The sequence below is a fragment of the Cebidichthys violaceus genome, unplaced genomic scaffold (genome assembly GCF_023349555.1).
Source record: "Cebidichthys violaceus isolate CVI_PGR_0920_01 unplaced genomic scaffold, fCebVio1.0.p SCAF_3, whole genome shotgun sequence".
Lineage (NCBI taxonomy): Eukaryota > Metazoa > Chordata > Actinopteri > Perciformes > Stichaeidae > Cebidichthys > Cebidichthys violaceus.
Genome location: NW_027176483.1, coordinates 3,792,269 through 3,936,447, shown reverse-complemented (window position 1 = coordinate 3,936,447; position 144,179 = coordinate 3,792,269). Strand labels below are relative to the sequence as shown.

At 41.9% G+C, this 144,179-nt stretch overlaps 2 protein-coding genes across 2 annotated transcripts in view; one reads left to right on the top strand and one right to left on the bottom strand.

The window, feature by feature from the left end:
• The first annotated feature begins 45,445 nt into the window (after positions 1-45,445).
• cspg4 (chondroitin sulfate proteoglycan 4) lies at positions 45,446-112,185 on the top strand. The gene is made up of 11 exons (XM_068723696.1): positions 45,446-45,521; positions 81,803-81,966; positions 83,512-87,063; positions 88,421-88,609; positions 88,791-89,066; positions 93,225-93,401; positions 101,934-102,132; positions 102,319-102,450; positions 103,660-103,820; positions 105,940-106,123; positions 107,098-112,185. Exons 1-11 carry the CDS (start codon positions 45,446-45,448, stop codon positions 108,963-108,965), a joined length of 6,978 nt encoding a protein of 2,325 aa, XP_068579797.1. The 3' UTR covers positions 108,966-112,185.
• Positions 112,186-131,230: 19,045 nt separating this feature from the next.
• snx33 (sorting nexin 33) overlaps positions 131,231-144,179 on the bottom strand; it is a 19,515-nt gene continuing 6,566 nt past the window's right edge. The window contains exon 2 of the mRNA XM_068722575.1: positions 131,231-134,338. Within this exon, the coding sequence (XP_068578676.1) occupies positions 134,085-134,338 (254 nt within the window). The 3' untranslated portion in view covers positions 131,231-134,084. The remainder of the gene's footprint in view (positions 134,339-144,179) is intronic.

The window sequence follows — 144,179 nt, the reverse complement described above, 5'->3', positions numbered from 1 at the left end:
GAATAAGCAGCATAAATCATAACAGCAACTCCAGCAGAAACAAGAGAAAACACGCATTTTTTGTCAAAACTCATTTTCAATCTTTTTCTTCGTCGCGCTACTTGGCTAAAGTCGATAAGAAGACGCTCACCCTCAACAAGGTCGAGTCATAATATGCAAAAGTTGCAGCTTCAAATACAACAAAAGCGTTTTGTTTTTTTTCCGAGGCAGTGTTTGCCGTTCATATTATTCAGGTCCTTCAGTTGATAACCTCTCTGTGATTGGATGAAGGTTTTCTCTCGGTAGGAAAGTGGGGACGAGCTCAAGGGCTGCTGCAGCTCCACTGCTTGATTGGGTTCTAGAAGTTCAGGTGACACAACATTCAAGTTCTGTAAGTTCTCTTACAAAGAACAAGCTAATGGCTGCCATGGTGAGGTACATTCTGGTGACGACTGTATATGGAGGGGACTGAGATTAAAGCACTGATTCAGTGTTCATATCAAAAGCTCCAAGTGAGAACTGCATAGTGGGCATCTATTGGTATGCATTATTAGATGGAAAGATTTTGAGCTTGGGAACAATGCAATTTCACTGCAAGTATAACAGGATGAAAATCTACTGAATCATCGTATTGGCAGGATTATTGAAAACAGCTTTCTTTTCCCCATTTTTCACTATCCAGGAAATGAAGTCAAATGGCATTTATTGAGCCTATAAGGCTAGGCCAAGGATAATGGAAAATTGCTCATGAAAGCGAAGGAAATGCTTTGAATAGAAAAAAAAGAAAAAAAGAAGAAAAAAAAAAAAAAATCAAGGCTGGATCCGGCTCCAAGCCATTACGATAGTATGGAGGCAGAAAGAAGAGAAAGAATGTAGGGCGAGAAAAATGGGTGGGCACGATTAAAGATTATGTGGGTCCTGAAATTGTCGATTGGAGGGAAAAGGGGGGTTAAAGATGGTGTGTGCCATCTTGGAATTAACAATTCCATCTGATGGTCTATATTTGGCCTGTCACACGCAATAGGTGGAATTGAATCCCACATCTTCCGCTCGTGCAGCTACTGCTAGCAGCACATGCCCAGTTCTCCAACCTGCGTCCCTGGCAAACAAGGAAGCAACATCCCCCTCCTGCCAGCTTCACGGCTGACTGACCACCCCCCCCCCCCCCCCCCCCCCCTCTCGCAGCTTCATTTTGTAGCTTAATAAATAATGAAGGTTCGGTTTCTCAGAGGGGTGTCTGCAGACTGCGCACCTGGACACCCTGCATGTCTGCTGGCAGGCGTTAAAAAAAGAGCCCGCCAACAAAACTCAAAGAACCACAACCACTTCCTGCCACCCACTACATCATGTTTAGACGAGAGAGGCATTTTGACGAAACTGGCGCTTTTTTTCCTCTTGGGAATTTGCACATAGTGGTGCGATGTTGAATTAAATTCACTGGCAACAGTATTAAACACAACAGGTCTCCACAAAAGGAGCCGCACCGTTTTCAAAGAACACGGGGAACCTGAGGTCAGAATCAGCTGGGTGTAAAGACGCATGTACAGAGTTTCAGCAACTTGGCGATATCGTGTCAATGGCGGAGCTCATTTGAAAGGATTGTTGCCTCTGTAAGCCTGGGATTTGAAACAGCCTTTGAGAGCAATGAGTGTCATTTCCATATGTCACTTTTGCGCAACCTTCACAGGATACTAATCTAATGAGGGAAAAAAGAAAGAAAGAGCAGAGTGGAGACCTCTAATCTTTAATATGGAACTCAATCCTTCAGTTGGAGGCAGAAGTAGTTCAGTGATTAGACATTGGCCTGTACAAATCTCCAGAGCGACTGACTGTAAAAAAATACGGAACAAGACAGACTCCCGTCTCCCTCGACAAACACTGAGTTTCTTTTGGGCACGGCACTCACAGGAAACGTCCACCCTCAGGTACTTTTATATGATCACACCTCACCATCTGTGATGATCGGAGCATTCCAGGTGTTCTTTCCTGAGGGAAATGGTGTCATTTACATTTTTGTTGCGTGCATTTTGCCTCAAACCTGTCCACTTCTACATCGGTAAGCAATTTCCCGCATTGCCCAGAATGACTTGAGGATCCCCCAGAGAACAGGAGGGAACGTATTGCCTTCAGCTGTGGGGTTGTGCATGTAGGTTGAGAGAGCAGGACTGATAGCAATAGCATTAAAAAGGCAAGAGAGCACGAGCTTTTGCACTCTAGTGAAAGCCCTGAGTCTCGCACAAAATGTAACATGTCTTGTGGCTGAATTGCATTCTGGTCTTCTGAGGATTCTGTCAGGGTAGAAATGTACATCTTGGATGGATTTCCGCTTAAATGATGAACATGAGTGCACAATGGTGAGTTTAAGAAGAAAGGCTGTGAGGTACTCCAACAGAATCTGACATTCAGGTTAACGTTCATGTCTTAGACAAGAGAATTTTTCTCTTGCAGAACCCCTTTGTAGAAAGTCTGGAAATAAACATCTGAAGAAAATGTTAAAAAAGATAAATGCACCAAATTCCACAATTTGGAAAATGCACTTATTAGCTTTCTTAGCATGGCTGGTTGGCTAGCTTAGCTTAGCACAAACACTGGAACCAGGGGGAAAACAGCCGCGACTGCAGCAAGTTACAACACCCAGCTAAGAAATCTTCTTCTTCTTCTTCTTCTTTGGGTTTTAACGGCAGCTTGCCCAGCGTCAAATACCGACGCTTGGTCAGTAGCCCTACGCTTCAAACTGTGACGCACTAAGTACTTCTCTAGCGTCCGTTTTGGACCTGGCAGGGCCAGCATATCACCTTCCAATGCATTGTGTCTTTTCAAAATAAACTTCCATCTTCACAGGAAGTCAGGTTCAGGCAACAAAACCACTCAGGCTCATGCTATAACTCAGTGGTGCTAGGTGAGCTAGCAGTATCGGTTCCTCATGCGCGATGGTGCGTTTGGTGTAGTTTGGTAGAAAGGAAAAAGTTCCTACATGAAACTGCTCACTGAAAGGTCTGTGGATTATTTTGAGTGGCTGGGTTATGATTTTTGTAAAACGACTGTGGAGTTTTTCAAATGTATTCTTTTTGGTGCCTTGAGCACCGCAAGTTCAGCCATCTTGTTCCATAACACTGAAGAGAAGGCAGACGTCTTCGTGGCCGACAGTTCAAACACTCTGCAACTCCCACTAAAAGAATCTAGACTGATATAAAGCATTACAGGTAAGAAGAACAATATATGTATTTCATTTTGAGGTGAACCGTCCCTTTAAGCTTATTGTCTATATGACTGTATACCGATACTTAGACAGTGACATTTATGAGACTGGTATCGATCAACTCATTTAACTCTCGGCAAGAAAGAGAGAAAATCTATTCCCCAAAATATCAAACTATTCCTTTAAGGAAAACTCCTCCCCTACAAAAGCAACCAGAAGTGAAGGCACATTACTAACCGTCTTAGGGTGCATTTTTCTTTAATAATAAAAGTTCTGTCTTCTGAAGAAAAGGTTAGCATTTTCTGTTGATAAACCAAGTCGTATTTATCTTGAAGTTGAATTAATCAGAGTTCTAATCAGTAGAATCTTTTGCTGATAACCAGATGAAGTGCACACCGGAGCGAGACGTCACAAAGGCTGTGCTCAGTGAGTTTGCAGGTGCAGTCCGGCCGGTCTGGCTGTTTCTTCATTTTCCTGCTGACCAGGCATCAGTACTCTTTAATAAGATTCATTCATCTTCCCTTCATGCTCTCTCCGCTTACTTCTTTATTGGATCAGACTGCTGACGGCTATTATTCCCCATAGAATCTATTTACTCACCATTTAGGTAATATTACACTCACTTTGTATCAGTGTGAAGCAGAAGGATCGGTATATTAAGCTCGGCGACGTGTTTTAATAGCTGGATAACAGACGAGCATGTTACTGGTCTGCATGGACTGGCTGCTACGTTACCGGAGGCTAGATGAGGAATTATCCAGTGAAAAAACACAGTGATTAAACACAAGTATTATTGTTTCAGTTGTGCTAATTATTAATGCACTCGGTTTCTAATGTCTGGATCAGGTGAAGCAGACAGCTGCCATGTTTTGTTGGGGCATTATTTTGTAGCATGCTGGTCTTTTGTGTGAACGTTTAAATGTGAGAAAGAAAGTCATAAAGAAACATAAAAGTGTGTCAACAAACAGCGAGCGCCCTGAGAAAACAAGGTTCAACAGAGCCTTCAATGGCATTAGCATGCAACAATTTAAGCTTACATACTTCGCCTTCGCTTTATTGGATTTCTGCACAGTAAGCCTTTTTTTTCATATTTAGCTACCCTTTCTTCTAGCTGGAAGTTCAAATATCTGAACTAATACCTCTTAGGTTTTTAATAATACCTCAAGGGACTACAGTGCTTTATAGTGTTTCCCACACTCTCACTTTCTTCTCCTCGTTCTTTCACATTTCAGACAAAAAAAAGACTCGGTGAGTCTCAATATCCTGATTTAACCAGACTTCAACTATTTGATTGATCTGATCTTGGAAACGCTGTCGTATATCTCACCATTGTAGGGCACCGAAATCTGTCTGCTTTATATCCTATTGGTGTCAGCTGTAGCTGAAGGCAATGTGATGCATCAAAAAAAAAAAGCTCTGGGACTCATTACCAATTCTCCCTTCCAAAGAGGGATTAAATATTATTTATAGGGCAGGGGGTAGACTTAAGTTCACTTCAATTGCTTCTGCCTCTGTTGTCAATCTAAATGATACGCTGGCAGGAGCAAGGCCTTTATTTGAGAGCTGGATCTATTGGAGAGTTTGAAGTCTCCAATTTCGCTGCTGGGAAGTCTACGCGATGAACCGCAACCTAAATAACACTGAATGAAAAAGAAAAAAAAAATTGATATTGACTGTCGACATCGAAGTAATTAGAACCCATTCTGCTCTGCGACTAATCATCTGAATATCACCATCGATCGCTTTCCGTTTAAGTTAAATACAGATTCAACTACAGGGTAGTAAAAGATTTAGCAAATTAAAGACAACAACTCAGAACCAAAAAAAAAAAAAATCACCCTAGAGTTGTTTTTAAATACAATAAGGCACGTAGAGCAACGTGTTTTTTTTTTCTTCTTTCTTTTCTTTCACTGCACTACCACACCCCCATTCGTCTGAGGTTATGGTGCACTAAAACACACTCCACTGCCTCCGCTGACCCTGTCCAGCATCATAGATCTACATTACAGACCTGGTCCTGCACAGGCTGTCTGTATGACTGATTCTGCCGTGTGCCTCTCCTCCTCCTCCTCCTCCTCCTCCTCCTCCTGCTCTCTTCACAAGGGCAGAACTCTGAGTTCTTGTAAAGTTTTTTTTTGGAGGGTGGCGGTGCAGTAACGCGTTACAGTGAAGCCGTAACTCACAACTTTTTCATTTTTATGGAGAGCCTTTTATTGGACTGTGAAACTTCATCAATTAAGAAGATAATCTCGGCGCCGGCATCTTTTTAAACTCTTAACGGCGATCAATGAATTCCTTTGACACATGCCTTCGCTACTTCATCTAAACATTCAAAGGTCTTTTGAGTCATCTCAGGAGGTTCAAGGAGAAGAACAGCGATGTCCTTCAGCACAGCCCAGTAGCACTGATCTTTGAGATGGTTCCCGTGTAATCTTCTCATCAGTACCGCTCTGTTTGAATGCTGCTCTGGCAAGAAGCAGCAGTGCAGGATTTAAAAGGCTTCCATTTCATTAGCGATTCCGCCCGTCACTTAGCCACCCGATTTGTGCATCCGTCACCTGCTTTTCTCGTTAGGGTCCACATCCTTTGTCACAGGACCGTGGCTTTATGAGCGGGTATCCAGCTCGGTTTTTTTGGGATGTTGATTTAATGGCCGGCAGAGGATATTGATGGGCTGCACCCAGAGTCTGTCAGGATTCATTTAAGTCTTTTGATGTCTCCTCCCGACGACGACGCCGCCGACGAGGTGCGGAGTTATTACCTCCTCGTCACGGGCCAACCCCCTCCCTCTCCCCCGCCTTTGCTCTGCCCCTCCGTCTCTCCGTCTGTCCGTCCTTATCAATGTGTCCGCTGTCAGAAGAGAGGGTGGGAACGGAGGGGGGGGGGAGGGGAGGCAAAACATCTCAATACAAAGTAGCCTTCAAAAAAATCTCAGCCCCACTAAAAGCAATTCCACCATGACGGCAGCGAGGCTGAGCTGTACTGTATCAAAGGTGTCAGTTGAGTGCCTGACACAAGCCGTTGGATTTGTGATGGGGTTATTTCCCAAAGACTTACTTGACGGCGCCTGTTTTCGCCATAACATTTACAGCCCAACTGGCCCCAAACTCAGGACTTTTGGTAGTCAAGGCAAATGTGTTATGTGTAATTTTAGGCTATATGAATAAAGTGTACAAATAAATAAAGCAAACTGTTATTGTCGGCAGTAGAAATAACAGTAATTAAACATTTTAAGCTCAATCTTATCAAACCACACTTAATCTTGTGGTTAAGTCCTGTATTAAATGTAATAGTTAGCCATTAATTTGTGATCAAAAGTAGGTTTACATCCTTCTAAACATACACTATAACCGTAATAACTATGCCTTTCAATATTCTCCAGGACATCATGACCGTAAACATGCAGAGAGAATGTACTGTAATTACTTAAATGAAAACAGAGCCATGAAATGAACACAGGCCGACATGTTAATACCAACCAGGTTCTCCTCCTGACTTGACTGCATTTCCCTCCCAGAGAAGGTCTGCGCTGATGCGTGGCCATAACGAGATGCCATAGTGATGATGGTGCATTTAAAAAGATAACAATTTCATTAAGCTTAAATAAATCAATTTAGGAAGGCAAAATTAAAATTATCCAGCTATGAACAATTTGAGGCACTTGCGTATTAGCAATCAGTAATTGAAGTGAAATGTAAAACCAGTTAGTCATGGCTCATTAAAGGCAAGAAAATCAGCTTGAAACTCCAGTTCGATGGAGGGTTCGGAAGTTCAGCGCAGAGGCTAGTGTCTAAATGCTAAATATAGGAACTGAGGAGGGCATGGCCAAGTTTTCAAGTACCAGTTTTTTTTTGATCAGGCTAAGTGAAGATGATTTTCTGTGATCTTGATGCAGACCTGGCAAAGCGGCTTCGTGATTTTCTGTCTCCGAGACGGCGTGAAACTGTGTTTAATTCCCTTAATGCTCTCGAGTAACTACATCTAATCCTGCACTTCTTAATTGCACAAATTCGTGTTTCTCATGAATCACTGACTGCTTATCCCTCTGAGCCATTCCTTCATGATGAAATATTTTTAAAAAAACAAAAAACGCTGTAAACAGAAGTGGACCCCCGTCTGTCTTTTGGTCATACAGGAAACGCGAGACTCAGTTGAGAAAAAAAGGGCATTTGCTTATTTGTAATACCCAGGGCACCGCTCTGACCAGCCATGCCGGAAGGACGAGAGCCGGGCAATAAAATGCAAGGACATCGGGACCCGCCTCCCCCTCCCCCTCCCCTCCCCACCGCCATTCACCCGTCATCCCTCTCTTCCCTCCCCGCTCACAATGAGGAGGGAAATGATGCGTTAAACACGGTGGAGCCACTCATTCTATAAAACAGCATCACGGAGGAGAGGAGAGAGATACTGCCCGGTAACAAAAAAAAAAAAGAAAAAAAAAAAGGCAGAAATGACAAGTTGTTATTCATAGTTCTCCGACAATGTGCCAGTTGTTTTATGACTATGAGCTCCGCAACTGGGCACAATGATGAATCTGCCCACAAATCTCTCAGACGTAGACTCAAATCAGCGGCTATAGCTGGTAGAAAATTCATCATCGCGACAAAATGGACATGAGGACGCCGCTGCTGGTCACTATTTCATAATTTATAGAAACTCTCTTAGCAACATCTCCTATGACACAACAGTTGATAAATCCATGCAGGTATATCAGTAACTTTTAGCACAGCCTGCAACACCTTGTGGCGCTGCTAAAGGATTCGGCTGTGTAAACAAGAGATCATAGCTTCCTAATAAAGCTCCTTGCCAGTCTAAAGGCACCTTGGGAATGCAATCGTATCAAGTTAGAGTGTTTGCTGTGTTGGGTTTGTCTTTTATCGCTGTGGACTCTGTAAAAAAGGATCTCTGGAAGCACCGGGTTTATTGCAGGGAAAACTCTCTCACACAAATATGCACAATACCCACAATGTAGAGGAAGCCCAGCTGAAACGGAAGAGATTGAAGAGAAAATTGAATCGCTAAACCTTGTCAGCGAAGAAAGAACAGAGGAGGAGGAAGTAGAAAAGAAGTGCAGCACCAGTCAGAGAGGCGCTGAAATTCGTCTTCTCCTTGTCTTGTTTTAATTGCTTTCTGCTTCATTTTATTTCTCCATCTGGCAGATAACGGTCACTTCTACTTCTGCACTGTTCTGAAAGCCGTATCTCTGGGAAAATGTCTGTTGCAGAGCAAAACTATTGATGTCGATATATGTAATTTAAACTTTTTGTCATGTGTAAAACGCATCTCGATGTACGTGTATTGGCTGTTTTCTTTGTCAATTGAATGTCCGGTTTAGACGCAAGAATTAGGTGAAACACAGCAACTAGAACGGTGCCAAACCCAGATTGAGTTTGGGTCAATCGGGGCATTTTTTTTCGGATCGGATCGGTGAATTACAACCCTTTTTCTCCACCTCGGCCTGCAAGTGTTTCTCTCTGTTACAGCCAGGCTCAATCAGAGTGTGTGTGAATCAAAGTCGGGCCATTGGACAAATATAGCAACCGGCTGAGTACATTAAAGTTTTTTATTATGGGGATGGGGGGCGGGGGGATTACTGTATTTTTGATGAGCCAGCGCATTTTCACATCTAACTCTGTGAATTAAGAGTTTATTTTGACCAAGTCAGAGTCGTCAATTGTTGGAACAGTGGAACGACTAAGACGGTTTTGATGAGTTTTATTTAGTTTCTGTCTAGTTTGACTGAAGTGCCAAACAAATATGGTCAATCTCCAGTTCTTGTGCCAACGGTGGCCAGTTGTAAAATTTGAACATATGGCCCGCCCATAGTGTGAATGTATTTATGCATTCTGACAACTCAGATTGGCACTATAACCTCTGACTCTGTCTTTCTCACTAGACGAACACTTTCAATCGTTAAAATGAACGTCAGCGTTCCTCAGCTGTCTTTAACTAGAGTTGACTCCGTGACTAAATTGATTGTTGGCCAAAATTTGCTTTGTCCGTTGTCTGGTATAAGTTTCTTTGCAAACCCGTGTCTGTACTCAGCTACAGATCTTTTTTCTGAGGGAAGAACCACCACATAGTACAACCATGAGTAGAACAGAGTGACACTTCTCTCTAGCAGTGTCACATCAGTTTTATTCTCCCATTTAAACCATTATTTATGTCATATCAATAATTCAAGCTCGTTGAGTTAATATTTTTGAAGCAGGACCTTCAGTGTTCAGATCAAGTGTCAGATCAGACTAGTAAGCTCCAGATATTACTATAGGATCGGGATCTGGATCTACATCCTTAACAGTAAATCAAACATTGCTTTCTTGAGCTGATGTTTTGGGACGTGGTGGTGCTGCTGTACAAAAGTCCACTTATTGTAGCAACATCGCCGCATTCCCCCATATCTCAAAATTATGAAAACTAACGTTTTTTTATTCAATACACCACACATGATGCAGTTAAGAGTTTTCTGCAACACCCTCCGATTTTTTTCTTTTTTCCACACAACATCCGGTTGTCCTTTGTCTTTCGCTGTCAAAAGCACAATTTGAACTGAATAAATGAAAAAGACAGTAAATATTCCTAATTGCCCCCAGGACAAAGTAATAAAGATCTGTGCCATGCTGTCATTCTGTGTTCTGCGCCGTTTTAGTTTTTTTCCCCCAAGGGCCCTCAAAGTCGTCATTCAGCTGTGAACAGACAGCGTTATTAAAGTTTCGCTCAAACACACCGGGGCAGCCGATAATCCTCGTCGTGGCTGAACGCCTCTGCAGAATCGCAGCACATTTAAAGTCTGTTTCCTTCATTTGCGCATTCCTCCACCTCAGTGGATGCAACATTAAGGATGAAAACAAGCTGGTGGCCAGCTGCTTGTTGTAAAATGAATCCAAAACTCGTAAAAAAAAAAAAAAAAAAAAAAAAGAGAGAACATGTAACGGTACAAATATAGACGATTTATTTTAGAGAACTGTGAGTCAGTTTGGACAGATTGTCTGCCGCTTCCAGACAAGACAGGTACACGGAAGCTCGGGTGTTTGTTGTGCAGACAGCGATAGCGTCAGGGTCTATTGATTTAGCAGCCAGCTCCACGCATAATCAAAGCCCATCCCAGAGGCAGCGCAGTCACTGCACCAATGCACTCCAATCATATTTGCGCTTGATCACATCCCAAAGAGCTTGTCACCTTAGTGTTTTGTGACACTTAAACCCAGTATATACACCCCGAACTTGTAAAAAAATGGAAGTTGACCTTCTCCTCCTCCTCCTCCTCCTCCTCCTCCTCCTCCTCCTCCTCAGGTGAATTGCAGGCTCCAGCGATCGCTCTGAATGAGATGTTGTTTGCATGGAACAAACCTGGCCTGGTGCAGTGAATTTAAAAGTTAAGTAAGGGCTGCGTGGATAAGTAGGTTATACCGCCGTTTTACTGACTTCACATGGGGGTTTTTTTTTTCACACAAGCTAGAAAGGCGAAAGTATAGTCAAACGCATATTTGCAGGAATGCCTGAACAGAGGCGTCCCAGTTCAGCACCTGCATCAAGATCATGAAATAGCTCTACTTCAACCCCCCACCATCCTCTAAAGATCTTCTTTCCCTCGCCCCGGTTAGTACGAGCATCATACGCAGAAATAAGTTGTTTATTGTATGGGTTAAAATAAACAAGCGTGCCGAGAGGCTTTGATGTGCTACGCAGCGAAGTTAAGTCGGTCTAAACTATGTGATTAATTATTAAAGAACGTTATCTGGATGTTCTATAATATCAAAATGTTCAATTATGAATGTTTACTGTGCAGATTTGCATTATGCTGCGAGCTGGAGGCATCCACATGTTATTTTCTCATGCCCTGGATGCATTTCTTTCATTAAGTGAGTTTGCATGCACACTAATATTCCACTATTATTCTGAATGTGACAATGTTCTTAATTTGATATGGGACATGCAAGCAGCATATCGGTTTGGATACTCTGAATTATTCAGATGCGGCATTTTCCAATTCAATCATATGGGATATGCTTATATTATTCAGCTTTTGGGAGCATTCTTTGGGCATGTATACGGCGCTTTGGAATATGTGTCTCAATTAATTTTTTCTTGCCTTTTTTGCGGTCATTTCTGTGCGTTGTAAACAAACCGATTCATCAACACTTTGAGAATGAATAAAAGCCCACATTTCTGTTTAAGAGCAACATCATATTGAAGTTATTTAGGCCGTAGGACATACATCAGATTGCTTTTCATTGGACATGCTTAGAAGGAATATTGTCTCTTTTGGAATGATGGCAAAAAAACAACAACTGGATATTTAATGCATGTAAAGGTGGTCACTGCTTTGTTTGCCAGACTGTAAATATAAATATATGTTGTCTGGGGAAATGAAAGAATTACCTATATAGTGGAGTCTGAGAAAATGAGATTTGTTGAGAGTTAGCTCAAGCTGTCTGGAGTGTTCAGCATCAGTGAGCTCCAACCAATGGAAACTCCTCAGAGACAAAGCAGTAGCTCTCTCCTGTCTGTCCAACTGCCCCGGACCGGGACTGGCATTATTTAGCCTCTGGTCGTCTCAGTCTATCCTTCCTCAACTCTTCACTTCGCCTTTTGTAATCCATTCTTTCACATTTCTGCTGCCATGTCTCCACACTCACGAGGCTTGAGAATAGACAAAGTTTCAAAGTTTCCGAAAGTTCTCCATCTAAAGCACAAAGAAATGTTTTTGTGAGGTAAGTCTTTGATTATCATTTGGTTTCGGTTGAAAACTCCGATGTGATGCGAGTTTTTCTTCCTCAATCATATGCGGCCTGTTGGCTCAGAAAATATCAATGCAGCAGTGGCACAGCTCCGTAACATCGCTGTGAAATGGAGCATGTCACATACGGGCTTGACCCTGGAAAAGTAATTGATTGATAGATGGTCGGATGCATTAATGACAGACAGCGTTCCACCAGGGACTGGCTGGCAGAAAAAGACATCTCCGGTAAACTGTGTACGAATCGCCATTCTTGCCAACGTGCCCCTTCCTGTCAACCTGCATCTGGCTGGTGGGGCGAGTGATTGATGGCAGATGTCAGTCTGCTATCCGCTCCACCTCGTCACCCCCTGCCGGATGCAACTTCTGCCGCGGCGAGAGTCCATCTCCCTCTCCTGGCAGGTTTGACAGAGTAGAGCCACGTCGGAAACTAGGTTTTCCCCACCCAGTCAACAGCAGGTGCCCTTTCTCCCCCTTTTTAAAACTCTCGGCGTAGCGGCAAGATGTGAATATATTCTGAATGGAATGATCAGTCTTCTAGAACACGTACAGCTTCTGAAACATTCACACATTCACACTGTAGGGAGAAGCAGGCATCTAATTATATGAATTGTGGTTTAGCTGCTGGAACTGAAGAAGAGACAGAAATAAGAGGGAAACGTCGTACAGGCGATGTCGAGTTGAAAGCTGCTGAACGTTACGCGCCAAACGTGGTTTGGCTTTAAGTAAACTTCCAGGGTGACGACTGAAAGGCTTTTGAATGTCATTAATTAATTAGTCTAAGTAAGATCACAGGCCTCGACATCTACATCAAAGAAAGTAGCTTTACTTTCATTTTGCTAGCAGCGGCGGGGAGCGGGATGCAGCAGTGTGGAAGGGTTGTGCTTTCTTGCTTAGTGGAGTTAAAATGTACGATGGGGAATTGGAGAAAGTCATCGAAATCACCAATTTTGTCAGTATAGCGAGGCACAAAGTTATCGTATGGATTGCCGATGCACTGCGGTGCATATTTGATCAGGCACCACCAGAGGCTAGTGAAATCAACCATGACCTGGATGGTAAACATGAAGAAAAAAAAAGAAGAAGAAAAACATCTGTTTGAGTCTTAAATGAGGGTACATCTTGTTACATGTATTATGACTCAGGAGGTCTTTGCTTATCATCTTATATCATTTCTTATTTTTCCCTCAGAATTGTCATTTCCATATGCTCACTCTAATAACAATCTTCATCACATATTTTGCAGGAATGAATAATGACTTTGGTTTACCATCTGCTTTGTACCCGCATCAACCTTGTCCGCCACACAACTGCTTTGGCTGCCAGCTGCCCATTGGCTAAGAGCCACAGACGCACTATTATAAGCCCAACATATGCTATACTGCATGAAAGAGACTCTTCACCTGAACACCAGGAACCGTTGTGACAGCATGCTATGGCCATATATGAGCAGCGGTATGAAGGTATCGGTGTGGTGCCTCACAGAGGTGTTGTTGCTCGTAACTGTAACGCTTCAATGAACTTGATGATTCATGAAATTGATGATTATCCATAAAATATCTCCATAGACTCCATTCATAACAGGCTGTTACAGGGCCAGACTGCATCATGATTAATCTACCAGCCCATCAATAACTCATGACCTTCCAACTGTGTGCCGACAGAAGTTCCATTATACAGACTTTTATATGTTCACATGACATAAAGCAAACCTAACATGATATGAATTTGGAAGCCTCATCTTGTGGAAGACAGGGGAATATGCTGGACAGGACAAGCCGGTGTTGGTGTCCCTCGAGGGACCCACAGTCCAAGACTTAAATGCTGAACAAATCAACACAAAGGTCCACAAATCTCAATTTTACTGGTACCAGATAAAACAAAAACTACGTATTTTGTTTGGTTTTAAATGTCAATAATCAACCATTAAACCACGACCCAACTGTAAGATGTTTGAACAATCAATGCTATCAGTTGAACAGTTAAAATGCACTTTCTATGTATTGGAAACTCTGACAGAGTGTGTCAGGCATACACAACGCTGACAACATCGCAGCTCAATTAATTGAAGAGACATACTGGGAAAGTAGCTGCGTGTGTCCTGAACAACGCACGCTACGTCATGGCTGCTAACGCTTATGGACGGGTGAATAGGGACTGTAATTAAGCTTTTGTTCTTCTTTTTTTTTGTCTCATTTTCATTCTCAAGCTGACGTGTGACTACATAGTATCTTAATTACTTAAATGGCAATCATATTTTTAAGTTTTGGCAACATAATTGTAGAGTCCGTGTTGTGTGTTTGCATATCGAAATCCATGTTTAACGGCTATGCTCTAGTGCCAACCGTGTTACATCACTGTGGACGTTTTTACTCTTTTTACTCTTTAAATAAAGCGTTGCTAGGGAGGAGTTTTGCATTAAGAAAAGGACCCATCTCATCAGCACAAATCATAAAGACACACAGCGACAGTGAATGGTGTCTTATCCCTATTGATTCAGACTAAGTAGACTGATTCTATTTTTCCTAATTTAATTCCATGGACGCTGGCAGGAAATCAATCCCATGCACAGGAAGTGGTAGAACTTGAAAGCAGAAAGGGAAAATGGGTCTTCACTGGCAATGTGCTTTGCTACGCTGTTGAAATGTTGTTGCTTTCCTTCTCCTGCTTGTCAGAATGTGCCTGTAGCTTTAAAATAATCACTTTATGAGTATGTATACCAGCCATATACTGTAAAGACAGCTTTCTGAACTACATTATGAACACCTCATCAGCTCAATTGTCCAATTTAGAATCTTAAGGACAAAAGGTGTTCTTTGAATATTTCCATTTCTTCTTCAACATATTGCCATTGAACACATCACGGGAGACAAATCTTCTCAGGTAAGGAGCAAGTGAAGCCCTGAGGAGAAAAAAAATGATCGGCTTTCAATCTCAAAATGAGTCGTATCTAAAGTTTGTCCGCCTCAAGTGCCGTGCAGTTTACAGTTAAAGATAGTGACAGATGTGTTTCCTGTGATGCGAAACAGCCATACTCAGGGCACTCTAGAATTAACTGATTATATCTACGTTTCATAAAGTCGAAACAAACTCACATAGCTATTCATCTAAAGCCCCCCCCCCCCCCCCAGCCGTAATGCTCTATATATCTGAGTGTACATTGATGCGGATTCTCACTCGGTTGCTAGCAGAAGATATGACTGGTTATAATTGCGGGTTCCCTCTGGTGACTTTTGTCGCAGGGGATTAAAAACATAAATATGGTCGGGGAATCCAATAACCATGTGCAGTGAAGGGAGAATATGCATCATCTACACCTCGCAAACACAAAATGTCAGCAAGCGTAGCTGCAGCTGTAACCTTGACAATGACAATAATGGCTGTTAAAATGGAAATAATGACGGCTTCACCCTGAGGGATTACCATGTCTGATCTGTTTGTGCAACACCGTTGAAGTCGTCAGTGGCTGAAATCATAAACCCTGTTACAGTGCGATCCCAACGCCACCGCGACTGGAGATTGATTTCCTCGTAAACACAGTTTACAGAGTGTGATGTTCGGTTTCAACAGAGGCTGACCATGCTAATGTGAGGTTCAGAGGGACATCTGAACCCACTTTAAGTTAGGCCCTATAGCAGGGTTACTTGTTGTAGTAACTGTGTGGAAGCCATGTTCGTATCCAAGACGCCGCATGATCATTAGCTGCACTCTATCAATAATATCACAATGCAAAAGAAACACGGGGCTGTTTGTGTCCAGAGTCAAATCAGTACTTTTGTTACAACCAAGTAGATTTAGTACATTTTTGATTTTGTTTCAAGTCACATCTACAACCGTCATTCTGAAGAAAACGTGTTTCCCTTGAGACATGGATGAGAGTGCAGTTCATGAGAACATCATTTTGTAGGCCTAGCTGTTCAGCTACCCTTACTCCTTGTGGTTAATATTGTATCTTTTGTTTTGCAGTAGTGACAGTTTTACCAAAAATATATTGTTAAACTCTAGCACATCATTTTATTGAAAAAAAAAAAAAAACAATGCTAAAAGGTGTAGTTTGCTGCAAATCGACATGGATTTAGAATTGGATTAGAATTTAGATGGATCTAGAATGAGTAAAATATTGCTAATTACACTAATGTTCAACCCATTAGAGCCTTCAATTACTGAAACCTTGAACAAGCCGATTTGGCCTCAAGGTCTGCTCATCATAATAATTTTGTACAATCATTCCCTGCAAGCCAGCAATGACAAATTAAAAATGGCTGCAGTGTGAATAAAGGGAACACCATCAAATACTATTTGCATCTAGCTAAAGTCCCTCACGGCTCCATGTCTAGTGGATCCTGGGTTTTGGCTCCTGCTACTTCTTTAGCTACTGACTGGATTATAGAAACTGAAGCTGATGATTTATGTGCGCGTGTGTGTGTGTGTGTGTGTGTGTGTGTGTGTGTGTGTGTGTGTGTGTGTGTGTATCAAGAGCCATCTGCTAACAAAGCAACTATGGTGCATCTGAGTGGCAAGACGGATGAAATTCCTTCATTGGTTTCTGCCGTTGCGACGACACGCCCAAATATAGGTCTGTTGAGGACAATGCAAAGAATGCATGACGGCGGATATACAGAGAGAGCTCTTGGCAGACTCCACGGTCAAATCAATACAAATGAAGATGTCTTTTTGAAAAAGGGCAAAGGGCCCCTGCTTCTTCCTGTTTTGGCTCCGCTAACTGATCAATTTCACGAGGTGGTGTGCGGCAGGTCCACAAACACAAGTCACTTAAGCATAAAAATTTCATAGCGCCCCCCCTCCCCTCACAGATTTTAGGAGATTGGACATAAAGCCTTCCCTCTTTATACCTTGTTATTTACACTCAGTAATTCCACGAGGTCTCCAGAGGAAGGAAGGGAGTGTGTGCGTGTGTGTGTGTGTGCGTGCGAAGACGTGTTTGTGTGTGGAGGGATTTTAAGTGCCGGTAGAATAAACAAAAACTGAATCCTGCACGTTTAATTAGGCGCATCAGCTTTAATGGTAGTAAATATTAAAGCTTATATCAGTTTGAATTTGGATTAGCCGTATTATCACGAGAGGGTGCAGCGCGGTAATCAATGGGAAAATCAGCGTTGGCGGTAATTACGGCTGCAACATATCACGGAGTTTACGTTGTGAGCCGCGAGAGTTGCAGAGCTGGCAGTTCATTTGCAGCGTTTCATTGTCTCAGCTACCGTAAATATTGTTCAATTAGTATTCCAAGTATGCCCGTTAAAAAGGAGGGAAGGGAACAGGTCTATTCTTAAATGAATTCAGTTGTTTGTTTGTTTTTACGGGATCGGACCGTATAATCAGTTTTTGGGAGCCTGAACAAACATATCACATTGCATCAGTTTACAGGCTAAAACGCCTCCACTGACATCCTTTGTATAATAAATGGATATCAAGTGCAGTCAGTTAATTTTGTTAGCACTTTAGCAGATCATATTTGTTGTGGCGTTTTGCTCTTGCTATGTGTGGGTGCTTGTATTTTAGGCTAATGTACGACAAGGAAATTTGCCCACAGGGTGCAATGAAGTAAATGTTATCTCATCTCATTATCAGAGCTGAGTGAATTCATGCAATATTGTTTCGGAATCTAAATGAAAAGAGAGTTTACTATCATTATGTACTCTAACCCAGGGACATATCTAACTGCTGTTAAAGCCATCTCTTGGATTTGTTACTCCTGTATTTTTCTCTTTTAGGCTGCAGATTCAAATTGTCTTTTTTCAGCAACCCTTACCCATCAACTCTTCTAGATCAATTTAAAGCTGCACTATTCAGTCTTTTTATGTCTCATGTGTGTATTGTGAAAGGGTGTTCTTATAGTGTGGAACCCACAGGAACGTATCACCCGTTCAGTCTAGTTTGTTGTTTTCGTTTAGCAGCCCCATCCACTGCTGGATTGTTAGCTTTATGAAGTGATAATGTTGTGTTTCCTACTTGTTCTTCTTGTCACCCAAAATACTGAAAGAAAAGCTTTAACGTTGATGCTTTAAGGTCCCAACTAATGTCAAAAGAGCTTCTTTCAGTGTACCGAGTTTGGATGAGTTGGTGAAAAAGGAATGGAATCTACGTTTACGCTAACTGAACCAGCCAATTATTTCAAAGCTAAAACTAATGAAATATGTTTCATACTGACACCGGATCAAGTTACTTTCATGCGTGTGAAAGATTTTGCTTGTAGTGACGAGCTCACAGAGAATTATTACCAAACTCTGCAGTTTACGTCGTCTGTACAAAGCCTTTTAGCCAATTCTGCTTTGTTATTCAGTATTTCGAAGGCTCACAAATGAACGAAGATTTGTGTTTGCTGGATGTGCGAGTAGGCAGTTGTTCGCTGACATAGTAATTCTATTATTATTATTATCACATAATAATTATGATGATGTCTTTGTGCCTTCTTCCGCTCCCTCAATGCAGCCAAAAAAAAAAAAATGGATTAATGGATTAAATACTGGAGGGTTTGCTGGAACTACTTATTGCAATAAATACGGCACCATCACATTTTGTGCTCAAATATGACCACCACTGTTGTATTTTATGACTAAAGTTTACAATAAAAAAAAAAAAAAAAGGTTTTATAGAAGAGCTTATCTTGTAAAGAATGTGTACAGGGCGGATATATATATATATATATATATATATATATATATACAGGGGATGTCACATCACAGCTGAGAAGGCAGGATAAGTGTTGTTCTTATTTCTGGGTGTAAGAAGCAGCAGAAAATGTTCACTAATACAGTTTTCTGTGAGTGTAAGAGCAACACACAAAGCAAAAAAAAATCAGTATTATCCCCCTTTTAAGCCCTTGTCAACTAGAGACAAGCAATACTCCATCAAGCTTCAGGGTATTGTAATACTCCCACACAGACTGTGCGGTATTGAATAACAGCCTGATTTAAGTGCCCATCACTGTCCTAATTGGTTTCCTCTGGCTCCATGTCTACTCTGCTTTCTCAATCTCTTTCCAAGGTTCTGACCATCTCTCCGTGTCTTTCTCCCCGAGGCATCGGACGCATCGCTCCTGCTCCGTTTCTCCCTCACGGTACTTTCCCGTTGGTCTTATATCTTGCTGGCTTGCATCTCCTCCCAGAGAGACTTTGATTAAAAGGGAAGCCAGATGCCACTTACTGATCAGCCCTCATTCAGCATTTGCCAACCGTTTCACTTACGTCTTGTATTTCAACGTTCCTTTTGAATCACCTCAATTGGTATCCTGATTTAAGAGTTGTTCAGATACAGATACAGATACCGATAGCCTAAAATGCTGGATCTCTATGTCTATGCGCCGAACCAATATCACGTTGTCACATCATTTATTCGCTTTTTTATGCTACACAGGAATAACAACAACAACAGTGTCACACGCTACTCGAGCCATACATTGAAAACGGCAACGTCACAATGATTATTAAATGCAGTCTATGGGTTAAAGCCTCGTGCATTTTTTTCCCCTCATAATGCAACATCTGGAACAACATATCTCTGTTCATAATAGCGGGAGGACTACTTTCTGTTCTGAGGTTCCATTGAGTTCCATTATGATGTACGTTCAAGCTCTAGTCAGTAAAAATGATGTATTGAAGGTAAATTATAACACTGTGATCTGTTCATATGTCGTTTTAAGGAGATGTTTTTACAGCAATATAATATATAATAGTATATAATATAGTAAAGAGGGAATTACGACCCGTTTAAACAATGTTTTTTATGTAAAATATATACACGGACTTAATATATGTGTGCTTCCTGATCGAAACTGTGCTGCCAACACAGAAGAAAGAGTTAATGCACTCTCTTTGAAAAATCACTTTTGACATGTAGAGTAATTAAATGCACATGCAGCGTAATTGTAGTTTCTGCTTTCCCGAGTTAAGATTTTATCCTTTTGACACCCTTGTGTTACTTCTGTGTGAGCAGAAATGGTGACTGTTCCATCACTTTGTATAATTTTCTGCGCACATGGATACATTTTATTTAAAGGAAAGTACCGGTAGGTCAAACTGAATGGATTTCCCTGGCCACATACTGAACAAACACGCTTATAGGGCTTACACAACCTTTCCCAATGAGAAACATTGTCATATTTGACATATACATATGACGATATTTAATTCATAGTATCATGGTGTGCGTAACGTATATGTATGCAGCAGCAGACTTGGCGCAGGGCCACCAGGGCCTCATGTGCCGTTCAAGAGGACAACATCCAACTTGCAATGGACAGCAGACACCAATATGCCACCGCTGTGTACTGAGGCAGCGTGACATACAGTGTGGGAACAAGGAAATAAAGCTCACTCAAGCGCACAAAGAACCCTCAAAAAATCCTTGTGTGTCCCAAAAGCCAGTTCGCCCTTCATCATCAGTAGAGCAGCTGCAGGCTTTGCAGAAATAACGACAGCAGGCTAAGTCACAATAACCTAAAGGTACATTGTAAACGTTACCATTTCTTAGCTTTAACTTTTTATCTTTCTCGGCAGTAGCTTATGCATTTATGTAACTGGTGGCTGGCGCCCTGCGGGCTCTACCTATGGAACTGCTTCTTCCTCACTTATGCACAGTCACAACCCGATGCACTGTGACTGTGTCCACACAATGGTTCTTTACCGTCTGCCTGTGCATGACTGCTCCAGATGTGTTTGAAATATATATATATATATATATATATATATATATATATATATATATATATATACAAATCACAAATTTCCCAGAGACCTGTCTTCAAATGTTTTGTCTTGTCTGTCCAACAGTCCAAACCCCAAAGATGTTAAATACACAAAATATTGAGGAAAATAATTTGTATTTATATTCACATTTGAGAAGTCAGAATAAGGACTTGTTCACACTCAACAATGTGGTTGCTCTATAGTTGCTACTTAAACTTATAGCGAAGAACCCATTTACCTTGCCCTACTTAGGAATGCATTCCAAATTTAATACAAAATATAATATCGTAACATTCTCCTTCTTCGTGTACACTTTTGGCCTAAAACTGTATGTTGTTAAACCTAGTTTAAAATCAACTGCTGCCCCAGATAGGAAGGCATGAGTGTGTAAATAAAAACATGTTAAGTCCAAATGCTCACAGAGACATCTAGTTCTTCCTGTGGGTGTCAGGTGATTGACAGGAAGTAGAGCATAACATGATGCGTGCAATGATGTTAAAACAATCCAGTACAATAAAATAACACACCCGAATAGCCAGAAATCCAAATTTAGGCTCAGTGTTTGCTGTGGTGGGTTATTTCACTCTGGTGGAGGTTGTTGTTTATTGAACTGTTCATACTGTACGCAACTACCATAGCAATCATGCTAACTATAGTAATAAGGGAAAAAAAGGGAATATGTCAATGGGTAGAGTAATAACAGCAATGTCTATTACTTTGTATTCCTTTTGCAAACAGACTCACTGCAGCGGGAACACATGTGATGCCATGACTTTTTGGATAGATGTCGTTCTCTCTTGCCGCTGTCTTCTTTGTGTTAACGCATTTCTACGTGTCCCATTGTAAGATCAAACATTAACTGCATCCCAAAGTTTGACGGGCTTTTTAATAATTGCTGATCTCTTAAGTGCCCCGTCTTTACATATTTTATCGAGTTTGATGTTTCCTGAAATTGGTGAGAACAGACCCATGTTATTCTTAGAAACGGCAACGGATATCGCGGTGGCAGTTTGTTGTAGCCTAGCAGAACAAAAAAAAAAACAATTACGTATATATCCCACGGCGGACCGGGGCATAAAAAGAGCAACACATACACCACAGCAATAATACATGGTCTCTGACAGGCTTGTCATAATAGCCTCTTTTTTTTAACAAAATATGCATTTAAATACATGGTTAACAACATTGGATCATAATGTGTTCGCTGGTCATACGATCATATATCTTTCATAGAAATGTAGTAAAAAGTGCAAATGTGAGTAGTGCATCATAAAATGATGAAGAACTTAGCTCACATTTTGCCCTACCGGTTCCCTAGTGTTGAAGATTTTTAATGGGTTTTTGGGTTTATGTCTGAAATAAGTGGTGGATTTTAAAGTTTTATAAAGTACATCAGTAAATACCCTCCTTGTGTATTTTGAGGCTTTACTTTTAAGGCGGTTGCTAAAGAGTGGCGAAATGAGACTGCGAAACATCATAACCCCGAACAGTAGTCCGCCTTTAGCTTATTTATGGTGTTGTGAAGTCATGTGACCGTTGTGACGGAACAAAACTTGTAAGTATCGTAAGTTTTTGTTTTTGTTTTTTACCACAGAGCACAGTTTCTGCAATAATCCAAAAATCCAATGGAAAAAAATCCCATTGATTTTCTGTTGAGGGAACCAGTATTCGATAACTTCTGGGTTTGCCTACAAAAATATGATATATAATAATAATAATAAATCACTGTAGCACTCTATAGGGCTACACTGGTAAACTATAGTACCTCAAACTTGATACTACATTCATTATCAGAGCCGAACAAACCACACAACACTTCTTGACGGACTATTAGGACCAACATATTACTAAACAACAATTCTATTAGGCTACTAATACAGCTATTATACAGCACAACTCATAACCAAAGCAAGAATGAAAAAAAACAATCCAACAACTCAGCACCAGACCTCATCACAGGTTACATACAACTACAAATCACACAACTAATAATAGGTGACATTAGCAGGCCTCAGCAGGCCTCGTCCATGTCTGTATGTGGACAGCACACAATGACAAACCTCAGCAACGTTAGCTGTGATTATAATACAACACAATGACCCACATTCAGGCAGAGGAGGCATATTCTGTTTTACCCATTACAAGCGAGAGCGAGAGCGAGAGAGAGGGGGGGGGGGGTTGACTCACCTAGCGTCTATTTTAAGTCCACAGTCCTTCATGGTGTCCCAAAACCACGCCTTATTTCCCTCTGGATATTTCCACCACAGACAACTTATTTAAGATTTAAGTGTCCAATTTTCTCCTGCGCACAGTTGTCCCAACTCCATCCTCTTTTTCTATCAGGGCTCAGGTCCAGTTTCTGAGTTTCAATTCCCAGTGTGTTCATTTAACTTAAAGCAGCTGTACAAGTCCACTACTCCACCTTCCGTAGCCACTCGCTAGAAAAAAATAGCTTTCATAAAAACTTGGTAGCTGATGATTTCATTAGCAAGACTGGAAAACTTGATAACTAATCTGGTAAAGCGCTTTATGAGGTTGGTAGTTAGGTTTAAGAGCTTGTTGTTTTAATGTTGATGGTCTAAAGTTCTTACTGTACCTACTTATTACCATCCTTAAAGTTATTTTAGGCTATGTATTTTGTATATTTTAGAAATAGATTTTAGAATTTATTTGTGTGGATAGGCAGGATGAAATGCTGACTGATAGCTAACAGTTAAAACAACAGCGCTGAGACAAACTCCGTGAGATAGTATGTTTCAGAAGTATTATATCATAATTTATATATATATATATATATATATAAAATCAACAAACTGTTCTTTTAAATAAAAATAACATGTACGCTATAATTATTACAACTTTCCAGGTGAGCCAGGGTAAAGTACAAAGTGATGGCACGAATCAACGCTGCTGCTGAATACGGTACGTAAATAAATGCAAACTCAGCAAAATAATTCATACAGCTGGATTTTACGACCAAATCCCCCCCCCCCCCCCCCCCCCCCCCCCCCAGTGTAACGACACTTAAATGGCAGCCTGCTTATAATGATGGCGAGGTTTCCAGCAGTGCTGTCAGCCATGAATATGACTGTATATTCTGTAGCAGCCAAAAACACCATCTTCATATTGAAATGTTGCATATAAAATGGGATTACCCATGATCGCGTTCACATTATGGGCAATTAAGTCACATGCTGCCCAACTGTGTGTGTGAGAATCTCCTGCTGGCTTTAAAGTCAACCGCTATTCTTAATCTAATTTTGTGCCTTCACGTCATGACTTCATAAATAACGGCAAAACACTGTATATTGTGCACTAATCTCTTAGTTTTATATCGCGTTAAGTCACATTCAGTGAAAAAGACATCGGAGCTTTGTTACATATTTGAAGTAAAAAGCAGCATGAAATGATAAATCTAGTTCATCTTGAAGAGGAACGGTACAATTAGCATCCAAACAGGCTTCTGTGGTTCAGCTTTGACCTACTGCACTTGCCATAATTGTGCATGCAAAAAGTTTTCCTTTCCAATTAATAATTATTATTGACATTTTGGATGTGCTCACTTAAAGGTTATGCATCCAAATGAAGTCATTCAACTGAATCAAACTTGTAATTAACTGGAATTGCCCCTTTTAAGCAGCTATAATCAATATTTTTAATAAGCAAAATGACAAAGTTAAAAAGAACAATGTGAAAGGGATGAATTTCACATAATGGAAAGGCCCTTAAAGAGAAATAAAACCTTTTCCTTTAACTTTCACTTGATCTGGGCCTGATTGTTATTGTGTCCGAGTCTCGTTCTGACATCTCGGGTCACGTCCACATTGTCAAAATCAGCTATTTATTCAGCCATGACGCTGAAAATGCCGGCACTGCTCTCTCCAACTCTCGCTCAACTTTCCACCGTTGTCTTTCGGCAACAAATCACACAATAGCTAACAGAGAGCAAAAGGTAAAGAAAAAAAAGGTTTGAAACGTCTGACGGGTCAGTGGCAAAAACAAACTTTTAGTGGACGTACATCGAGGGCGAGGAGTTGCCCTGAGCGATTACATTGTTGCCCATTTAGCGGCTGCCGTCTGCAGCACTCTCCCTCAATGCTGGACCAATTTCAAAAATCGTTATTCCCATTAGACACTTAGACACAAAAACATTTGAAAAAGGGGTCTTGAAAAACACCAAAGTTACCATTTAAAAGGTGATGATATGTCAATGTAGCGTTTACAATGTGTTTCCGCTGCCCCAAGTGGCCAAAAATATTCAGCTGTTGCAGGTTGAAGTAACAATTGGTGAGACAATCTCAAACCTTGTGGCAGCAATTGACATTAATTAGAATGTGTTATATGACCAAAATTAAGTCATCGTCAACATAATCATCTATTGAATTACTGTGTTAATAAGTACAAATTTAATGTAAGGATTTTTGAAAGTCAGAATCCCATCGAACCAGAAGTGTTGTCATTACATTGTTGCTCAAAATCGTCATTGCGTATCGTTATTGCACTTTCATTGATTTGTTCATTCAAGGTTCCAAGGCTTTTAAAAGACACATTTCTATCACGGAGAAGTGATATGATGGAAATGTGTCTCAAGTTTTTGTTACCTCTGTTTTCCGCAGAGCTCGATATGGAGATGCAGCATGTTATTGTTGTTCACACAGTTGTTTTCTGACTGGAATCAGACTTTGACTCAGAAGGACAATCTCCTTGAGACTAAAAGACTGCAGCTCCGCTTCTTTTTTTTTTGTGTGTGTTGTTTTTCAGCTCTTTGAGCTGTGAAAGAAAAGTGCAATCTGTTTCAGTGATTACCGACTGGCTCACAACAAACCGCCAACACTGAAGTGCTGGTGGTGTCTTACCTCCGTTTCACCGGAGCCTTTTCTCCAAAATGTCTCGTGGCACCTTTTTAAAAACGAAGACAAAGACACATTTCTGAGTCACCCCGAGGTCGTTTTTTTTTTTTACTGTCTGTCTATTAATGTACATAAAGAAATATATATTACACTCAACTAATCTCCCCTCCATGAAGCGTAATCATGTTTACATGAGCTACAGGAATGAGATGTCTTATGGACGGTTAAATTCTTGTGAAACAAACCTGTCATGTCGGCGAAATTGCATATCTGTGGCTTCATTCCCATGCGCCATAAGTAACCTGAGTATGAATTTACATTTAAAAACAACTCCCTGAATTTTGACAGCCATCTGTTCAAACATCGTGCTGACATCATGCAACAGTTCACTCCACTCATTGTGCTCCTTAGAAGATAATTTCCGACTACCGAGTCCACTTCCTAAACCGACAGAAAGCCCAGAATAATGGCCACGTTTGATGTATTCCACCTTAAGAAAACCACAGATATTAGAATTCAGGGAAACAGCTGTTCCAACTGTCGCATTTCTTCAGAGAAAGTCCCAAGTTTGTGCTGGAAAAGTCACTAGTCATGCTCCGGGACCAGATATTTAATTCAGCTGAGTGGATGTGAGGTTTGAAAATGTGTCATTTACATATTCATTTGCATGTCACTGTAGATCTGTTTCAGTGTGATTTTGTTCGGGCGGCAGCGGCGTCTCAAACGTGAATGTCACTTTCTGTTGGAAAAGGACGTTCTGCTCAAGACGTGTTTCATCACTTCAGCAGCAGCGCTGACTCTTGTGTTTTTGGTTTATTGTTCTCTCATCAATCCATTCATTTAGACTGTGTTTTCTTGAGTTTCACATGGAGGTCAGAGGTCAAACTCAGCCATAGAACAGCACCTGGGGAGCCGGTGGGCATTATGGTGTCTTACTCAAGGACTCTGCAGCAGGGCAAATGTTTGCGGTCTCTCAGGCTTCAACCTGACCCAGTGTCACAATGAAAGCAGGTGTGTCTGTTGTTCCAATATTGTGAAAACCACTGTACATAACATAGCAACTTTAAAGAAATAAGCCCAGTATACTGCAATGACAAATCCACTGAAAATCATCACAGAGCTCTGTGAAACGTTTTCGCCTTTTTTAGCTCAGCATTTCATATACAAAGCACATTTACTGACAGCTTTAAATGACTCACATAAACCCACCGTGGGCTACCTGCTCAGCACCCAATGACAGAAGAACACAGAAAGACAAACATCCATAAATCTCAAAGCCGAGATATCATTTGGTTCACAGCACATTCTCTGGTTGAGGTGGCTGACTCCCAGCTCACATGAATGGCACGACCATAATGTACTGATCGGGCTCTTAGTTTTTGTTTTTATTGGCTCAAATTATGAAGATACGAAACGGAATCTCAGTGGCGGTGTTTTTTTATTTCTTTTCTTGAGTGCTTTATTGCCACATTATCTTCTTCATGATTATTTATGAGAAAAGGGATATTTGGGACAAAGTTGCCATTCCGTCTGTGGCCTACGGTGGGCCAACAAGGGCGATTGCGCCGCAACTGCCCAAAACGATTCCATTGGAAGAAACCTGCTGCATCTTCAGAAAAGATAATAAACACTCACGAAAAAGTCCAAAACAAATACAACAACGGAATGAGGAAAAACAAGGCACAAAGTTCAACAGCACACACTCAAAAATCAAAGCTGTTCCACTTACCGCTCCCCCTAGAGGCCTGGAGAACTGCCATTGTGTTGACTGGATATGCATTCATTTTTGCATTGTTTCTATATTTGCAGCATGTTTGCTGTTAATGTATTTGTTTTGGATTACTGCAACACTTTTTTTTTTTTTCATTTGCACCATGATTCCATTGTAATAGTGTTAGATTTTCTTTTTTTTCTTTTTTTTAATTGTCACCGAATGGAAATGTGTTGGGCCGTTGTAGTTGGCCCTTGTTGGCCACCGTAGTGGCCACTATGCCAGCATGCTCTTCTTTGGGGCTTGTCCTACATCAACAGATACATGTTCTTTGTGCAATGATATTTCTCTGAATGTTTAGTTATTTGACAAGTGTGACATTTTCTAGTTTAGCGTTCCTTAAAGCGACACGATTATGAGGATCTTGTGCTGAATATAGACTCCGTTATAATGTCACCGCCCAACCTTTTCATCATACAAAAAAAATTATTTCCGAAAAATTGGAATCATTTGGCTGAAAGCCTGTCTGTTTTATTATTATGCAAATGATGATAACCAGTGGAAACAGTGACCCCTGGAGATTAAAACAATTACTATTATTGTGAGAGACGGCTAAGAATGAAATTGGCAAGCCTGCAGCTTTGAAGAGGTGACGGACAAAAGAGGTCAGGAAAGCGGCAGTCAAAAAGGAGGCCAAAGTCGAGCTGTTCAGCTATCTCCATCAGGTTAAGTGCTTAAACTCCTGACAGTCTGATGACAAATCTGTGAGCTCCCGTGAGCTGCGGTGTGACAAGCTGTCTCTCAGCAGACTAACACTGGCCTACACTTCTGCCTGGTGATCCGCCGGTCACGAGGTCCAGGTAATGTTTGAGCTTTAAGCAACAGCTCCCCCTTCAGAGCATGGTCAGCTCCGAAATGTGTGTCACAAAGAATGTCGGAGGATGTAAGGCCAATTAGTGTTATGTGTATTGACTTCCAACGTCCAGATGTACCCTAAGGGGGAATTTGGACCGTCTCCCCTTCCTGCTCTCCCTCCTGAAACCGAGCAGACAGCCGTGGAGATCTGAACGCACACATCTTCATACCCAACGCTCTGGGTTAGACAGATAGGAGGCTGAGTCTGGGAGCAGACTCAGAGCCGGCAGACTTTTGCTTAATGTGGGTCTGTTTTTTATATATGTTTTTTAACTGTATTTGTGTTTAGATTCATGTGAATTTTAGAAGTAATGTGTGTTTCGATCCTCTTAACACACGCCAACCAGATGCCATCACCTCTGGAATATGCTATCAAGTGCAGAATTAAATATTCTAATAAGAAAGTTGCATTTCACATACAAAAAACTTCAAGTTGGTACTGTCAAAGTCTCAATAATACCAACATGTGCCGTTGAAGTTGCATTTTTTCCCGCTGACGAGACAAACAGAGGTTACGATATTGTAACCTTAGTTCTAAGCACAGGTGGAGTCCTCTACCAACGGGCCTCTGCCGCTCCTTCGCTGCTTCCTCAAGAGGGTTTTGGATTGGCCAACTTCTCTTATGCAAATTTCCAGTGGGCGAACGCATGCTCGTGATTGGAGGAGAGTATTATCCATAGAGTCCAGTAGAGGGCTCCACCTGTCCTTGTAGAACTAAGGTTACAAGTTCGTAACCTTTGCACCGGGAGATAAACCTCTCCCTTTGACAGGTCCAATATATATTTGATAATGTGTCATGTGTATTTATACGTTTTGTAGTTTCATACGAGTGTCATTAGAGTATCCGATCCAAAAAAAATAGAATAATTTCAACATCGCAGTAAAATACATCAATAGATGTTAAAAAAAAAAAATGATTTGCAAAGCTTCTCAGCACAATGCATTTCATGCATTGCATAAAAATGCATGATATGTTTAACATGTAATGCTCACTAACACCCTCATTGTTTTCATCCTTAATGAGCCAGGGATGGCCCAAATGGATTTCATATCCCACCAGCTGTAAATATCAAACCACCGTTTCGGTTCCTAATATCAGAGCAGTACAGCGACATGAGCTGCTCCTCCTGAGATACTTGTTATGCTTAGTCTGCCAGCACTGCCTGCCCTCAGACGTCCTCTTATTCCCTCTGTCTCTTTGTGTCTCTTCTCCCCTCTCTCTCTCTCTCTCTCTCTCTCTCTCTCTCTCTCTCTCTCTCTCTCTCTCTCCCTCCCTCCCTCCAGCTTAAACCTGAGAATGTTTTGTGTCTCTCTGAACACCTCTCACATAATTCTCCCCAAACATCTCTGTGAGTTTGGTGTTTAGTTTTTCGTACGAGATTGAAACGCCTTGACCCTGAATATCAGAATCTCATTCAAAGTGTCAGAATGTCCTCATGGAGGGATTGGTATTTATCCATTCCTGGTCCAGCGTTACGCAAATTGATTTATCTGTCATAGTTGCCCATTCTATATTTATGATACCTATAAAATATGTAGCCTCACTTTTTACAAGCTGCAACATTGACACTGGTATTGTTTTCACCTTGTGAGTGTGTTGGTGTGTGTGTGTGTGTGTGTGTGTGTGTGTGTGTGTGTGTGTGTGTGTGTGTGTGTGTGTGTGTGTGTGTGTGTCGAGGGAAATGAGCATCGACACAACTGAGCACTGCAGCTATATCCTTTGGCTCAATAAAAAAATATTTGAAACAAACTGTACTTATATACACAACTTTCGTAAATGCTGCTTTAGCACCTCTTGAAGACAGAAACTCTAGTCCGTCTTTGTCTTTGCCCACGTACTTTAAAGGACTGATCACTGTCCTCAAAGCCCAGTGGTCAGTGCCGCGGTATCCGTCTTCTCATTGATTATTTTCCCTCGCTGTGTTTTGATGATGCACTCAGTTGCCAGCGGCAGACTTGTCCACCTTTATATTTGTGTTGGTGAGCAGTCGGTATGCTCTTCGCTCGCTCGCGTTGCAGGTGGAAGCTCGCGGGCAAAGTGAACTCTCAACCTGTCACCGAGTGAGCAGCCTTCGTTGAGAAGAGCCGGTTGAAACATGGGGGGGCCTTCTATTTGCCCGGTTTCACTCATAGATATTTGATGAGTTGACTTCGACGTAACTTTATCTTTTGTTTGGCTTTTGTAGTTTTTTTTTGTGTGTGTGTTTGATATGGAGGAGGCGTGTTTGGTTTGGGGAAAGTGAGAAGCTGCGCCGATCGGTTTGAGGTTCTCAGTTTGTAAGACGCCATACTGGTATCAGCTAATTTCAATAGCCCCATGTTGATTTGCAACAAGATAGAATCAGTTCGTCAACTGTGCTCAGCTGCTAACAGGTGTTTTCAGCAGATAGTCTGAAAGGTTGTTGTTGTTGTTTTTTCCGCTGATTCAAAATAAATGCTGGACAAAAACATTGAGCTAACGAATCCTGTTGGACAGAAGTCATTTATTATAAAGCAAGGACTCTCTGTCTGCAGGTATGCGTGTATGTATGTCGCATATCTCCACACCTGTTTATCTGATGGTGTATTGCTGCGGACCTCAGGAAGGGTCATTTTTCAGGGGTAGATTTCGTGATTTGGGGGTTTCAGTCAAACGCTGCTTTACGTCTCACCTGGGAATGGGAACGTTGGTATCGGCGGTGGTGGAAGAAGAAGGCTACTAAAACCGTTTTTTTTTTCTGAAGTAAAACTATAAAAGTCCTGCATTCAAATTTGTCCCCTCTAGTGAAAAGTTAAAATGGACCTTATTATCGCTTGTACTTAAATTCAACATCTGTTCAAGGAGGAGCATTCAATTTGAATATGAGGCTGGATAGTTTAATTAATAACAATGAGTCATATTTTAATCGCTTTATTTTGTGAGCCAAATCTAAAGCCGCAACATAAACAGTAACATTTCTCTGTCAGGTAAATGTTGTATTACAATGTTTAACTCTGAAATAAAAGTACACAGTTAGTACAGCTGAGTTGCATATTTTTGAATTACTCTGGGGGCCTATAGTGAGTTAGAATAGAAACATAATTCAATATTTTTCATATCCAATTACTGTTATAAATCTATAGCTACCCAGCCCAACGGTAAAATCGACCCCTGGTTTATTTCACCAGTGTTTCTGACCGTGAGTAGCTGCTACTTGGGAGTGTGACGCAACTATGTCGTGTGTGTGTGTGTGTGTGTGTGTGTATTGATGAGGGCCCAAAGAAGCGTTCGTGTTGAGTGGGAAGTTGTTTCTAACCTGGCATGTGTTGAGCTGCACTACTCAAGGCGAATCTAAGCATGTCAACACAGAATGCTATGCCGACTACAATTTGCCCTGAGACATTGTATTGTTTTGTCAATCAAATGCCTTTCTGATTATCAAAACCAATGCTACGATTTCAGATCTATTCTTCCTTGAATATTCTGCCAGTATGTGTTGTGTGTAACTTACATCTTTATACTCACAAAGTCAACGAATGTATTCGCTCAGAATAGCTGTTATAGCTGCAGCCTTCATATCTAGATTGAAAGTATCCTACCTCCTCTGTAGACTTTTATCACCTGCTGCATGTCAAAGGACTAGCTGTTTGTTTCCAGTCTCAAAAGGAGGGAAACATGTATTGCACAGTAATGGATTATGCGCGCAGGCTGACAAGGATGGAGCTGTGATCACCTTCAAAGCTGAAAAGAATGCGGTGAGCTAATGTGACTTTGAATTGAATGTGTCAGGACACGCTATGCGGTAATCTAGGGGAAGAATGGTGCAAAACATTCAAAACGTAGCGTTGGGGGTTTTTTTATTTTCAGTCTTAAAGTGCACCCACTGGCTCTCTCTGAGTGGCTGCCTGGTTGTATGCTTGTGTATGTACAACTGCACTGACATACCAAATATTCCTCACCTGCAGCTATGTTATCACCATCTGCAAACAAGATCTGCTGTTGAGGGATGGTTAACTGGTCAACATGCCGGTGTGCATAAAGAAGGAGAATCTAAGCGAATCAATGCTACTTTGCAGTCATTAGAAAGTAAAACAAGTTCTCCACAGTCATAGCCTCTGGATAGATGTGGAAATAGAAGACCTGTGTGGGTCTGTTTGATGTTGGACATGTCTACGGTAGAAAGCAGAACGCCTAATAAATCACAGTCCAAATAGAAGAATAACACAAAGAACTATAAAGAGCAGTTTTCTTTCTGTCCATTCTCGGGAGATAAATAATGATCCACCTCTTTCCCTCTCCACCTCCTCTTAATTGTCTTTCAAGTCCTTCTTTAGAGAACTCAAAGCGAGGAGAACGGATTAACAGGAGGAATTATTGACCAGTTTTACTTTGAGGAGCAACCATGGAGCCGTCCATTTGTCTCGTGGTTTTGGTTTTATCAAGTGCAAAAGTCCAGCAATTACTTTTCCTCTGACCTCTGGGAGATCAGGAAAGCAGGCTTCTGTAATCCTTACTTTTGTGCGATTTGAAGCGACGTCTCGTTATATTCACACACGCTTACGTTTGAATTCAATGCTCATGTTTGTTGAGGCCAGTAAATCAATCCGTTCTGAAAGGCTCAGCATGGAGAATCTCTGCCGTTTGCCGTTATTTAGCCGTCCACGGCTACATTTAATTAACTGGCAGCATGTCAGTTCCCGGGAGTTTGAAGGGTTGAGAATCTGGTCATGCAAGTAGATGGTGTTTTAGTCCAGCTTTTGTCTTTTTTTTTTTTTTTTATTATTATTCCTCCTCTATGACACCTCTTTGTACTGACTGGTTATTTCGGGCTTGATATGCTGGCTCCAAAAGACTCGATTTGCACATTCACAACTGTGCCCGGGACGCAGATCTTATTATGGGGCTAGAAGGACAGCATGATGATGAGGGGGGGCAATGGCTGTTTGAGGCACTCTACAATAATGTAATCAATGGCGTTAATGGAATCTGACTTCCATAAAGAGCTAATGTTGGTCAGCCTTTGCCACTAATTTGCATGGAGAAGGCTGTGGCGTCAAAAACACTGCAGAGAGCCATCTGGAGCTGCAGCCCAATGGCAGCCGCCTGCATATGCCGTGAGCAATAAGTACTGCTGCTGTACCTCAGCCAATCAACATCACAGAAGGAGCCCACCGTGAGGAGGCAGCTGCAACGCCGGCCTCAGTCTTGGTTTTATTTCACAGTGCATTTTCAAGGAGCATATTTTACCGTTATATGTTGGGTACATTGTTACAGTTTACAAGTCTTTTTTGATTCTCATTCAATTATATGTTACCATCTAGACACAGCTGGTTCCTATTCTTTGCAACCCATTGTCCTTAGCTAGTAAGCTAGCTGCCAGCAGACCGGACTGGAGTTGTAATTCTTTAGATTCTTTAGTACTGCATCTCTATAAAATAAAAATATTCTTATGCATTTGTTCTTCCCTCCTCCGTTCCAGCCCCCATCTTACTCGCTTTCTTGGCTTCAAGAATTATTTCATTTTTACTGCTTTTGGCTCACTCTTGCTTTTCTGTTTCAACCTATTGGCAGTCAGATGATAGTGCTGAGTGAGTAATAAAGTGCTTGTGAAGACCGTCGCAGAGGACATATGGCTCTTTTCTGGCGTCCTACGTATGTGATGTATACGGCCATCGATGTGCTAACATATACATATACATATACATGTGCGCTGCTGTCAGAATGTGGGAGGAAGGCTTAGCTCCCACCTTTACAATTTGCAACCACTTACTTGAGGTGTTTCACTTTTAATTAGAATTCGCTAAATACAAATGATTTCTATTTTTATGCTTTTTGTTGCCCATACAGCTGCAAACTGTAAAATGCATTTCACTTGTTATACTAATAAAAGAGAAATAGTTTTTGCACTTCTATACAGTTTTCAATTGGCATTAAAAACAAATTATAGCTGTTAAAAATGTATATATGTTTTGATAATATTCCATATTTCATTGAACTTGTTGACAGTTTCAAACACTTTTAGTCTGAGGGACCAAAGCACTGCTGAAGGTTAGAAAAAAAAAAAAGGAAATTTACTATAAGGGGCAAAATGTGTCAATGCACAGCATCTACAAATGAAGCAGTGCAGAGCTTTACTGCAGCATGTACTTTTGGCAGCGTGTGAGGCCTTATTATTGCAACAGAAGCCAGGAATCCTTAATCCACAGGGGTCTCAGTGGGAAGGAAAAGCTTCTTGAACAATCCCCGTTCTTGGAGCCTGTGGTGAAATCCAGCGATCAGTCAACCCTGAGCCCCTGAGCCTCCTGAGGGCTTGGGACTCAGGCCAGTGTTTTACAATGGCCCCGGTGCACTGAGGAGAAAGGGAGGAAGAGAGAGGGAGAAGGAGTGAGAGGAAGAGACAGAGGGAGAGAAAAAGAAAAGAGACCCGAGATGTAGCGATAGAGAGAGAGAGAGAGAGAGAGAGAGAGAGAGAGAGAGAGAGAGAGAGAGAGAGAGAGAGAGAGACAGCCAAGGTCTGCTGGGAAAAAAACATCATAACTCACAAACACATAAAAAAAACTGGCTCAACATTGGTGTATTCATAGAGCTGAGTTACAAGGCTGGCGGGACACAGGAGTGGGTGTTGATTTCACAAGACGCCTCCACACATGTACACGTTTCCACATACAATGTTCACCCGCTAGTTGACTTTACTGATTGCCTTGAAAAAAATGTAAGGATGAGACAATGGTGAAACGAACTTGTTTGAGTGAAAGTGACTTAAACGCCAATAGATTATAGGAAACTATTTAATTTCGATAAACTGACGATCGAATTTACTTCATATCTATATTGGAACGCTAATGTTAGCCTAGCTGCTGGCGCTTCCAACCGCAATGGCTCGGTAGGAGCGACACGGCATGCGGCATCTCACGTTCCGAAGGATTGGCTAACCCGGTCTGAGCAACGGACTTTTCTTTTTTTTTAGCTATCGGTAGCCAGCCGCGAGCCAGCCGGCCAGTCAGGCTCACAGATCCCCCCGCTAGCACAAAGTAGCTCTCTCAAGAGACGCTCCACAAGACCACAAGCGGACCCCGCCGATCTCCTTCTGGTTCATTTGCGGAGGAGCAGAGCACAGTGGGGCTTTCTGGAAGCTGTTTAAGGGCTGTGAGATAAGAGTCAAGCAAGGGCCTGCAGAGCATGCTGGAGATCCAGAGGGAGGGCTGGAGGTGCGCGGACTGCCTCTCACGCCCCAGTAAAGCCTCCAGATTTAAAAAAAAAAAGAAAGAAAAAGAAACATGAAGAGTTTATTTTAGACTTGTAGCACATGTTAAACCACCAAGTTTGTACAGTAGCCCTGAACGGACAAACCAAGAGGGCGTTTTGCATTTGTACGTAACCTGAAGGCCGCCATAGTTCTCTGACACGCTTGGAAAAGGAGGGCCGAGTGGAAGGTTATTCACTTAATGGCAATCGGCAAACTCACAGCTAGATGCCACTAAGTCCGACACACTGCACCTTTAAGATGAGAAAACTAATTGTTTTCTTTTTATTATTAAACCCAAAATGCACATGTACATGTATTAGAATGTTACTAAAGATGACATACAGTAACAGCAGTACAGACATGCATTGGTTGTCGTTACATATGCAAACAAATGTACCATTTACAACCTTTAAAGAAATACAGTTTTTTTTCGAATTTTAATTTTGGGTGTCAGCTCACCTCTACGCAGATATTCAGCAGTACTTGTTGAGTATTTATTTATTTTTTTTATCTACTTTGGATACTCCAGGTGCAGCTCATAAACTGGGCCAGACAGGAGGCCGCCTGAGGTGGCTTCTTCACTTCGTCCATGACAGCACTGCCTTCCAAGATGTCCCCTGCTTTTTGAAGGGTTCAGCTGAGGTGAAGGCGAACATTTTTAGGCCTTTTGGATCTTCCGTACAAATATCCTGACAGAGTGTGAGAGACGTGAAAGAAAGGGAACTATTATGTCCCGTCAACATTCTTAAGTGTGTCTGTGTCACGCCGATGCATTCCTATCAGGATAGAAGTCTTTGCACAGGGGACCATTTTTGTGAACAAAACCGCCTTTCAAACTTTATCACCATCAATATCATTCAAGGCATCGGAGTCCAACAGAAGCCCACAGGAGGCCATCTTGTTCATTTTAAAACAGTGATTTAGAGACCATTCATGCTGCACATTGCATTAACTTGCCGTGGTACCTACCAGAAACCCCCTCTGTCACCCTGGGACGCTGTATTGTTGAGATGTGGACAGACTGCCACACGGTTTTACACAGCTCATAAAATAAGAAAGGCAGCTTTTGAGATAAAAAAAAAAAAAAAAAAAAAATGGGAAACCTTTTGCAGATTGATCGCTGTCATGAAAGTACAATCCACTGTTAAATGTCACCGAAGTTATGAGCTGTGATGAGAACGGGGCTTTAAAGACGGAACCATGCTGTTCTTTGTAAATAGGGAGAAATCAACATCGGCTTGAAGTATTCAAATCAGCACGGCGACACGCATTTCCATACACAGCAGTCGCACTGCTCATGTGCGGCGAGATCATTTTCTCTGATTCATTCAAATGCCATTTAGTGATGACAACCTTTGACCGCCGCTGACTAACGGAATGACATTCACATGAATTCATTTTACAAGCACCCCGGCATTGTTTTGTTCCCAGAGGTTGACCTTCCACTTCTGACCATCTCAGTTTGACCTGCATGTGAAACACCGGAAATGTTTAATCACCACATCGTTTCTGAACATGGTTGATTCATTCCACGAGCGGTTTTGACGTCACTGAGGGTATATCTACTCGTGTGAACCGGAAGCATTTTAATGTGAAACTTCTTCCCACGGAGCAAATTGTGGTGAGTCATAAATCTGACCGTTTTTAAAAAGGAAAAAAAAACATGTGCCTCTTGCAACGATCTGTTCATTGCAATTATTGCAATTACACATTCAAGTGTGTGCAGGCAGAGAGGCCTGATGGACGGTCATCAAAGCTCATTTGATCCTCCACCAGAGGGCAGTGCTAAGTGCTCTCTTGACCTCAGAGCTCTGCTCCACTCTCCCGGTGGTGCAGCGGCTGCATCTCATCCCACCTACTGCTGTACCTCGGAGCCGTGGTTATTTGCACTCGGCACACTCTGAACATTTTGTATAATAGGATAAAAAAAAAAACAAGAGCAGCCATTAATATTGCCGCAGATATTGTCTGTATTTCTTCAACGTATACAGTCTAGTTTGTGCAGCTTCAACTCTCAGACAGTGCGGGATTGAAACTTTTCTTTCCTTGACTACTCGGTTTAAACCCTCATTTTCAACAAAGCATAGATGGGGGGGGGGTGCCTTGGAACGGTGCCAGCACCTCTCAAAAAAAAATAAAAACGAATACAAGAACAGAGGATGCACAGCATCATTGAGAGCGTTGAAACTGAGATTCTTTTCCCTTTTTTCCTTTTCTTTTAATAATCGCCTTGTCGCACTGCGCTAAGCTTTGTATCTGAGAGCCTTTTGTGTCTGAACAAGCCAGGAGCAAACACAAAAGGCAGTCAAACATTTCTTTAAGGTCTCCCAGCAGGTTTCTTTAAATGTTTAAAAAAAAAAAAAGTGAATGATAATGGGTGTCCACATGGCATACTCGATCAAGGTTACAGAATGGAAGGTAATTAAGCCATTTAAGCCCCATGAAGCTAATTTCTGCTTTTGAGAGGAAAGTCTTGACCAATGACGAGCTAAAGATTTGACGCTGCTTTTATAATGCGTTAGTTAGAAAAATAGATGAAAACACATCCCCTTGACCTCCAGTCTCCTTCATATGACACATTGTTCGTACTTAAGCCCTTTGTATTATTCCCAAAAACATTTGTCAACAGTTTCTTTTTGAAGATTATCACTGCAAATCTAGTTTTTTGTCCGCCTGTGAACGATGGAAGTACTGAATTTGACTGTCTCTCCACCCGCGTCTAGTCATTCCATTCACCATCACTTCACGGTACATGATATAAATATAGGGTTTCCGATTCAGGAACTAATACAATGCAGCTCTGTGACGTGACGTCTCGTTCAATTACTGTTTGAGTGCAAAATGGGAGGCATGTGTTTCGCAAGGATGAAACTGCCGGAGAGCAAAGATGTTCACGATCATGGAATCCACTAGACAGTAAATATATAAATCTATGACAGGGTAAACATCTGTAGAACTGCAAGTCCATACCCATCATGAATTATATCAGTAAAAAATATAGATATCTTTGATTGCATTTTTTTAGATCCTTTATCTCTATGGCTTTTCTTCTTTGTTTGTAGATATAGATAGATAGATAGATAGATAGATAGATAGATAGACATACCCTCCCCTGTTTGTAGGATAAATACAAAGCGTTGAAGTACCAGAATTGCATATTTTGTTACCTTAGGATAGCAGGCTAGCTGTTTCCCCCTGTTTTCAGTCTTTGTGCTAAGCTAAGCTAACCTGCTGTGGGCTGTAGCTTTATATTTACCCTACGAAAAAAGAGTAAGGCAAAAACTTGTAATACAAAAGCCAACAAATAAGTAAATTATTTATGAATTGTATGAATTCAGTTTCATCCATCAGGAACAAGTTTTTTTTCGTGCACAGCTTGCAGTCCTCTCCGGTTTGTGCTGTTTCAGGATTATGCTGCAATACATTACTTATTGATTTCAGGTGAGAAACCAAAGGAGATTTCCTTTTACTCTAAATAAAAAAAAGGCCTTACAGTATCATGCGCCTTGGCTGCTCTTTTCTGAATGTTTCAATCAGCTCCCGTCTCCGTCTCCAAAGACAACTACCTCTTCATTGCTGCCTGTTTGCTGCTTTAAAGCGCTGTGATGTTCAGAGCACAGCAGGGGAGGGGGGGGGGGGGTTCGGTGTTACAGTGCCAACGCCACCCTCCCATCCCTCCTTTCATTTAGCAAGTTCATATGCGAGCAGCTTGAGCGGGGCTGACATTCCTCTCTTTATCAAGTGAAACGGCGCGTGAAATTCAGAATATGGTTTTCTGTACATGCTGACTGGCACACAATTGATTGTTAGAAAGATTTCTGTGCCACTCTGTCACAGTGATGATCTGTTGGCTTTGATGGTGGGGAAATCCAGTTTTTGGACTATCAGCTGTGATGTTATGCCTCACAGTGTCAATAAGATTGGAATTTTTTTCCGTTTACAAAGCAAGCATGTGTTAGAATATAACCTTGAAATTATAACAAATTCACGAGCAATTCAAACTTGGTCGGTGAATAGAAAGCTGGTAAGTGAGGGTTAAATGTGGGATGTTGACAGATTGCTTAGTTTTACTCTTTTTTTCCATCCATCTTTGTGTATAATTTATCTGTTTTATTTTATTTTTTTCTTCGTCATTGAACACCTGAGGGTCCCTACCTATCGGCAGAGCTTTGCATTGGGGACGGAGATCCAAAGTCACAAAGCTGTCAGGGAAAAAATAAACAAACTGGATGTGGTGATGAGTGAGCCAGGGAGCCCTGTGCCTTTGAGAACCGCATGCTAATAGAAATTAAGACCCTAAAAAATGATGTTTATATGCCGGTTTAGGCCGCAACTCATCAAGTTACATTGCTTTTAATTTACTCTGGAAGTGTTTGATTGGCAAGCGTAATCCTCTCCTTGAGCAAACATATCTAAATAAGTGATTATTGTACACCAAAAAAATGAAGGTGACACAAATATTGTCATAGGAATTAGCATCGTTAATATATGTGGCAGACACAGCATTACATGTGTACACACCGCAGATGAGTCAACCATTTTGCCAGTGGTGGCATGCATTAGCTGAGGTGAGAAAAGCAAATTAAGTTGACACTGCCAATGGGCTGTCAAAAGAAGGACTGTAATAGGCTTACAGCGGGGAGAAAGTAACTCTGACAAGTAGCGTCTGCTAATGTTGCAGCGCAAAATAGAAGCTTGTAAAATGATATTCGCCATGCTTTTTAATTATCTGCAAATGTTGGCTTTTGGTCATTGGGAGTCCTTTGAAAGTTGAAAATGTGTCCTGTGTGTGAACTGATATTATCAGTGACTGTCAGTCAGGGTAGAAAATCACTGTGAACATGCAGCCTGGATCATTTATTGATGAGAATTCCTCAGTAATGAATCCCAATAATTCTTAGAGCTTAATTGTGCCTGCTTGATATTAAACATCACACTCCAGTCTCAACATCTAAGATCAGTCAACACCTTTGCGACAGTGCTAGGCTCGTTCATCACACCTCTACCACTCGCGCGTCCCACAGCTTAAAATAGATTTATTTGAGGTAATATTCCACTAAGATGTATCCATATAAGCCTGTTACCATCTCCAGTGCAGGACATATTTAGCTATTCGGCAGAAAGCCCACGTACAGAATTATATACAGACGCTGGAATGCTAATCTTATCTTAATACCGTAAATTCCTCTCTGGACTCCACAGCTCAATCCCGGATAGGAACACTTCAAATTCATGAAATCTCTGCCATGCATCAGGCTACAAGCAGCTAGAGTAGAGTGAGTACAGTAAGCCTAAGTTATTTATTGAGATTAGTTATTGACAAAATAACTATCATGGTACAATTTATAACAGGGCCGCAACCGTCGAAGAACGGACATTGAACTGTCGGTGGTCATTTGACTAAAAGAAAATGGACGTTGTTGTTAGTGATTATGTTGACGACCACGTCTCTAGCTAGCTGTCCAGCTGTCCAATAGTTAGCTAGCTATCTTGCTAATTCCACGATGCTAAAAATGCTACACTGGTGGCAGAAAATGACCGGAAAGTTGTCACTTATCTGGCGTTAGCAATGTGCTTTCCTGTGTGGTGAGCAAAGAGTGGGTGGATGAAGCTTTGTAATCATTCGCTCTGGCTCTTTACCTTTCGTACAATTACTACTCCACTGCTTATTTTACTGCAAAACCTCACTTCACTGCTGTAATTCTGTTTAGATTATACGGAAGTTAGCCCACTACAATGGGCAACAGCACACATACAAATTAGCACCCAGCTATGTTGGTTTGAATGGGAACGTCCCTTGGACTCACATTTTATTTCTGTGGCAGCGACTTACAACTGCTTTTATTATGGATTATCATGCAGAATATGTTCTTGAATCAATTGATTGTTGGTGTACAATGTCCCAGAGTCCGTGGGAGCGTCTTCAAAGAGTTTTGTCCAACTAACAGTCCAAAACCCAAAGAGAAAAGTGTCAAATTGTCACTTTGGGGAAGCTGGAGCCATTACATTTTTGGGGAATTGTCCTTGATTAATTACTGAAATGGTTAATAAACAATTATCAGCAATGAATGATCTGTTAATCAACTATTTGTGTTTGTTTTTAACAAACTCGCTGTAGATACTAATAAAAACCTCAATTTGTAATGATGTGCCTGTTTACCCTTTCACCGTTTCGTCTGTTCTACAATAGTCATTGATCTAAAACAGATAACATTTTGAAAGTAACTTTCTTTGCCCCGTATAGAATTAATATGACCATGAACTTGGCCTCTCAGTGTGCTGCTTTTTCTCACAGCTACCCTTCAGAGTGTTTACCTTTTCTGTTAAATGACAGGGGGCTGCAACCTGAAGCCTCTTCAAAAAAAACTTTTCCACTCATAAAATTCCTTTCCAGCAACCGTGCTTGAGGCATATTTACCGCACGGGGAGCGTTGCTGTCATGCACGTGGTTTCAGTTTATTCTCAATTAAGGTTGTCGTGGAAGGGAAAGAAAAAACGACTGAGGAGTCATGGAATTATATTATGAATGTAGACAAACAATTGCATTTGGGAAAAAAATAAACCATGTAAACACTGTACTAAAGAGACAAAAAGGGAGTGTTCTCACACTAGAGAAAAGTGATATCTCCTGGACAAAATTAAGAATTTGTTATAATGAAGCTGTTCTACTTTCCCACAGAAGGATCCTGCCAATGATTATTACAGTTGTTTTTTTAAAACCAGTAAGACATGGTGATCAAAACAGGCCGCTGTGATTATCTGCCATTTGGCTTAAGTTCTTATCCAGACAGTGGGGAAAAAAAAAAAAAAAAGGGTTTAGAACAACATTGACTTGCTGCGGTTTAATCAAGTCTGGAGCTTTGACAGCATAGCGGTGGTCTGGCCAGACGGCTGCAGCAAAACACGAAGGTGATATCTGAGACCGTGTGGTGAAAGCTGAGCTTCTTCGCTCTACCCAGGGTGACTTGAGAGGTGATATTTCGTCAAAATGTCCCAAGTTACTGCTCCGTGTGAAGATTGCATCAACTGGGAGGGAAATGAGATCTGATAAGAATTCCTCCAAGCTCAGGAAAGTTAGTGAGCTATAAAACTGTTAGGTAATATGGTGAGATGATAGAATCAAGACAAAACCACAGTATATATTGTTGCAGAAGTGCAGATATTTCCACTTCAACAAGGATAGATTTAGATTTACTTTTTTGAAAAGTTAAATATGGGGGTGAGTCGGAGTTAGTCCATATATTAATAAACAATTCATTATGTCTTCATTGTACAACATTTCTGCTTTTGTGTTTCTATGTTTCTTGTTGTGCCAGGAAGGGACAGTAACACAAAGAGGTACTTCCATGGTGAAGAGCTTTGGAAGACACCAGCCTTGATTTGAAGTCAGACTGCTCAGGCCTTGCGGCACTCAGGCCTAACCACCAAGCAAGTCAAGGCTGATGCTGTTTGTTTACTTCTGGAAAAACAGTCACGTGATGGGGGCGTGACCAATCAGGCGAGGGCCTGCCGTCACTGATAAGACCCGATCAGGAAGCAATCGTGGGCGCCTGCGTCATCGTTTTCAAAAGTCTACAAGCATAAACAAGTTATTTTAAGACAAAAATGCATTATCGAGGATGTAGCCTTAGATTCTACAGGTGGACAGAAAGGCTCTCCAAACGATTGCTAATGTGGAAAATGTTTGCTAACAGGCTTGCAACAAAAACTTCAATTGTCTGATGTTTGCAGCTTGTTGTGCTGCCCCCCCCAAAAAAACTATCTATTGATACAGCTTGTGTTGTGTACTGTGTCTTTGTGGTGTAATGTTTCCGTACGTGGGTATTCATATTGTTTTTTAATCTTGTGTTCCACCACAGTAAGGATGCACATGCATGACACGACGTTAACGCGAAACAAAGTTCACTGTAACACTTTGCAATGAAGCTATCAAAGAGGATGAGGAGAAGAAGTAAACAACTCAGGTTTCAAAGGATTAAAAAAAAAAGGATTCACAGATGTTTTATGAGGCAGGAAATGCATCCAACATGTTTTTGAAGCCTCAAGGACACTTCTAACATGTTTTGGTGTTTTATAATTTAACAGTTGAATGTAAACAAAACCCTGTTTGTTTACAATAAATACTCCACAGGACACCTTTAATCATAGCATGCATTATTGAGCCCCCAAAAAAGATCATGAATTGCATCATCTTGCTTTGATGAAGGCGGGTTCACACGCATCTACTTGCATCAGCTGAAGTATTTATGCTAACGGGGCTACATGGTGTTATGTGGATTACATAAGGCAGCCTGCGCTCACATACTGCAGGAGCCCACTCGTATCAGTGGGTGACAACCCTCCAGGGCAATTTATGCATCCCCAGGGAGGCGAGAGTATGTCATCGGCGCAAACGCTTGGCTTAGGCTCACAGGGAGCATTTTAATTGTAGCTTGTGTCACGCTGAAATAATCAGGGATGCTGGGGTGTCAGAAAAGGTTGCCTGGAATAAATGGTGTCGCGTTACAAGCACCACGAGTTATTTCACAGGTACAAACACTCACACCCTTTAGCGAAGTAAAAGAGCTGAGCCGTCCACTTCATCTTCATTGGGTTTCTTCTATTCCCAACAAATGAATGCGACCTCAGTGAGGAGCTGTTATGCTGGTTGCCACCAGAGGTGATCCAACAACAACAACAACAACAACAAAAAAAGACAGATTCAGATTTTGTTTGAAGGAGAACTTTCCTGCACAGATCAGAGGAGTCAGATGAAAGCCTATATTCCTGTGTGGAATCTGTATTCGGTCATGAATGAGAAAAAAGTAATGAAACTTGTTTTTGGTTCTGTGTCTGTTACAAAGTGCAACTTTCTGAGACAAAAAAAAAACCTCCACTTTTTCTCTGTAAAATGCCCCTCTCATTCTCAAGTTATCATATTTTATATGCAGCTAATTTGAAGATCATTTCTGGGGATTTGTTTGTTCAGTTGAAAAGAGGGGGGGGGGGGGGGGGGGACTGTTATTGAACTGCATGGGCTGCGCTCAACAGTGAATTACTGTTGTGAAGTTATTCCACACCCGAGAGGAAGTGATTAGAAAATTCTAATTGTATTCCCATTTCAGCTGTCAGAGAGAACGAGCAATAATTTGCCAACCGGCTGACTGTGAGACAGGTGAAATTGAACGTTCAGGCTCCCAGACTGAACTTGAGGTTTAATCTTAGCATCCAACCAGAAAATACTAATCCTTGAGTGCGAGGAGCGTCTGCATGTTCATTACAACAACAAAAAAGCCAAGTGGAGAACAATCTGTGACAGCACACATCACCGTTAAAGTCTCTCTCTACCTGAGATAACTTGAGCAGCCAAACTTTTCCCGTTGTTCCTCTGACCTATCGATAGATCGGACTCCAAATACAACACAGCTCACCTCTACTCCGCGCCAAAGTGTGAGCAAATTAGCTTCGGGACCAGGTTTGTTGAACAAAAACATAAAGAACGAGACATTGATCAAGGGAAACTCTAGACGGATGAAGCGCCAAGAGAGTCGGGGCAACCTGATTTGTCTTTAATTAAAAGTAAAAGGTTTATCTTTGCAGAAGGCCGTCGCTGGTCTCCGAAGGCCGCTCCAATTACTGAGTGAGACAAAAGGAGGGAGCTCTACAAGTCCAGGAGTGGTCAGACTGAGAGAGAGGCAGGGAGGTAGTGTTGCTATGGTGAAGTTGGGTTTGAGGGGCTGAAAAGGGAGAACTGATACATGTGAATGGAGGTGTGTGTGTGTGTGTGTGTGTGTGTGTGTGTGTGTGTGTGTGTGTGTGTGTGAACGTGTTTGTATGTGTGTCCTAATGGGTCTTGTGAATGTGAATGTGTAAGTGCAGGGACAGGAGGGAGTGGCAGGATATGATTTTTTCAGTCCTTGAAGATGTGTGTGTGTGTGTGTGTGTGTGTGTGTGTGTGTGTGTGTGTGTGTGTGTGTAAGTGTGCTGGAGAGAGGGGTGGGTTGAAAGAGGGCGTCCCTCTCATGGTCCCTCCCCAGCCCTGCCCCTTCACATGGAGGAGTATCCTGTAGCAGGTCCCAAAACTGGAAACTCATTCAGTCTCTTCTGAATGGAGTGTCTTTAACGTGAGAGTGGAGGACTTAAAACTTTTCAGCACGAAAATATGAGAGCCACGCGTTCGGTCCTGGTCGGTGCCTTCCTGGCCCTGCTGCTCTGCCTCCCCAGTCCAGGTCATGGAGGTAAGTGCCACTGCAAATCACTCTGTTAGTGTCCTGTTACCCTCCCCTTCTCACTTTCTCCCCTCTGTCAGAAATACACTAGGGGGGAGATCAGACCGCTGACCCTGTCTGACGCTTCCCCAATGCATAAATCAAAGCATGACAAGCTGATGAGCTAATGCCTCAAACTTAAAATACAAGAAACTTCAACTTGCACCAATATTGCATTAAGCAAAAAGTTTGAGTAAACTCTAGTCTACATTTCTTTTCTCTACTTTTTTTGTTGTCCATTCTAACGGTCCTCTTGCCATCTATTGCTCAGCAGTGAAACCTTCCTTTTTCTTGGATGAAACTCAATACATGAGGGGAAAGATGTGCCAAGGGTCTGACCCTGGTCCAAGGTCTGAGACAACATCTGTCGATTTTCTGTTTCCTTTGCCTTTCAGTCTGTGCCCGGCTGAGTGTGTGAGAGCATTTACCTTTGGAATGTTTGCATTGAAAGTGTGTTGCCAAAAGGCAGGAGGCAGTGAAGATGAAGCCCTCTGTGGATACAGTTGGAGGTGAGCTGAGGTCCCTCTGCCGGCAGCAATGAATGGCTCTTTCAGAGAAATGCACAGTGGCAGGCAGAGCTGCTCCTTATCCACCCAGAGAGGAGAGATGAAAGTGTGGGGAGGGGGGGGGGGGGGGGGGGGCCTAGTGTAAGGGAGTGAGAGAGGTAGTGTGCGCTTTGGGGAGGGGGGGGGGGGGGGGGGGGGGGGGGGGTGCATGGAGGCCAAAGCCCGTACAATGGCCCCCATAGTCCATTCGTAAAGTCAGCTACAGATGTACTTTCCTCAGATATGATGCAGCACTTCTTCTTCGTATTCATCCTGAGTACAGTTCGAGTGGGACTTACAGTGTTTGTGCGAAACCAGTAAGAGTATGGGAAGTTGAAACAGTGAATCCAAACAGCTTAACCAACCCACCGCGGTGCATAATTGTACATATGGTGAGTTGGCAGGCCTCAGCGTTGGACTTAGAGCAGCTGTTGAGCCCATTGTCTTCCGCCGGCTGTCGGATCTTCAAACTCTCACTGCAAATTCCACTCCAATTAAGTCCGGGCAAACCTCTCCGTGAGTGTCTCATTGGCAGTTAAAGTGAAAAAAAAAAAAGTGTCTCTTGATCATCTGAACGGGGGGGGGGGGGGAGTACTGCTTTGTCTCAGTGGCACAGAATCAAAGCTCAGCTGGGGAGCTGGATTCAAATTGTCTGCACTGTGATCTGTTCACGGCGAGCACGAAAAGAGTCATCTACCCTTCTGTTTGCTCATTTATAGATAAACCCCACTGACTAGCGTGGTGGCGACACCTCCGCTGAGGACTTAGCTGTGCACTGAGCAATCCCACTGCTGTCGCCCGAGTGTGGTCACATCGCAATTGCTGACGAATCCCAGAAACCATTTTGCATATCAGTGTGCAGTATCTTAATAATGTAGATATACTTTTACAGCCTACGTCATCAAAAATATGTCATGTCATGGCAATGAAAGTGGCGTTTTTTTTTCCCCAGCTATCCAGACGAGTAAGCAAGCTTTAAACGTTAAATTAAAACTGTTAGCAGAGTCTCCCAACAGCAGACTCCAGTTCTCCAGAATTCTGACAGGATCACGATCGTTTCCGTGCAACCGGTGTTTCACGTCAACGAGTGATCGTTTTAGCTGGTGACTTTCAGCCGATTGCTCGTAGTAACTTACATAAATGGTTGGCATAGATTACAAACACGGAAGAATATGTGTTTAAAATCGATAGAAGGCTTTTACGAGGACACCCTGCGTGTTCCGCTATCATCTGCCGTCACTACGAGAAAGCACAGACGCGTTTGTCTGAAGCGACGTTCAGAATACGAGCGACAAAAGCAACAAAAATGGCCGTTTACGTTTGTTGGCAAGTTGCCGTTTAAAGTGTTGCTCAAGTATCTCATTGACGTAGTTATGTCAGCAATCCCATCGTGTAGCAACAAGTGTCGGGCGTCAGTTTAGCTTGCTTGCTAATGTATTCTACCAACTCACAAAACGGCACACACATCTGGAAAGTCAGTCTGTTTAGGTTGCAATCGCAATGAATTAATGCCCTTGCATAGATTGACATGACATTGAACTAACCCTATATGTAAAAGGGTCTATACATACAGTAGTTAGCATTATAGATAGCATTATAGTTAGCGCTGACATAGTGCAATAGTGTAATTGTCTACGTATCAAAACCCAAATGCTCTTCTAATCAAAACGATGGCTGAATAAAACAGGAAAACTGAACAAGGGAACAATTTCTCCTCATCTGATAATCAGCTGGCACAATCTGCCTCAGTGTGAACAGAACTCATCCACTGACCCTGGAGAACTAATTGCTAATGTTGACCAGATGTACAGAGTCACTGATTAGATTTTTTTCGTCTCCCAGCGCTCAACAAAATTCCTGCCACAAGCTGCTGGGGGACTCTCTCCACCCACGACGTAGAAGGCTTACATTTCCTCCCCTGTGTTTACATCTTCACGCCCCGCATTGGCGTCCGGACGCCGTCATTGCCACCTTTCTTTACAGAGGCGCCGTACGATTGTTCCCCACATGTTAAAACTTCTTACTATAACTCTAAGAGCAGAGGAGGTTTGAGGCAAGTCATGAACACGGCGAGCCTTCCCCTATAATAACATTTTCTATGAGGTTTTTTTTTCAGCCACTCTCCAACAGTCTTATGCCATTGTGCTTCTGCCGCCCACATCACAGCCTCGTGAACAATTCTGATGCAGTGTGATGCAGCTCACCAAATCAATTCTGTAATTCACTCTGCATGTAGAATAAGAAGGCTAAAATGTGAGGTTACGTGTTTGGAATGCTCAAAGACCTGCTGCATGTTTGACCCTTACATTGCACCTGTGTTTGACTACACCGTATTTCACCTATAGCCTACAGCACACCTGCCTATAGTGACTATAGAACGTAAAAGAGACAGGTCTTTTTGGCATTGAAAGTAAACGACTAGTGCGGTTCTGTATCCGGCGGCCATGTGAGATCACTTTATTGTGGCTCTATCTGAGAGATTGGACATGACATGTGTCTGTACAGAGTCTTTCAAAAACAGCCTGCAGCTCTGTATCTCTTCAGTTGGCCAGTGACGCTGCACTTTAACCGCCACTTTACAAAGGTTTTGGAAAAAAAAAATTGGCAGGGCAGTTATTTTCAGACCATGAGTTGCTCTCTAGTGCTTACATGTTGTTTGGTTGGCCTGGTAATGGAAGTTTTTGGGGTTTTTTTGTTGATAGACACACAAAGTTTGAAGTTGTTATGTAAATTTGTTAGAAAATTGTGCGTTTCTAGGGAAGCCACATCCACCGCCACTCCCCTCTGTCGGTCAAAAGCTAATGACTTCTTTCTTACCCCATTACCAGCCGTCCCAAAAAAGATTCCTGTCCGCTCTTTTATTTTGTCTCGTGTTACTTTATGAAAACCCATTTATAACATATTGACTGTTTTTTCTGAAATACAAATATGACCCGACAGCTGAAGAGACAGACAAACAGACGAATTGGAGAGAAAACAAAACTTCTGTCCAACTCTGTTGGCAGACGTACTGATGTGAAAATGCTTCTAGATAACACTGTAAGAGCATCGATTGAATCTTCACATACCTAATTGCGGATGCTCGTCTTAAATTGCTCAAATAACATATAATAAGACAACAAAATCTACTACAAACACTGTGTAATGGTTTATGCATATCTGTGAGTGCTTTTCGAGACGTCTTGCTCCCGAATGTGTTTGCATTTTCAATTGCTAAGCTTAACGACGGGATTTGCATCCCGAGACTGCACATGAGCCTGTTATCTCCCCTGGAGTATAATGTCACTATGGTAACAAGAAAAAATAAATATGAACATTTTCCTGGGCTTTGTGAAGTGTCTGTGTACAAGGCCTCCATGTGTTGCTCAAGAGCTGGCAGGGAAAATGGTGTGACTACAAGTGTCTGCACAGAGGATTAATAAGTCCAATATTTGCATTGGGAAATTGATGAGATTAGTGTTTTGCTGGTTGTGCTGGTCCCACAGACCCACTTTGTGACCCTCCCCCCCCACCTCTTAGTTTAAACACAAACGCAATGTTAGGACAGAATAAAAATGGGGCGTTTGCAGTCAATCCAAACAAGAAAACCTGTGTTTAAAAATGCGGAGCAGAATGTGCAGCCTCTTGCCTGTTTCCTGTCTCGGGAAAGCCCTCGAAATGTGACTGAATGTCCGAAAAAGCTTTCTGAAAAAATGTCTAAGGAGAGAGTTTTACTTCCTCATTGTCCGAGTTTTGGTTAATTCCGTAAAAAGAAAAAAAGTAAAGAGGTAAAATAAAACACGTAAGTATGGTTTACATTTTGTATTACCTTGTCATTTGCAAGAGTCTTCGTCAATTCAAGGTTCAAGGTTGTAAAAAAATGTTGCTTCCAGAGCATTGCTGTCGTCGGAACGGCGTTATCAGCCGTAACCACCGCACGAGTGCAGAGCAGCAGCCATTAGCTAGCCAGTGGGGCACACAAACAGGCACTCACGTGCACTCACATGCACTCACATGCACTCACATGCACGCACAGCAGACCCGGCTACGTAAACAAAGCACAGAAAAGCTTGGATTACAACACACACAGAGGGAGAACGACTTCATTCTCTGCCGACACGTTCTCATCCAAACTCGTCCCATACTGACACTTGGTCGGACCCCTTGGCGTCACTTTCTAACACTCTGAGTTAGACCGCAAGCTGCGATCTCCGCCGCTGAGAAGCGAAGCCGAAGCAAGTACCAGCGACATGTGAGTGCCATACCAAGTCGCTAGCTGCCAACTGCCTGCTCTGCTGCGTCACTCGGAAAGTCCTGCGTTCGTTTTGACCCAGGAATGAGAACGGGCCGCCTCGGCTCATCTGACCTTTACATGACAAATAGCTGTTTGCTGCTACATGGATGTTCTGAATGTCGTCTAGAGAACCTTTAAAAGAGAATAAAGTGCATTCCTTCTAAAACTTCAATGCAGTTCCTGTAGGCTGGAAGACATCCTGCTCATTTACACGCTCGTCCTTTTTGCTGCATGAAAACGAGACTTTTTTTTCTGAGCATGGAAGACGATCAATATTGATACCATTTCTAATATGATATAACCTCCCTCACTTCTGTCAGCCTGATGTTTTATCCTGGTGCCTTCAAAGAGAAAGTTTCAGTGAGTCATAGTTTATTAACTATTTTTTGGGGTGTTCTGGCCCGAGGCTAACATCATTGCGAGAATCCAAAGTTAGCTGTATGGGCAACCTGCTTCACCCTGCTCCTCTAAAACTTCCTCTTGTAACTACAGGTAGGATGTTATATATGACCTGCAGCAACAGGGTGGGCAACATGTCTGCCCGGTGATTACAGTGTCGGCCCCATAATGGATGTGAGACAGGTTTGACTCCTGTAACATCAATAACTCCTGTCAAGACACTGGACCGTTGCTGTTCACAGTGGGCTGCTGTGGTCAGATAAGCACGGCAGCTAAAAGCCAGTAATGGGAAATGCATAAGATTGCCTAAGAAAAGCCAGAGTTGATGACAATTTCATCATTTATTTCACCGAATAGCGGAACAACAGGATCATTTCAGTTCATTACAACTTCTTATTTTCATAGTTCTTGCCTTCACTTGTACTAGTTATGATAATGTACTCACCAAAGTAACTGCTAACATCTTAAAACACAGCTACATCCAAAGCAGACGCGGACAATACTTTAACCACATTGTCAGATCACTTTATTTTGAGATAAAACTGAAAGTGAACTAACCCAAAATGCACACGAGTATAAGTTGTAAGTGTGATGGATGTTTAGAACTGATCAGCCGATTGAATGGGCTTCATCAGCAGTGAACAACCCCATAGATATGGGTTGGAAGGGACCTGCTACACCTACTAGCAGGTTCAGAAGGCTGTTACAGATATCATCGTTCATCGCCAATACGATTACAAGAAGACCACGCTGACCTCTAGTGGCCATTGTAATTAGGACAGGAGCAAAGCAGGAAGTCGGGTGACGAAGTACAAAGAGCGCCGAAGTCCACATGGGAAGACATTTGGGGGCGAAGAATGGGTCAAAGAAACACAGGACAAACAAACCTGGGAGACTGCTGTTCCGCGAAAAACCATAAGTCAACGCTGACGCAATTTTACCGTACTTTTACGTTTGATAATGCCAAGTTACGTAAGTGACCCCCCAGCGTACTTATTTTAACCCAAACCACAATCTTTGCTTAAATTCACAAAGGTTCCACTCTAACTTTGGCCCATCTGTAGCATTAGAATGGGAGTGATGACCACTGATAATGCTCTTTTAAACGATTGATAACATTCAAAATAGGTGTTCAGGAGTCAAAAAGACTCTGTGGTTATTACTTTGTGGTAATTTGATAGTTTGTTCAGACTAAATATGCCTCTAAAACACACTAAATGTTTTATCACTTAGATTAGAGGATCCAAATACTAGATGTAGAGAAACGGGGGGGGGTCAATAGGAGCCCTCTAGCACATTTTCACTCAAAGGCCCCATAGTTGGTTAATGTGGCCCTGTCTACGGTTTGATCATCTGACAGCTCATGTTTTCCCCTTTTTAAGCCTGCCAGATCTAAGCGGATGACTTGAAGAGTCTTATGGTATAATTACTGACAGGCACAATGGCCAAAACTACTAAATTAAGTCGTTATAAATCAGAACAACCCTTTATAGCAGCAAAAACATGTGATGAAGATGTACTTCACAAGGCTGCAAACCCTTCCAAAATAAGAGCGAAAGATCTACTTTCCTTTCCAGATGTATCACTGCCATTTGTTGTCACATTTAACCTCAGTCACAAATGCACATATCATAACTCAGTTTATTCTCATTGTGAGGCAAGAACAGTAAAAGACATGTCCCTTTGACTTGAAGACTCTATAGTCTCCTGGCAGATGATCTTTCCCACATTGCTCTCTTTGAGGTTGCTGGCTGTCAACGGCAGGCTGCTCGGATTATATTTTAGGGCCATGATCTGCTTAGAGCGGGCACACCAGCCCACACACAGACCTCATTTAGCCCTGGGAGTGTACACAAAAGAGTTTCTGTACACAAACACAGGCCCAGATTCTCTCCTTAGGTGGAAGGTCAAAAGCCATCTCATGGTGTGCTCCGGTGTTGTTTTAACCCCGACCACGTCAATCAGATAAGTCGGCGGAAGGGGGTTTTGCTGCAATTTACTGATGAATGTTCTGCACCCAGATTTCAGGTCTGTAAGTGGCAATTTGGGATTTAAAATTGTTGTTTAACTTGTCGTCACGCACTTTTAAGGCAATTGTCTGGCCTACAGCAGCAGCAGACTGGGGCTAGAGCGAAGGAGGAAAATAGTCACATCAACCCAAGTTTCCCATATGTTAATACTTGGAGTTTTACAGTTATAGGCCTTGGGGCCAGCCAGGAGTTTTCATAGATATATATTTTGTGTTGGCCCACTTAACAGGATAATGGTGATACGTTTAACAGCTGTATTTTTCATCACCAGAGTGTGGAGATGTTAGATAAAGATGCTCATCATACTTCTATACTACTCAAATAACTTTGTAATCGCATACCATCTACAACATTAATATGATTAACAGTCTACAGGCATACTAGCTGCTGTGTTAGGCCGCACTTAAGCACAGCAGTGCTTTTTAGCTAAAGGTTAACTTTAAATATGCTAACATGCATGCAGTGGCAATAGGTTACTAACATGCATATGCTTAGCAGGTGTGATGTTTGCAATCTTTTCCACCTTAGCTTAGTGGGCTAGCATGCTAACATAATTATGAATTGGCGCTAGATACAAAGTACGGTTGGACACAGTGGACACAGCAAAAGGGCTTGGGACAAAGTCCTATTAAATGTGTGTCCTTGGCCAAAAGCTTGATATACTCGGAAATCTGAAAAGTAGATTAGATTTGATTCATGATGCTTTTGAGGATATTGGGTCTTTGCAGCCGCAGGCAAAAGGATATGGAAGAATTAGATTAATGTCAATTACTGAACATAACAAACAGGGTAATAAAAGAAAAAAGCAGTACTGCCAGAGATGAAAGAAACAAACCTAGCTGCACCATCATGCACATTAGGGTACCTGTAGGACCACAATAGGGCCACGACCTGAAGTGGAACATTTCAAATCAAAGTGTGTTATTATGACGCTGAGAAAGACGGTTTTGTATTCTTCCCCCACTGCCACAACTGAACTCTGAGTGTTTATTTTTGATAAGAGCTGTTGGGGAGTTTTGTGCCCAAAATGAAAACTCCAGAGAAAATTATCATCACTGCAGAACTGCCAACTTTTCAATAAGCAGGAATTATGCATGACCAGATGTCTTGATACGAGTGGCCTTTTTTTTCTTTTATTTTTGTGAACAGTCAGTTTTATCATGTTTGGTTGAATAGAGGGGAATCAGTTCTCTTCTGGCTGCCATTGTTTCTCTTATCCATTGGAAAATAAATTAAAAAGATGAAGGAATTCTTCTCACCCCAAAGGGCTGTTATGGAATTACTCAGTTTACTCCTCAAAATCAACCCTCAAGATCTTCCCTTCCTGTTTATTGTGAATGTTATCAACCCATAATATCAACAGATTTTGTTATCGTACATCATCATATGATATACGTTAATGCGTAAATCCGATTATAGGAACAATGCTTGCTTTGTCGAACACTCACTCTACATCGCATGTAGCTCACATGGCCTGATCAGTGGAATCAGACCGATGTGGCCAATGCGGTAAAGGAAGGCTGCTCAGGCACTGGAAAAGCAGCGTGAATCATGGGAAATGTTTCCAGCGTCGGGCTGACTCATCTGAGACGCGATAGGAAAAGCCTGAGCTTTCCACTCCAACATCTGGAGTCGGCTTGGTCAGTTTGTAGCGAGCCAAAGCTGGAGGCTTTAATCAAATTGTCCCTCCGCTTCTCTTTTCCTAATATAGACAAAACAACTGCGGTGAAAGAATGTGAGCGCGCCACAATTAGCCAAGTTCTGTAGAACGCTAGAGCGTTAGATCTGAAGTAGCTCTTGAAACAGGCGCTGAGAGACCGGTTTGTTATCAGATGTGTTGCTCACAGCAACCCTAAAACCTCTGGGAACTTCTTCTTTCGTGAGTTCCTTAAACAGTAAAGCAACACTCACAGTAGTGTCTCACATGCATCAAATTAAAAATGGAACTGAATGAACTTAGATTGTAAAACGTCTCTAATATTCATGCGATGTGTATTGCATTTCACACGTGTTGAGTTCCATTCTGCATAGCGCTATCCCTCAGAAAAGTCCAGCAGGGACAGGAGCTCTCACATGAATATGAGTCACTATTTTAAATATAGAGAAATCGACTGAGAGTGCGAGGACTCCCTCCAACCCTGAGGGTGCATGACTCATAAGCACAAGGCCGCTGTGGTTAATCATAAGACTCCAAACTAATAGTTTTTTGTGCTTCTAATTAGTTCTCGACTCTGAGACGTTATTAGCCTTTGACCGGATGATTGAGCTTTGTCCTCAAAGGGCCGCGATCTCCTGAGAGAAATGAAATATTTTCTGACACTAGCAAAGTTTACAGATTCCGGCACCTGAAACCTGATAGATCATCACTTCATCAAGCATGTGACATCATAAACATTCATATACCGACAAAACACAATGCGCTGTAATTTGTAGCCTATACATCCCACAGAACGAATCTGTATTTATTCCATGTAGTCGTGAACAAAGAAGTGTAAAGAGCGACAGACGTTGGGAGAATGTCAGGGTGGATTGTGGGTAAAACCAGATTTCCATCCAGTAACCAGAAGTCACAACGTTGATGTATTTCTCCCGTAACTTCCATACTTGCGTAACGCCACTCCTTAGTTATTTTAGTTTTGTTGCCGAAACCTAACAAAGATGTTTCCTCTGGAGACCGAGGTTTATTTTTAAAAAAAAACTTTATGCATGTAACAAGCAGAAATTGACTTGTGTTGCTGGACATTCGAAAAACACAGGAAAAAAAAATTGATTGATAACTTTTGATAGGATATCATACGAAGCATCGTATGAGGATACGTTGCTTTATTTCACACGAGGATGATTTTCAGCTACGTAAAAGTTCTTTTGTTTTTATCCTGCTCTATGGTTCCCACAACATGGCAGCGGGAGGCTGCATTTACAGCAGCAGTGCCACTTTTCACAGCATGCTGACATGAAGGCAGATCAGTGGCAAACATGCGTCCGGTCGAAGATCTTCATCAGCGCTGCCGAGGGACCGTAAAGTGTTCGCGGTAATTTGATGCCAGACGGCCTAATTGCAGGCAGGGTTCAGACAGAATCAAGGGCGCTGTGGGGTAGCACCAGGCCTGGGATCGCCCAGATCACAGTCTGGAGTAGCTTGCACCAGTTAAATATAGCTGGACGGGGAGAACCAACAAAAGAGCATGTTGCTTCACATGGGATTGACGAAAGAGGGAAGGGGGAGGAAAGGGGATCCAGGGTGGGGCTGTATGTGTGTGTGTGTGTGTGTGTGTGTGTGTGTGAGTGTGAGGGTGTGTATTCTGTATGCGCTGTGGTTCACACAAGTCCCAGTGTTAGGGAGCCCGAGCAAATGTCGTCATTCCGCTGGTTATGCAGGCTTAAAATAACCGGGGGAAATGATGTGTCACGTGAAGTTTGGTTTGACTGTAGCGTGGAGCCGAGGACAGCTGCACAGTGGAGCTGAAGCACAGCGTCACCGGTCTGCCCCGGCCAGACAACCGAGCTCCTTGTGCAATCGTGTGTTGAAGCTTTCGCACACTTGTGGCAAAAGCAGAGTTCTGCGTAGTCTCATGGAACATCGTGAAGTGAGCAAAGTCTCAGATTATGCGTTGTGGGCGTCAGTAATATGATAATTCAGTTCTTCCTTCACATTAAAAACGCAGGTGGTGAATATGTTTAGGCATGTAGAATAGTTATAGTAGCAGTTATAATCATAAAGTTATACTGAGGTGTACGAGGAGACATTAAAGGAATAACCAGACATTTTGGGAAATGGGCGTGTCAGCTTTCTCGATCTGGATTGGCAGACTGATAAACCTGTCTGTGTGATAAATATGATGCTAAAGCTAATGTAGCAGGCAGTTAGCTTAGCTTAGCAGCTGTTCATGTTGATTGCGCTGTGAACACAGTGGTTTTATCCTGAAGGAGATCAACACAGCCTCAGCATGAAAAGACTGTATCAACGTGTCGCTTTCCGTTCCTTCCATCATTAATTAATAACGTAAAACATCTTAACAACCCTGTTGCTTCAACATCAAACCTCTACCTGAATCAATCATTATTAATTCTTCCCTGATGACAAAAAAAGTACAAATTTGTCTTGCTCCACCCCCTTTGCACAAATTTGGATTTCCAGACAAAATTCGGATTTCATGAAATTTGGAGAGACCCCCGCTCAAAAATGATTACATGCGCAGTCAAACAAACGGACTGCGCACGCTATCTTGTAGAAGAGAAAAATAAATATTGTGAGAAATGAGAACAAAAGATCCCGGGATCCTTGAGCGACTGACAACAGCAGCTGAAGTCAACAAATGATCGGCCAAACCAGAAGAAATGCAGATGCCAGGATGGATGAGTGCACACCGAGAACAACCAGCATTTTTGTGGCCAGCTATGCAATCTGATGTATCGTGTTGTGCCAGACTGGGTCATGGGAATAGACCCTAGGGAATGCAAAGATACGCAGCATGGAAGCTGACCACGCGTGACCCCGCAGCATCATGTCACTCCATAGCCAAAAAATGCATTCCCAAGATTCTCTTCTGACAAATATCTATTGTATAAGTGGCCATAAAATAGACAAATTAACATCGTTGAGTTCAGTTTAGATTTGGTGAGGTCAACTGCAACGCTCTCAGATTCGTTTTTTTTCTATGTTCCTCTGAGGTGGGAGGTGGGAGGTACACCTTGGAGACACAAAAAGGAAACTTCCATTTCTTCTTTTAAAGCAAACCAGTGACACGTGTGGCCTGTTCAGGCATTCCAACCTAACAGAAATGTGCTCCGACCCTTGTTTAGTACAGCATCCACCAGAGGCTGTGTAGCTAATTTGCAGTGTGAGAGAGCATTTTGCAACACATAAGAATACCAATAACCTTTGGGTGGCAATTAGCATAGGTCCAGCCTAAGGAGAGAAAAAAAATTGGACTTGCTTTTTTTTCTGGCTGCCTGATTCTCTAATGCACATTCATTTATAAGAAAAATGAGCGTGCTCTTGGTGTTTCTTTGCCCTCTTTCCGTTATTCACATAAACTACTCGTATAGATGTGTGGGAAGGAAAAACTGGTAAAGTAAAAACAAAATGTGTTATATATCCGGAAGGCCATTTAGTTAAAGTTTATTTAAGGGAAAGTCTGGTGCCTGGCATTAACTCTAAATACTTTAAAATGGTTCCGATCCCTCTGGTGATGAACTAACAACACATTCTCACTCCCAACTTGCCAAATATCTCCGCTTGGTCAGTGGCTCCATATACGCTTCAGACTGTAACTCTGGGTACCCCTCTGGCGCAAGTTTGGGACGTGTCTGGGACGGTGGGTCAGTTTCCCCTCATTACATGCAGTTTCTTTACAGAATAAACTTCTGTGTTCTCAGGAGCAAGCCAGTAAATCCAGAGGCTATAATCCTTTATTGAATTGATCGACTAATAAGCCTGAGTTCAGTCTCAAATGGGAGATCTAAGTTAAGAGGAGACACTCTTAATCAGGTTTATAATATGACTCACTTGAGACATTATGGATGGGGAAGTAATTTTAAGGACGGCGGGTCTGACGCTTTACACACACACCAGCTTCTACTCTACTGTAGCAGACAGTGGAAGAGAGGTCAGCAGTTTAAAATAGAATCATCTGATCCCCGAAAAGTGTGGTCCAAACTTTAACACAGATTAGATTTCATTGTCGTCTAAAATAGTTTTACAGCCTCGATAAACTTTCTCTAAAAAAAAAAAATGTATGTTTTGCAAGCAGACATCAAACCAGATAGCACAGCAGTTTGTTGAGGGATGGGTGGGTTAGAGGTTAAATAAGGTTCTATATAATCAATCAGAGAGAGAAATATGAAAAGTTTAAATAATGATAAAAGCACCATTGGGTTTCCCTATCTCTGCACAAGTAAAGATCTGCCTTTGGTAATTTGTCAATGTGTGTATCTTGGTGGAAGTCTTGACAGAAACTCTCACAGCAGCTGTTGTTGGACAGAAATTCTACTGTTATCCGACAGGCAGCTACTTGTGAGCGCAAATATTTTCCTGGCAACCCGAAAGTGGAATAAGCTGGGTTCACTGCCTTGCCAAACTGTGGATTTCATTTCTAGGCGTAAGTAGAACACGGTTGTCTAAGGTAGAAAAGATCTCTTAAAGGTTGTATGCGCTGTGCTTCTGCTTCCCTGATGCATTTACAAAAAAAAACAAAAAAAAACGGGGGTTGCAATTATCCTGCTAATTGAAAGTCAACATCTGAAGCCAGTAAAATGAATCAGCTTGATAACAATGATTGAAATTGCACACAATCAAGAATACGCCCGAATAACAGATCTTTGATTAGGTTTAATCATGGACGTCCTTATTAGAAGCTGCATAATCTAAAACACAAACAGGCCCACTTCAGGCTTCCACTTCTGCTCGCAGCCTATGACAAATTAGAGTAGGAAGCCTTCAGTCTCATAACTGATATTCTTAACATGCTTCTGCCGAGCAGCCAACTACACCTCGCCAAAAACTGTCTTCACAATGTTTTACCGGGATCGCTCGACCTCCACGCGGCGCTGCATTAGTGCTGTGAAGTAAAATCCAGAGCGCATTCTAATAAAAAAAAACAAGATTCGCTGGTCTCTGGAAGTCTGAAGACAGTGCATTACTGCCAGAGAACGTCCAGCCGTTACCTGACATGTGTCCTGGTGACTGCAGGCCAGCATTCCTGAGCCCAGATACAGTTTGGGAGCTGATGCAGGGAATTAGCTCTCCAGTACTTGAAAGCATAGAAGTGTCGGTGAAGTTAGTTATTTGATCTGGCTGAAGAGTCTTTTGTTGTACACGACACTTGGCTGCTGTTTCTGAAAAGATAAATATATTTCTTTCTTTTTTTTCCTGGCCATACTGGAAGAAAAAAAAATGATGATCCCATTGTAAGAGATGTGGGATGAAATCAACAGTCTTTGTTCTGGGCCAAAACACAATTAGTGGTTTCAGAATAAGCCAATATGAAGCTGTAAATTATTTTTTTACTGAAGAAAAATATTTTGGAGAGCGAATAAAGGCATGAATAAATCACAAAAACGTACGTTCAAAGCGTAGCCAAGGGTTATGAGTTGCGCCAACAAATATGATTATAAAACAACATGGAGGCTCCGTGATGTCCTTTCGATCTCGACAAAAGGCAGCGCATTTTCTGGGGCATTCCCATAAAAGCCTTAAATGTATGATTAATTCCAGAGCAAACCCCCTTGACCTCTTCTAAATGCAAGTTATAAACTATTGATGGTGGTCTCCATGTGAACTCAACGCTGACTCCTGAATTGCTTCGCGGTGATGTCACTTGGAAACAACTTACTGGCCCCGAAAACAGACCGTCTGTGTAGAGAATTAGGGTAGTTGGATAATATGTCCTGTAACAGGCTGTTGTACTGGATTTATGAATGAGACTTTAACTGTGAGCAGGTGTGTTGTATTACACATATAATACCCTCCTTCCTGTGAGTCGAGCGCTACAAAAATATATTTAAAAGAAAAATAATAATAAAGGGCCCCATTGCATTGTTGAGTGAAATGTAGATAAATAATGTCAAACCACAGAAACTGAGACGTGCCAAAGTCTCACATGGGCACATGGTATGATTTTAGTGAATCACGGTGAACACACTGTGTGAGGAGGGTGCTGCGGTGGACCTTTTATTGCCAAAGCCAACAGGAGCAGCCCCGCCCTGCCTCGCCCTTCTGTGTCAGCTCCACTCGTCTCCTCCTCACACGCCAAAGAAAGTCAAAATATATGTGAAAGCATGAATGCAGCGACTTAATTCCATATATAGTCTGATTAATAACGACAGCGTGCATGATGAAGTTCAAAATCAGACAAAGACAGCTTTGAGAAAGTTATTTCAATGCAGGTACCTCCTTATTTTTCCCTTTGCTTTTTATTACTTTATTCCAAATTATTTTATTTCGTGGCCTCATCCAATGATATTCCAGTAAACTAAGTATCAAAAGTAATACTTGTCAAGTTCCGCTCGTTGCACGCACACAGTCTTTTTTGAGGGCGACTGTCGCTCAGAAGGTGGAGCGGGTCGTCCCTCAGTAAGAAGATCGGCGTTTCGATTCCCCAGCTCCTCCGGTCCATGGCGATGCGTCCCTCGGGCTGAACCACAAATTGCTCACCGAAGGCTGAGCCGTCGCCGTGCGACTGGATGCGAATGCTTAGATACGCCTGATGGGCAGGTGGCACCTTGCATGGTAGCCCCTGCCAGCACTGTGTGAATGGGTGAATGATGTTTCGAGTGGTCAGAGGAATAAAAAGGCGGCATACAAGTAGAAGTCCGTTAACCATTTTCAAAATAAATTTCCGTCTTCACAGGAAACAACTTAGTTAATTAAGACAACAAAACTGCATTAGGTTAGATCGTGGTTTGGGAGAAATAAAGAAAATGGCGTTAAATAAATGAACGTTGACTTCATGTCTCCTTGTGTTTGTTGGACGTCCCTCTCCCTCCCGCCTGCCTGACTTGTTGCAGTCTTTATACTTCCTGGTTAATGATTTCTTGAATTACGTTTCGATTTCGTCGGATATCTACGAATTATGGTGCATTCATTTTATCTACCAAAGCTGCATGAGAACAGCCTGAACAAAACTCCGGTCATCTCATTTGACTTGTGGGAGCCTTGCATGAACCACAGCATCCTGCCGGACTAAGACACTCAACAAATGGTCCATTGTCTCTCTCTCCAGTGTTACTCGCACCCAAAATGTTGGCTTGGAAGCCACACAGCAAAGAACATTTTTTTGAAAATGCATCTTTCATGCATTCCATACCGTGCAGCGCTGCAGATACTTTTATTCTATGGGAATCAAACGCATCTGCAGAACATCTGAATGCCAGCTGGATGGCATCGGAGGCCTTTGGCGGGATTATCAAGAATCAGCGGAACTCGGAACAGCATTCATTTGTAGTCAGAATATACATGGGCCGCTTCATTCAGCCTGTGGAATTCAATTCCTCAACCTCATTTAAAATCTAATAAACAACTGTGAATATATTCACCACTAAAGGCCACAACTCATTTACATCGGATTCACAGGGCCAGTGTTATGAATTTTAAAACAGCCTCCACATATGCCGCGTTACATACATGTTTCAAACCCATTCAAATATCTGAGATCCTGACGCTGATATATTCAACACAGGAAGTTAACGGCTTAACTTGGATGGGTTTCGATTTTCATAAGCATGCAAAAAAAGACATGTGAGATCTGTGAGTGAGTGATATTCATTTTCAAAAAGGATGTTTGTATTGTGGGATTCAGCAGGTCTGTCACATTACGCTCCCACACACATGAAAAAAAACTCCCTTGGCATTTCCGTTTTGACGAAAAACATATTTATTCCCGATTCACGTTTATTTTTGACGTATCAAAAGTCAGCGTGGATTGAGAGCGAAAGAAACGCACAGGACTATCACCCCCGGAGGTTTTCTTGTAAATGGCTAAATTGCTTCAAACTGTCTATAGTCGCATGGCAACGACAGAGAGCATAAAATGTCCATTAACGGTTGTTCAGCCCCTCAGCTAAGAGGGAGCTTTATTCCCCATGGACAAAAAAAACGGTACAGCACAATCCACCATCGAGCTGTCTGTCAAAACGCACCTCGCAGTTTTGCGTGTGCCTTAGTTTTAACTACAGCTTCTCACTGAACGTGACGGTTGCAGTTAGCGCTGCCACATCAGATAACTGAGGCGGTTAAAAATAAAACGCATTATTAAGGTCTTGTGAAGCTGCTGTCGCACAGAGAGTGACGCTATTGGAAACAAGACCAACGCCCTGACAGCGTGCCAAGGCCTTCTGGTGAAACGGCGGATCAGAAGCCTGCAGAAGAAGCTCTTTTGCCCAGAAATACATCTTTCGCTGCTCACCAGAAAACCCCCCTCCTCCCACTGGGTACACTGCGTACTTTCTCTTTGAGTCTTTCTTTCCATTTGCACTTTCCTCTGCTGCACTTAGTCAAGTGTCGGTTGGAGCAGATTCTTGAGGACACAAAGACTCCTTTTACAGTAGCCATCTGAAAAATAACTTTCGTTGCCATTTGTTTGGTTTTGCTTTTTTTTTTGGAGAAGGGGTATAGAAGCGGTTTTCTCCACAGCCTGGGTTGTATGGATCCTCCCTTTTTTTTGCAACAGAGTCAACCCCGCAGCATATAAATGTTTAAAAAAGGAGCCTTCTTCTAGTCGATCCAAAACCACCTCAACGCCTGGCAGAGTTAGAAGACGGACGCAGTAAAAAAAAAAAAAAAAAAAAAAAAAAAAAAGCGAACACATTCCATGTCATCAGCAGCGCAAAACAGTGTCGGTTGTGCTCGCAAAGGCTGCGTGTTTGTGAGCAATTCAGCTTCCCAAAAGATGTGTCCACTAACTGCAAGTCCGGCACTTTACGTTGACCAGTATGTTTGTTTATAATGTGGCAGGACCACTGCTGTGGATATACACTCCATATGGCAGGTGTGGAGGGCGATGAGCACTTCAGAGATATGGAATTTTTTTTTTTTTTCAACACTTGGCAACACCCGGCTTCACATTCATGACATTAAGCTGTGGGCACATTCACACTGGGGAGCCACCAGCGCTAACTGTGGCCTACGTGTCTTGCTCAAAGGCGTCTCATTGGACCTTTTCAGTGGGAGGAAACGGCATTACTCAACCCCCCCGGCTCATTTGGGGATTCAAACTGACATCCCTGTGGTCATAAACCCTCCTCTACAACCTTCATGCCACCAGCACATGCATATGCTTTCGCTTAATCAGGAGGTCCTTTATCAGCATCGGAGGCTGTGTGTTTATGCCTGTTTATGCCTGAGTGGATTGAATGGAGCGTGTCTGTGGCTCATTGGGAGGATTCTGTGAGAGCCGGAAATGAGGATCCTCTTGTGTTTATATGTGTGAGTTTTTCCATGCGTGTGGCCATCTGAGGCATGGAGACAGATGGATGAGTCATACATTTTAAGCTTCTCACTTCTGTTGCTGGCAAAATATTCAGTTCCGGGGTTTTTTTTCATTTTTTTTTCATATTTATGTCCTTTGTTGATCTGTGTAAAAAAAATAAAAAAAAAACGTTTTGACAAACCTGTTTGCCAACAAAATATGGTTTGGAAATAAATGTAGATTTCTCCCAATAATGATAATTATGTATTTCATGAATTAATATTCTCTTCACCAGTTAATGTGCATACACTTAAAACAGCATATCAATATATCAGGTAAAGTTTAGACAGTGTTATTGTGCAGTTGATAGTCGAAGCAACTTATATTTAAATAAAGAAATCATAGAGAATATCCAGCCAACCCTGTCCCCATTCAACTTACCTGCACGCTCAATAACGTTTCGAGGGAAAAAATAATCATTTCAGAGGGTATTTTTTTTTATGCATTCACCCCCACAACCTCCTCCCTAATACAACATCTGTGGACTGATTTGAAATGTCTTTGTGATACGAAGCAAACTTAATCCCCAACTAAATAAATTCCCCCTCGAAACGTAATTTACAATGTTGTTTCGTTGTTGACAGGTCGGTGGAACCGACCAGCACCACATCCATCACATGACTACAAATGTCCTGTAGATCCTCAAAGTACCTGGTCTCATATGTCTGACGAAGACAGCTACATACACAGCCAACTATTTATAGCGGTGGCTTGTTAAACGTTAATTATGCTGCCATCATTATTCAATTAACTCTAATATAAACCACCTCTGCAGGTGGGCTGCCAATATTCTGAAAAGTGTGGCTCTTTATTTCACTTAAAGGAAAGTGCAAAGTGGCAGTGAACTACCTGTAGCTCCTCTGAAAGTGGGTGTTTTTTTTATGGAAAGCCAGGATAGTGATGTGGCTTTTCCAACCTTTTCCTCCCTCCTGCCATCAACGTTTATGCTCCTTGGGCAGAAAACAGAAGTGTGAACAAGCTGTGTGGCCAAAATGAGTGAAAACTACCCATCTCAAAAATCCATCAAAGTCTGTTAAACTTGTTAAAATTTGCAACATCAAACCGGCCACGAGAGGCTCTCGGCCTCTTTGTCTCTTTGGTTATTAAGTCTGGGTTACGTTTGGGGCGCAAGCGCTCGGTGGCTTTACAAATTGGTTCAAAGGGGTCCGAGTTGCTGGAATCAAAGCAAATCCGCACACGCTAAAAGAGATAGAAATGGCATCACCCACACACACATGATGGGGGGGGAAAAAACTGCGTGATAATGCGCCTTTATTAAAGTCTGACCCTAATAAGAGTATAATCGCATTGGGAGCTGTGAAATCATGTGTTCACCCATTAGCAAAAGGAAACACACTTCTCAGTCTCTCCGATTAGTCCAAGAAGCTCCCAAAAGGGCTGTTAGCATCCACGCTCCAGAATGTATTTAAATCCGGAGGAATTTTAATTGCACTCGGATAGCTTTTAACTGGGTTAGCTCGTGTTGCTTGAATGGTTAATTAATGGTTTTGCAAGCTGTTTTCATTTCGTCCGCAAAACTCCAAGCGTAGTAAACAAGCAGACATCCTCGTCGCAGGTGACGTCCGGTACTTCTATTTAGCATAAAAAAACAACAACATTCAAACATGTTTACCATATTATATTATTCAGTCACACGGCTTTAAGCACTTAAATGCAGTCTCCATTTTACAAAAATGTTATAATTTCAGATTCATTGTTGAATGTCTGCCACTGCTGGTGATCAGCTGATTGACTGATTGGTTGAATGATTTAATCATTCTATGTTTTTTTTGTTTTTCAAGCCTCTTTGAGAAATGAGAAAATTCTACTCATTGAATTAAAAAAGAAGAATCCTCTCCATTCATCAGAAGGTTAGAAATGTTGTGGCGGATGTATTTTTATATGCTGAAGGAACTGCGTTTTTTTTTTTTTCATTTGTTTGTCTGATCTGTGAGGCTGCAAGAGACTTTTTTTTTTTTTTTTTTTTTACACGCAGTGTGTTGCCAGCTTGACAGATCATCCAGATCTGTGAAATACTCAAGAAGCTAATCCTCAGATTTATGATTATCATATCCGTTGCCGTGGAAATATATGCATGTTCAGACCAGGTGGCGCACCGGCTCTCACACATACTGACATTCTGCGACATTTGCTTACTGAGCGGGTAAGCACCGGTGAACACATCTGCAGATGGTTTATGTTTGCTTAGTACTCTAGGAGGCCTCCTGCCCCCCCCCCCCCCGTGTTTTACATGTGAAAGTATATCATCCTCAACGGAAAAGTTTAATCTTCACAAAACTCGTCGTCTTTCCCAAATGAGCCAGATGGAACATAAAGCATTATAATTCCCTTTTTTTTTTTTGGAAAAAATTCAAGGAGTTTTAAACAGCCAACATTGAAGTAACAACTAATGAATCACAATGAAGGTCCCACATACAGGTGTGCAAGGGGGGGGGATTTCTGCTGCAGGTCAAAAGAAGAGCCAGTAATGCAGCGAAAGCCTGCCTGAAACTTTAAGCCCCTCCAAAAAAATCGAACTTTAAAAAGGGATTATCACCATTTTCCTGACTTTTGGGATGTTTGGCTCCATGATCGAGAGCAAGATTTTTTTTTTTTTTAACACGGATTGAAGTGCTCCTCTGTGTCTGCTGTACTCAAGTTCCTTTTAACAACCATTTATTCCATAATAGTCCTTAACACACACACACACACTGTGATTATGAATGAGCTGAGGAAGTTAAAAATGTCATCCATCAATAGACATTGATTAAAGTGAATCGCTGTGAAATCTCTGTAATGTTTAAGGCTACATTAGTCAAGTTAGTGCACATTAAAATATCAATTTCTTATTGAACCAATGTGACTAAAGTGGGACTGTAACAGGGAGGAATAGCAGTAATTGCAGAAGTAACACTGAGTGATGGTGATGTGATAGGACTATTGTCTTTCTCATGTGATGTCACCCACTTTTTTACCACTCACTACAATTTTGTGTATTTCTTAGAGTCGTGAGTTTAAGCTTTTGTCACAACAAGTCATAATTGTTCTTTGTCGAATCCTGGAAGACCCGTCGATCAAGTCAACACAACCCTCAAAACACACCCTGATATCATCTTAATGAAACAGCGGCTGTCAAAATTGACATCTTGACACACAATAGAAGGCATCAACACAGCAAGGCTATCACATCTTGTGAAAAACATACATCGACTCTCAAAACAGGAGTCTTCTTTCATTTCCTGCATCTCAAGACCATGTAAGATTCAGCCATGGTGATGGAAACTTCAAAGCAAAACACAGTCTTCCTAAAGCAGTGAGCAGTCTGCCTCGAAAAAAGAGACGGATCTTTGGTCGCCCTTGGCATCCTTTGATATGAAGCGATCGCACAGCAGTTGGGTGCAGCATGACAGATTTCTCAATACACGTCAGACCTTAAACTTTAAAGCGCCCCCTTTTTGACCATTTGCTGTGCTGCCGGTCAAAAATCGAAGGCTATATTACATATCGAATGGAAATGTTCTTCGGAAAGTGAAAGTCTACTTCTCGCCGGTAACAAGCGATGCTGTATGTACAGTACTGTGTAATTGAAAGAGGGTCAGGGAGCCAATGGCGGCTGAATGGCGGCATGTTAAGCACATGTTCGTAAAACATTAGGAGGGAAATGGAGATGAAAGAAGGTGAAGGACAGAGCATTTGCTCCAGAAGGGACCATTATCTGTAATGGCCCCCATCATGACATACTTCCACTCAGTCACAATGAGCAGAGAAGTAGACTATTTGACGGAATTAATTGCATATTTTAAACACAACGTCCACAATTTGTTCTTAGCATGCTGCTATGTGTCATATTTTATGTTCCTTATCATAATGTACAATAATCCTGGGGCTAACTCTCCAATACAAGAACAAGTTATCTACTTCTACATCAACTGTCAAGGCTCTGTTGCCTATAGGACGTATAGCTTTTCGCATAAGTCACCAATGTAGCCAACAAATGAGAGACGGTGATTCGAATCTGCTAGCAACGGCTGTCATTACATCCGGCAAAACACGTGGTTCGCCAGGTAGAAATGAGGAGCCTGCTTTTGTCTATTTCGGACACTTTGTTTAAACTCTTACCATTGATTTTCACTGGGGGCTGCACAGCTGGATCAGCAAACCTTCTGTGGGGCAGCCATTACATGGGTTAGATGCAGCGCATAGGTGGGCCCACAGCCTCCCAGCTTCGGGGTTTCCGTTGACTGAATGCTAGTGGCTACAGCTACCTGCCAAAAGCCCCGTCATCCTCTCCAGATGGTGGCGAGGACAAAACGAAAATACGAGCCGTTTTCTCGTTTCTTCCACTTTGGATGGGAAAGCTCCACGTCTTGGACTAAGGACAGATTGGACGCTACAGTGACTCACTATCGCCTCAACCACAATACACAAAGGGGTGGGGCTAACTGGTTAGCATGCTCATTTCAGTAGATATCTCTGCAACACAAGTTGTGTATTGAATAGTGTTAGTGCCGTTGAGGCTTTATTCAAAAGTGAGATATATATATAAGAGTTAAGAAACAACGTTGTGGACAGATTTGAATTACTGACTCACACTTAGCAAGTAAAACCTTTCATACAATCAATACCTGGATTTACGAATAGACTCTTAAACCCTCCGGGGTTTGTGGTTATTTCTTTCTCCCCCACGTCAAAGTTTCCTCTCTCTGGTTCTGTTCTGTTTTTGGCTACAGGGTCTGGTGAAGGCAAGCATTGATTTTAGTCATGGGCTTTGTTTTAGTCTTCAGTCAAGACAGCGACTGTCTCAGTGGAGCTTTCGCCTCTAGCATTGAATAAAAAACACATTCCTCACTTCCACTCATTTCACTCGCCCCTGTTGATGATCTCTCTCTCTCTCTCTCTCTCTCTCTCTCTCTCATTCGCTCACATCGACACTGTGTTTCAACATCGCGCTCCTCCAAACCCTGGATTCATCAGAGTCTGACAGCCGTGTCAATACTCACCACACAAAGTGGGCAAAAAGTCATCTAGCGTCTCAATGAGATGAACAAATGTGTTCATAAATCTAAATCTAGCAGACGAGCTGTCAGCATTGTATGTAAAACTACGTGTAGCGATCCGGGTATTATGCACAAAATCTGTGCAAGCCATCTGTGCCTATGGCATGTCTTATACCATCAAATTACTCACCCATGTGTGGCACTTTCATCAGTACACGTAATTGCACCTTGGCAAGATAAAAGATTTGTTTAACGGATGATGGATGAAAGGCTTGCGAAATTCACGCAGTTTGAATCGGCAGATGCATTCCAACACAAGTTTAAGGAACATGTGCACTACAACATGAAGCAGGTATAATGGAGGCCATGATAGTTTATTGATGAAGCAGCCTTGAGACACAGAAGCATTGAGACAGTTGAGAAATGGATAGGGCAGAGTTTTTTGTCTTTTTTTTCCCCTTTTTTCTTTTGTAACCTAGTTGTTAATGGTCGGCATCCCATCCCCTGTGTGCAGGGACTCTCCACATGTTCCTGTTTTTCTAGCCATGTTTCCAAAGCTAAATCGATATCTGATACTGAATTGGTCAGTGAAAAAAAATATGAAACTAGAAAGGTGCAACGGAACGATGTAACTACCGTAAATAAACCAAAAAACGAAAGAACACTTTACATAAAAAGCGTAAAGTCAATGCTTACTTTTGGTGATGTACTCTTCATTACAACCACGTAGCTGTCAATAGCTGTCGCTCGTCACTTGCTCCGACAGAATGTAGACACGACAACATTAAACACAGTTGTGGTTCGCAGAAACGCACAATGGCAACATTTCCTCCTGACGACATGGGCTGTCTGAGCCCACCTGAAGGCTACATTCAGCTGTCACAGGTTAATCCTTGTATTCAGTGTTCTGGCAATCTAGACAGATCTTCGACTGCGGCACAATAGTTTCACTTTCAGGGCTCACACCTCCATAGATCAGTTCCGTCGCTGAGAAGCCAGACAACCTCCCAACAATGGCTGCAACTGATCCGCTGTCATCCTCGAGGCGGGTGGCGCAGCGCGGGAGGGAGTTTTGCTTCCGCACAGTCGTCTGCAACACATATGGTCGTTTCAAAACACGGTGATGAGCATTTAGTTGAATCAGCCGTGCAAATTTGGGGGTTACAAAAAACGATTATGAACAACTTCTCTCAGATAAAATGAAGAAATAACACTGTAATCAGTCAGAGGCAATGAGGTGCATTACTCGTAATTACATCTGTTGGAGACACAGAGAAGTTGTTGGAACAACAGCCCATTCAAACTCCCTGCTCTTGTTATCATCTAAATGCAAATTGGATGTAATAAGGACGTTGTCTGTCTATCTACAGAAGTTTTCTGCCAACGTACAGGAACAGCAAATGACAAGAAAAAGGCTGTCTGATGTAGCTCTCACTCTTTGTACTTTCTTTTTTCCTTCCTTCCAAAAGGTCTTTTTAATCATATCTCTCTCCTTCTGAACATTTTGTCTTTCTAAATTTTTCCCTGAGTTTTTTTTTTTTTGTGCTTTTTGTCTTTGAGGCATCCCTGAGTTTTGGCAAACCATGATGCACATTAACTCGTGGTACCGCGTCTTCAATTCTGACTCATGACCCTTGTCACAAGTTACCCTTTCTCTGAGGACTTTCTCACACAACCACCAATGAGTCTTCACGAGAATCATAAAGACAGCGCTGGTTCCAATGCAACGACGATCTCCTGTCACATTTTCCTGATGAGTGACCTTTTGCGGGTCGTGCAAATAATGACCGTCCCGTCAGCAGCAAAGGTGGACATAGAATCACTTTGTATACAACCACAAAAGCCTCGTATCTGCAGCTTCCTGTCTCACATAAACCCTTTGGATTTTAGGGAGGATGCAGCAGCTGCAGCCAAAGTAGAACTTCCCCACCCTGCTTTTATCCTGAACTGTAGTGGCCAAGATGGATGATTCTGTCTCAAAAAGTGAATAAAGTGCTTCCAGGTGAAGTAATGGCTGGCAGCCATATTGGAGGTATTTAGACCTCGAGTAAAAGTGTCCGTCTTGTCCAGCTCAACAGAATTCAGTCGACATTTTGAAAACAGCCATCAGCAACTGCAAAGAATTTGTTTTGAAAACTATGACAGATGGCTGTAGAGAACCAGTTTTTTACCAGCAAGGTGAAGGTCGGTGCAGCATTCAGAGATTGGACTTCCACTGTTGCTACATCTGTGCACAGCACCGCTGCCAAAGGGCGTGAGCTATACCGTAAACAGTGGCCTGTGTTTGAGGATGCATGTTGCCACGACGTCCCTCCAGGCCCACTGCGGTGCGCAGAGCGGCTGCAGTCAGTGAATGATTTGGCAGGAACGCAGAGTTTCTTTCCCCTTTTGGGCAATTTTGTCACCACATGTTTTTAAACCATTACCACAGATGTGGCATGAGTGTTTAGGCCCAACCAGACCGGTGTTTACATTGAATGTGGATTCTATGTTCAGGCCTCATATTCCATGTGTAGGCCGGGATGACCTCACAAGGCAGATGGCACAATTCTTTTTTGGACTGAGAAAATTGAAGTTTGTTGTTTGATCCCCGAACTCCCAACTGAACAAATCTGGTAGAGAGACGGCAAAGAGCGGTGTTTGTTCCTTCGTCGAATTACCACTGCTTAGGAGCTCTTTAGCAAGGGACTTACCTCCCGTTGCATTGTTGGCTTCCAGGTGTGTGTGTGTGTGTGTGTGTGTGTGTGTGTGTGTGTGTGTATGTAACTGCGTGGAGCAGGGCGTTCCTGGAAAAAAGTAATTCACACTCAGTGAATTTTCTCTGTTTACAGAAAGGTTAAACAATCAAAGTAGACCTTTTCACACTGGACCAAATCCCCACTTGTGCCACTTAGAGCCTTTTCAAATAACCATTACTGTTTTCACTTCTTTGGTTTGAGTTGTTTAGATTAGTCATAGTGTCACTCTCAAAACAAAAGTACTAATGTGAAGCTCAAAATCACATAGGTTGTTAATGAAGCACTTTTTTTGTGCTAATATTTGTCTCTAAATCACAGCTTCTTTTATCAGCTCAGATATACATTTGTTTATCGTACAGAGGAGGGAGAAAGGAGCCTGTTTCCAATTCAAATCCCCAAAGGGGTTCCTCCATGTACCGACCACCACCATTTTCCACTGAAATCAGAGCTATCCATCTTCAAGTCAGTACTTCGATAATGAAACCAAACTGTGCAAATTGTGGAAAAATTAAATGGATGTAGAAGTTGCAGCCGGAACATTAGAGTGCTGTTTAAATTGTCTCGCAGTGTTCCCGGTCTTTTCCACATTATAGGCTGTTCAATTTCCTCGGGTAGGTAGAGGAAGATTGAGAGTAGGACAGAGGGAAGGAGGTGTGTGTGGGGGGGGGGGGGGGGGGGGGGGGCGAAAAAAAGTTGTGGTGCTGTCGAGAGAAAAGTGGCTGGGTGGAGCAGGGTGGGCCTCGCCAACGGTAGCCTGGTGGAAAACAGTCATGCGAACGGCGGGAGACGGTGGGCTGACTCAGCCAGCAGGCCTGTGAAGCAGCGACTGCCAGGTTGTGAGACTCATAGTGGAGAGAGTGTGTGTTCATGGCCACTAATATGTGCATGGGTGAGTGTTTATGTTTGCACGATGTACTTCTGTCTTTGGGTGTGTACCTTGGAATAGTTTAGAGTAACGCCGGCTGATGGAAGGTTTTGAGAGCAGACATCTGGATAAAGCATTTATCTGGGCCTGAATTCAGTTCAGAGTTAAGCGAGAGAGCGAGAGAGAGAGAGAGACAGGGAGAGAGAGAGAGAGAGAGAGAGAGAGAGAGAGAGAGAGAGAGAGGTGTCTCCAGGGTTCAGGGGGGAAGGGGTGGTTGGGGGGGGGGGGGGTCAGTCTGAGCTGGAGAGGGTCAGTCTGGCGGTGTGTGTGTGCCTTCAGCTGGTTCTCATTATGGGGCTAATGTGAGACTCTGATGTCAAACACACACTGACTTTGCAGACCCGGGTTAAAGCCGGATATGGGTTTTGGGAGGCCCCTTCACTGCAGCTTCTGTATCACAGTTTCCCTCCTTGATGCAGAAAGGCCTCACTATCAACTTTGGTCACGGAAAAGTGTGCAGCTGTGACGCTTGGAACTGATGTGACAAACGGTTTCTAGACGTTTGGTTAAAATGGAGGTGAGAAATATAATGCGTTCATGATGTTTTATCATGTTTTTGTTTTTGTGCAGAATTTGAAAATGAATTTAACATAAAATTAGGTCTAGAGCGATGAGTATGGAGCGCAGTCAAGTCCTACAACTATATATTGAATGCTTAGTTCTATTCAGACACTTGTCAGAACAAACACTCTAACTCACAGCCTTGACAGCAACATTGGTATTGTCTTCGGTATGTTTGTGTGTCATCATGGCAAAATGTGGTCCTGGAGACATCTACTGTAGCGGGACCTACCACAGAAGTTTGAAGATGGGTGTGGTCCGAGCAAAGGCGCCAGAAGTGTAAGACTCTGACTGAGCCATTGAGAGAAATTTATGTTTCTGGGCCAAGGACAATTAGACATTTGGATTAAGGAATCCAGAAATCAAACCAACAATCCTCCTCTGAGCCATAGCTGCCCAATGAAGCTTTCTAGAAATGTTTTTTTTTTATAATTTTCAATATAAAGTACCTCAAAAGTGTTGTTGTAGTATCTGTACTAAAACTCAGCACAAGTATCAAGGTCTACATAAAAATCTACAAATCTTGGAGCAATTTTGACAAAAAACAGAAAGAGGGATTTGGTTGATTTATCAAATCTGTCTGGGAAGTATTTGGGACCCCCATCAGCAGCCCATCCCACTGTAAACCCCATTACTATCACGTCTTCCCCAGCTGAGCAAGGTTTCCCAGGGGGTCCAGGTCCTACATTTATTTCCCCAGTGTTGATGTTGAAGGGGAAAGATTTATGACACTGAGATGCTACTTGGCAAAGTGTTTTCCAGCCCACTGAAAAGCCAATGTCACGCTGATAATTAGTGGTGGAGTGACTGACGCCTGCACTCGTACTCAACAGCTGAATGGAGCTATTGATACGCTCAAAATGACTGCCAACGGTGAATGAGGCAGACCTAGAGAAAACCACGATGAGAGCAAACATGCAGACGTACCTTTTCAATACCTCTGAAAAAAAAAAGAGTGATGGTGGAAAATTACGAAACCAAACCATAGTGCTGTCAAGTGCTCTCTGCTCATTCATACTTCTGACAGTTTAAATCACGCCTCAGACGCTCTCAACAGTGTGCAACAGTGAACCGGTCGTGTGTATGATGGAAACATTTATTAAACCCGCACAAAACCTCAAAAGTGCATTATGCTGACATTAGGTGCACCAGAAAATGTAGACGGGCGTTTGAGTCACGACACAGGCAAGATAAAGAATGTGTTACTGCTCATGTTAAGGCTGGAAGACCCCACATTCAAGAGTAAAGACTCCACCGAAAGTCTGTTTACTATCAAATATTTGCGCTATCTTCAATGCTCTGAATGGGAAAAAATTATATTTTTGGGAAATACACGTTTTGGGGGATTTTTGCAAAGAGTTAGCAAAAAAAGGTGTCTTTTTTTGATGGCCTGTTCTTTGCAATGACAATAAAACTTGAAACAAAAGAGTCATTTAATATGACGCACTTTAAGTGCAGCCCAAGCCTCTCAGGAAGAGCGCCGGACTTTGAAGACAATTTTTTTTGTAGTGGCCAAGCCGTGGAACTACAACTTCCATGTTTCAGCCCATGAGTTTTTATCGTATAGACTTACATTGGTAAAAGAGACATCTGTAACTCAACGGATATTTAAATTGTATTCTTTTTTTTGAGGTGAATCAATTTCCCAGTACGAACACTTAAACAGCACTTTAGATCCTAAAAGTTGTAAAATCTCCTAATTGCCAAATGCAGAGTTCCTTCCTTCGGTATAATGAACGCTCATGTGAGAGGGCCGAGCAGTTGGCAGGCCGGGATTCTGCACTCGCTCTATGTGCCCCATGGATGCGTAATAATAATTCTATGCACCACTGGGCAACTTTCATTTGAATGAGCGGTGCCCCGTCTCCAAGGTCCAGGTCACACATTTCTTTATAATGTCAAGAATAACACTATAAAGTCAAAGACATATTGGACTCATCTTTGACATCTTACAGCTTGGATAGATAACTTACTGTAATTAGTTACAATGGATTCCAATTGGAACCCAACGCCATGCAAAAAGTGTGAGAACATTACAAAAAGTCCTACAGTTCCTTTGAACCATGCCTGCGGTATAAGCTCCTAAACCAAGACACACCATATAGAAAGATGAGGGCTTCAGACCGGAGGCCTAGAATAACCAACATTAACATCATTTTGTTTAATTATCGGTCCTAATCAGTAGATGTAGCAACGGGACACAGAACCTCTGTGCGCGCCCATTTTGTGTTGACATTGTGAATATTAGAACCTTAAGTGGCTCTACTTAAATGCTGTCTAATTTCCTCCTGCAATTAACTTGGACCGTCAGTGCTTGTGGAACAAAGCCAGCGCAGTCGTGCGTCGCATGCAGCGCGCTCAGTTTTAAAATAAAGTACTTTAGGGTAATGATAAACCCTTATTGACCTTTAATTAAATGTATGAGGATAAGTCAGGTGTAAAAGTACAGAAGTACAGGACACTTTGTATTCCGCGAGATAAGAAATGTATCATTGTAAAAGTCTTAGGATTAACAGTCTATACGTGATTTCCATCACTATTTGGCACCGCTTTCGTCCTTCCTGTCCTCTCCCTCGACACACTTTTATCATGGTGAGATTTCACACTGGAATTCATTACCGGTGTGTTAAAATGTCCCTCAGCTCCAACTATAAACAGCCTTGTTCAAACGGAGGGAAAACAGAGAAAGTCTCAGTTAATGTATAAACAATCACTTGTTAGAACGCTCCCTTGCAGTGAATGAGACTCTGGCAACAAAAAAAAAGAAAGCGTGTGTGAAGGGGCTGCGGAGGGGGTCAGTTGGTATGAGGAGGAATATAGGTTGAAATAGTATGAAGAGGGTGGGGGTGGGCGGGATGGGGGGGGGGGGGGTCAATCCTCTGATGTCACAGGGGGGTTATTTTAACAGGACCCACCCACTGGGACCTTGGCAGTTGATGGCTTCCGTAGCTCGGCTGGGCCGACAGAGGCGCGCTTTGTATTAGAAAGTCATAAACTACGGCAGAGTCCTGAGTCACCACAATGCTTCTGTTCACTGCTGTGTTTGTGTTGCAATGTTGTGAGGTGAGTGAGCTCATGAGCCCAAAGTCATTATGACCAACGAGTCCTTGAGTCGAGTGCGATGAGCCAACAAACTGTGAATCGGTCGCGCGCCTTATTCGGCTGGAACATTGGGTTTCAGGAACGATGTTTACCTTGTAGCTGAAGCCTGGCTCGGAAACGTGAGCATGTCCCACTGTGTAGTTTTGAAGCAGGACACTATTTCTTTGTCCGCTGTTGCCTTTGAAATAGGGTATGGCAATGTTAACGTGAAAACTGAAATGCAGCCAACAACTGATGGAAATGTTTTCACTGGCAGGATTGCAAAGGGAGTGTGCAGGCCGAAGAGGAGAGTTCACGGCGAGTTTCTGAAGTTTAAAACAATGATCTCCAGTTCCACCGCTACTACTCCTCTATATAACCTTCCACTTCTCTGATTTCCTGTTCCCAATCTCATCTCAATCCAGTGAAAGGCCGTCGTCCTCGACAAAACAAGTTTACTACAGAGATAAAATGTCCCTTTTCCCTTTTTTCTGTCTCTCTCCAAAGAAAGTGTTCTTTTTCCTATTCATTGTGTATAGAAACCCGGCCTTTCAGACCCCCCTCTCAAATTAACAGCACAAACTCAGACAACACTGAGTCTTTCACATCCTTTCCGCGCTTTCCCTCCCTTTTTTTTTTTTTTTCTTCTCACAGGTCCATTTTCCTAAACTGAAATTACATTACACTGCCATTCTCCTTTCACAGGGAAAGGTCATAATTTTTCGCTGCTGCCGCCACCCCCTTGTCCGTTGTGTAAGTGTAAGTTTTAACAAAGAAGGAGCCGGAAAAATCATTGCCGGGGAGGCCACCCGCCGAGGCTCCACAAGCCTGTGTTTTTTTATGTATTGTACCTCCTCACTGTGGCTAGCGTTGGAGTGTCTCAGAGGGATGCAGATATGTAGGTGGGGATTTGAAAGAGGACTAACGTGATGTTGTGTTTGCTTTCACACTGACATAGGCTGGCCTGAGAAATGGCTCTATAAAAGCTTGTAAAAGTGTGTCCCTAGTGATTTTCTGAAAAGTCAGCGGGGATGGGGCGGCAGGGGGGTGGGGGGGGGTCCTTATAAAGCAGCGCTGTCAAGGTATGTAGAGTTGTGGCTCTGCTCTCTGCTGTTTAACAGTGCTGGAGTTAGCAGTATTTTTTTTTTTTTTTTTATACAGACTGCTGCTGTATTCAGAGTCAGGTCTGTAAACATGTTGCACCAACACGGTCGCTTCCTTTAAAGAGCTGCCGGTGTGCTGTGATCAGTGCGGGGATATCGTGTGTTGTTGTTGTTGGATTCATCTGAATTGACACACAGCTGATTACCAAACAAAAGCTGAAGTGGCAATTGTTCATCATTATCATTTTTGACACACTAACCTATGGACGCTAACGTCAACAGGAATGCTCTGGCAACTCTGTTACCTAGATATTCACCATGCATTTGCTTTGCTAATTACATAATTGCTGTAGGGATTATGTTCAGTGGTAGTTTTTTTGTTCCAGGTTGTTGGATTTTCCCTCCATAGAGGGAGGTGGTTGAGATGTTTTCAATTTTCCCTGCTGAATGGGGGAGATAGATGTCTGTGCACTGGCCAAAAATCTGAGATTTAGACACAGGCTACCCGGGGGCATGCTTGATTCTACAAGTCACAACTTTGTAAGCCGATAGCTGTCTAATACCCAAATTTCTTGCAAAAGGAAACGGTCTTTAGCGCACGGCGGACCTGTCAGAACGAAAGCTTGCATTAGCATAGAGCAAACATGGTAGGATGTGCAGTTTTGGGATGTAAACCATGGCCTGGAGCTTCCTCCCGCTACCAAAGAATCCACACAAATTCACACCCACTGACGCTGCCAGCCACTGCCAATTAGAAGCTAACAAGCTAACTAACTGCAAACAAATTACAGATGCTAACTGCACTTAACATTCTGATACGACGGCTAGTCGGCAATTTAGTAAAAAAAGATCAAACGGCGAAAGTTGTGGAGCTCCGCGTCGCCACCTTGATGCGCACTGCTCTTTCTCGGTCAACCTATCAGTGCTGGTGGGCGGGGCCAGATCCTAATTTTATTTTAACGTGGGAAAACCATGTTAAACAAACAGTCTCCCAAACTCTCTCTCTCTATTCTGTTGTGTTCTGATATCTGGACACATGACTGGAAATCGAATGTTTATCACGAGCACAAATGCTATTGACCCTTGTGAGTGATGTAATTGCTGGTAATGGCCGTGTTGCCATACTGTAAATGCCATTACACCCTTAAAAGCTCTTCAATTATGTCTACGGTTAACAACACCCTTTCCTTCTCATAATTGTCTCCAGAAGCCAGCATGTCCTGTTGTAACAGACACAGCCCAGCAAAGGAAACAAATGACCAACACAACCACTATTTATAGTAAAGCTAACCATGGTTTAACCATGGGTTACACAAGGAGGTGGTTTGTTTGGATTCTAGGCAGTGTTACCATGGCAGTATCGAAGTAGGGGAAAACACACTGGGTATCCTTTACTTCTGCATTTTAATAAACAAGGAAATCATATTATTTGAAACAAATGTGGAGCATCGTGTTGATAGTAAAGTAGGATTGTGTGTTACTCTGTTTCAGTTCACACTAGCATTAGTCAATTACACACGATATTGTGCTTGGGATTTGTGTATTGTCTTTCGTGACCAACACAATCAGAGCACCGAAAGCATCCCGAAGGCTCAAATCTTGTCCGTCAGTCTCATCTTCACGCATACTTAAAATATGCCTAAAGTGACTCTGACTCATCTGCACAGTCAAGTCACAGGACGCAAAGTCGACCGAAAGGCTCCAATCGTCCTGCGCTTGTGGTCAGCGTTTCTCTCTTCCCCTCTAGATTTTTTTTTTTTTTCCGGACATGTGTCTTGCTAGATTGAGACCAAAAAGAGGATGGAGACGAGGAGGAAAGGGAAAGACGGACAAAAGGCTAATTCATTCAGGGGCTCGTGAAAGAGAGGAAGACTCGGTTTCCTCGAGCATTATCAATACAAGCGCAGTCAGTCATCAAATTATAGCCATCTGCATTGGCCTGAGACCAGGATTCTGCTTGACGCACAATAAAGTAGTTGTGAGGAGGGGTGTGGTAGCTAAAGGGCATCAGAGACTGTCTTCTTTGGTGGTTAAACCTCCACACAGAGACTGACACCAAAGTGTCGCAGCAGCTTCACAGCTCCAGCTTACACTCTCTCCGGGAACAGGGATGATCCTTTACAGATAATGATGCCTTGTCAGCGGAATCACCTCGGCTAGATCCCATCTACACCCAGCCCCTGAAAGATGGACAATACAGCTGAGTGTTATGTTGCAGGAGAGACAACAGGAGTCGTGTGATGCACATTCTCAAAAGCCCTTCAAGATTATGTTTTTCCTTCAATCTGTAGGTATGAGTAACTTTTTTGCATACCTGGGTGAAGGCAGAAAAAAGGTTTAAGCAAGAGCGCAGAGACAAAAGGAAGAGCATTTCTACAGATATTTAAAATGTGCTTTCCCCACATGAAGCCTGTTCTATACAGAGCTTTATACAGCTTAGCTGGGGAACTAATGAATTCCAGGTCCAGGTACACTGCAGAGAGTGAAGCTATTGTGTGTATCATTAGAAAATGTGCTCCTTTTTTCCTGAAGGCAACAGCAGCGAGCTGAATTTGAACCAGAAAATCCCTAGGCAGAATTGTCTTGGCATCGCTCTCTCCTTCAGCTTTTTATCCCCATGCTCAGTGAACAATCCAACAAAAGCTCGGGTTTAAGAACCATGGAGCTCATTGCGATTTTCTTTGTTAATGCAATTGCCTGTAAGAAAAGATTCTGTTCCCCCATTTTTCAGTTTCAGCCTGAAGGCTCCTGTGCAATTAGCACTAGTCTTTCATTTGGAATACTTTAGCCTTACTCGAAACTCTCTGAACAGTAGCATAATAGCCTGGAGCACAGTCAGTAACAGCTAACGACAATAGCCTCCGAAAAGTGACATTTTTGAAAATGTATGATGTGTGACTGTGATAATTCCATCTGATTCAGTAATACAAATGATATTTGCATGTTCATCTCAATTCTCGTTTTGAATTACCAGGAAACATCTCATGGCTGTAGTTTTAATAGTGTTTTCCAATGTCTTTACGGTAATTTGTTAGAATTCACGCTATATGGCTTGCAAAATGTGATATAATGTCAAAAACTATTTCCTGTGATATTTATTTCTAAGAGCCACCAGCGTGGCGTGTCTCTGGCCACAGGAGACCGGTGCTGTGCAGCAGTGTAATCAAATGTCTCTGTGTATCTGGCCGGGCGCTGAGACCGTTCATCACTGTCTTTGTTCATGACAGAGCAGCCTTGGGAGCAAAAGCAAATGCCTCTTAGTGAAATCACGAAAGGCACCATGATAAAAGCATGGCGTTCGTCCTCGCCGACATCAAAATGGTTGTCGTTGTTCACATTTCCCGTGTTTGTTGCGGATCTGGAGGGGTTCATTTACAAGAAGAGAAACCAAAGAACGAACGCACCCTTCGGTGTTTTGAGGTCGGCAGCGTGGCATTAATGTAGATGCAACGCAGACACAAGCTGCCCTTTAAAGGCACACGCATACACACATTTGTTCTCGCGCGGACACTGGCCAACAGACTCTTGAGGAAATACCTTTTCCATTTATAGCTATGAATGGGAGTGTTTGGGTGCCTTATTTTCTCTGACTCAGTCATGTCTGAGAAGTTATTCTGGGAGATTATTTTGCTGCATGGCATTAAGCCCACCGCCCTGCTAGGCTAATGGACGCTACTGTTGATTTTGAGGGAGCATTTTGGTCCACGTGTTCTCATAGGAATGTTGTAACTTTGACACAGCAATGTCTCCGCTTTACTATTAAAGCGTTTGCATTTTGTGATCCGAAGACTGCCTTCTTCGCTGCGTTCCAATGACTTTCTGTGTCTTGTCCCTTGTGAGGGCGAGTGGGTGGCTAATGGAAAGCCCTTTTTCGATATCTCTTGGCTGGGGCCATGGAAAAACCAATGCTGAGGAAATGGGGTCTTGGAGGTGGTCCAGTTTAATTTCAGAGCATGTGCACTGGGAAATAATTGACTTCCTTCGTGGTTTACATTTTGTCGAGGGCCTCGGAGAGCACAGTCCGAGGCAGGTGGCTGAATTAGCATATCATTGGAAACGAGACAGCTCAAGCCTGGGAAATCCTGCGCCCCAAGACTCTATATGCCCGGAAAACCTCCGCAGGGGTAATGACTGATGTCTCAGTGAGTGAATCCCTTTGAGGCCAGAGGAGCTCCTCTTCATCCAGGAGCAGCTGGAGGCCACCTGATAATATAGAAATCAGTCCTGAGCAAGTTGCACTGTAATGTGACACTCAGGAAAATGCTCATATACAGTAATTAGTTTCTCCAAACTGCCACATTAGAATTCACAGAGTTGCCATCCAGCAGTATAGGATGGGTATTTATCTCCTTATGCATGTTATCTTTATGTTATCCCAATGTAGCGATACATGTTGCCCCGAGTGTCGAGAATGCAAATTGTGAGATTAGACTATTTTATTTTGAAATGGCAAACGGACAAAAGTGTCATTATTGTCTCTATTAAAAAGTGCACAGTCAAAGGGAATATGTGTGTGTGGGGCGACATACAGTTAAAATCACAAAATTGTTGCAGATATGCAGCATGCCTTTGACTTCTAAGCCGACAAGACGCCTCTTTCTTATCTTTATATTCTATTTTCACTCTTCGCAGAATCCTACTTTGGGGACAGCCACTGCAGTTTACAAGCCTTCCAAGATGTCTCCACCTTCCACCTGTCACTACAGATCAAGACGAGTCGGCGAAGTGGGCTGCTGTTTCTGGCTGCAGGAATGGAGGATTACCTGTTTCTTGAGCTCCAAAACGGGAAAGTACAGGTGAATGACTTATCAAGCTGGGGCGGAGGCCGTAATATGTTTAGACACTGTCCCAAAGAAAGAAGAAAATGACATAGAATCTGGAAACATGAGATTGTATGAGCACGGTTCGCATCACTTTGTAAAGGACTTGAATGAAAATGAAATAGAAGCTAACATATAATCACTGAATTTGTTAATTAGAGGAGGTAAATCAACAACGGCTGTCTTTTTGGGCTACAACAACTCCTTCCAAAGCCTGCATAACTTGAAAAAAATAGTTTGATGGCCTCAGATACACAAACAGATTTGTGTTGATTCTAAAAAAAAAAAAAAAGGTGAGTCATTTGGCTGCCTACTTTTTTCCACAGGAAAAGCAAGTATGAGGAATGGAATTAGTGTTACTTATATAATAGGTTGAAAAACACATACAGTGTTAGTTTGCATACAGATGTATTACATTACATTTTGGCTAAATATGTAAGTAAATTCATGAATGTCAAAGCAAACCATCATCATTATAATTCATTATTATGCATTTACCAGTGCAAGAGGAATATAGCATCTTGTTCTGTGTTGTTTTGGTGATGCATTTTATAAAGCAGGGAAAATGTTCAATACATAACAATATGATAATAATAATAATGAATACAAATAAACATTTCAGTTGGCTAATAACCTATCAATTCATTCACTGCAATAATATCCAAAGTCACCACCAGTTACTCACTTTTGGGCAAAATATCAATTTCTAATGCATTTCAAAGCTGTATGATAAATTGTAAAGAGTGTGACATTAAATGTTGTTTTGAGAGCCATTCAGCTTCAAGACTACAACACATTTCAGAGGTGCCATTCTGAAAACAAACAGAACTGATTTGATTGTTCTGTTACCTTCTCTAGTTGTACGGCTGGATTGAGAACCGTGACATTTTACGTCTATAATTACTTGTTTGACAGCAGTGAAAAGCAGCAGAATTAGCATCAGGTGTGCTATCACAGAGATTTATATTGATTTTCCCCAGAAAGCACAGTAGCTCTGCAATTTCATGAGGTGAAATCTCAGGGTATGTGTAATAAAAGGAAATATTACCTTTCGTAGTTTTCTTCATTCTGTTACTGAAGAGTGATATGAGATGCTCTCAGCAAATAGTCTTATAAGAATTGAATATCCTTATCTGTCTTGCATGTGTAAGAATTATGTCATTTAACTTTATTTAAGCAAAACGCAGATATCTGATGTCATTAAAACTTCTTACAGATAGTTCATTTTTAAAATGTAGCTTAGTCAACACATAGATACACTGCATCATAAATGTTAGTTAACATAGCAATAAAATAAAGCTTAAATTCAAGTGCATTCAAGAGAGAGTTTCTCAGAGTAAATAATGACAGGACTGAACAAACTTGTAGTGTACATCCATAGTAGGGAAGGCATCCATGTGCTGCCAATTTGTTAGACAATGAACAAATACTCACCAATAACGTACCCCAATTTGCATGCGCACAACCTGAACTGTATTGTAAGTTTAATATAATACATTCAATGTTGTTGTTTTCCCTCAGGCACGGATGAACATGGGGGCTGGTGAGGTGACACTGTCCTCATCCCAAGGAGTGCAGCTGAACAACCTTCTGGACCACAAAATCTCCCTCGCGCTGCACGATGGCAAACTCACCATGACAATTGATGAGCTCTTCCCAACATATGTTCCTGTTGATGACGACAGCGAACAGCTCAATATCGACACGGGCATTTGGCTTGGAGGAACCGGAGTCCTGGATGCTCCCTACCTCAGCAATGCCATTCCCCCTTTCCGCGGCTGCATGACTCAAGTCAAATTTGAGTCCCACCAGTTTGATATTCTTAGCACGGCGTTTAAACAATGCCACGACACAAAGGAATCCTGCAGCAGTGAGTTTGAGGCTGGTGATGGGGAGGCAACTAGTTTCAGCACCCCTGATTCCTTTGTGTCCTTTCCTACCTGGAGCGGGGCTAGTGGTGCTCCAAGGGTCTTAGAAATCCTAATGAAAACCACCATTGAGGACGCGTTACTTGTTTTCCACCCTGGCCGAGAGTCCGATTTTATTGCTGTTGGTGTTGTGAAAGGCTATCTCAAAGGCATGCTGGACCTCGGCAGTGGCTTGAAGGTACTGGAGAATGCCCAGGTGCAGCTGGATGATGATCAGTGGCATAGAGTTAAGGTTCAAGTCAGTCAGGATTCTTTTGTCCTGAATGTAGATAGCCAGTCTTCCTCCCTTCCTCTTGACTCATCACAAAATTTGGAATTGGTTGGAAACTTGTATCTAGGAGGCATACAGGAGAAAATGAAGGAGGTCTTTCGTGAGAGCGGGTCCTTAAATCGTGCAGAAGAAGAAATGACAGCAGAATCCTTCATTGGTTGTTTGGGAGAAATCAAAGTAAATCAGAAAGATCGAAGCCTGCAGGACGCTTTGGTGACCAAAGATGTTCATGTTAAATGTGAAGGAGAGGAATATGACTACTCAAGTTACTATGACACAGACGCAACTACAACTTCTCCACCTGTTCGCATCCGATATGTTGATATGGACATCAACGACCAGCATTGCTACCCAACAGATGACACGCCAGAGATTTTCAAAAATGTCACAAAACTTCTTGATGTCACCCCATTGCTTGTGCCCGAAGGTGGGGAAGCTATAGTTTTTATCAACAACCTAAATCCTACATTTGACCTCAGTGCAGCAGGAATGCGTCAATCTCAGATAATCTTTACTATCCAGAACGATCCCTGGTATGGTTTGCTTGACATAAACACAAATACAAAACGCACACAAAAGTTCACTCTTCTCGATGTCATCAATAAGAAAATTAAATACATGCATGATGGAAATGAAAGGCATGCAGATCAAGTCCAGCTGCAGGTGGTTGCTGAAAGTAACAGCTACCTTCCAGAATGTTTAAAGACTCCTCAGGAGTATGTCCTCCCAGTTGAAATTCTTCCCGTCAACGATATACCACAACTTGGTGGAGGAGAAATCGCCATCACAGAAAACGGCAGAACTCGTTTAAATCCCGGCCTTATTAAAATCACAGATTCTGACACCCGCTGTGATGAATTAGTAGTAACTGTGATCGCAGAGCCTTCCATGGAAGTTGGTTACTTAGAAAACGGTCAGCAGCCAGGAAGAAGCATTTCAGAGTTCACTTGCAGGGAATTAAAAGATGGAAATATCTATTTCATACACAGAGGGGGTAGAGCTACTGGAATTACCTTGGAGGTGTCTGATGGACAGTCAGTAAGCCATTCAACTACTTTTACGTTATCTGTGACACCGCCACATATGACTGTTGTCACCAACACCGGCCTTCTCTTGTCTCAAGGAAGCAACACCTCCATTGGTGTTCAAAATCTGGCTGTCATCGCTCATCCTCGTAATGGAGATATTATGTATAACATTACACAACCTTTAATATTTGGAGAACTACAGATCAAGACAAGTGATGGAATGTACAAGCAGGTTACAACTTTCCATCAATTTGATCTGGATCAAGACCACCTTAGATATGTCAGCACAGACTCGACTGACCAGGAAGATATTGTAACTGAGCGGATTCAATTCAACGTCCACCTGGGGCAGTTCTCCGTCTGGAACCACACCTTTTTGGTCAAGATCGTTCCTGCACAAGTGAAAGTTTCTACCTTGGTTCCACTAGAGATGGAGTCAGGTGAAGAGCAAACAATCGGACTCACAGAGCTTCAAGCCGAAGTAAGAGGGAAAAGCTCAGATCCACAAACTGTAAAATACATCCTTGTCAAGCCTCCAACACTCGGTAGTCTCAAGTTGTCAGACAGAGAGTTGAATGAGGGGGACATCTTCACACAGAAGGACATTTTGGACAGTACTATTAGCTACAGTGTGCGTGTTCAAAGAGCTGTGGATAGTACAGACCAGTTCCAGTTCAGAGTCCTTGCTGATGATCAGTACTCCCCTCTATACACCTTTCCAATTACCATCCTCTCCAATGCCGATGCTCCTGTTTTGACTAATGAGAGGCTGGTTGTCTTGCAGGGCGGTGAGAATACTCTGAACAAAAACTATCTTTGGGTACATTCTCCAAGTTCTACAGATTTTACGTACCGCGTCACACAAGAGCCAAAGTATGGGCGACTCATTAGGGACTCCCCATCCGGGCAGCCTAGATTTGAGGGGGCGATAAGAGTATTTAGCAACGAAGACCTCCAGTTTGAAAGGCTTATTTACAAGCATGATGGCTCTAAGACAAGCAGTGATGAGTTCCTTTTTTCAGCATTTGATCAAGGAGCGGAAAATGGCAACGAGGAAGCAGCGTTTGGAGTTTTCAAAATATCCATCCAATCCAAGAATGAGCATGCTCCTGTGAGGGTTGTGGACAAAGTCTTCAATATAGTCCGCCACGGTCAGCGTTTGCTAACAACTGATGTCATCCAGTTTAAAGACGACGACTCAGATTTCAATGACACCCAAATTGTCTACGCTCGTGAAGGAATACTCTCAGGCAACATCGTCTCAACATCTAATCCCTCACAGCCCCTGTTCCGTTTCACACAAGCCGACCTGCGAGAAAAGAACATCCTCTTCATTCACCACGGAGCAGACCGGGAGCGATTCTCCCTGCAGGTGTCAGATGGCTTCCACAAGACCACCGCGCTGCTTGAGATCCAGGCAGGTGAGCCCTACCTCCAAGTAGTAAACAACACAATCATTGTCATCGACCATGGAAGCACCAAGACCCTTAACACCACCCTGTTGAGCGCTGACTCTAACATGGACATCAGAGACGACAGTGAGATCAAGTTCCAGGTCACATCGCCACCCAACGACGGCAGGATTATCGTGAGTGGGATTGAGGCTGCAGAGTTCACCCAGGAGGACCTGAAAAAGGGCGTTGTCTCTTATGAGCATAGTTATGAAAGTCTTAGATCCAAGGACTCCTTCAGCTTCGCCGTCCAAGCAAGAGGACATTCTGAAGAAGGCACATTCAGGATTAAAATATTCAAGCAAGGTTACCTCTATGAGCCTGAGGTGATAACCAATGAGGTCATCATTTCCTATGAGGGAGAGCACACCATCATCAACCAGGATAATCTCAAGGTAATGTTAACTGACTCATTGCAGTATGTTGAGCAATAGTGATTTGTTTACACTAACTGGAAGATGTGCTTGAGAGCTACAGATCACAAAATTACTATTAATTTGCTTGGCTGATATTGAATCTATAAAGCACACATTTGTTTTTATTCATCAAGACAGCATTCAATATTTATACAACTTGGCAGTGATTTTGTGAGAGATTGTCTTTGTCCTTTTTCAAGTTTATTTTCTGTTTGTGAAATAGATCTTTCGCAAGAGTCATTCAAGCATACTGCCCTGTTTTGTAACCCTGTCTCTAATCTACATTATAACCACATGAAAGCAGGGCTAAATATGACTGTGCAGTTGCTGCTTTTAATCTAGTTTATGTACTAAATTACAGTCTATTAAGTGTGGAAAACAGAGCACTAAGTATCCCCTGAGGAGCTTCCTGAAGCCCACTGTAATTTATAAGATGAGCCTGCCCGCACTTCATCTTGAATGCAATTAATGAGGTTTAAATTGGCGGCCCATTCATAAGACATTCTCTCTATATATCTTGACTTCTTTCTTTTAAACTTTCATTTCACCAAAGTGCACACGATCTGCAGTATTGACAGGGGAAGAATCTAGACACCTAGTACACATGCTCCTGAAATATGTATTGAACAAATCCTTGATAGAATGGTAGTATGATCTTCTCAAATGCCAGCATGGCTGCTAAACACTCCCCTGCTTCAGGCTCCAGAGAGTTTATTAAGTCTTCTCAGTGGGATAACCATAAATCTGCCTGCGCGTAAATCTCCAGCATGACTTTAAATGTTGCCAAATGTCAAAAACTGTATTATTTTAAAGTTTCACACAGTCACAGTGTTCTAATTAGATACGATATGCTTTACTTTTACCATCAGGTATTAACTGCACTAAAGTTTACCGTATATTGATAAATAATATACAACAAATTAATGTAGTGCACTAATATTAACTTGAAATACGGTTCCTGTACTAAAAGGAAGTAAGAAAAGCTATCCAACTCCAGATGTCTATTTGAAACACCACGGCCAAATGAAAACTTTTGTTTTATTATAGTCGATTTGTTATACTGACTGGTGTAGTTGTCCTTCTGGCATTCTTGTCAGCTGTGAGCAGTTCCTCTATTTCCATGATGCATTGTGTTGGGGGACAGCAGCGACTATCATCACCGCACTTAAAAAGTCAAACAATTTTAGTATGTATGCTGCATCGTTAATTGGCCAGAAAGCTTAATCTTTGCACTTCACACAAATCACTTTTAGATGGTCATTACACACAAAAAAAAGGACATGAAATATTTAGAGATTAGATTATAAATTAACAGTACGTACTTTTTGCCTTTTAGGTGGATCAAGCTGATATTCCTCCGACAGAAATGGTGTTCACCATTAAAGAGCCTCCTCGTCTCGGCCACGTGGTCAAACTCACAAACAGCTCGGAGAGCACAGCCTCGCCTGTCCTCAGCTACATCCACTCCTTCACTCAAGAGGACATTGATCAGGGGCGCATTCTCTATGTGTCTGCATCCATCCAGGTTTATTGTCATATCATTTATTTCTGCTGCAGCATAGTAAATCAGATGTGGCAGCTTGTTCTTTTTCATATTCACGCCAATAGTAAAATCAGACAAAAACAACCTCAGCCTCTGATGAATCTAAGGCACAAAGTCTATTTTTAGTGTATCAATAACTTATTTGAACATCCATCTCATTCAGGGCAATGACGTCTTCACAGTTGACGTCAGCAACGGTTTTACTTCAGTGGAGGACCTGCACATCTCTGTGAATATCGTGCCACAGCTCATCCCCATCCAGACCTTCAACTTTACAGTGAAGGAAGGCCTCAGCAGGGCAATTAACGCCGAGATTGTTAACATCTCACATCCCTTTTACACCTCGGCCAACATCGACTTTCTTGTGGAAGAGGCGCCACAACACGGGGAGATCCGCTACCTTGATGGAGACGAACTGACTTACTTTACATGGGAAGAGGTACGTAGTGATATGAGGAGAGAAAATTAGGACTTCAGATACATATTCCAACAAAAAATGTCACCAACGATCTCTAAACAATCGCATCTCCCGGGCTCCTCATTCAAACAACACTCTATTTTTCTCTTGCACCTTTGGTTCAAACTTTTGTATGATCACTTCCCTCACTACCTCTCAAAGTTTATAAATCAACAGTCAGGTTAAGTTTCATTGCTCGCATGCTATTCTATGCTATGTTATTGGCTTGATTCATCGCTATAATGAGGAAGGTCATTGATCCAGCTCTTCTCGTTTTTATGTATATTTTTGAAGCACACTATTTTTTGTGCATGCATGTATTATTTTACATAAATCCATTAAATTTGTCGGGGATATTTTTGACGTACCAGCAAAGCATAGAGAAATATGATAACCTTAAATCGTCTAGAATTGTGTGTGTGTGTGTGTGGGGGGGGGGGGGGGGTCATTTGGTTTCCTGGTTTTGAGGTTCCATTTGAAGACTTTTTTTTTTTTTTTTTTTTTGCCCAGCTTGTGGGCAGAACCTCGTAAAAGAAAACACAGAGCTTTTTATTTACCAAATGGTTGGTTTCACCAAATTGTTAACATATGTGTACAACCTTGAATCTAGCTAAAGTTTTTAGGGATTAAGTGATTTGATTAATCATTTCTTCAAAGTACATGAATCGTGGAAATGTGGCGATTCTTATATTTTTGTCAGTCTGGGACCAAAATCTTTCCCGGAACACCCCCAAAATACGTAATAATCCACATTTCATCGCGTCTTAATGACTCCGGGGAGTACACCATCTCCCTCTCTCGACTAGATCACGGTGGCTGTTCAGCAGGATTACCACAGCAAGGCTTCACCCATTAAACTTCCCCCCGGTTGCTTCTCGGTGCTGTTTCGGATTTGTTGTGCTGCTGCAGCAGACAGAAAGAGGAGGGAGACACATGAAGCTGCTGCAGCACAGCTATCTGGTCGCTCTCTGTGGTTTGGAGGCCCCAGCTTTAGGAAAATATAAAAAATGCATGAGTATAGTGACCCTTGAAAAAGAAAAACTCATGCATTCTGAATGGACCACATAGTTTACCGGAGCTAGTTAGAGACATGTCTTATAGCTCCTGCATCTATCCCCGGTCTCCCTCTACTCCTCTCTGCTTTGCCGAAGCATTGTGGAAAAACTGACGATGCCTTTGGACCGCCTGGAGCCAAAATAAACTGGCCCGGTATATTCCTATCATAATATATGAGTGCACACTAGCGTCCCGCGCTTTGCTACTGCCAGACTCGCTCACAGTGTCTCTCAAAGAACCCAATGTGTAACTCAAATGGGTCTACTGCGTAGCAACGGTTGCACAGATATCATATGCCACTACGGAAATGTCACAGAGACCGTTTGCTGCGATGTGTTTTCCTGTTTCCTTTTAATGTTAGACTCAAAGAATGGAACACAGTCTGTTCTCCCAAATGAGTACCACATTGAAGAACAAATGTCCAATCCTCAGTCAGTGGAGCATTTAAACCAGACAGTAATTGTTTCAAAATTAAAGTCGTGTGTGTGTGTGTGTGTGTGTGTGTGTGTGTGTGTGTGTGTGTGTGTGCGCTTTTTTGTGTTGAAGGGTTTTTTTTTTTTCCCTCGGTTTAATGCTGTTTGAACACACTGGACTAACTAGTGTGTGTTGTAATTTTGCGATAAAGTCACTAGCTTGGGTAGTTCACTGAGGTTATGTAAGTGTACAGTAACATCGTGGCTGTTCAGTGAGAAAAACCGAGAGTGTTGGAGAGTGTCGACATGAACACCAACCACATGAATGTTGGTCGCTCACTGTATGAGCCATGTGGTCCAGATGTGTCACATTAGCATAGAATCTGTGTCACACAAAGTCAGGCTTTTTTTTTTTTTTAATCCCACAGCGCTGACTAGGATTTACTCCTGCTTTGAACAATCAAGGCATGAACACATTCAGTAACATATGACAATGTTGAGTGGGATCCAACTTGTGGAAATATGGAAGATCTGAAACACTTTGCTCCGATACACCTTCGCTTTAATCAGGTTCAGCTCTCCATCGGCTCTCAATTAGGTCTTACATCTGTGGAAACCTATTAAAGTCCACACAGGCAACTTTCATTTTCGCAAAGTACAAAATGTTTTCGGTCCTCTACGGTTTATATTTTTCTTTTTTTTTAAATACAGTGGACACACAGAGCCTTTTACATCAATCAAAACTGGAAAAAAAAAAAATATGTTGCCATATGTCCAGCAGCCACCCACTGTTTATTGCCCTAGCAAGCAGACTGATTGTCTCGCTGACTTTCCCCGATCAGTAATGATGATGGGGGTTGTTATTCCAGAAGGATGCCCGTCATATGGGATCCATTTGGCACTTCCTGCTCTCTGAAGCGGGTCCCTCAAATTCACAGCAGCTGACCGGCTTTTGTCAAGACAAAGTTCCAACTGTCCTCTTTGCAGAGATGTATCCGGAGTCTCTGTACATTTGTCAGATTAAAATGGTACATATGCAGATTATTTGATCCAGATAGGACTACAGGATTGAGGAACAAGAACTCAGGGTGCTGGGTGCTGGGATTTCTCTTCTGCGTGCAGAAAGTCAACAGAGTTGGCTTGGCTCGGCCGCAGGTGCTGTTTTCCGTCCAGCTCACTTGACACAGGATGACTGATTCTTTTGTGCATCTGGTTCCCCTCAAGGTTTTGTCCCACATGTGAGATGTCTCCTTGTTCATGTGCTGCTGCCAGACTGTAAAACCTGATTATAGCCTTCATCTCAAAACTTTGAAAACATATATTATCTGTCTAGGGCAACAAAGGATATTGTGTTTACTGTACAGAAATAAAGGTCTGTAGGAACATAAACGGCACTATGTTTTCTCATCTCCTAAATACAAAGAGAGGAATTGTTTGACAATTTGGGATATGTCTGTTAAATACTAGGCGATAGTCAGGAGACAGTTAGCTTAGCTTAGCACAAAGACTATAAACGGGCTGAAACAGCTAGCCTGTCTCTGTCCAAACAACCAAGGGAAGGCGTATAAATAGCATGGTATTATAGTCTTTTCCTTCCACCATCATAATTAGTCTTTCTCACTGTCCATACTGCGTCACTTGCTCTGAGCATAGCACATTCACGCGTATGCATGGCGTTGTCATTGCATGCTAACTGACAAATTGTCGTGTCATTCATAGACCATTTGGTGAGAGCGGGCTGGTCCAAAAAGAAATCCACCCACCAGCACCCCTGAAGTTCAAAGACACATCATATCCTGTTTGTTTAATCCCTATGAAAAACTGGGCAAGAAAAGACTCATCTTTATGCTAAGCTAGGCTAATTGTCTCTTGGCTAATTTTCATCTAACTTCATATTTACATACCGTCTCACATTCCTGTTTTGTTATTCTAAATGAAATGGATGTTTCTCACTGTTGGAATAACCTAAAAGATGAAGATTAGGCCAGTTAACAATTTGAGTAAATCAACTTTTGCTTTAAAGAATAATCCACATGTACTGTATATGGAGATAATAAGGGATAGAAAGGGATAACAATGGGAATTTTCTGCTTTCTGTAAAGTTAGAGGATTAACAAGACACAGATTTATAAAATATTCAGGGTTTTAGTCCCAACGGCATATTATTGTTAGATTCTCCCTGTCTAGTAAACGCCCACGTCTCAAACTCCACTCTGTAACGCAGTTTTTTAAAATGTTTATAAAATTTGTAGTCTCCAAAACACAGCTGAAATAATAAGATCCCCCAGAGCCACAAAAGATATTACACATTATGTTTTTACAGGCTGAGTAGCACACCAGATAATTAGTAAAATGACTATTATGAGTAGAATTATTTGAGTACCTGTGTCAGGGGATGGACAGCTATCTGAGAAGATATTATGCACCAAAATATTTAGAATCAAATTGAGAATTTAAGAATTTGAATGTCATGAATTTGGGTTTCTTCAGGTAAACCAGGATGGCTTTGTGGTTTCTCTAAAGCAGTGTTGCCTTAGAGAAACTGTAACATTTTATTCCAACTTTTAGGCCCAACCAGCCTCTGCCTATTTCATGTCGTTTCCTACCATTCAGGTCTGATTCAGAATGGAGTGACAACTGGATCTTTTTCTTTTTTTTTTATCTTCCCCAGCTGAAACTTGGACACGTCTACTACATGCATGACAGCACCGAGAGCAAGGAGGACAGTTTTACACTCTCTGCCTCGGCTTATGAGATTGAGCGCCGGAGCCTCCCCATCACCATCTCGGTGACTGTCACACCAGTCAACGACGAGCCGCCAAAACTGACACGTAACACAGGACTGGAGGTAATGTTTTGCTCTTTCAGAGTGCATTTGCTGTTACTTTGAGCTGTTCTCCAACATACTCTACGGTAAACGTTGCTGCTGTAGGAAAATCTCATAAAAAGTAAACTTTCTGTTTGCTGGATACTTTTTATTTTCCTTTTAGTACATTTCGACTGATGAGAATTCAAGCCGGCCACAAGCGTCACTTTGTGTAAAGGAAGCAAAGACCAAACTTTTATTGCGACCTTTCAAAACAAGGGAGTACTTTATACTAAGAAGAAGAAATATGTGGAAAAATATCTTGCTTCCTTAGAGGTTTATGTCAGTTCAAGTTTATTTCACATAACCTTTTGCTTTTATTTGCTCATATTTTGCTTTTGTAATATATTTTTTTCTTTTTCTCCTGAAATATTCTGGAAAGAAGAACAAGTCCAACTTGTGCATGTGATTGACAGGCTGCAGGTGTTACCACCTGTTCCAGATTTTGCATGATTGGTCCGATGCCCAACCCACACAAACTATGAGAAAATGGCAGCTGAATAGCTTTATAATGGAAATGAGAATCTGTCTTGTTGAAAAGAGGTTGATTTATTTAAAAAATACTACCTCATAGTGCTTTAACCTTTTTACCGCTTTGCGCTTCATCTTTATTTACATTGATTCTCTGACAAAATTGATGAATTTAGTGTTTTTCTGCCAATTTAGAAATCCCTAAGATATGAAAACAATCAAAAAGCCTTTTGTTTGAAGGAGCTATTTCCACTTAAGGCTCAAACTGAAATAAAATCTTAATAAACTCTGAACTCTGAATGAACTTTCTCACATCTATAGCTTGAACTGCGATTTACAGCCCGCTGTCATGAATCCTGTATGAAGTGAGAGTTAAATTCACTCCATGCTGCAAGAACAATGAATGCAGGGAATTTCTACTGAGACGCTGAAGGCCACTGACCTCACAGACGATGACGCACGCTGCATCAGTACAGCAGCGGCCTCCACAGCGTATTGTTTTTTATATAAACGGCCATAAAGTAGAAGTGAATTAGCATATTCTTAGCTTGACTGCTCCAAAATGTTGCAAATGAATCATGTACGCCACATAAGTGTACGAGGACAGTGATTCACTGAATGCACTCAGTGCTGTCTTATACAGCATCTGTATAATGAAGCCTCAAATCTGCTGATACCTCGGTTTGCACTGGAACGGAGGGAACTTAGCATTATTATCAAACTACTTTTAATTACCCATGCACCTCAAATATTCAAAACTCCATACATTCAACTTTCATCAAAATGACAATGTTTTAAAATTAAATATGTCTAATTTGGAAACATATTTCAGTCTGTATTTGGCCTTAGTTAATATCTTCTGATTTATTGTTGTCTTTTCACACAATATAACTTGTGTACCACTCAAACTGAGAAGTTTTATTCATCACAATCTGACTTGCATTATTGCCCATCCCTAATTATCATAGTCATGTAAAACACATCTGTTTATATTAAATTTCATTCTCATTTTCAGGTTCATCGTGTTTTTGGTTTCTTATTGAGCATGTTCAAATGCTTTAATATTCAAAAAACACATCATTTTTTATATGCTGTCTGTCTGAATATATATACCTGTATTCACCGACGGTCTGATATGCTGTATTTTAGCGCCTGTCTCTTTAAGCCCACCTCCCTAAAAAGGCCCAGTCTCCTCTGATTGGCTTGCCGAGAAAAAAGATGGCGCACCTTTTGATTCAGAAGTATGTTGGAATTAATAGATTGACTCCAAGCTGCATATTTACTGAAATAGACAGCGTTTCCTCCCTTGTGGGATCTGTCAGTTTAAAAGTGGGAAACCACACTTTACATCAATGGGTTGATGACTGGTGACAGGAGTGGTTAACCATCCAACACACGCAGGGTGATAAACGGCTCAAAACAAGTACACAATGAAAGCTCTATCAAAATGCTCAATCCATCAGTCCCCCTAAGTGGAATTACAGAGACAATCATACATCAAATACATCAAGTTGATCCAAAGGGAATTCAAATATATCTAAAACAATAAGTTACGTGAAAGAAAGAAAGATTTCTAATAGTGTTCCATGTCCTTCATTGTGGAGAGATCTCACTTATATTTCCTCTCTAACTAATAACACGAATGTTCATTCAAACACCTTTATGTAATTCTCACATACAGTATTTTTAGAGTGTGCTTGGGACACGCTGTCTTACTGACTCAGCCATGAGAGAAGAAAAAGTTTTGAAGGATCAATTAAGTAGATTGTACTGTAAGAGTAGGCAGGCAGTTGGAAAAAGCCAGCAGTAATCAGCTCACAGAACTGGAAACCAACTGTGTCATTCAGCCCTCCCTGCTCTGCCTGCGGCTCCGCGTCTCCCTGGCAACCCGTATTTTTGGAAAACCAAGATGGTTCGACGAGACCGCGGCTTTCTGGCAGAGCGAGGGCGGCATCCAATCCCTGCGCCTCCTCGGCTGCGGCTGCAGAATGTAACATAATGATATGTGGACGTCTCCCCGCACAGAGCCGGGTCTGGCCCAGCAAGCGACACTCGGCTTGATTTAAAGCAGGAAGTGTGTGTGTGTGTGTGTGTGTGTGTGTGTGTGTGTCTGTAGTGACCTCTGCAGCAGATGATCAGACACGATGACGAACATGGCCGTGATCGGGCTCTGTTGAAGCTCACCGTTGATCCCAGTTGGCCCGCTCTGTGGGATGCAGCTGGTCTCGATTAGGGTCTACACTCGTCTCTGTCTGGTTCTACTTGACTTTGCTGTATCTCAAAAAAGTTGCGCTAGTTGTGCAAAATAGCTGGCTCAGTCGATCTGTCTATTTGTCTGTCTGTCTGTCTGTCTGTCTGTCTGTCTTTATATACCGTATATATATATGTAGCTCCATTGATAAACTACCGTCTGTCTGTTTGTTTAGTGCCTTGACTTCCCCACTCCCCACTATAGAGTTAGAAAACACTCTGGTGTCGCCTGTACTTCCAAAATCAGCCAATATTTCGGATGCCCAGGCAGTGTGGGACCCAGCTTCAGACATCTGGCGCCCCTTCAGAGTCTCCAACATTTAAAACACGGTGGTATCCTGTTGAGTCATCAGCCAACTAAGTCGTTCGCCTATGGCAGCTCCTTCATTACTGCCTCCAAATGAAATATCAGCCATTGTGTCCATTCAAATTGAATTTGCAGCCCATCCTCCTTGGTGCTAAATGCATTGATTGTTATATAAACCATCAATTTGCAAGGCCATTTTCAGATTAGCTGGCCTAGATTGCTTGGCGCCTTACTGGAGTGCAGAGTAGACTGACAGGGCCATCTAGTGCCGGGGATTGGGTTTTGCACTACAACACAGATACTTAAAACTAGGGATGTGACCTCATTGACTGTAAAATATGTAAACATTTGTATTTTAAGAAGGCTGTCTTTGGTTTTTTCTGTTTGGGAATTATTTTGTTTATTTGTTTGTTCATTGGTTAAGAACAATGTGCAAAACCTTGAACCAGATATGGCCTAAAAGCTCATTTTCATCTGTAACCCCTGGGTGGAGCGCAGGTTACAGAGATACATGATCAGTTGTATCAAAACGTTAGGATTCTTTAAAAGCTATCAGTGTCAATGACTACAGACCTGACTGTCCTCCAACCAAGTTTTCACATTTCTTCCAGTGAAAGTTGCATTTCAGCGCAACAGTTAATGTCGGCGGTGTTGCCTGGGAGGCGATTATTATCCTTCTCAGCATCACAAACCGGTGTCATCATTTGTGTCAAAAAGAGCTATGGGAAAGCACTGCCTCATCATCATCATCAGCTGCTCAGACATATTCATCATGTTTTCTGTAAAAAAAAAAAAAAAGTAAAAAAAAAATGCATAATTGATTTTTGAATGAAAAGTCATTTATACTAGGAAAAAGCTACAAAAAACAGTCAAAGGCCTCGTACTGTAACTCTGCAGGCATGTTCGACGTCCATGCGCTGTTTTGTATATTTTATGTTTGCCTTTAGCTTCAATGTAAATTAACTATTGACAAATTATTTGCACAAAAGCAATTCAAAGATAGAAATAGATGTAATTTGCCACATGCTCTAAACAGAAAATTCTAAACGGATGTCTCTCTTGTTCAGGCTATTGTGCATTCCTCAGAAAATCAAGTCATTAACCGCAGTTGGGAATGCCTGTGGTAGACAGACCGTTCCTTTATATTAAGATAGAAGAAGAGAATAGTATTGGATTCTGTTCATTACAATTAGATTGAGAGCTTCTCCCGAGCTGCTATTTCTAACTCATATTTCTCATCAAATGGAGTGTTTTAAGGTACTCTCTTCCAGGAATCTGACAGAGAACCCGATTAAGTTTGTGATTATATGTTTTTAAAGTTACTTTTAACAAATGGTAGAGGTGACTAGAAGCTTTCGTCTTGACGCTGTGGTGTTATAAGTTTCTTAAAATGAAGACCATATTTTCTGTTGCCTCTTGAAAGGAGATTGTTCCCACCAGCTGCTGCTCTGTTAGCAGTGGTGGTCCTTAATGCTGAGAAACGGGTCAGGTGGGGGTGGTACAGTGATCAGCTAAGTCATCTCTGCATATCGTATCACCTTCTCACATCTCTCTCAATAAGGAGGAGGGGATAACTCAGAGGGAAGGGAAAGCATCTGTCTTGCTTATGGTGTCTTAAAAAAAAAAAAAAAAAAAACACAGATCCACTTCTGTCCCATGACTCCAGATTTGGCTCCAATTGTTCAACACATTGTCATTGCAATTCGTCACTTACTGACGCTTTGTCAGACCCCCTGGCATCACATTCTATTGCACTGTAAACACATGGTTGACGTTGACGAAAACGCTTGCTTGAGTTTTGCCGAATAAAAAGACACTTAGGTAGGTGTGAGACAAACATCATGGTTGGGCTTAAAATAAGTATGTGAACTAATTAAAACCTAAACAATGTAACATAAGTACAGAAAATGCAAATATCACTAACGTAACTTTGTGACACAATGTTTTTTGACACATCCCCTTCGTTCCAGTCAAACCCCGTGTGACTTTTTTTTCATTCTTCATCACACTCCCAGAGCACTCCCTCCGATCGTCTAATAATGAGGTGGCTGGGTTCAAATTGCAGTTGCTTGAAAGCCCGGTAAAGGACGCCTTGTGTGCTGGTTTCAGACGTCGAGCGGCGTGACAAAGCGGCGACATATGACTCCCTGGAAATGAGAAGGAGCTGCATTGTTTGGGTTCAGTCTCCCGGGTGTGCTCCCAGACAAACTATCAGTTTCTGCTCCCTGAGGTGTAAACTGCCTCCAGGAAGTAGGGATTCTCCAAGGCCTGATATCACAGGTTTCTCTGCAGGCTTCAACAACAGAGTGGATACAATGCTACCCTGTTTCTCGATGTAGGCTGGTGTGTGATGCTGTTGTCAGTTCTACAAAAATAACCTTGTAAAACTATCAGTGGCTTAAAGTGATGCAGTAGGATGATGTGATTCTCTTCCTCTGAAGGTAAAAGCGCCACCTACACCGAGCTCATCGACGCAGGTTACCCCCATTCTGTCATGGAAGTGTCTGACACATGAAAGGTTATTGATCCCAGAGGTAACAAGTCTCTGCGGGTATCTGGTGTGCAAGCAGCTCCAGCGGAACCACGGGGTTGAGCTGCCGACATCCGGTATCAATCTTCCACAAATTCCAGCGAAGCTCTTTGGATACAGGCGATGCACCCTAGGAGGTCGTGGCTGGGGTCCCGGCAGGCCTCAATCCCCTCCAAGCTGACGGTCCAGAGATAATCCCAAATTTAGCTGCTTTCCTCCAAACGTCAGCGCGCCTCTGCTCTCCACACCGTGGCACACAAGGTGGCCCAGTAAGCATTTACAGGAAATGACTATCGTCAGTGTAAAACAGGGCTAAATGCACGTTTCATTACAGGCGTGATGAAACAACAGATATATGTAATTTAGGCGTCTAAAAATTTACCTTTCAACCGGATTTAGTCTGGTTAACTTAGACCTTAGTCTGGTTAACTTAGACCTCTCGACATACTTCAACCTGTGAATCAGTGCTCATCCTGTGTGAACAAGCTTGTACACAATAGTCACATTTGAATATCCTCATCCTATTTTTTGCTGGAAAGCCATGCAGCCGATTTACTCCAACCAGAGGCCACCGAGTGTAAGTGGTTCGCATATTGTCTATGTTACTTTTGTATACAAACTCAGCGTTCACGCACGTGAAATTCCGAGTCAAGACCTTCCAAGGCAAGACTTTTCTGAAATTCTGTTATGAAACAGCCCTTCTTGTCTGTAGAGTCATCAGCGGTCATAAAAGTTATCATTTGAAAGGAACAAAGGCACAATCTACCAGCAACAAAAAACACAAAGTGTGTTATGGTGGATTACGGCTTTGAACTGTTGATGCTGTGTCACGGTGATAGATCTTTGATGGAGTGTCAAACTGAATCGGAGGAGCAGCAGGGGAAACTAAATTATACACAATTGTTGTACTGAAACAGTCTAGATGGGTTTAAAATACCAGGGACGACACAGAGGACCGAAAGAGACAGCAATTGTGTTGGATTCACAACAACTCCGGAACATAAAGAATAAAGAGAATATGAGTCACTTTGAAAATGGATGTCTTTCAGACCACCACTTTGGTCAAGAATGGAATACCGCAACAACTATTTACTAACTTCTCCACTAGCGGCAACATCTATGGGGCCCATAATCCAAGCATTACCATATGCAAATGTAGTGGAGAGCTGTGCAACTGTTTCTAAATCTGTGTGTGTGTGTGTGTGTGTGTGTGTGTGTGTGTGTGTGTGTGTGTGTGTGTGTGTGTGTGTGTGTAATCAGATTTGTTAATGTGCAAAATAATCTCTAAATGCGTACTGAGATTGGTTAATGTGTATTCAAATACGGATTTGTAAATGTGTCCAACGAAAATTTTAAAAAATCTCCAAATCCGTGTTAAGTCTTTTAAGATTTGTAAATCTGTAGACAAATCTGTAAATGCGTACATAGATCTATAAATGTGTGGACAAATCTGTAAATTTGATATTGATGACTGAAAAGTCAAAGCCAGAAAAACAGAAAAGTTACAAGAGGCAGCCCTCTTAATTGGAACTTTCCAGATCTATGTTTAGATTACATAGCCTACAGTAGGAACTCAAATATTAAAATAAGTATTTAGGCTGCTATTACAGGAAATTACAAAGAAAGCTAGAGCGCTTGATCACTGTAGAAAACAGCTGTAGGTAATGTACCATATGTATGCTGGCTTGCTTTTACTGCTTGGTGGTGCATTTTCAAATTCCCATGGAAAACTGAATATGTAGGCAATGTGACATCAGGAGCACAGCTTTGATAACAGCAGAAATAGCAGCAACATTTTCTACAATTTAACATCACGGTTTTTTTTTGTATTTGTTTAAGCAGCTTAACTTTTGCAGCGGCATTAATCTTTAGAGGAATCTACATAAAAAGGTTTTTGTTTTTTTCTTAAAGGGTAATACCCTCAGTAGCCCAGAATGCAACACAGCTGTAAGACAGGTTGTTTTGACATCACAGCTGTAAAACCTCTGGCTCTCATGCTTTATCTGTGTTATTTATTTCTTATTTCACTCTTTACTTTAAACACGCAACCCACAAGTGAATGCCACAAGTTCATGACCACACTCTTAAGTCAAGTTAGGAAATTAGTGAGAGATACTGGACTCACCAAATAAGTCAATTACACATGGACGATGTGTGCTCGTGTGTGGCATACGTAGCATAAATTAACTTCCAAAATATAACCGACTCTCAGTGATTGACAGATGAAGCTTTTAATATCCGCGGCTGAATCTTCTGCTCCCCTCTTCCTCCTGCCGGAAGGCTTCTCGCTCTTCATCCCGAGTCTTAAGAAAGAGAGAGGTATCAGAGGTTGAATGGCTTTCCGGATCGATATGTGCCTCTTACTGTAGGGCACCCTCGGCTCAGTCTCCCAACTGATTCCAGCTATTTAAGAATGTCTTTCTGGGGATCTGGCCCATTTCTTTCAATTAATGCTCCTTTCAGCCGGCCGACCATTAGAAGTCCATTACAGCCCATCCACCCAGGGAGAGTCATTCAGCATGCGCCGCTGTGCTCCATCTTCTGATAACAGGAGCGCCTAGACTGCCACGGAGAAATAATTAACCTTTTAAATTGTTTCTTTGGGGGTGACTGTTTGTACCACGGCTTTTGTGCTTATCTTCTTTTTATTTTAATCATTTGTTTTCTTCCTTTTGGTTTGTTTCTTATTGTATCACGGAAATGGCTTCAGACAAACATTAATGTACAGCATCACAGTGTCTTTTATACACAAAGCAAATCTCTAATGGATTTCAAATAAACTCCTGACCCCTTGTATAACGTTGAATTACCTTGAATTACCTTTCCGCAAACATAACTCAGACTTGGTAATATGTGGTGTCTTTTCATCTCTCTCTCTCCCTCTCTCTCTCTCTCTCTCTCTCTCTCTCTCTCTCTCTCTCTCTCTCCCCCTCTCTGTCTTTGATGTGTGCCACAGGTTCTTGCTGGTGAGGAAGCTGACATCACCTCCAGCATGCTGAACACTGAGGACGCCGACACTCTTGCAGAGGAACTGGTTTACCACGTCGAGGTGCCAACCGGTGGTATGGTGGCGTTGAAAGAGGCGCCCGAAGTGGGCATCCTGAATTTCACGCAGGCTCACATAAACAAAGGGGAGGTCATCTTCATTCACGAGGGTGAGGCCACCGAAATGTTCTTATTAGTGTATTAAATATAAGTCGGCCTCTATATCGGACTGTTGATAATTCAACATCATTGTTTGAAATCATGTTCTACACAAGAGGAAGTCACTGCCAGTGATCGGCTATGGCTGCAAAATGACATGTTGTTGTGTCCCATGCAAAACTCCTCTGCTCTTCCAGGTGAGGAGTCCGGTGGTTTCGGTTTCACGGTGACAGACGGCGAGCACACGTCTCCTCTCTACCGATTTGTCGTCACAGCCAGGCCTCTCACCATCACCATGGTGACGCAGGAGGAGCTCATGGTATTTCCAGGTAAAATGTCAAAAGTCCTCGAGATTTCAAGCCCTGGAGACGGCAGTGATTAAAACATGGTCAAAGATTAAAAAAAAAAAAAGAAACTAAAAATGAAGTACAGTTTGTCCAATGTTTTAAGTGGATTTTTCCGAAACACAGCAATTGTTTATGTGGCGTGCAGATTACAAAAACATAAACGAATTTGCTTTCTCCAGATTCTCTCGTCAGTTGTTTTAAAGACATTTATTATGATTTATCTGAAACAATGGTTCAGCAGCACAAGTAGAGGAAAGTCATGAAGCCAGCAAACACACTGATTAATGTCAGCTGCACAGTATCTGTGCTAAAATAAGCCACTACAAGCTACTTGCCACAACGGACAAAAAATTTCAATCGTTTCATTTCATTCATAAGAGGAGAATTGTCTTTTTGCGTCTTACAAAAAGGGACGTCGTCGTGCTTTAAGAGCACAATGGTTCGGATTTGTCTCTTGAAAGCGAACCCCAGATTCACGCTAGTATCGGAACCAGCTTTGTCCACTCGGCGCTTTGCCTCTCCGTGTTTGCATTTTATCTGAGCCGTCCTCCAGATCGGTAGCTTCCATCTTTAAAGCGCACTGACGATACGACACGCGGTCGCTAAGTTTTTCAGAGAACACAGCAAAAATAAGAAAATACAGGCAGAGGTAGATAAAGACACTTCCAGTGGGTCCACATCCTACTCAGTGTGCCTGTTAGCTTACTTTTCAGTCCAAGCTTGATCTAAAATACTTCCAATGCACCAAAGAGAAGTTGTTTTGTTGTTCGTAAACACTGTATTTCTAGAGGATAACCTCTCCAGATGAAACATTTGACAAGTGAAACTATACTTCATGAGTGTCAGCACAGACAATAACCTCACCTCTATTCTCAACAAACTTTTCTTTCACGCTAATGATAAAGGAGATGAGTTGTCACATTCTTTTGAAAGCACAAATATCAATTTTGAAATGAAACTCTCCCCATCAGGAAGCTCTTCTGCACAGTAATGTGCAATTACTGTAACCGCTAAAGCTTTTGGCAATTCTAGACTCTGTTAAATTTTACAAGCTCAACAACACTTCCAAGAGGCCATTTTCCACAGCACTCAGAGGACTGTATGTGTGTGTGTGTGTGTGTGTGTGTGTGTGTGTGTGTGTGTGTGTGTGTGTGTGTGTGTGTGTGTGTGTGTGCGCGTGTGTTTTCACAGGAACAAGGCAGTCTATCACGAGTGCCAATCTGGGGGCTGTGACCAATGAGGATGGCAATGAGATAAGCTACTCTCTTATCCGCCCACCTCGTTTGGGAAGACTGATCATGGCCAATGACAGGAACCAGTATGAGGAAATTACCCGCTTCTCACAAACACAGGTAATTACTTTTGTGCGAGTGCGACAAAAGTGTGTGTTTCTAGGATATATTTCCTTTAGGACACATTTAACTAATTTCCCCCTCCGCCCTTCATAAATTGAATGTTCTACATTCGCTTTTAATGATCATTATAAATTATTAGTTACGGCAAAATGTCTAACATTAAAACAGATTAAAGGAAGAAAAATGGTGGAAAAAGAAAAGAATAAAGAAATCCCAGGAAGAGCAAAGGAAAAAGCATATTTTGATGGATTTCTTTTTTTAAATGATCAGTTACATAAGGGAGCACTGTAAAGGCATTACTCATTTTCTTCTTCTTAAATAAGTCCTCTCCTCTTTCACATTTAGCATTCCTAGTAATGGCAGGTTTCTTTTACTGAGCAGACTGTTCAAGGCCCTCCAGTTGTCTTCTGCAGAGACCATCAAACAGACATATGAGAAGACATAATTCCACTTTTATGCATAAAAGTGCAGCTAATCCTCTTTTCAACACAGACTGGTGCTGAAGATCTCACCGCTCTCCTAGAGGTGAAAATTAAGTCATTTAATTCCTGAGGTTACAGCTCTTTACTTACTCTGGTTACTTTTATTAAAGGTTCCGCTCGGAATGATCCTCTTATTTCGTATATTTTTTTATCAGCGTCGACTTTTATTTAAGGTAAAGTCAAGTCAATAAACTTGATAATAAAGATCACTCAAACTACACTAAACAGTTTAGTGTTTGTTGACTCAGTGTTTCACATAAGCTGTGGTAGTTTTCCATAAGTAAAACGTTTTTTCTTAAATGAAGTTTGTACCGAACATCTTCAGACCGTCTATAACTACAGTCTGTACATACTGTGTATATGAGGCATCCACATGTTCCTCTTCTTCACCAGCAGGGGGCCTCATTGCATATGCCTTTGTGGCATTGTGATGTTTAGGGTCAGCATTAGCATGAGCATCCATGCTGGTAAAGGTTTTGAGTTCTTACCCTTGATGATTTTGAATGTATGTTAAGCCTGTGTGACTGCAGTCTTGCATTTTATTTTATTAATGTTAAATAAATAAATCGCTCTAATCTAAACTACTAAAGGCAGTGGACAGGGTTGGAGACGATTTTAATTGCAGGCAATTTTTTTTTTTTTTTAAATGCATTCGTACAGCACATTTGGCAAAGTAACCTTAAGTATAAAGTAAGTATAAATAGTCACTTTACAAGCAAGAAAAAGAAAAGAATATTCCAGGCACTCAGAGTCCTGGAATATATTTAAAGGCCTTAGGTTTTTAATGGTTTACGCCATTTTTTTTTCAAAATCCTTCATCATAGTTTTGCCCCCTTATTTCAAAAGAGTTTTGTTTATTTAGTGGATTTTTTTTACTTTTTTTTTTACTTATTGTCTGTAAAGCAAAGAGGCACTTCTATTTCAGTTTACTCAGATTACATAACCAAATATCCAGTAGTAGTAGTAGTAGTACTACGCATTGCTTCATACAGGCCAAGTGTTTGTCTGCCATGGCAGCAGTGTGTTCTCACTCTCGCTTCTGTCGGATTTCCATTGCTGACATCTGACTGTGCTCGGATGAGCATGAGAATAAATTGTTTCCCTGCAAACTGCTCTGTTTCGATTGTGACAGAAAATCGAACAGTAAGTCGAGCTGAAACATGATTTGATGATTTGAGTTATTCAGCGCTGCGTTTGTGTGTACAAGCATGAACGCTTGGTTGCTTGTGGTTGTGTGTCTGTCTGTGTGTGTGTGTGTGTGTGTGTGTGTGTGTGTGTGTGTGTGTGTGTGTGGGTGTGTGTGTGGGTGTGTGTGTGTGAGAAGAGTTGAGTTTAGGACACGGAGTGACCTCAGAGAGCAAACACAGGCCGTCACATTCTGGTTCTCAAACCCAGATCCCAGTATACAGCTCAGCCAAACCACTGCTGCCGTCATTTGAGATCCCATTTGACTGTGGTTCTTACAAACTTCAGAGGAAAAAAGCGAACTAAAATGTCTTTGTCATCCAAATCACTCAAGTCAAAACAAATAAAAAGTAATTTTGCAGTGACTGCAAACGGGCAACTTACACATTGCAATATTGAGAGTTTTGAACGGCTCATCATCTTCTGATTTTGCTTCCCCTGACACACAGCTGGAGTCAGGCGTGGTCTACTATGAGCACCAAATACCTGAGGAGCCTTTTTGGGTGGTGAGGGACTCCGTAGACCTAACTCTGTCATCCCAACCAGCCCCTGATGTCCGTCACATCCTGCCCATCACCATCTCTTACTATGCTGCTCACAGAAACATCTCCTCACAGCTGTGGAAGAACAAAGGTACAAGCTAATGTCAAAATCTAGGCAGTTACATGACTTCTAAAACAGCATGGCTTTAACATAATTGTTGTTATTGTATAAAGATTTCCACAGATGTTGAGATGCAGAGATGAGTGGTTAAGCCTGTAAAGCCCCATTAGAGGGCTCCACCTGAAATAATAACAGTAGAGTTATTATGGTGAGATAATGTTTTCACCAGCTGCAGCCGTGTTTTAGACATGTCAGATCTGTGTTTAATTATGTATCTATTCATACAGCGTTGATAGGCTGAGCACACATTATATTTTATACTTTGTTATCCTGCTACAGTACAGTTTAGGTGAAGTATCACTTTAAATTTCTATGGTTTTATTTATACTGACCCTAAAAAGTTGTTTTTGAGGATACGTACATTTGCACATTTGCTAGGCTGTGAGTGGTACCCTTGATAGAGTGGTGCAGGGATGTTGTTGTTACGGAGGAAAACCTGGACGTTAGCATTGCCCTGGTCCCCTCGACAGAAAGCCAATAGGATTCTTCCATTGGATTTTGGATTATTGCAGAAAATAACCTCTGTGCAAACAAAAGTTTATATGCTACACATTTAGTTCAGCAAGATAATCTTCACAAAAAGCACCACTTTCTAAAAAGCGTAAATGCAATCGTCAGAAGCACAAAGCTAACGCTAGGCTATGAATAAACTACAGCTTACAACTTGTATTTTGACTTCACACGTTTACCTTTTCTGGAAAAACCGTTTTCTCTTAGTGTGACCTGATCTAGCTTGTGGTCATGGCTGTGTCAATTGCCAGTCTGACTTATTACCTCTGCTTCCTTTTGCTGCATAAACAATTCGCCCCCTGCTCTGTCTGTTTCCTATGGTGCCAACAGCATGAATGTACTGTGCTGCATTATTAAATATCGACAGGAGACAGACAAAACTAAAGAGAAAGTATATTTGAAAACTGAATTATTTTTGTATTGTTTCTGCTCAGGTTTGGAAATTGTGCAAGGCCAGAAGGAATCCATTGATGATTCAATTCTTGATGCCTCCAACCTTCTGGCTATCCTACCTGAAGTTGAGCGAGACGATGTGGATGTGGTTTTTGAGATCAAGCGTTTCCCTGACCACGGTCGTATCACCCTGGGTGGTCAGGACCTGCCCCGTAATGCCCCATCCTTCATGCAAGAAGATGTTACCCAAGGAATGCTGGAGTATCTCCATGATGACTCAGGGGCTTCGTCTGACAGCTTCTCTTTCAGAGCCCGTCTAAAGTCTGAGGGTCAGAGTTTGGCCCCACCTGCCGAAGCCGTGGTCCTGGAGGAGATATTTAACATCTCAATCAAACGTCGCGGCTCTGACTCCCCTGAACTAGTCACCATAGACATACTCTTGGAGGTTCTTCAAGGCTCCATGACCCTTTTGTCTCAGAAGCATCTTAACACTCAAGACGAGGACAGTCCGCCAGATGAGGTGCACTTCAAAGTGACCAAAGCCCCTAGCAACGGCCGACTGGTTGACTCCCTCACAATGGACCCCATCTCTGGGTTCACACAGGAGATGGTCAATCGTGGGCAGGTGGGCTTCTTCAGCGATGGCAGCCTTGCCGATGGCTTTATGGAATTCATTGTGTCAGATGGAGAACACCAAACAGAGCCACACACGCTCCACATCGGCGTCCTTGCTCGCACCTTGTTTCTTGACAAGGCTCCTGAGATCAAGGTGAAGCAAGGTGATGATGAGACCCTGGTGACTGAGGAGATGTTGAGAGCCACTACCGGGGGCCCTGTTGAGGAGGACATCCTTTACAAGATCACAAGTGTACCTAAGTATGCAGCTGTCATGGTAGATCGGCAGCCAACATCTGCCTTCAGCCAGAAACAGATCAAAGAAGGCAGAGTCAGTGTCCGCTTCGTTAAGTCCACTTCACCTCGAGACAGTGTTGCATTTGTAGCCCGTAGCAAGGCGGCTAATGTCTCCTCTGTCCTCAACATCACAGTCCAGCCTCTGGCCAACATCGCTCAGGATCCCCTCTTACCCCAAGGTGCTCTTGTCCAATTGGACAGGAAGCTTCTGGATGCAACTCCACTGGCAAACAAGACCAGGACCTCCCCAACGTTCACTGTCATCCAAAAGCCCCACGGGGCTCGCTTTGTGAGGTCTGGAGGTCCTGGTGCAGGTCAGCCAGTGGACACATTCAGCCAGAAGGAGCTGGATGAGGGGCGAGTAGCTATGGAAATCCTGAATAGCGCTTCTGGATCACGAGGTGGTGTCAGTCAGGACGAGGCCCGCTTCCTCCTCAAAGCCCATGGGGTTCCTCCAGCAGAATGTGTGCTTTCCTTCCAGACCGGCCCCTACAATGCTTCTGGGGTCTACCCTGCCACTCTGTTGAGGATTCCTTCAGAAGCCTCACCGAAGGACAGTAATGACCTCCCTGGCGCTGGCTCCCCTCGTTCCACTTCCGCTAGCCCCCGCTGGAGGGGCAACAAGGACTGGCCCCACGGAGATGCCCCCACAACAACGTCTTCTGGCTCTAGCTCCAACGGGAAACCATATGTTTCCAGGCGCAGCAATTTCTGGTCTATTCTCATTCCAATCCTAGTAATCCTTCTCCTGTTGTTGCTGGCGGCCATCTTGGCCTACTACCTGATCCGTAAAAACAAGACAGGCAAGCACGACGTCCAGACCGCAGCATCCAAGCCTAAAAACGGAGAGGTGGCCAGCGCAGAAACCTTTCGCAAAACTGACCCAGCCAACAACATCCCCATGTCCAACATGGACTCCAAAGACGCAGACCCGGAGTTGTTGCAGCACTGTCGGACAACGAACCCGGCCTTGAAAAAGAATCAGTACTGGGTCTGAGACACTTCGAGATAAGACACAGAGCGAGGTGATCCTCAAGTGTTTGGAAGTCTCCTCAAATCATTCCTCTCAGTATTAAAGACCTCTTGCCACACCAGCTCAAATGAAAATTATGTTTTGACACCATTTATTATTAACTTATCTCAACATAGCTGTGGACAAATTCTCAGGCAATGAAACACTGAATACTTATTGGCAAAGAAAGAGGCACTTGCTTATCTAAGGTGGGTCAGGCCATGTCTATTTATTTTAGTTTTATCATTCCGCTTGTCAAAGGGCACAAATAAAGACATAAACATGCCATGTGTTTGCAAAAAGTATCGTGGGTGTGCTCTGTCATTGTATTCCATATGATATCATTGGCCAATATTATTCATTTCAATGGATAGGTGATATAAAGTCTTTGTGATGTTTTGAATTTAGTTTTTGATTCATCAGGAAAGTTGATAAGTCTTGTACATAGACGATGAGGTAAATATATGCTGTATTATCGAGAAAAACTGCCTCTTTGTATTTTCTCTTTTATTTTTCAATATTTTTAAGCTACCGTTGTATTGTGTTTCTCAGGGCTAAATTCAGTTTAAAGGAATGGTACAACATTTTGGAAAATACATGAATTCCCTTTTTTTTTTAAAAGAATGATTCCACTCCAATATTTGTCTGTTACACACAAAGTTACAGCGAGGAGACGTTAACTTAGCTGAATCTAAGGGGGAAACAGCTAGGCTGGTTCCATCCAAAGGTAAAGAACATCCACTTTCAAGAGCCTCTAAAGCCCGTTCTCACTCCCAACTCGTCAAATACAGTCGCCCTTTGCATCAAAGTATGACTCTTAACGCGGCCACAGATATGGCGGGAGGAAATGAGGAAGTTAGGTTACGTAGTATAAGAGCTACAAACTCTGCTTGGGAAAAAAAAATGGATGGGTCAAACAAACACCCAGGGGACTGATGTTTACTTTAACGGGTTACCACAAGGCAAAGTATTATGGCAGTAAAGTCGTTTTTTAATTGAATACTATAGAATACATTTTTTTCAAAATGTTGTCATTTATGAAAATACCCAAAATGAACTGTTAGCTGGCTACTTTATTACTAAAAATGAATTATTTAAAAAGCATTTTTATCGGAATGATTTTGTTCCAAGCTATATATATATATATTTGATCACTGTAATTGTGATCACTAATCTGCTTCCATCATACTTTTGTTGCCTAAACCTAACAAAGTTGTTTCCTATGAAAACGGAAGTTGATATTGAAAGGACGGTGTATGCATGTAATGACAGGAAGTTGACATGTTGAAAACCTAGAAGGGAACCAAGAGCCTCACAGCGCTAAGCGTAGGACCACTGATGAAGAGATGGGAGTGAGAACGTGTTGCTAAAGCTCTCTCAACAACACGTCATGTCTACTTTGTATAAAAACAAGAAGTTGTGGTTGTATGTGGGGTTATGAACCAGAGTGTTTCTTGTCTGGACGCAGTGACTTCCTGAACCTGGAGCTATAGCTGACACAAGCTAGCTGTCCGTCTGTCTCTCTGCTATCCTGACTGTCTCTTGGCTGTGGCTTCACATTTAACAGACCGATATGACGGCGGTATCTTTCCTCTCATCTAACTCACAGTGAGAGAGCAAATAACCCATTACTATTACTTTAACGTCATCGCCCGATAACATTTCAGTAGTTTTGCTTTTGCGTGGAAAGAGGAGAACTTAATACTAAAAACTGGTTAAAATGAAAAACTTGTTGCGACAACTTGCACAGGTTTGATTGAATTTAGCTCAGAGTTATGTCATCCTCCGTCATACGTTATTATTTCTGCATGCTTCCAGAGTGTTTGTAAATATTTCACTGGACTGGCACAGCACTGACCGCAAAACTACACAGTACACAGTTTGTAGACCACAGGCAGGAGGTTATTTTTGGTAGTGTTGGTCTTTAACACATCCTTATTGACTGACAGACAGAGGTGAGGTCATCTCAAACTGGGATGTTTCCAGTTTCCAAGTCTGCAATTAAGAATTCATAAAAGCTGGTTGGTGCTGGGATGAGGATAATGAATAAAATGTTTAGGTTACATTGATAAAAAAAAAAAAATTCAGATATTTACAAAGTGTCTTTTTAAATCTTCACAGCTATTTTAGATTGTAAGCATTCCATATGTAAGCGAAATATACAAACTGTCATATATTGGAATTGTGAGATTTTTTTTTTTTTTTTTTTTTTACTCCTTAGACTTGTTTTGTATGTTGAAACTAAGAAGCGTTTTCCTGTAAATCAGTCTCCTTTTGTTTCTCTCTGGACGTCTTCATCGTCACTCTGACCTGTGAGGGTCACCTGGTGGATGAATGTTGAATGAAGTACTGAAGGTGAAGTAGAGAGTGTTCTATGAGAAAATCACACCCACTAAAGAGAAGAAAGACTCGACTATTTTGTATTCTGTTTGACTATTTGCTGTACATTTCTTTTCTCAAACTGTGTACCCCGTGACACCTTATTCTTCGTTAGGCATATGCTGAATATACAATAGTTTCTTCGCAGTATTCATCGTCTATTGAACTTATATTTTTGTAGTGTTTTGAGAGCATGAAATGTGGGTCGCGATTTTAACAGACAGCACAGAGCTCAGGAAAATGATGTGTTTCAAGAGACTGTTGTATTTCCAGTGACATCTCTTACAGACAGCTGAAATAAAGGTACTGGCTTCTCCTTCGGGATATCACATCCACATCTTACCAGTTTTATGTGTAAATATTTGGGTTTTTTTGAGTAAGACTTTTGGGCTTGATTAACGTCTCGAAATATATATATCATGTTTTGTACATGTAACCACATTTAATTAGGTCGCTCAACTGCAAAGTATGCCTGTGTCTGTGTTTGTGTGTCTCTGTTTGTGAGTGTTTGTGCAGGTGCCCATCACTCTTCTCCCGTCTGCCTACCGAAGGCTGCTGCGTTCACGGCAGAGTTTCATCACCACCCCTCATTTTTCCTTATTTATTATTTCTGTCACTCCACCATACATCAAGTCGTACTCGAGTTTTGTGCTTTGTCAGAGATTAAACTGTAATCTGTAAACTGCAGGTGCCTTTAAAAAAAAATAATGATAACACAAAGCAATGTTTAGATTCTGGAACAAGAGAAATGTCTTTTGCTGCAAAATGCCTCTGAGCTTGAACTCGGCACTAACGGAAATAAAAACGTTCTTGCAACAAAACCTTCGTTACTTGTTTTCAGTCAGTGACTTTGTTGTTTCGACTGTTCAACGCTCTTCTAGTTCTTTCATCGTTTCCTAGTTTGCATGTTTGTCCAATTAAGAAAAGTTTCAAAGATCAAACATGTTTTATTGCTAAAAAAAAAAAAGTGCTGTGAAATGAATCCATGTTTTTGTGCCCTCATGCCTGGATTACTGTAATCCGTTATGCTCTGGATCTTGAGTCTGGCGTCAGGGAGCACATTGCTTGCAGTGATGGCTTGTCTTCATTGCATCACAGTGAAGTTCAGAACTAAATATGACATTTCAGCTATTACTTCACAATGCAAAATTCATAATTATTCTGCCCATATAGTGACTTAAAGTCTCCCATGTCGGGTTAATCAGTGTCACTGGATGTTTCCAGAGCTTCACTTTAATTTGCGGTTTTTGCCACTAAGCTTTGGAATAGTTTACCTCTCACGATCTTCCAAATCTATTGACAATAAATATGTAATATGCCCTTGCTTTTCTAAAGAGATGTTTTTGCTCTTTAGTTTCATGTAACTTCAGTTCAAATTCTGCTTTGCTGCTCTTGTGCCTGTGTGAATGGCTTCTATTGTGATGCAGGCTTTAAACGTTAGTTTTGAAAAGCGTAAGAAATCTTGAAACAATAGAAAAGGCTGCTTTTCGTGAAAAAATATCAATCATTTTTTCAAAGATCAGTTCTATAATTTGTGGTCATTTCTGCTCTATTATTTGCTGCCCATGCAGTGATTAATATAATAGCATGTTTAGATATTTACTTTACTTTACTTTCAGAAGTTTATTCAATGGAAAGCTTGGTGTTGTAAGCATTCTATTTTCAACACACAACTTTGTTTCCTTTCAGCACAACATAACACTATACACGCTGTTGAATGAATTCATAATGTATGTGTCTTAACTTAAACACACAATGTTATTTATAGTAAAAGCCTGAGGTGAATTTGAGAGGAAATTAGAGACAGGAGACAGAATGAAATACAATTTCCCAGAGAAAGACACAGGGTTGTCTAATTATTTATGAAGTGCTTTATCTTTCCCAGGGAAACATCTTTTTTTGTCAACCTTTTCTTGCCGTCTCTCTATAGATGCCATGAGTGCTTTTGACCACCAGGTGGCGTCAGGGTGCAAACATGCCCTTGTAGAACCCAGAACAGGTCTTGCAGCCATTCGTCAGCATTTAACAAGGATCTCTCCGTCCGTCATTCTTTCCAGTGAATGGCCTTTGCTTCCAGTGTTTTTCTCACTTTTTGTACATTTCCCTGCTCTCCCGTCTTCTCCCGGTGTCACTAGCCGCCCTGTGTTCCTCTCCCAGCCGCTCATCTTGCAGGTTTCATAAGCTGCATTGGCACAGCTGTTCCTCCACATGTGTCTGCTTATGTCACGGTCTCTGAGCAGTCAAGTCTCAAGTTTGAGATACTGTGTCCTGCACTGTAAACAAAACTATTTAATTGACAATATGATGCCCAATAAAAAAGAATGTGTCAAGCAAATCCTAATGAACAGCACAGATGTAGAGTAGATATCAGTTTAATTTAGGGCAATCTGTATCTAGAGGCAACACTATGAGTATGTCAAAGATGAAAGGCTACTTTGTTTTCTTAACTTCACCAGAAATAAAAGATGGGAGTCATGAACAGATGTGAATGTCTGATCTGAAGATCAAACATTAACCTAAGTATTGGAAATGGCGCTCTATCTTGTAAGAGCTTGTATTAAGAGGAGTAAAAAAAACAACTTGTGAGAGGACTTCATGTTCTGACATTGAAGGAGTGTTTGTGGTGTTGTTCATCTTTGAGGAAGGAATAATTTCCTTCTCCTGATACTGAGTGGACACCTCCCACTGTCCACTCCCACAGATGTGCTTGCATATCGGTGTTGGACATTTCTTTGTAACCGCATTGGATCTCCGATTTCTGCTCCAGAGTCTTCTTTTGGACTGAAAAGTGTTTCTCGATGCAGGACACCTCTTTAATGTGTTTGGCCTGGTTAGAAGGAATGGCCCGCTGATTGGCAGACGCTGTCCTCATAACTCCCTAAAGAGCCAAGAGGAATGAAAACACACAAGGCAGGGAGGAGGAATTATTGTTAAGAATCCAATAACATCAATGCTTGAACTCTTTAACTGTGATGTTTTGGCTTTCATTAAACTGCTTTCAAAGTGTGTCGTAGTTCAGTATGTCAGTGAAAGAATGTATTATTGTCTATTTGTGTTTGAGAATAACATATGTCTAGTAGAGGATGGAGAGCAAACAAAGGGTGTCAGAATTGCAAAAGATGGTATAATTTTTTGGCAAGCCATTTGGAATAAAATATCCAAAAAAAAAGAAAGATGTTTCATCACATCTGTGACACACTTCACCGTACAGGAAGTGTTCAAGATATCCCAAGTTACTTTTACAAGCAGAGCATCGGGCAATTAAGTCAGCATTGTCTCCAGCCTCTGTGAGTTTCAGAGCATCGGTTTGCTCGTTAACCTTCAATATAAGTCTGAGCCAGGTTGTGTTGACATTGGCTTTAGCTCTTACAGAGTCAGCCTCGTTGGGAGAGAAGTGCCTGTTTGCTTTGGACTTTGCTCTGACGCGTTATCTACAGACCCCATCAGCTCTCGACATGCAATAAGTGGCATTCAAAAGGGACAAACCCTCTAAATCTGGATGTGTTTAGATGCATGCTGTTCCCACCTTCCCCCTCACATCTCTCACGTCAAATTTAATCTCCACGGCATCAAATTCTTTCTCTCCAAGTGATGTGGTCATTTTGCCAACATTGTAAACTGTGTAGTCGCTGCGCTGCATTTCTCAGGGATCACTCATAAATCAAACAGAGGGGGCGACACTGTGACGTCTTATTACTTAGTATTTCCAGTTGATGAATTTCTGTGGGCGGCAGTTTGTCTATTTATTGAAACAAAAAAAAACACAGTTCCAGCTGTAAACACCACTCACTTCTATGTGTGCAAGAAGATGCCAGAGCTGCAAACGTTCAATCTTCAGTCACTGGTGACATCAACTTGCGACTGAGTGACCTGGTTGTATAGGCTGCAGCATTTAACCAGAATGTTAGAGTAAATTATTCCATTAAAACAGTTTAGAGACTATTCCTGTCTACTTGTCTACCTCTACTACAATTTTAAAGGTTTTTTTAAAACATAAAAATGTGTGTCTGTGATCAAATCACTCTCTCCTGAGATACACCATCATAGCCTAACTGTCATACAGATACAATAAAGTTGTATGTAGGCCTTGCATCCTATTGTTGACACTATGGGCAAAAGTACTTTTTATGTGTCTATAAAAAAGTACTTAATGTGTATCTCTTTCAGTCTGAGTTTGAGCAAATGGCAATAAGTCAGAGGATCAAAATGTTTGCATGCAACAGTAACCAGTAAAACAACAGACGTTGATGTTTTAATGGTTACTGTTACTTGGTTTGAGTTTATTGGGATAATAACAACAAACTGAATCCAAGTTTGGAAAACAAAATGCACCGATCCAGAAAAAAACAGGTTACTCCATTATTTTGAACTAAGTTAAAACTATATACTGTAAACGTGTCCTCTGACATTTATCTCGACCACATGTAACATTCAGTCTGTGCTCACATGCAGCTGTCAGAGAAGGTTGAAGTTGGGTCTCCGGGGCCATATGCTGGGGTCAGGAGAGCAGTGTAATGTGTTGGGATGGGGCCAGGGTGAGAGTCAAACCCAAACCCGTTCGCTGCAGTCGGGCCTGGAGAAAGAAAGGGCTTTCAGACAGAAGGACACACACAGACAGCTGGGCGAGGGAAACACGTGTGTTTCTGTGTGAACAGCCTGTTGCCCACTGTACAGTGTGTGTGTGTGTGTGTGTGTGTGTGTGTGTGTGTGTGTGTGTGTGTGTGTGTGTGTGTGTGTCCACTTTTCCTTATAAATGTTCATGTTTACAAGAAAGACAATGAATTGCATTCATGTTCTTTTGCATCACTGACATTAAGAATCCCTTCTTAGGAGTATCCTGATCATCAGCCTGGTATTAAATCACTCACGAATGCGGCTTGAACCAATATTTTCATGTGAATAATGGACCACATGGCTACTTGTATGTGAAAGGGGTCATTCGCAGTGACACCCGACTCTTCAGTTCACCTCGGCTCGTTAGCGTCTCTCAGCTCACTTTTTTTTTTTGGGCGGGGGGGGGGGTTCTTTGGCTGCAACTAAACGGTTTTGGTTCACTCTCACAGCTCTCATCAGCAAATTTTCCAGATGCAGAAGGTAGCTGTTTTTAGTATGACCAAAAAGGTGGTGAACTACCCGTGAAGCACTGAACTACAGGCAGACACATTTAGCGACTAGCTGGTGAACGTAGTGGAGCATGTATCAGCTAAATGGCCAAAATGTAGAGGCGGTGGAGACCAAAAACAGAGCTAAAAACAAAGTGAATATTGGACTTACATTCATCCGATGGATAGAAACACAACTCTAAATGAATGCTAATGTTGCTCTATGCCTGCTGTGTGTGCAAAAAAACATGTTAATATGTTCAACACATCAACTTTATATGGTGATACGATGTCAACGTTATGTTTGCTGAATGTTTCAGCCATGGCCTTATGAGCCGGTCAATAGAAATCATATGGATGAACAGCAGAGAAGTAATAACATATTGTTTTGATTCTTTTTGTTTATTTTATGCTATCAGGATTCATACGGCCACAGCTGCTTCTTTGTCAGAAACACTTCATTCTAATCGTTCTACAGCCAGCTGTCAAGTCTGCAGGGGGAGAGAATCTGATACTTTAAAACATGGGTTTTTAGATTGAGCATCATTGTAATGAAGGTATTGGAAGAGATGCCTTCAGTCAGTCACACAGGCCACCATCTTGCACCCTGGTGAATATTTCAGGAAGTAGGATTACCCAACGATCTAATCTGAAGATTGATTTATCTGCTTGAATTGTCGCTTTTTGTTTAATAAATGTCTTGCAGCAGTATCGATGGCGTGTCACACTTTTTGTCAACTAATCCTTCCAAAACATCCCACTGATCTTTCGTGTGTTAACTACAGACATATTGTCTTTTTGGGAAATCAACAAAGGAGGTAGAGGGAGGATGACATATCAAGCTAATGAGAAGCTCTAGGTTATGCTGTTTTATTCTGGATTTTGACAACCACAGACACTGTAGTTTGTATGACTCCCCTTGACCTCGTCTCCAAGCTGCATTCCACTCACAGTAGGCTCCTGACACCGTGTAATAAGGTTAGGATAGTTCTCATCCAGCGTTCGTAGCTCTGCTCAATTCACTGTAATTTGAAGATATCCCACAAAATCAATTTGTATGTAATCATAAACCAGACCCCACACAGGGTGGGTGGGAAGATTGGTAGGTAGGTCAGACAAAGACCGATCTTCCACCAACAGGAACACTGTTCGTTCCCAAACGACGATCTTCTCCTAAACCTAACTGAGTAATTTCGTTGCCCAAATCGAAGTTAAAGCTAGTTATTTCCCCGTGAAGGCGGGAGTTTATTTTGAAAAAGATCGTATGCATGCAATGAGCGGAAATGAACACGTGTTGCTGGACTTTCGTAGTGAAAAACACGAAGACTTAGCAGTTTTAAGATAAATTAGAAGTAAATTACAAACCGTTGTATGAGGATACGTTGAACTATTGCACACCCTTCCTGCCCTTTCCCATTAAAACCCTGCAGCAACTCGTGATTTCTACTGAATGAGAGTTAATTAGCACAATTCATTCCTCAGCTTGCCACAGACCCCCACATACTGAGCCACCTCCCCTGATGGCTGCCTAGACGCCAGCTTGCCTCTGAAGTCCTCGCACAGCTTATTTGGTTTTGTGGCCTGACCAGCGGAGCAGATGATTCCTCGGGTCCGGCGCTAAGCGAGACTTTCACCCTCTCCTCCGCTGTGAGAAATGCACTGTGGTCACCCTGCTTTGTTACTCCCACTGGCTGGAACACCATTGTCATGGAAATCTCTGTTGTGTTTTCCTTGTGTGTGTGTGTGTGTGTGTGTAATACCCTGCAGTGGGGTGGGACAGACTACAGAGAGAGCCAAGAAAAACACAGCACCGGTCTAATATCCTCCTTTCATCCCTCCGTTGCACCTCATCTTTCTAACCTCCTTCACCACCCACCCTCTATCCTCGCCATTTTCATACATTCTAGCGCTCTCCAAAAGTCACGAAGAGAGGCCAAGAGTCTGGACTGGGCAGGAAATCCCCAGGGTGGACCCCCATCACCCCTCCCTGGAAGCTGGTGGGAGTCATGCCCTCAGATCTGGGTTGTGTCGTTTCTCCGTCCAGCTTATATAGGGTGGAGCTCTCTTTCCGGGGTTTATTGTGTCAATACAAAACAAATTGCATTAGTTTGAATGCACACATGCATGAAAAATGCAAAACAGTGATGATGTTCTTCCAACTGCAGCAGTTGTTTTTCTTTTACAATTTGCCAAAGTTTCACTCTTTGTTATTTTTCAAAGGCGGGTTTGTGATTAATAAGGCACACAGTTGTGCAAGCTCTCCCTGTTGGTTTTGGACAAATGAAGGCACCAAACGGTAACATGACCAGAGGAAGTGTGGTCCAGAGACGGCCCTGAAGGTGTATGAGCTGGATGAGGTGGCGGTCAGATCGAGGCAGGCCGTGGTTCGGCGCACACAGAGACGAAGGTATGCAGGACCTAACTGGGAAGTTATTTTAAGAGAAAGTCCTTCTGGAAATTCACTTAGAGCTGTCTGCCTCCGCTGCTTTTCATCACCGACGTTGTTATACAGGCCACCACACTGCAATTTAAAGTCATACAGAGGATGGGGGGGGGGGGGGGGGGGGGGGGATCTGTTCCTCAAAACATGTTAAATTGAACTTAACAATGTGTGCTTTAAGTAACCAAACCAATGAACTGGATATATACGACTACTCCTTGTACTCTAAAGGAACACTCGACTAGTTTTACATGTCAAAGTCAGTGTACTCGTCATGGCAAGTATAACGTAGCCTGTGAAAACAGTTGTATAATAACTTCCTGTGGCTCTGGAGGAGCTTTGTGATATCTTAGGAAATCTTTGCTTGGGCTTGAAAACTATTTTCACAAACATTCTTACACAAGAGTTTGAAAGATAGTCTTCTGCATTCTTTACACGCAATGTCCTCTGGATTTTTGGCAACTCTGTGGCAGCTAAACCAGCTGTAAACATAACATTATCATATCCCCTAAAATAATTGTTATTGCAAGTTTGTTAGCAAACACAAAGTAAGGAAAGGAAGAAAAAGCTGAAAAAGCTGATATTGTAGACTAATGACAAAATCATCCTGGATCTTTTGATCACAACTTATATTTACACAGTTTATATCTCTACAAAATGTATTGTTAAAATACTTCATAATAACACAATAATAACATTAGCAGAATACATGATTCATCACCACGGGAACAGTGTTGTTCCTTAAGTGATTGTCTTCCATCTCGATCACCAGGTGATGTGGTCGATCACTTTTACACCGTGATCTGGAGGCTTTAACTTCTATCTTGAAACTGTTTTCGCTGCTGAATCAGTTAGATCCTGGATATATTCGCTTCAAAAGCATTTTGTTCACCATTCTGTCTGCTTCTCTCTTTTTCCAAAAAATGTGCAGATAGTGACAGTGTGGGCTCCATGGTAGCTCTGAGTAGAGACGGGGCTTAGCGAAGGGTGTTTTGAAACATTAATGAAGTGTTGCCAATGTTTAAGAAACAGTGTGTAGAATTTAGGGGTATTTATTGGCAGAAATGGAAAATTATATTCATAACTATGTTTTTATTAGTTTACGATCACCTGAAACTAAGAACCGTCGTGTTATCAAAAGCATATAAGGATCAATTAATATCTACATTCGGAGCGGGTTGCACCGTCATCTTTCTACAGTAGCCCAGAATGGACAAACCAAACACTGGCAAAAGGCTCTTCGCGTAACCTGAAGGCCACCGTAGTTCTCCGACATGCGTGGAAAGGGTAGTTTTCAGTTGGTTACAATCTGCAACCTCACCACTAGATGGCACTAAATCCTACACACTGCTCCTTTAAAAGCTTCTTCGTTAATGAGCGTTGTCTTGCACAAGTTGCCAAACTGGATCAAGGCAACTCACTCTATGGTATTACTTCCATGGTGACAAGACGTGTTTTTTTCGGACATGACGTAATCGCAGCATCTGCTTTGCCTCATTAGCGCCTCTAAGGAAACGGTATTCAATATTCACGAGAAGATGTATAAACACTTTTCCTACTGTAATAGCTCTCTGGTCACATACAAACTCTGGTAATGTGACTTGTTTACACATTTCGTGAATGTTTTCTCGGCTGGTGTGGAAGATTTACTGGGATCTGTCTAATTGCTGGTAATATCTGTTCACAGTTTAGTCTCCAACCATCCAGGAATGCTTGAAAACAAAAAAAGTCACAGAGCTGCAGACTAGAGGGGAAAAATGTTGGCATGCCTCCACAGCCAAACAACCACAGCCTTTTTTTTTTTTGTCTCTTATCTTTTTTCCCTCGCGCTCTGACATTTGCACAGGGCGTGATGTGAGCTGATTAACCGCTTCAGCCTTTATATTTCTGTGTTGTATGCCACGCTGTTATATGTACACTGTTTGATAATGCTATCTGAGATTTTGTATTTTCCTACTTTATTAAATTTCACCTTCGAAGTGACTCCTGAAATGAAAAAGAGCTTTTACAGCAGTGGGCAGGGCAGCAACTTCTTTGGCATCCTCCTTATCAAGCGCTGTTTTCAAAATCAGTGGCTGGGTGTAACTCCTATCTGGTGAAGTAATAACATTAACTAATGGAATATTTGACTTTCTCTTAAGAAGATGACCTCAAAGTGAGCGCATTGCCTGACAGAAATGACCAATTACCTCTCAGATGCTAACAATCAGGGCTTTGCCTTTTTCTCTTTCGTCATTATAACGCAAATAGGCAAAATGTCTCCTGCGATGTTTGTGCCAAAGTATTTCTTCTCATGCATTTTGCAGCTACTTGCTGCCTGGATTGAGCTGACTGGAACTCTAATTCTCAGACTTTGAGTTTAGTGATGGATTATTTTGTCTATGAGGGGATAAGCAGATCTTCCTTCCAACGTTAGCTCTGGTCGTGTGCTGTCTACAATCTCATGTGAGTTCTTCAATGCTCCTGTTTGATTGTCCCATGGGAGATGAGATGGCGGGCAGTTTGGTATGAGACAGTGTGACCAAACTATGTGCATGGATCATGGTTGATGGGTCAGTTTAACAAATGCATTTCCCCCCCTCTAAATAGAAGTTGAATGTAAGATTTTTTTTTATTGGCTTGTGCAACCATAACATATCTGCAGGAGTGTGTTGATCACTATCGGTGACCTGATGATTTTCTTGGCCCGTTTCTTAAATTTCTTGGCCTGCAGTCTGATAAGCAAAACATTCTTCTCACTCATAGTACTTGAAGTTGTAGAACACAATGTTACAAGCAAGCCGTTTAAACAAAGGCTACATTCTAATTATTAGGGCAATGGCAGTCAAAATAAAATGCACATTTGTAATTGTTAGTATTATTTTGCTTTGTGATTTGATACTGTCTTAATTATAACATTTGTACATTTCCCCTGTCCGATTCCTGTCATTTCTGATCCTGTCATTCCCTGCTTGTCCAGCAGTGGTCATGGCCCAGTTCCAACATTCCCTCACAGAGTTTAATCAACGCCACTTGTGAAGTGTCTGAGGAATGGCACAGCCCTTTATGAAATCACTTCAACTGGAAAGCAAAGAATGCCTCATTACACTCAACTACATCAACTACATTTACAAAATTTTGATTATGGCGTGTTTATAATGAAAAGAATGCCATCTTGAGGACTCCTGCATGTTTTGTTTATTTTTATTTTATTATATTTATTTTTATAATTTGTGCAACTCAATTTCCCAACGCTATGCAACCCAGTGGTCAAAGATAACGTTGTATCTCCTCTCGACGTTCCTACTCTTCATAAAGTTCCTGACTATAATTGAAGGCGAAGACGCTTTGAGTGACAGGTGGGTACCATGTGGTAACTGGTCCCCCTGGTCCAATATGGCGACAGACAAGATGGCTCAAGGCTTCAAAATGGTAATCAATAATAAATGGTTGAGGTCACGATGTCTACGCCCACTTTGTATAGACAGACTATGGTTCAGGGTTGACAATGAAATGTTACAAACATCATTAGAGAGAATGAACGGCACTCATTATTGTACAGTAAGAGACAGAGAGAGAGAGAGAGAGAGAGAGAGAGAGAGAGAGAGAGAGAGAGAGAGAGAGAGAGAGAGAGAGAGAGAGAGAGAGAGAGAGAGAGAGAGAGAGAGAGAGAGGGGTTTTTGGACCGGGAGATAATGTTTTTTTTTGTGGCTTTTGTTCGTCCCAAGTCAGGAATGTTGTTTACAGGGATTGGACAGTGTCTCAGGAATGCAGACTGTGTGCTGAGGAAATAGTTGTTGTCTCCAGAGGGACAACTTCTACAGCCCGGCTGCAGACCCAGAAGGGAGAGGTTGACAGGGACTTTATGTGTAGCACAGGGGGCAACTATTCATTTCAGGTTAACAAACAATGGGATGATATAACATACCTGTTTATAGCCTCTCACAGCCAAAATACAAGCTCAGTTTTCATCACGATACTGAGGTTTGGGAAACATCCTCTGAGAATCATTTGAGCTCGGCCCGATACGGATCAGATCATCTAACCATGGAGAATGTTTTAATCATGACACGACTTGCCAAAATCTTGCCACACTGATTTCGGTGATTACTTCGGAATAACATTTTTTTTACAGCCTTAAAATTTGGAGGCAGCGATCGTGATCATCCAGTTAAGTGGAGGAAGGGTTTGCGTTAAGTGAAGAAGTAAATGTCAATCCTGTGTTGTTCAGCCATGCTAGAAGTTACGCCAGAATCACCCGCGGTGAGAAGTGCTTCAGCTTCTGCGGTGGAAACAAGTGGTTGACATTTCAACAGTGCTTAACCTTCCGTTGAGGATCCTTCCAGAGCAGTTGGTGGATGGATGAGAGTGGTTAACCACCTTGCTCCTCCATATTATCTGTTAATATGGAGGGAAATCTGTTAATGAGCAGTTAATGACTTTTAGAGACGATGAGGGTGCGCATGTTTTACTGATCTGAATTCTCCTTAAGCCAGCGAGTGTAGAGAAGTACCAACAAAGCCCCAAACGCTTTATGGCTTGGTGAGGCTTTTATTAAGGTCTATTTTGAACAGGATACTTTAATTCCATCCACATTTAATGTTTGGGTGGTTTTATTGTGTTTTTTTTGTATCTCAGTTGCCACTAAAACACACTCATAACAACCTTGAAATGATCTTTTCAGCACTGTGTTTTTAACGTCTTGACTTTATTTACTAAACTGCACTCTAAAGCATATATTTAGATATTACTCCAACATTACAAGTCAAAGGATACTGTTATAAAAAGGAGGATATCATTATAGTTTTATGGTATCCACCTGGCTCACAAACAGTGACATTACCTCTCATCTCCAGTCAAAATTAATGACAGTCACTCCCTACTGTATATTTGATATTTGCAAGATGTAACTTGCATCTTTTTCCCTCATCCTCCATATTTTCCTCTTGAAGTCACTTTGCTCTTTACGAAACACTGTCTTAAAATCTTCCTTTTCTCCCTGTGTTTCTATTCCCATCACCTCTTTCATACATGAACTAGGGTTACAGTTTCAAGCCTAATATTTTACATCCAAAAAGCAAATTTCGAATGGAGTATCCTTTGAACTCAGGTCGGCAGTCGTGTCCGTGCAGCACTTCATCTCTTCAACAGCTCATTAGATGAGCAATCTCTGGCAGCTGCTAAGAAGCCTTCAGGTTGCAGGATGTGAGCTGAAATTTCCACAAGTTTTGTCAGCAGTCCCAGCAGTTGATGCTAGAACAACTACTTGTGCTCTTATTTGCTAAAAACACTTTACAACATGAATCATCTCAACGCAACATGAATGTGATCCTTTTTACACGTACTGTAACCCTCTCTGAAGCAATTTGGGTCAAAAATCCTTGTGTTTTTGTTCCCTTAGAATGAGCCGTTCAGCAGGTCTTCTTCATGAAGTCCGCTATATGTTGCACCGCCATCTTAGCCCAGAACGGACAAACCAAACACTGGCTCTAGATAAGGCCATTTGCCACCATATCTCCTATGAGGATGACACGCAAAAGAAAGTCTCAGTTGGTTGCGATCTGCAACCTTAGCACTAGATGCCGCAAAATCCTAGATGTGATTATATCGGAAACAAAATATTATTTTCAAAGCACGATTCATTTTCAAATATAGCAAACAACTGTGTCTGGAGTATGAATGTATGTATTTTTAATTAACGAAGGTGAAAGAGCATTGATGACAGCTTTATACAGAAGTGCCCAGATTAGAATTACCACCACTGCAGTTTCCATGCGATGACACAGCAGTGCTTTCGTCTTGCTCAATTAGAGACTGTGGTCCGGATGTAACAGCAGCATTTTGTGTCCTTATAATAGTTTACAGGCCTTCTATTTGTCTGATCTAAGCCTGAGCTGTTCTCTTTATTTACCCAGCAGCCCTTGCAATTTCCACAGATACCTTGTGCTTGCTATCTAAAGATCTTTTGGATTTCACAATCTCTCTTCACTTCTGCAGCAACAAGACTGTGCCATGTGACGCACACAAAAAAATGAATTACCTGTTTGGGCCTGTGGCAAAGAAAAGATGTCGTCATTTTTAGACACACGTATACATTCACAGCCCTTGTAGACATCTGTTAAGTACCAGGATTTAAGTATCACATATTTACCTCCCAGCTACACATTGTGTAAGAGGAAATACGTAAGTGCAGGTATACCTCAAAGATGTACTTAGGTGCAGTACTTTAGGGAATGTCTTTAGTTACTTCCCACCACTGGTTGTGACGTTAACATACTGCCTCACAGAGACTGATGTGTGGTTTAGGACCATTATCACAAGAAAAACTTGATGCTGGCTCATAAATTAGCATGATGAATCCATAAAATCAGTTTCCTATTCATTATCTGTGGAGCCGCTCCAGGCTGTACATCTTTCTGACTTCTTGGCTCTCTTTTCTTGGTTTTTCATTTTGGCAAAGAAATCAGTCGATTAATGTTGAGTGGACGACCCATAGAGCGAATTGATGTCAGTATTTAAATGTCTGTTGCTATCGTGCAGCAGAGAGAATAGAATTATTATTTTTTTTTTAATAATACATTCTGTCCTCTGTGGACACATCTGATGTCACCCAGCGGTGACAACTATGTTGAGGCTGTTGTGGCCTGATTAACATGTGAGGAGATTTTCTTAAAAAAAAAAAATCCACCAACAAAACCTTTTAATTGGGACTTTCCCAGAACAATGTGGAAGTATTTTGGGTCCAACCCACTGGAATGTCCTCTCGTATTGCCAGGCAAATGTAAGAGACCGGCCTGGCTTTGGATCGGTACATAGAGTGTTTTCAGCATTTGTACTAGATGTGTATAAGAAAAGAAGTGCTAATATGAACCTGAGGTGGATACTTTTATCCAGAAAAAGTGACCTCCACGAATACACAATCAAATATTTATTGCAACAGTGGAGCCAGTGAAGATGTGACCTTTAACCTCAGTGCTAGCCCCTTTGATCTACACAGAGCAAATGGATACTGGGCTATAGTGTGTGTGTGTGTGTGTGTGTGTGTGTGTGTGTTTGTGTGTGTGTGTGTGTGTGTGTGTGTGTGTGTGTGTGTGTGTGTGTGTGTGTGTGTGTGTGTGTGTGTGTGAACTAGAGTTTTAATTATATAAAGCCAATCAGTCACATAGTATATCTAACACCTTCACCAAGCCATTTACTGACCATTTAAAGACTTCAATCTGGAATTCCTACTAGGCAGAAATAACCACTTTAGCCTCCTGAAATACACTTTTCTGATGGGTCCGGACAATAAGAATCATCTGGAACCAAAGTCTGGGTCATCCCTCCCCCTTAGCAATACCTGAGTGGAGACAGAGAGGTGAAGAACGGCAGTCAGAGAGACAGAAAGACGGACACAAATGCAGAGATATAAGAAAAGTGTACCAAAGAAATTACTTAATATCATGCATATTAAGTAGCTACTAAGACAGAGCCTTTTTTTATGGAGCATGTCTATGTTTCCTCAACCCTATGTTCCCTCAGCACCGTGTCCCCTCAACCCTATGCTCCCTCAACCCAATGTTTCCTCATGTCTATGTCCCATCAGCCCTATGTTCCCTCAACCCTATGTTCCATCAGCCCTATGTTCCCACAATCTTATGTTCCCTCAACCCTCCATCAACCCTCCATCAACCCTATGTTCCATCAGCCCTATGTTCCCACAATCTTCTGTTCCATCAACCCTATGTTCCTTTACCCCATTTGTTCCCTCAACCCTATGTTCCATCAACCCATGTTCCATCAACCCTATGTTCCTTTACCCCATTTGTTCCCTCAACTCCATGTTCCCTCAACTCTATGTTCCCTCAACCCTATGTTCCATTAGCCCTATGTTCCATCAACCCTATGTTCCATCAGCTCTATGTTCCATCAACCCTATGTTCCATCAGCTCTATGTTCCCTCAACTCTATGTTCCATCAACCCTATGTTCCATCAGCTCTATGTTCAATCAACCCTATGTTCCATCAGCTCTATGTTCCCTCAACTCTATGTTCCATCAACCCTATGTTACCTCAGCCCTATGTTCCATCAACCCCATGTTCCATCAACCCTATGTTCCCTCAGCCCTATGTTCCATCAACCCTATGTTCCCTCAGCCTTATGTTCCATCAACCCCATGTTCCCTCAGCCCTATGTTCCCTCAGTCCTATGTACCCTCAGCCCTATATTCCCTCAGCTCTATGTACCCTCAGCCCTATGTACCCTCAGCCCTATGTCTATCTGATGGCTCTATCAGTGTTTAAAAAAATGATTTCTATAAAAACACACCATAGCTCTATAGTGGTCATGTTTTCATCAGCTTCGAAACCCTTTCACTTCCGTATTTTTGTTGACATCTATTAATTAAACAGTTTGCTGACATGTCAAACACTGACTGGATTTAGGCAACACAAGTTATGCTGACAACATCTGTAAACTGTGGACTGTTTATTCTCAAATGGCTTTGATTCAGAATGAATGTTCAAGCTTTGAAGAAATATGAGTCATCAGTTACTGGGAGTCGTACTTTCCCACTTCCCCACATATGTGTCAGTTTATAATAGTTTATAAATAAACGTTGGCATTTTATGGGAGTTTCTTATTTGAAAACAAATGCTGTGTAATCTGTAATATATGGCCAGAATTTTAGTTTGAAACATTCAAAAAGTCAATTAATAATATCAACAGAATATGAAGAAGTTACAGCGTTGGCAATATGCCAAAGACATCTATGTATTGTGTTGCAGAGATATCTACTGAATTTAGCATATAGCTAACTATTGGGGGCCCTTACTGTCTTGTAAGGCAATAAGGAGTTATCTGGATAATCCTATTTGTCTCTGCATAAAACTAAATGAGAAAAATACTTACCATGACTTCTCTGGAAAGGTTGAAATAACACTTTTTCATGATTATAACTCATATTGGTAATTCAGTAAAGGGACAATAACTACCCCCAAAAGACTGGCAGCACCAGGATTCCTCTCCCAAACTAACACAAATCTCATCTGAATGTTGGCGTTTGGCCCTGCTGGGACATTGGCCCCAGCAGCAAGCAGCAGAAGCAAAAGGAGGAGGGATCACCAAACCCACCATGTGTGTTGATTCGGCCATCTGTTGCCTTTGTTTCCTCCTCTTGCTCGGGGAGGAGGACGCTGTAATCCTCTGCACCGTGGAGGTCAAGTCCATGTCACTCCAGTCAGTCCAGGAGGAAGACAACAATCCTGTCCGGTCATCCATGAAAGTGATAGTAATGACAAATTTAACTCAAGAATCCTTTTTACTGCTTTACATACAGACCAAATACTTGAGGGAATCTTCCTTAGAAATGACCGGGACATTTGAGTCTTTGAGTCTTGACATGTTTGAAAAAGTGTGATTCGTGTCTGCAGTCAAACAGTTAAACCTAAACACGTTCGCTTCTGTGCTCCTGCAGCTCAGACTGATTTTTCATTAAGGGAAACAAATGAGGACTCTGGGTACGTCGTGTCCTCTGAGGCATCCCGTCCAGGGGCTGGAGATGCACTTTTCCTCCCCAGGCTATGCAGACATGAAACTGCTCCTTCCCTTTGCTCAGCATCTTGGGGGTTTTTTTTATTTTTTTATTCTTTTATGGACATCTGCTGGCACTTTGGGCCATAACGCTTTTACCATGTGCCCCAGCAGCAGCATTGCAGACCTGAAAGAAATCTACACTTTTCCCCCTTTACACGAGCCAGGTGTGTCGCATTGGAAGTTATGGGCATGAAGAGAAGTAAAGAATGTGTTAAGTAATGTAAATGTTAATCGCAACATGGTACCCAAGCATGGCCAGACCAGTAGCAACGGGGTATTTTGAGTTTTCTTTTTTATGATACAACAATTTTAGCATCAAGCTGGAGCCGTATCAACAACTGTTCCCTTCTGGAAAAGAGGTAGTTAGCTCATCCGGGCTTCAGCTGTGTCTGATGGAAAAAGCCTAAAAGGAGGCAAAGTTGACTGGTTTTCATCTCCCCCACTTCCTCGCTCACACGAACTAGTTTGCTGCGGAGAAGTGCACTGTTAGCATTACTTTGGCAAGAACTTAAGGACTTGGAACTTTTTCCAAGGTGTCATTTTACTACCATTGAGGCTTTTTTGCTGCACTAGTACTCTGTGGTGTATAATATAGAAGTGTGTGGGAGGCAAACTTAATTTGTCTGAAAATACCGTTTAAATCTGCTTTCACCACCCCGTTTAGTGTGGGGATTTATGGTTCAAATTTAGATATTCGCTCCCCTGTCAGTCTTGGGTTCTCTAAGTGAACTTGATGACGCCTCCTCCTGGCATATATCATGAAGGTGACATCATCCCGCCGTTCCAGTTGCATACCAGAACCTGAGAAAGCCGGAAACATTACCATCAGACCCAGGCATTGGGTTCAAATAGAAACATCTGGATTTTTGTCTTTCTTTTTAAAGTTGAAAAGATTGGACGTGCATCTGTAAAGTACACCTTGTTCTCGACAAACAGTGGAGCAACTGTGATTCTTTAGCATCACTATTATGTCAACGCGACAGAGAGGACAAGTTACTATAATGGTACAAACCAAAGACACCTGCTGTTAGGGTTAAAACAGAAGAGGGAGCTCAATGTTATTTAGATCCATGCCAACGCCTCATTCACTTCCACCACGGAGCTGTTGATTTTTGAGCTGTCCAAATGAAAAGTTTGCTTCCGAAACATCTGGAACAGATTAAAGGGGAAAGCCGGGGTTTCTCTTTAACATATTGTACTAGATTACAGTATGGCATTCATCAGCTGCATCCAAGAATTAATCCAGCAGGAGAGCTTCACTCGTATCAGGAAACTTTCAATAAAATATTCGTTGACTAAAAATGAACATATGAGAATGTGTGTTAACTGTTTCCTACACATCCATACAGCTAAAGAACAGGTTCTGTTTTTTTATGAACAAGGATAAACATATGCTATCTCATAGGTTTTAATAAGTATACTTAAAAGCACTAAATTCCGATTTGGCGCACTGAGAGATAATGCTGTCACTCTCCCTGTGTGTGTTGTTATCCAAGCTTCTCCGTGCTTTTTAAACGTAGCCGGTCCGTGTTAGTGAATGTGAGTCCCAGTGTGGTTGCCCCGCCGGCTAGCTAATCACCACCGCTCTGTAGCTGCGCTCATACGACGGTTACTGCCAATAACGCCGCCCTGTTACTTGCACTGCTCTTTCCGTTAGCACGGTTAGCCGCTAACCGTCGGCCCAACTTGTCGCCATGTTGAGAGCCATCTGACCTTTATAAATGAATTCATATGAAACAACGCTGAGAGGGTGCTGCCATGCTAGCGACTCTGTGAGGCTGTCCTCAAAGGGAAACCTGTATCGCTATTCATCAAACTAGATGGTTTAGCCATTAATGGCCTATAGTTTAGGAGATATCGGCTGTAGAGATGTTTTCCTTCTCTCCAATATAATGGGACAATAAGGCACTCCGCTTGTGGTGCTCAAAGCGTCAAAAATATGTGTGTTAAGTGTTCAAAAAAGTTACAAGAAAGCATCGTCTAGGGACCATGAATGTAGCGAATGCCACAGTAATCCATCCAGTAGTTGTCTGGATATTTTAGTCAAAACCAAAACGGTTAACCTCTCTGGTGGTCCTGGAGGAAAAGTTAGGGGATCACAAACCTCAGTAGCTGTGTCTGTACAAAATGTCATGGCAACCCATCCAATAGTTGTTGAGATTTTTCAGTCTGAACCAACTGTCTGACAATGCCAGCCACAGCGTTACCATGGCTAAAAACACAGGAAGAAATGCTTTCTGGTCAAAACATACAGATAATAGACCTAACAGATTGCCCACTCCAACCCAACCATGAAATTGATTTCAAGAATTCTGCTCTATTCAGACTTCTAGCTAGATGTGCGCACATTTCTTCTGTGTGTCATTACTGTTGGTACACCGTCAGTGTGTTCTTTTGTTTGCGTGTACACAGAACTTTGGGTAGCAGCTCCTGGCTGTCCTTGCTTTTGATTATATTCAGGACAAACTGTTTGTGTGTGTCATCACATCCCGCTCACAAATGTCCTTGTGTACTAAGTATGGGAAAGAAAAAAAAAACCTGTCAGAATATGACAACAACGGTACGGAAAACAAAAGCTCATTGGGTGAATGTTTCAGTGTCCCAGATTTTCTTCAGTGTTTCTTTGGTAAACTGTTTGTTGTTTAGAGGAGTTATATGGGCAACTGTAAATAAAATATGACGCGCAAATGTTCCAACTATAAAACACAATACTTGAGTAGTCTAGATATAACGTCTGCATGTACAAATCCACAAAGAAGAGAAAGACAGCAGGCGATCACCATCATTACTTTTATTAACATTTTTAGGTCCCCTTCCCTTAAATCAAGTGACAAATTACTTACGGAAAATCACCATCTGTTATTTCAGAGACTGAAACTGAAGCATAGAGTTCCTGCAACTCACCCGGTCACACATCCATGTCAAGAAACAGTCACCTGGTGTCAAATGCCGTGCATTTAACTTGTCATGCAGCTTTGGAACATGAGAGGAAAATGTCATTATGAAACCTAATTGAGCACCTCTTTTCTTTTCTTTTACACCTTGCATGTCTTTCATTTGCCCCAAAAATCTGTCTTCTCATTTGTCTTCTTTCTTTGTGGAATGTTTTGTTTTTTTTCCAAACGCTCCCTTCACATTTTCCTCAGAGTAGAACAGATTCAATTACAAAACCAGAGAGCACATTCAATTTCACTTCAACCTAACAGAGTTAAAAAAAAAAAAAAAAAATAGGAAGCCCAGTAGAAAATGTCTGACTTCTTTGGTCTCGGAGAAACGGTGATGAGTGCAAATGCTGACAGAAAAAGAAAAAAAAAATGCTGAAGTATGAAAAGCGAAGGGTTGTTCAAAAATAAACATAAACAACACCACATTTAGACAGCAAGGAGTTAAAGGCTGCAGATGTGGACTGAACAGTACCGGTAACTGAGACACTCATATCTGAGTCACACATATACACACACACACACACACACACACACACACACACACACACACACACACACAGACCATTTGTTTACTGAGAAACCTGCACTGAATCAGCACTTCTTTGTTGAGAGAGAGAACCATAATAAGGCTCTAACTTCACATTTTGAATCTCACAAACACCAGGCAGAGATGTCACAAAACGAATGTTTCCTTCCACACCCAAGCACACCACTGAGCGATCAATCCCTCTTCCATCAAAATGAAGAATCAGTGTCCCACAGCTGAGGAATAAACACTGGCTCGAGGAGAAGCGTGTCAAGTTCACAAAAACATTCCCTGTACTTCTTGACGTAATGCTTATAATTGCAAAAAACGCAGACTACACATAAATAGGTTAACGCGACGCTAAAGATAGTCTCGTCAAACCGCAAGTTGCCATGAATTTTGTTTCCCTCTTGTTAAACAGGATGAGTAATGTTACTGGAACATCTCTAATTTAGTTATAAACATCTCATTCAAGCAGTGAGGAGTGGGACTTGGAGCCTCACAGCCACTTAAAACTCATTCAGTGGGGCGAAATTAGTACACTAAATGTGAGAAACTAAATGTAAAAAGTGATGAAAAGTGGTCTTTCTTGGCTTGTTAGCTTAACTTAGCATAATGCCTGGAAACAGGGGGAAAGAGCTAGCTCTGCCCACAGCTAACTAAATATATCCCTAAATCCAATAACACATTGTATTTAATTTTTTAAACAAGCGAAATACAACATTTTTAATTAGTGAGCATTAGATAAGATTTAGACAGAGCCAGGCTAGCTGCTTCCCCCTCTTTCCAGTCGTCATGCTAAGCTAAGCTAACCAGCCGCTAGCTGCAGCTTCATAATCAACGGACAGACATCAGAGTGGCATCGATCTTCTCATCAAACTCATGGCATGAAAGCAAAGAAGCGTATATTAGTTATTATGGCTACAGGGTATATAGATGATCGGAATGATATAATGTGGTTTTATTTGTGCATTAGATGATGTTTTAAAATACTTGATAGCAACATTAATTTGTACTGTTTTTTGACCCAGACTACATTAAACACAAAACTCTAATAACAGGAACTGAATGTCAACTGAACGATTTAAAGACTGAAATGTCAACTCGATGTTCTGCCTCACAAAACCCCTTAATACTCTTCAGCTATCTGACTTTCAATTTCATACTAGTCGGCTTGATAAACGTGCTGCGACATAAAATAATGTTTTTGTTTTCCACCGTGAAAAAGGGAATTGACTCATTTCATTCGCTCACCCACACATAATCACCCCCCCCCTCACACACACACACACACATGCACACTAACAACCACTAGTGTATGAAAACATGTGCAAACTTGTTTCTAAATGGAACTCATTTATAATAATTTCCCCAATAAGACTCAAGTCATTCTACAGACAAATGGCATGTTTAAAAATATTCCATCAGATTGCTTCAGATCCTTAAAGGCACTTAATGCATGAAAATCGCAAGAAAACAATCTGATTTGTGCAGTTTAAGTAAGTCTTCCACATGGTGCAAAGTCAAGATGTAATAAGAGTACAAGTAACAGATACCGATTTCAATGCAGGGAACACTTGAGCAAGGTGAGCACTCAACAAGATGATGGTGAAAGTATGCAGTGCACTTGTTTGGCCACAAATACGATCTTTTCAAGGTCCGAGGAGAAAAATGTGTGACTGGATTGTTGATCAGATGTCGGTAAATAAACCAAAATATATGGGGGGGGGGGGGTTCAAGGAATTAGAAACAAAGTGCATGATGTTGGAGAGAAGGGGACAATTTCAAAACAGGACCCGTTTCATGGTATTACACTTTAGAACAATCAACTACAGATTCGCTATGAATCCGAAACCTATATTCTTATTTTATTGTTTCAAACACCTTAAATTATGTAAAATTGGGATGTGTATTTCAGGAATGACAAGGTACAGTAGGTCTTGAAAAAAAAAAAAAAAAGTGACTTTGAATCCATCAAAGGGAAAGACTGACTGGCTTCGTATGTCTTTCTACTAACTATTGCTTAACTTATCTGCAAGTCTTTTCCAACCGAACCAAACATGACGAACACAAAACGCCTTGATAAAAGAGCAAAGACTTGGATCTTCTTCTTTTTTTTTTTTTTTTGGCATCTTGAACCGGACAGCAGTTCGGTGTCTTTACAGACAGTCGTACATGCGCAGGGTGCGCTCCAGTTGCTGGACAACACGCTGGTAAAAGGCGATCTGCTCCGTGAGGTAGGCCTGCATCATGTCTTTGAAGTCCACCTCTCTCTGCTGGTGGAAGTGGCTCATCTCTGCCTGGAGGGCGAACCCGACCGTCCGGCAGCGTTTCCTAATGCCGTCGGCCTCGTCCTGGTCCATCTTCCCTTCGTCGCTCATCCGCTGGCTCTCCTTCACCTTGGCAAAGGCACCTGGGTTAGGAAGAAAAGTTGTATTATTCTAAAAATCTGTAATATTCGAATCACAAAAAGGCGGTGACGTTTTTTGGTAAACTGTTATTGCAAAAGCATTAGGCTGTTTATAGGCCATCAAAATGACTGTAAATAACCACCCAGTGAAGTTGCAGTTTACAGCCATAATTTTCCAATATATCATCAGTTCATTATGTTATCCTAATGGACATTTATGTGAAATTGGCATATTATTAGATATCGTTGGCGTGGAGGCATAAACAACTCGTCTCATTTATCTTGAGTGGTATGTGGTCATAAAGATAGTTTCGTTTTTACTTGCCCAGTTTTTGAGATATCCATCTTTGACTGTTTCTGCCTCCAACCGAACACAACAAAAACATGTTTTTATCACATGGGGGTATCTAAGCCATGCAGGTAGTTTTGTTTTTTCTTTAGACAGATTTCTGTCTTCACACAAGTACAATGATATTTGTGCTGCTTACAGCATTGGGAAACACAATTAACAGCAAGGTGTCTTTACACATAAAGTAGTAGTTGCTCTGGATAATCCACAGAGCAGGACTACTTTCTCCAAAATATAGTTGCTGAAGAAGCTGCACGGCATACAGAGCAACAAAGACACTAATTCTTGCTGCTGATTTCTGTCATTATTTTATCTAGTGAGCCCTGCAAACTAATTTCCATAGATTTGTTTTCATAAGTATTAAAGAATCAGATAAACTGGGCAAATAAAACCATCTGACTGGCCAGATACCATTAGATTTAAGTGAGAAATTATGTTTTTTTTAGTGTCTAGACTGATTTTTCAAAGTCACCGTCAACTAAAAAGTCACTATTTTCAGTAAAACTTTTTTGGGTAAAACCCAATAAGCTGTTGGCGATGATAAGATGACGTATAGAGTTACTGAAAAGCAGTAAAAATGTGCTCCTGATGAAAGCGTACAAATAAAAACCCTGTCACAAAAGTTGTAATAAAAGTTCAGCAGAGTTTAAAAAACGGTCTGAGATGTTTATTGCTCTGTGGGCTTTGGGTGGGTCTGTATTACTCTATGTTGTGCTTTATGAAAAAAAAAAAAAAAACTGCTTTAGTAATGTTAAACCAATATCTCCTCTATGGCACTCAGCAAGACCAACAGTGTAACTTTTCCCCCCAGAAATTCACTCCTGTAAAGCTGGACAGAAACAAGTACTTTTTGTTTCAGTTGCACACCAAACGTCTAGTTTCAGTATGTTGTCGACAAGTTGTAACCACATTCCCCCAGACTGAGCGTGACGTCACTTTCCGAGGGAAGAACATGGCAGACGAATGGCATGTCGCCACACTGCATTTCCCACCGGAATAGCGAGGCTGCCTCGGTCTCATACACGCTGAGCTCGATAACAGGAAGAAGACTGATTTCTGTCATGCAGTTGAGCTTGCTAGCAGGACCTAGTTTGCACGCGCTAGATGTTACGGCTTTAATGTATCCGCTGCGGCCTGCAGGTTTAATCCGTTAACTGTATCTGTGAGTTCATGCCGCCCTGGATTTCGTACGGAATTCCTGGCAGAAGTCTGGGAAATCATGAACAGCACTTTCAGTCTGTTCCAGCAAGGAGGCGTGTGGACGTCTGTGGCGGTGACCTACATTCATGTATTCTGTTTTCCACATGAGAGGAGAATGTGCATCAAGAGATAGCATGTCTGTGGGACATAAAGGAACGGCACTCATGGTTGTGTGTGTGTGTGTGTGTGTGTGTGTGTGTGTGTGTGTACGTGCATGATGGGGGGGAGGGGGGTTGAATCAACATTTTTGGGATCAGCTAATGCAAAATCTCATCACAAAGAATCTCATGGGCTCCTCCTCGCAGCTAAATCTGCTCTCTAAAATTACGCAAAACGATACTATTAAAGCCGAAAATACAAGCTACAAAAAGAAAAACTGTGGCCGAATAAAAAGCGAAGCTGTGTAAGTTTCCAACTATTATAAAAAAAAACAATCCCTCCTTCCCACTAAAGGCTTTCTGCCTCTTTTCACCAAGTTGATATTATGATATGGCCAATGGTCTGGAGAGTCGCCGGATTTGTTTATCTTGCCCAACCAGACTGGCTACCTCATGTTTTACGGCTGTGGCCAAAGAAGAGAATTAAGCTATTTCACATGTGACAGCTCCGTGGGTCTGTGCTGGGTAGATAATGAGGAGGGAGAGACGAGGAAAATAAAGAGACAACAGCGTGCAGGGGAGCTAAAAACACAAATAGGGCTTTCTAGCAGGGCGCCTGCAGGGCTCGCCAAGTCAAATTTGCGTAAGACCTTTTTAGCCACATAGAATGCAAATTCAAAACCTGTTTCATGATCATACCAAAGCATGAAAACCCATGGGGACAATATGGCCTAGCCGTATATAAAAGTGGTTCCTCATGATATAATTATTTCAATCAATGCAACCCTGGACTTGCAAAAGTGGATAAAATGATTAATACATTTAAGTTCATGAGAGTTTTTTTTATCCAAAATCGACCCATTATATGACATGATGAGCTTTCAGCTACAGCTAGCTACAGTAGCTACAGCTAGCCGTAGAGAAAGCTCATCATAAGTGGGGCAGTGGGAATGAACAGCCTCCTGCACATACAATCCACTGTAGCAACAATCCCACTCATGGTTTAAGTGTTTATTGGGATTATCGGGAACAAAAACATTTTATAATTAACACTGCTTCCAATGCAAGACTTGTTAATACCTTCGAACTAAATTCAATCCTTTTTAAGACATTGAAAAACCTGCAGACACACTGTCTAGTTTCAGTCATACAGTGTGTGTGTGTGTGTGTGTGTGTGTGTGTGTGTGTGTGTGTGTGTGTGTGTGTGTGTGTGTGTGTGTGTGTGTGTGTGAGAAAAAGATTGAGGATAGTCAAGATTAATTTTGGCCACAACCCTCCGGGGAACTGAACTCAGGCATCTGCTGGATTCCTCATTCCCACAGCCCGAGGTCACCGCGGTGATGAATTCAGGAAGTGCAGCACTTCTTCTCTACGTCTTCATCTCTCTTCTATCCATTTGACACAAATTGAGAATGGAAGTCCCTCTTTAAGATATTTGTATTTGTTTACAGTGTGTGTTGCTTGCTCGTGTTTAGTGATAATGACATTTCCCCCTTCAATATAGCTGAGCTCCTTTTCAGCAAAGCCAGCGCAAAACTGCAGATCCTTCTAAGATCCAAACATTTGCAAACAGCAGTTTCAAGAGAAGTGTGTCTAATTCCAACTCATTCTCATCTGGGACCAATGTTTCAAGTCACAGCTGATTAAATCATTTCTTCCTGTTTAATCCCAAAGTGGAGGCGTCACTAAACTGGAGTTGAGCCTCTTTAGTTTGTTAGAATCAGCTGCCCCCTGTAATGTACAGGTCCAATGTATTATAAACATAACATGAGCTGATGTGGTGTGCTAGCATCAACTTTTTGGCAATGAATTTTACTATAATTGGTGAGTAATTAAGTTGAACACAATCTCCAACGATGGGAAACTTTGCTTATTGCTTCACACTCTTCTAGAGGTGTGTGAGTTTGTGTGTGAACAGTACTAGGTCAATATGTTAACGCATAGACACTGACTTTACTGCTGCAATGCAAACCACATGACACCCCATTTCTTCCTGTAAGACTTGGAACTTGCCTAAATTAAAAGGGACAAATATTTATTAAGATAATGTGCTATGGTTTGGTAAATAAAGCCACTGAAATACTGTAAGTCTGAAATCTATAAACTGCTTTAAAGTCCAAATACTGACAAGAAAACACGGTGTAGTTTTCAAATTTGCGTGATCAGAATGACTCATCAGTGTATTGTAAAATAAACTGATCTGTGAATTTGGTTCCAAGACTTTAAACTTAGGAAGAACTAACGTGACTGAGTAAGATTAGTGGATGTTATTCTCATTGGACAGACGAGTAAACAGAAACATTTTTCAACTGAGGACAAATGAGGCTTGTCACCACAAAACACTAACCATTAATGAAGGGCTGTGTGTGCGTGCGTGTGGAGGGGGCTGCAGACGTCAGAGTCAAGCACCACGGCGAACTGATGAGGCGTTTGTTTCCTGTTGATCTCTCAATAAGTAAATGAAAAAGCAGCGATAACAAATAAGGCTTCTTACTGAAACGTATTGGCTCTACAAAGTGTTGTTTTCCTGTGTTCACACCACCATGTAACCATTAACTTATGTGAAATAGGCAGAAGATGCTTGCTGACATATGCTGCCTTTAAAATTGGGTTGTCTTTACTGTGTTAGCGAGAAGAGTCCATATGGACCCCCCCCCCCTCCCCCTTGTAATTTTAGTCGTATAAAGTTGTTCTTTGTAATTTTATGTCTGAGCTATATTTTGATATTTCCAAGGGTCCTCATCTTTTACTTCTGTCATTATGCCTTTATTTTCTGTACCATACATGCTCGCCAGCTTGCTAAATTGTTAGCATTGGTGGCTTCTAAATGCCAACAGTAACCTTAACATTAGGGTTACGTTATTATCCGTGTTGCCGTTGCATAGTGGTCCCACAATGTAAGCACTTAAACACCAAGCACTTTGTATACATGACTTCCCATGTTGTGGAGCTCACAAGTTCCATTTTAAGGCAGCAGTAGAGAACTTGTAGGGTTAGCTGGTGAGCTAACAGCTAACACCCTTGCAAGTCAAAAACATGCTAGCTCTAGTCTGTCGCACTAGCTCTCTGGCCTTCCATCTCTTTTCTCTGTACTGAGTGGTACTGTTCTTCTCACGATTGTATAAAATGTCATTCAACAATAGGTTAGTGAAGAGGTAACGAGCCTTTACCCGGAGAGCTAGCTAGCTGACATATTGCTTAGCTACAGGGAGCTAACTAGCATTAATGCTGCATTCCGTTTCCCTCGTAAATCGATAGACGGAGCAGGGAATTATGTCACACCCGAGCTGATCCTGTTCCACGACATTAAGTCGAAAAACTTGATGGGGTTTGCTCCACCAGGTTAGCCATTGCTATTTTCACACAAATAAGACAGATGTGCTAATAAACAGTATAAATATTATTATTTTTAGTGTTGATGCATGGGGCAGCCATCTTGGATTTTGAGGTCGGGTTTGGTGGGGTTCATCCAACTTTCAAGTTGAAATTTCCAACTGGGAACTTCCGACCTCCCAGTTAAAAGGGAACGCGGCTTAATTGACAGTTAGCAATTCGTATTGACCGATAACAACTTTCTGTAACCATTCATCATTGTGGAGAAGTTGATACTCTGACAGAGGAAGATTAAATTAAAGTGAATGGAGCAATAAGCCTCCTCCCTGCGGCCCTCCATTCCATCAAATGTCAGCACTGTCAAGACAGCAGAAATTTCAAAGTTCCTAAAGTTGAAGTTGAGGCTACCCCACAGTTTAAATTATTAACTGTGGCAATTCCAAAGAAATTAATTCATTTTACTGCAACATTTTTTAAATGCTGGTTTAACTGGGCCTTTAGTAATGAGAAGGCAAAGTAAATACTGACAGTAGAGGAGAGGAAAGCTGAAAAGGAACGGAAGGAAAAAGACAAGAGATGTACAGAAGAGCTGAAAATACAGAGGAAAGGAAGGATTTAGAAGAGAGGAAGAAAAACTGAGGCACAGCTTCAAGAATGCATGACAGGGTCAAAAGGACTGTAATATCTGCCAGTGTTTAATGTGGGTCTAAAAGGCCTTGAAGATACACAAACATGAAAAGCCTACTGCTGAGTAAGCTAACAGTAGGTAATGGTGTTTACACCAGTCAATCAGATACACAGATAAAAACAGAGCTGGAGTTAATGTCCTGAGCTGGAATGTGCTCACAACTGATTTATGCGATCTCATATGTCCTTTTCCATGCATCTTTGGGGCTAATTGGCTACGGGACACTGAAACAAATATTTCCAATTCTTTTTTTTTTTTGTCTTACTTCAGGGATGAGGAATGTTCAAAACAGAACCACCCTCTCCTGCCTGCACAGGGAATTAGTTACCAAATGCTTAATCTGCAATCGGGCAATTTCCTCTGCTCGCTCAATATGACTTTGTGCACATCTACTACTTTTTTGACCATGACTGCAACTGTAGCACTCAAAGAAATAGGACATTAAGCTTCCCATAGCTCTAATTAAAGCTGTTAATGTAAGCCATGCAAATAAATGTTCAACAGATGTTTGTTTTTTTAAAATAGGCCCAGAGAATCGGATCTAAAACTATTATAAACTTCACTTTCACACAGATGGTGTTACAAATCCACCCTCCTGTCAGACATGTTTATTAAGAGGGATATGCTCAGCGCTGATCTTGAAGGAAAGTGTAATCAATCGCCACTAATAGCCATGTGTATTTTTCAACATTCATCTGCAAAGGGATTTATTTCATCCCTTTTCAGCTTATGTTTCATGCATTTTTATGAAAAATAGGGTGATGTTACAGTGAAATCAAAAGTTGGACTGGATATGGATACAGAATATTTGTTAAGCTGTTATATCATGATTGTGTCAACATTAACTATTACATCACAATCGTTTTGAGTAATAACGATCCCTCTGGGTCTGAGAGCGTTCTGTTCAGTTTCTGATTGTGACATTCAATTAATCCAAAACAGTCTTTAGCTCTTTTGCTACAAAACAGATGGACGCTTTCCTGTGTTTGTTTGCCCTGTAACGTTTATCTATACCGAGAAGTGTTGCAATAACTTTAAAGATGTGCCTATGATGAAAGACGTTTGGCCGATCCGACTACCAAATGAATCTCTTGGTCAAATGACGAGGGTTTTCCATTGTGCTGACTTTGATGATGCGCTCCTTCGTGACACGGGGAAAAGACCGGAGAATGCAACAGCTAACAATGTCCTCTCCTCGAAGGGAATGGCATCTCCATTGCAACCATGAGCATCTTGTCAGCGCTACCATGACTACAGCTACATTGGCAGACAACCCAGAATCCTTCTGACAGTTAAAGCTTCATTCCTGTCAGGGGAGGGAAAAGATCAGGACACTAAATGATCCCTTTGAATGTGACAAAGATGCTAAGTTTCAGTTTTGGGGGTTTCTTTTGCTGCACTGGAGCTCAATGGACAGAGCCAGAAAAACAATTAATCTGTGAGCTAACTGGTGAACGTGGTGCCAAAGAATAAATTGATGAAAACATGAGCAAATGCAGATGCCTTCGGTGACTTCTATTTTCCATTAATTCATAACAATGCAGGGATTTGGAGAGTCAACCTCCATAACCCCTTTTCCTGTTCAGGCTCGACAGGGACTGAAGCCTATCCCAGCATGCACCGAGTAAGAGGCGTGCACCCTGGACAGGTTACCAGTCTTTCACAAGGCCAAAAACATATGGACAAGACAAACACATTCACATCTACAGGCTTTTCAGATGTGAGGAAAACCATGCAGACAGAGAGATCATGCAAACTGCACACAGAACGCTTCCAGCTGTGAGGCTATACTGCTAACCACTTCTGCAACAACTACAAATATTACCAAGTATATTTGTCTAATTGTTACAAGATGTCTTATAACAATTAATATGAGATACAATCACCGAACAAGTTACATTTTTAGTGAGATATAGGAACTTGGATAATGTAGACTTTAGACAATGCATCTTGAAATAATTCTACTTTTTAGCATTACAGGCTAAATATGACAGACACCATTTCCAAATGCTAGTGAAATATAGCTCAAATTGAGTTTTCTCAGCTTATTTCAAGAACTATTTTTTATCTTGAAAGGCCAAAATATGACTTCCTATTTCAAGAAATCTTACCAAGTGAACTTTCACTTACTTATTATGTGTAAAAACACTGTATTCAATGTTATATGTTTTTATTTTAGTGCCGTTTTCCCCCCAGTGCTTTGTCATGCTTAGCAGGCTTTCAGACTGATAGCACTAACGGCTAACATGCACTTATTTGGCCACTTCAGTGCGTGCCGAATGGCTTGGCATTGCTATGATGCAAAAGTTGAGCAAGGTTCAACCTGGCACAACCCCACCGACAATGCAGTGGTCCCATTGAACAGAATGAGGAGGCTGCATTCATAGCAAGGCTATTGTCTGTCTGAACATGGCCTTAATAGCTACAGACTACCACCATGCTATCACTGACACTCCTTTGTGAAACACAGCTTTTGTTGACACAGTGATAATCTGTTGTAACTGACGTCATGGTTGGCGGTGGCGGTGTATTAGACTGCGTTGTGCACTGAAAGGTATCAATGTTTTGTCCAATTCCAGTTATTATCACGAGCGGGACAGAATATTAAAAAAAAAGTAGAATAGCTATGGCGCTAGTCTTTTCAAAATGAGCTAACTCCTCTCTTACCTCATGCCTTATTCAGTCTAATGACACTTCAGTACACAATCTGTGGTTCTCAGTGAGTGTGGGGGGGGGGGGAGTTCGTGGTAAAGGCCCAAGTTCTTGGAGACATCTGTAATCTCCTTCAGTGTGAAACAGCAGCACACTGGGCCAGCACAGACAGGAATGCGGAGGCATGTGGGATTGACAGTTTGTGTGAAGACGAGGGCCTTCGTCGAGGTTTATGAGCAAGCAAAGAGGAGAGAGAAAACGTTTGCTCTCCATAGTCACCACAGACAGCGACGAGGACCGTAGCCAACGCAATCGACATACAATCGATGTTCTGAAGGTGCCATAGCTGAGCCACTGCACGCTCCTTAAACCCTCGCCTGGTTTCACGGATCGAGCGTTTTGTCTACCTGCTGCCAGTTTTTTCCTCGTGTGTTGTAACCACCGTATGGAATGTTAATCTGCAACACGTTTGTAAGACAGGAGCATGAGGTCCTGGTCGGCACTTAATCAAACAATATTGAGAACGGTTCAAGATAAAACGCACAAAGACGTCGGTGTGCGCACGCAGGCACAATGAGACGATCACGGGGGCGTTTGGCACGCACGTTTCTTCAAAACTGGCAACTAGATATCTTTTCCTTCAAAACTGATGGAGCCTGCATATGTGGTGTTGTAATGCGTTGCCGTATGGAGGACAACTAACCTCTTGTCCAGATTAAAAGTCTGGCCGGTGGGCTGGGGAGCGTCCCAGGGGGAGCTCACTCATTCTCAAAGTGAATAATGCTGCGCTCTGGTGTGGATCACAGACGGTTTGATCCCACTATCAGCTACAGCTGAAGGGGGGGGGGGGAGATCACACTTTCTATATGATCCAAATGCCAAAAAAAACAAGTCGAGATAAAAAGGGAACAGCTATGATCTGGTGCATTTCATTTAGTAACCACGGCACATTAGTCATGACTTGTTCCTCTTGGTTTTATAGGCAATTATTCCTGTGTGGCCTTTTCTAGCTAACCCACAACTCAAAGTTCAATTTAATCTTCATTTTTTTTGGGGGGAGGGGGTTATCCACAAGAATCCAAACTCAACTGTTTGCCTTACTCTCCTCAACGTGTCATTCTGGGGACACAGGTGATGCAGATCCAGATCGCATGCCGAGCCAACGCCTCACATTTCATCACCAGATCAGATCAGACTGATACCCAATCCGTGGGGCGGGGCGGTTTCACTCTATTGTGAGCTCTTTTGTGTTTAGTCAAAGCTTCGTGAGGCGGTTTTGTCTCTGATTAGAGTCCCGGTTGTTGCCAGGTACAAAATCGACAGAACATGATATCTGGCTTTACTCTCACGGTACCTTACGCGTTGCCACTGCTGCCAATGTAACCTCAGTGGTTTCACATTTAATATTCAAGACCGGCTTGCTACCAGACCAGCACAGCTCAGTTTATGATTATGTACAATAACACAAAAGAGACAGTACAGTACATTTCAAAGATTACCAACAACTAATTGTTCCAAATCTGC

Coding starts and splice junctions, on each gene's coding strand:
- cspg4 (XM_068723696.1), top strand. CDS start 45,446: ATGAGAGCCACGCGTTCGGTCCTGGTCGGTGCCTTCCTGGCCCTGCTG. Junction 81,967..83,511: donor TCCAAAACGGGAAAGTACAG/GTGAATGACTTA, acceptor GTTTTCCCTCAG/GCACGGATGAACATGGGGGC. Junction 88,610..88,790: donor ATGTGTCTGCATCCATCCAG/GTTTATTGTCAT, acceptor CATCTCATTCAG/GGCAATGACGTCTTCACAGT.